This window comes from Sceloporus undulatus, chromosome 5 (genome assembly GCF_019175285.1).
Source record: "Sceloporus undulatus isolate JIND9_A2432 ecotype Alabama chromosome 5, SceUnd_v1.1, whole genome shotgun sequence".
NCBI lineage: Eukaryota > Metazoa > Chordata > Lepidosauria > Squamata > Phrynosomatidae > Sceloporus > Sceloporus undulatus.
In genome coordinates, this window is record NC_056526.1 from 7,957,801 (window position 1) to 8,065,509 (window position 107,709).

The window sequence follows — 107,709 nt, forward strand, 5'->3', positions numbered from 1 at the left end:
ATGATGTCATCACAGATTCATAAAATATCTTCTAACCTCTGCTTGCCTTGAAGTTTGCCGGATGGGGTTTTGTAGATTTTATATTATCTTGATAGACTTTGACCTCATTGCTCCTTAGTATGTTGTGAGATGTCCCCTTTGTTTTCAGTTATCCATAAAGTAAACAGGTCTGAATACCAAGTTTTAGTTCTTCCACATGTAAAAATCTCAGTCATAAAAGGATGAGGCAATGAATCCTATGTTACTCAGAGCTTTGGAAATTTACCTTTTTGACTATACTGTAACTTCTAGAATCCACTAGCTAGCATGGCCATTGGACATAACTGATGGAAGAATTCTTGGAGTTGTACTCCATAAATATTACTTTTCCAAGCTCTGATATTACCCAACTCTAACAGAAAAGAATATTCTGCTCAGTTTATTGTAGACTCTACCTGTACATGCATAATTCCCTAGAACAAGAATGTGTCATTTACCCAGTGAACTGGTCTGTGTTTAATGAGTATATTTTGCATTTTGAATCTAGCGGTTGTTGACTTGAATGGAAGATACTTTGGAGGACGGGTGGTGAAGGCATGTTTCTACAACCTGGACAAATTCAGAGTCTTGGATCTTGCGGAGCAAGTCTGATTTCTTTCCTCCCCCACTTCCCCCAAAGGACTGAACATGGATGCATTGTATCAGCATCTCAGAGTTTTCAACGGCATGGTGGGAACGCAGCAAATGATGGCATCCTTTCCAGCAAATTGGAAACCAGCCCAAGTGGCTTTTTTATGTTCATTATGAGGGACACAATTTATTTTCATTGTAGTATAAAATTCCTTAAAAGATACTACCTGTTTTTGGTTTTTGCTGCTGCTTTTCATCCAGCTGAGGTTTCATGGCACATGATGGTTGGTGATTTATGCGTGATTCCTCTTTACCACTCATTAGTGATCTTTGAACAAAATGTAGGGATAATGTATTCTAATTTGCTGATGAGGAGGGTTTCTATCTGTTTCCATTTTCTCTTGAGTGCCAAAGGGCCAGTTCTGGACAAGGACTGTGCTTATAGACTCCTTATTCCCTTTTATGGTCTATTCATTTCCACTTCTGATTTAGTGGCAAACTGGAGTTTGCTGTTTCATATAAAATTGGGCAAGCAAGGATGTTTGCGAAAGAAGGACTTGAAGGAAATGTTGAAGAGGAAGTGGGAACATGCCAACTTAGTCTGTCCGTTGACAAATTAAAAACATAGTTTCATATTGGATCTCAGCCAGCCCAGGAAGATGACCATCTTCCTCACCATTTTACTCATTAGTGTTGAAAATATTTCAGTGGAATGGGTGGTATATTTCAAAGCTGTTGATCATAGTAGATGCTATGTGTCTAAATCGGGAGGGGAAAATGTGGTATATAGGCTACATGTCTCCAGGGGCCCCTTTCTAAAAAAAATCCTCCATATTGTTGCCCCCAAACACCTCCTAAGGAAATATGGGAGGCCATTTATTTACAAAAAAATGATCTGGAAATTGACTTCCAAGGGAGCATTGTGGACAAAGATTTTTTTCCATTATGTGTACTGAATGTGTGGTCTTTCAAGTCCAGTGCAGCCTACTGAGCCTTGACAGTTGCCCATACCTGGTCTAAATAGACAGTTGGTCTAGTTCAGTACAGGTTGAGTCTCCCTTATCTGGAATTCCAAAATCTGACACATTCTAAAAACCGAAACCTTTTCAGCTGAGACACTGACACCCTTGTTTTCATTGTGCACAAACATTGTTTCATGCACAAAATTATTTTAAAACATTGTATAAAATTATTTTCAGGCTATGTGCATAAGGTGTATATGAAACATAAATGAATTCTCTGTTAAGACTTGGGTTCCATCTCCAAGATATCTCATTTATGTATGTATATCCAAATACATAACTCAGAGACATAGCCATGTAAGTCTGGAAAATCAGTATGCAAAGGGATCTGGTAGTACCTTTGCAACTAACTGAAAGAAAGAAGCTGGTAGCATGAGCTTGCGTAGACTGAGCCTACTTCCTCAGATGCATTGAGAAAGTAGTCTCAAGAGTATGAAAGCTCATGCTATCAACTTCTCTGTTTCAGAGTAGTCTCAAATGTGCTACAAGATCCCATCGTATGCAAATACAAGCATTTCAAAACCCCAAATACCTGGTCCCAAGCATGACAGATAAGGGAGACTCTGCCTATCTAAGACTGGTTCATATAGTTACCTTTTTCTTTCACCTTGTCTTCCTCTTGAAATAACAGTGCTATTTGTTTCTAGATTCTACCTCTTTTATTAGAGGTAGACATCCATGCCCATTACAGTAACAAAGTGTATTTCACATTTAAAAGTGGATTCTTTATACAGTATTAGGCAGGGATCTCCTTGGGTTTAGTGCTTTTTATGGTTGTTAGGAACCTGCCTGGTATATAGGAAAAAAGTTACACTGTTTCTCAAGCTCTGCAACTTCCTGATTATTTTAGAGGCTACATTACAGAAGAAAATATTTTCAAGAGAGGAGACATTTTTAAGAGTAAAAGTTTACACAAGGAATTCAGAACTGTAGTGATATGAATTCCTTGAATTGTGAGAATACTGTCTATAGCTATGATGGCAAAGTTAATAGTGGAGTATGTTTTAAAGGGGAAGACTTGAGTGTGATGAGGAGGAATCTTTTTTAAGGTAATTCATATTCTTTGTTGGAAAAGTTTTAATTGTTTCATTTTTCACAAAGTTATACTGAGTGCCTCATCCTATATTTTACTTACCATATTTTCCGGTGTATAAGACGACAGGGCATATAAGACGACCCCCAACTTTTCCAGTTAAAATATAGAGTTTGGGATATACTCGCCGTATAAGACTACCCCTCTTCCAACGCACACCAATTAAAAATTTAAAAAATCAGATTTGATTTCAATATGGTAATTTTAATTCAAATGCTTATGAAATGCAGGTACATAGCAGGAAAACTTGATGTATACAAAGCCTGCTTGGATTGGTCAACTCTTCCTGCCTGCCCAGCCCTCCCTGTCTCCAAGACTATCAGAGCAGTAGCGCAAACACGGCTCTTTTTTCCATATCCCACGGCTGTTTTTGAGCTCCCCCCACCATATGCGGTGACCACAGATTCTCCAGTCCAGCTCGGAAATTCAACACCTGCCATATCAGACGACCCCCGACTTTTGAGAAGATTTTCCTGGGTTAAAAAGTAGTCTTATACACCAGAAAATACAGTAGCTCTGCTCTTTCAGGGGTGAGGTCAAGACCCAGTCAAGGAACAGTCAGGGCACTTTTTTATTTTTGAAATCCTGTTCAGTGCATACAGACACACAGTTTCTTATCAGATCACCAACACCTCATACCAGTCCTGTAAAGATTTCATGGCTAAACATTTGATTTTTGTAAACTATGAATGCTTCCATTTCGAGGATACCGATTTTTGTACATAATTCTTCGGCTTGTACCATGTGATCACAAAGGCTCCATACAGACAGGCCAAAATAAAACTGCTTCAAGTCACTTTGGAGGTATGCTGTTTAAATGATGCATGCGTACTAAGAGCTCGGAAGTTGCCCCAAAGCTGCACTCCAGTCCTTAGGACTGGATCATGGCTTTGACGTGGCTTCCGGACTCTTAGTACACATGCATCATTTAAGCAACATACCTCCAAAGTGACTTGAAGCAACTTTATTTTGGCCTGTCTGTATGGGGCCAAAGAGTCCAGGGTTTAGTCTTTCCATGTTTCCTACAGTTAATTTTTTTTAGTGCGGTACTTGTGGTTTGACATATCTGTATTCCAAAATATGGTCTGTTGGTTTCTGGACCTCCTGCAGCGTGACTCTATGGTCAACCTCTACTGGAAATATAGAGTTCACTCTTACCTGCAATTTTCACAATCCATAGTAAGTCTGGGAGCGTATCTCTCATGGATATGAGGATTGTACCACATTGTGAAATACATTATGATGGGGGAAAGACATTGAGACTTCTCTGGAAAAGATTTTTTACTCATTTTGGAACACAACACGAAAGCCAGATTCTGTTGTCTTCCCTAACTATATCAAATGGTAGCATGCTATTTATAGTCTTTGAACAAGCAAATATTTGGAAGAGGGGCAGAAAAGTCAAATTCTCATTACACACTGGGTAGGCATCAGACTTGGTCATGCTTAGAGGAGAAATCAGTGGGACATAAATTATGACTAAATTGGGTTTCAGTTGCTCCGTTTATTTAATTCATGCCCTGCTTTTTTGCCCAATCTGCGATAGTTTCTGCAACTAATCTCATGTGCAGTTGAAGTACATTTATGTCAGTGTGCTTGTTCAAAGTTTTGGAAAAGGAAGCTGTCCTTGGATGAAGAAGAGAAGAGAAGCCATGCTGGACCAGAGTGAAGTCCTATTGAGTCCAGCCTCCTGTTGCCCATGGAGGTCAGCCAGCTGCCTCCGGAAGCCCACAAGTAGGACATGAGTGCAACAGCACCCTCCCAGTCATGTTCACCAGCAAATGGTAATGCAGAATCATACTATGTCTGAATCTGGAGTTAGCTATAGGCCACATGATTTGCAGTATTATCTCATGAGTTTGTCTAATCCACACAAAAAACACTCTAGATGAATAGTCATTACAACATGGTTGCCACAGCAGATTCCACAATCTATGTGCTGTGTAAAGACACCCTTCTTTTTGTCTGTGCTGAAAAGTATATACCCCCCAAAAGTTGAATGTGAATGCAATAAATTTGTACTTCACAGAGGAACTCATCATGAGAGCCAAACTGGCAGGATGGTGTGTATCTATGATGACCAGTAAATTTTCTAGTTGCCCTATTCAAATGATTCCCAGTGTGAAGAATAGTTCTTGCATTATAAGTCCCATGTTGTCCTGGTAATAGCTGGTGTTTCAAGTGAGGAGATCGGTGTGAACACTTCCCAAACTTTTTTACCCCTTAGGTAAAAAGTGTTGCCTAGTACAGCTCTTCCCAAACTTGCTATCCTCCAGATGTATAGCTCCCAGAGGTTCTATGTTGGGTTATGGCCTACTGGGATTGTCATTCAACACATCTGGAATGCATCAGAGAGATACTCCTATTAGTACCTACATAGCATTGTCAATGCAATGCCAGTCCATGGCTACTGATGTGAAAACCAGAAAAAGGAGGGGGGTATTTAAAAAAAATCTTTGGGAAAATTGGGAAAAAATGATTGTGGATTGTTTTTTAGAAGGATTAATAAAATATTTAAGACAAGGTATGCCTATATTTACTACCCCTCACCTTATTTGTAAAAACTGGTAACACATAGACATTTATGTAACACAGTGATACTCAAAATTTTTACCCCCCCCCACACTTGATGTAGTATATGAATAAAATATTTTGTTTGTTTACTGTGTGTGCATTTTCATTCACACATTCATATATATTCATATTTCAACATTTTATAAGGAAATAACATCCTGCAAGTTAGAATGGTTTTCGAGGAGGCAAAATAATTTGCTTTGTTTTACTACCAGCCCTACATTTCAAATGAGCTGGTTTTTCTGTTGTCAGCTTTCTTTACTGTCCAGCTCCATCCAAACATAGTGATGGGAAGTACAATGGCATGCACAGTCCTAGCTTCAATATTCAGTTAAATATCTTTGTACTTCAGTATCTTGTCTAGTGCTTTCATAGCTGCTCTTCCTAGTCTTAGTCTTCTGATTTCTTGACTGCAGTCTCCATTCGGATTAATAATTGAGCCAAGGTATGGAAAAGCTTTTAACTATTTAAGTTCCTTCATAGTCTTCATTAAAGTTATGCAAATCATCCATGGTCATTATTTTTGTTTTCTTAATGTTCAGCATTAAACACTTTCATCCTTGACTTTCATCAATAACCGTTCCAACTCTTTGTTATTTTCTGCTATTAGTATGGTGTCATCTGCATATCTTAAATGGTTGATGTTCCTTCCTCCAATTTTCACCCCTCTGAGTCTAATCCTGCTTTGCATATGATATTTTTGGCATACAAGTTGAAAATATATGGTGACTGAATGCAGGCTTGCCTGACCTCCTTTCCAATCAGAAACCATTCTGTTTGTCCATATTGTGTTCTAACAGTAGCTTCTTGTCCAGATCATAGTACAGGTTGTGCATCAGGAAAATCAAATGTTGTAGCACACCCTCTTCTTTAAGAGCAGTTCATAGCTTTTTATGATCTATATGATCTTTGCTGTAACCTATAAAGCTCAGGCCGATTTCCTTTTGGAATTCTTTGGTGTGCGCCATTATCCAACATACATTTGCAATATGTTCCCTAATGCCTCTACCTAACTTTAACATCTGGCATTTTTTGCTCTATGTATGGTAGAAGTCCTTGATGTAGAATTTTGAGCATTACTTCAATTGTATGAGAGATTAATGCGATGATCCTGTGGTTACTACCGTCTTGTGTGTTCCTTTTGGCTAGGGAGTGGAATACATATTGAGTCTTTCCATTCCATTGGCTATTATTTTGTTTTCCATACTAGTTGGAAGATTACAGTTAGAACCACAGTGGGTTCTGTCTCTGTAGACTGAAGCAGTGCTATAGGTATGCCATCCATTCCTGCTGATTTATTCCTCCCCAGTTCTCTGTAGCTTTCACTATGCTTTCTAAAATTGGAGTTTTGTCTTCATATGGCTCATCTTCAAACAAAATATTTCATCTCTTTTATATAGTTCTTCCACATATTGTTTCCATCATCTTTTTATTTCATCTTGGTCATGCATTGTGTTCCCCTGCTGAGCATAGCAAATTGGTGGTTTTCTCCCCCCAAAAATGCTTTGGTTCTTGTTTGCTCAGTGGAGGGCCACACTGCATTTAAGCCATTTTCAAGTCTGGGGGATGATAAAGTCGACAGAGAAGGGGTGCAGAAAGAGTTAAATGAAGCTCTCCAGGGTGTATCCTGCCAGCTTACTTCCTCCTTTGCAATCAAAGGCAGTGACGCTACCAGGAGGAAATTTGACCAAATTTGACAGTTTCCTTGAAGATCTCAGTAAGCCCAGGGGGTTAACCAAAAAACAACCCTGCCATACATCTGCTGTACTCAAGCCAGCTGTGCTTCTCCCCTTTCTCCAAGTGAGAGAAAGAACTAACATCTGTTGCGATGCCTTTCCGGAAAGGTAAGGAGTTGGCTGATATTTCCTCTTCCAGCTGAAAGGTGGGGCTTCCCTGCTTTGGCCTCCTGGAGTAGATCTGGTTGGGGGACTTTGTGCCAGTCTCTGCCCTCCTCCTGATCTCTGGGCCAGAACCAAGGATCTGTCCTTTTTGTGTCTATGGGCCTCCAAGTCACCTGTCAAACTTACAGCAACCCCATGCACTTCATAAGGTTTTCTTAGGCAAGGAATACTGTACTCGGAGGTGATTTTTCCAGTTCCTTCTTCTGAAATATAGCTGACAGTACTTGGTATTTGTTGGGGGTCTCCCATCCAAGTACTAATTAAGGCTGACCCTGCTTAGTGTCCAAGCTCAGACAGGATCTGGTGCCTTTCTTAACTCATTTTCAAGTCACAGGTGGCTCTTGACATTTGTGGCCTTGGCTTTGTTTTTTGCAGTGAGTGTTTAATCTGTGTTTGGCTCTACTGCTTGAAAGTGCAAGTAGAGGAGGTGGAGCAGCTTCATAGGAATGATGCTCACCCACTTATGGCAAGGGGAGGGTGTGTGTGTGTGCCCTGCATACAGAAAACTAGCATGATGGGTAGATCTCAGTTCCTTGACAGAGTTGTGGGACAGTGGAACAGACTCCCTCAGAGTCTGGAAGAGGCTCCTCAATTGGAGGTTTTTAAACAGAGACTGGATGGCCATCTGTCAGGGGTGCTTTCATACTGTGTTCCTGCATGGCAGAATGGGGTTGGACTGGATGGCGCTTGTGGTCTCTTCCAACTCTGTGATTAACCAATTTATTTGTCTTTCTGGCCGCATCTCAAATGAGTAGATTTTTTAAAATCCACTTTCTTCACTGTCCAGCTCTCACATCCATACATTGTGATGGGGAATACCATGGCTTGGGTGAGCCTCACTTTAGTGTTCAGAATTATATCTTTACACTTTAGTGGGATATTGTCCATTTTTTCATAGCTGCCCTTTTCATTCCTAGTCTTCTGATTTCTTGACTGTCATCTATATTCTGATCAATGCTTGATCCAAGGTATGGGAACTCTTTGACTATTTAAATGTCCTGGTCATCTAGAATGAATGCATATTTTCTGTGGTCATTGTTTTTGTTTCTTAATGTTCGGCATTCCTTTTTTTTTTTTTTTTTTGCTTTGTTGTTGTTCTGCGCATTCAAGTAGTTTCTGACTTTGGGAGACCCTAAGGCAAACCTATTATGAGGTTTTCTTGGCAAGTTTCTTGAGATGAGGTTTGCCATTGCCTTCCCCTGAGGCTGAGAGCATGTGACTTGACCAAGAAAGTCACCCACTGGGTTTCCATGGCCTAGCCAGGATTTGAACCCTGATCTCATTAGAGACAATCTTTTTAGTGCAGCTGCCCAGATATGCAGGATGGAAACCTGTGTGCCTTGGGCAGGTTAAGGTGAAAGGGAAGTCATGGAAAAGCCCAAGAGAAATCAGACAAAGTGATTAAAGGTACTTTAGTGAGGAAATCTTTCCTTTCCTGAAGCAAGGCGGGAGGCAATACCTGACTGTGAAAGATAAAGATAAACAGTTCCATCAAGCATCCACACCATCCGCCTCTTTCTTTTCTTAGTACTCAGCACTAATTCACCCATCACTATCCTAACCCAGAAAAACTGAGAAATCATGTGTCTCATGCTTTGAAGGCAGAGTTGGAATAATGCATTGGATCAAGACACTGAGACCATGGTTCAAATCCCTACTTGGCCATGGAAACCCACTGAGTGCTCTTGGGCAAGTCACACTCTCTCAGCCTCAGTGGATGGCAATGGTAAATCCCCTCTGAGCAAAACTTGCAGAGAAAACCCCATGATGTGTTTACTTTAAGGTTGTCGTAAGTCAGGAAATGACTTGAAGGTGCACAACAATAACTTCATACAGTGGACCCTTGTTATACACTGGAGTTTGGTTCCAAGATCCCCCGTGGATAACAAAATCCATGGATGCTCAAATCCCATTAAATATAATGACAGAGCAAAATGGTGTCTCTTATAAAAATTGAAATCAAGGTTTGATATTTGAAATTTATACTTTTTTGGAACATTTTCTAACCATGGATGCTTGAATCTGTGTACAAAAAATCCATGTATAAGAAGGACCGACTGTAGATGTGAAGGAAAAACTGGAAGTGGAATGGGTAAATTTCCTTTGAGCTACCAGCAGTTGGGAGCTGCTTATTATTATTATTATTATTATTATTATTATTATTATTATTATTATTATTATTTTATATCTCACCCTTCTCCCAGGACCAGGATTCAGGGTAGTTTACAACATTAAAAGCAATACAATTAAACATTGACCTCCTTAATTTATTTTTGGTAGGAATGAAAGAATATGAAGCAGTAGGAAAAATATGGACAGATTTCAGGCTTGGAAGTAATGTTTTATAAGCAACAAGAATACTGTAACTAACTATATTTTCCAGTAACAAGGATGTTTAACAAGTCACATTTGGAATGCAACTGAATGCACAAGAATGAAATTGAAGATTGAGTCTCCCTTATCCAAAATGCTTGGGACCAATAGATTTTTTTAAAATTTCAGATCCCCCCCCACTAATTTTGTAATATTTGCATATGCATAGTAAGATATCTTGGAGATGGGAACCAAGACTATACTTGAAATTCATTTATGTTTCATATACAGCTTATACACATAGCCTGAAGGCAATGTTATACAACATTTTAAAAAATTCTGTGAATTAAATAACATTTGTGTACATTGAGCCATCAGAAAGCAAAGGCATTGCTATCTCAGTCACCCATGTGGACAATTTGGGATTTTGGAATTCCAAATAAAGGCGACTCAACCTGTTTTAAATGACAGGAATTATTGCGTTCTTCAAACAGGTTTAAGTGATGAGGGTATATGACCTCATTTGCTTTGTTAAAAATAAGCATCAGGTCAATGCCTGGATGGAAGATCACATGGGACTCATTGTGTTCCATAATGGAAGATGAAAAGGCTATAAAGAACAGATAACATCCGAAACTGGCATTATCTTGGGGGCAGGGGGGATGCAGTATGCAGTTGTCACAATTGACCTGAGGCAGACCCGAACTGCCTTGAGGGATCTGTTTGTGTACAATTTGAACTGTGGAATGTGGCATAGCTCTTTTGATGCTGGAGAACAAAATATCCTTTTGCACAATCTGGGTTAGGGAAAACCTGTTTTTCCTTCTGGGGAAAATACAGTGTGTTTTGCAAGGCTTGGCAATGGGAAAATTTTGATTGGTTATGTGTACTTCGGTACAAGTCATGTTTGGAGAAAAAATTCACTGTTGTTGTTACGTACAGTACTTTCATGTTGGCTGAGGATGATTCTACACTGTAGAAATGATGCGGTTTGAGACCACTTTAACTGCTGTTGCTCCATCCTACAGAATTCTGGGATTTCTAGTTCAGCGAGGCACCAGCACTCTGCAAGACCTTATGAAACTACAAATCCCAGGATTCCATAGGATGGGGCTACAGCACCTAAAGTGGTGTCAAACTGCATGATTTCTACAGTGCAGATGCACTCTTAAACTTATGGCAAGTCTGTATTTTCTTGGCAAGGTTTATTCAGGAGAGGTTTGCCATTGTCTTCCTTTACAGGTGAGTGAATCTATTCAAGATCATGTAGTAGGTTTCCAAGGCTAAGTGGGGATTTGAACCCTGGACTCCTGAAGTCATACAATCATAGATTTTTAGCATTGGAAGGGACCACAAGGGCCATGTAATCTAAACCCCTTCCAGGAATAGTCCAGCATTCAAACCACTGTATACTATGCAGCCTCTCCGTGGCTCCAATTAACTTTAGAAAGTTTGAGCTGTTTTTGATAGTGTATAAGGCCATGCAGATAGTGTTATCTAAAGAGGAAGATAATGCTATCTAGAGAGATGTGAGAAAAGACGATGACCCAGAAGCATGTAACCTAAGATATGCAGGGTAAGCACACACCAGTGAACTGATAATGTGGAACCACAGTAATAGTTGTAGGTCAAAGAACAATAACTGATTAAATAAAGAGAAGAACAGAGAAGTATATAAAGTGGGGGAAATGATCGTGCTTAGCACTAGATTAGATATTTTTCTGTTTGTGTTTTATCTTTAAGTATTCAGAATGATTGTTAAATAAATGTAGACGAGGATAAATAAAGATTAAATCAGTATTCTGAACTAGAATTTAATTATGCATGACAACAGTTAAACAAGCACAAGGGCTTCCAGCTACCTGGTGTACCTCTCCTACCTGGAGCCACACTGCCAGGTATGTAGGTAACTTTCAAATGGGCTCCACAGAAAGAAAATCCAGTGTTGCCTCAGTTCAGATCATGTACAAACAATAAAAATCTTGACATGAACCCAGTTGTTGTGATGATGATGATTCTATGATGATGATGATTTTTTCAATGTGCATGGGCGCCGATAATGTAAAAACAACAAAAATCTTGTAACATCTTAAAGATTAATGCAGAATGGAGCCTGCAGTCAAGAAATCAGAAGAAGCCTAGGAATGAGAAAGGGAGCAATTAAAGAACTAGACAAAATCCTAAAGAGTAAAGATATACAACTGAGCATTAAAGTTAGAAGTGCCCAAGCCATTATATTCCCCATCACCATGTATGGATGTGAGAACTGGACAGTGAAGAAAACTAAGCGGGAGAAAATCAACTCATTTGAGATGTGCTGGAGAAGAGTGCTAAGGATACCGTGGGCAGCCAAGAGGACAAACAAATGGGTCCTTCAACAGATCAAGCCTGAACTTTCTCTGGAAGCCAGGATCGCTAAACTGAGACTGTCATACTTTGGCCACATCATGAGAAAATATGGCTCACTGGAAAAGACAATAATGCTGGGAAAGGCAGAAAGTAGCAGAGAGAAAGGCTGCATGCCAGATGGATAGACTCAACCAGAGAGGTCATGAGCATGAGTTTGCAGGGCAAGAGGGCCTTGGAGATGTCTCATCTACAGGGTTGTCATAAGTCAAGGGCAGCTCCAGGGCAGCTAATACACAGAGACATTCTTGCTTTGGGGAATTCTGCAACTCTTACATCAGTGGATGGTGAATCCATGATTATCCAAGGAATTATCCAAGGTGCTGATCCTAATTTTTGGACTGGTGGTGGTATGGTTCTTGGAGAGACCCTTTAAAATTCATACTAAAAGCCAGGATGAATTCAGGACGCCACCGACATGTGAACCACTAGCTTCCACCAAACAAACTGTTAAACTGAAGTAGTAGTGGGATTTTAAAAAGTTATTATTTTAAAAGTCTACAAGAGATAGGGTTGAATGTTACGATTAATTCTTGCCCAGCTCTTTTACATTAGTAAGTGTCTTTGTCATTCTTTTTAATAAAAAATGGCCAAAGTGAAAATGGAGAGAAAAGCATCTTAAGATAATGAAAGATCCCCACATTGGGTCTTGAAAATCATCATTTCTGACTTCAGAGTTGTGTCCCATTTATTATTTTGAGTAGATGCTAGCCAATTTGACCTGCGTAGAATACACAGAACATTGCTGTCAAATTATGGCAACTGGAAGACGAATAAGTATATAAATCCTGGATGGTGTGGATGACGTAGGGTGCATCCACACTATGGAAATAATGCAGTGTGACACCACTTTAACTGCCATGTCTCCATCCTACAGAATCCTGGGATTTGCAGTTGTGTGAGGCACCAGCACTCTTTGGCAGAGAAAAGTAAAGGCCTTGTAAAAATACAAACCCCAGGAATCCATAGGATGGACCTACAGCATGTAAAATGGCATTGCAGTGCATTATTTCCACAGTGTAGATACACCTACCCTGTTGCCAGACTAGATATGGGACCAGAATTGGCTCCTGGATCTTCCGCAGGGTCTGATTTCTGCGTCTGTTGTTGCTGGTGAGTAATATTTTTGTAAGTTGGGTACTGGTTTATCCCACAAGGCCTGTACGAGTCAAGGGCCATTGTCAAATGTTAGGCTGCATCAATAAAAGTATAGTGTCTAGATCAAGAGAAGTAATAGTGCCACTGTATTCTGCCTTGGTCAGGCCCCACCTGGAATATTGTGTCCAGTTCTGGTCACCACAATTCAAAAAGGACATTGAGAAACTGGAGCCATGTGTCCAAAGGAGGGCGACTAAAATGGTGAAGGGTCTGGAAACCATGTCCTATGAGGAACAACTCAGGGAGCTGGGGATGTTTAGCCTGGAGAAAAGAAAATTAAGAGGTGATATGATAGCCCTGTTTAAATATTTGAAGGGGTGTCACATCGAGGAGGGAACAAGCTTGTTTTCTACTGCTCCAGAGAACAGGACCAGGAACAATGGATCCAAGCTACAGGAAAAGAGATTCCACCTCAACATTAGGAGGAACTTCTAATGGAACACACTCCTTCCTCGGAGTGTAGTGGAGTCTCCTTCTTTGGAGGTCTTTAAGCAGAGGCTGGATGACCATCTGTTGGGGATGCTTTGATTTGGATTTCCTGCATGGCAGAATGGGGTTGGACTGGATGGTCCTTGTAGTCTCTTCCAACTCTACGATTCTATGATTCTATGATTCAAAGATGGGTTGCAGATCGCTGATGATACACTTGATGGATTTTAGTTGCTCAATTTATGCAGTTGACTTCCGACGGGGTAAAAATAATCCGGGACATGACTCCACAATTAGGGCTCGTCCGTCTTGAATTCTATGCATAGGTTTCCTTATTACATCTCTGTGGGAAATGCCAGTGGCATGGGAGCCAAGGCCCTAGGGTTTAGTCTTTTGCTTACTTCATTCTTGCATACAAATCCCAAATTGCAAATATTCTCAAATATTTTTCTCATCCCACTTTGTGAAATTTCAAGTGCTTTTGCAAATTTTCTGATGCTTCCTTCCCCCACGGTTGAGACTCGGTTGCAAGTAAAATTAAATAATTTGTATGCACAGTTGGCTCTTATTTATCCATGAATTCAACCACCCATGGTTTGAAAATATTCAAAAAATATATTTTGCTTTTGGCATTTTATATGAGGGATACCATTTTAGTATGCAACTGTATTTAACGGGATTTGAAAATCCACGAATTTTGGTATCTATGGACAATCCTGGAACCAAACCCCAGTGGATATCAAGGGCCATTGTTTTTAAACCATGGTGCAAAATAAACTGGGGGATTTTTGTGTTGTCATGGATGGGATAAGGACAGGGGAACAATCCTGTCCCTATCCCGTCTGTGTGAAATAATCTCCATTGCTTTCGATATGTTCAGCTCTTATGTGCTTTAGAAATATGGCATGCTGAACCTTGAGAATCAGATGAGGAGGGCAGTAAGAATCTGCAAACAGACAGATATAAAATCCTCTTTGGTGAGTCATTCTGCCGGTCCTCATGGCCTGGCCCATTTCCCGTGATTGTTCTTCCCTTACTATAAAACTGCACACTGTAGTTTTCTGTTGCTGGAAAATATGCTTATACAATTGGTGAAAGCTGGATTCCTCCTGAAGAGTCTTGTCCCTTCCCTTACTTTTTAAAACTGTCTCTTGTAGAAAACGTTTTTAAAAAGCCTGTCTCTCTCCGCCACCCTTCTTTTAGTGCAGTCGCCAAGAGGAACTCCTATTATTGGAACTTTCTCAGTGCTTTGAGTGACTCATGCTGTCCGGGTTTCCCATTTCTGGCAAGGATCCCGTCAGCTCGGTGGGAAGGCACATGCCCTTCGGTGTATGCTGATGTAGCCTCCCGCGTGCCTCAAGCATGCAGACTCTTTTTCTCACACAGGCGCATGCATGCACACCTTGTAATTTGCAGGAGGAACAGAATGTGTTTTGCTTTTCATAGTCAAATGTTCCCTTGGTGCCTAACCCTTCAGACACATTGTACTGTTAGTTAACAAGTGACTGGAAGGTGCATACCATACCCACACACCTTTTAATGGAGAAGCTGCATTGTATAGTACTCTGAGTGTTGGATCAGAGTTCCAAGAGACCAGAGTTCAGATCTCTTCTACTCAGGCATGGAAACCCAATGGGTGGCCTTTGACAAATCACATTCTCAGTGTGCAATGGCAAATCTCCCTGTGGCCCGTTAAAAGATGGATTAGATTAGAGATTTCCAGTTAGAGCTAAATTGCTTAATATGTGTTTAGAATTTTAAAATAATTTTGATTGGTTCCATTTGGTAAAGTGGATTTTACTGTATGACACTCTGAGATATTTCATTAGAGAGCAGCATATAAATCAGTAAATAATGAATGCATAGAACAGGGCTATATTAGTCCTTTCCAAACATCATTCAGATGTTTAAGACTTCATTTCCCATCAACTAGCTTCAGGGTTGTCAGTTCAGGATTGTCCCAGGTCTTGATGTTTCTGGACAAAACCTGAGATTTAGAGGTGGTTCTTGGGAATCTCATAAAATGTTATGCATTAAGCATCAACCACAGTGGCTCACAGCTTCTCTTTCATACTCTCTCTCTCTCTCTCTCTCTCTCACACACACACACACACAAAATGGGGAACATATTTCCCTGTTTGGAAATTAACAGAAAATGTAGCTGTTATCAGATCAAGATGAAATTAGGTAATTACTCCTTCTCACTTAAGAAGATAGGAACCTTTAGCCTATTTGCTTCTAGACAGAAGGCGGATACAGAGCAGAATGGAGGGTGAGCCCTGGTGCCCTAGTGAATGGAAGAGAAGAAGAAAGTTAACTAATTAGGTGAGTCCTAGCAAATTGTAGCCACAAAGCCTTGCGAACTGTAGCAAGCTGCTGCCTTAATTGTTGTGTTGTAGATTTGCACGTAGCCCTTTCTTCTTGCCCAACATTAAGGTTCCAAAACTGGAGAATTTGTATCCTCAACTCCCTCCTGGAGATGATCTGTTAGACACTCAGGCCCAAGCCTTGAGATCTAGCAACCCTAGCCAGCATGGTCAATAGGCAGGAATGCTGTGAGCTGCAGTCCAACCATTTCTGGAGGGAAGCTAGTTGGGAAAGGCTAGGTCAGCTAGATGCATAAACACTGTGATCTAGTTGTCATGCTTCCTATGAGCCTGCATTTCCTCAGCCCCATTCCAAATCAGTGCAAGGAGAGCAAGCCAAAAATGGGAAAGTTTTATTTTGTGTCAAGGAGAAGCACATAGGACCAAAGGAATTTCCTGACGGTCACTCAGCCCAAAAAGCAACACTACTGGGAATAGAAACTGGTCTCTTTCACCACTGCCAGTCCAAAATGCTCAGTGCTTTGTGGTTGCTGTTTCCTAAAGGAAAGCTAAAACAATATAGAGCTTTAAGCAAAGGTGTGGGTGTTCTCTGCCATGAAACAAATGAATAAAATTCTGCAGCTATCATTTTGAGTTGGTTGTCATGCACCATGATCACACACATTTTCCTGCTGGTACATGTGTTGCAAAGCTCAGTCATCCTACGCACCACAAAATGCACATTTGTCAAGGCTGCCTGTGATACTCTGCACAACATAGGGTTGGCTAAGCAACCCAAGATCACCAGCCAAGTATGGAAAATCATTATGCATTTGTATTCAGTTTCTGGGTGTTTTTCACCTGCCTGGAACATCAATAATATGTGTGCACATGTGTATGTTAAGCACATGGCAACATAGAAGTCTCTTCCAGCAACACGTTCCAAATGTGTTGATTCTCTCCCTGTCAGCTTTCTTCACTTTCTGGCTTTCACACCCTCACATCTAAGGGAAGGATGAATTATCTTCTGGCTCAGACATAGTCCATTCTTGAATACCATTGCCACAGCTGCATTCGCACTGCAGAAATAATCTGTCTTAATTCCACTTTAACTGCCATGGCTCAATGCTATGGAATCCTGAGAATGGTAGTTTGCTGGTCATTTTGGTCTGGTGCCCCACCAAACTACTATTCCCAAATTCCACAGCATTGAGCCATGGCAGTTAAAGTGGTGTCAAACCATATTATATCTGTAGTAAGGATGCAGCCTACATCTGATACTTGACAAAGTTAAGTAGGTCCCTACCCCAAAGGGTTTATAAACTATGTACTTTAACACAAAGCAGACAACAAAGGAAACCCGAAGAAAACCATGGAAGAATGTCTGCTTATTTCTTCTTTTGTGCATGTGTGTGTGCCTTAAATTATAATACTGTTTTTAAATTGTGTTGCAATTTTTAATAATCTGGTCGTTAACCTTGTGGATTTAACAATAAAATAGGAAGTGCAAGAATGACTTTTTCTATAAATGAAACTTGGGGAGGCATTGGGTTTGTTTTTGTTTTTTCATGGCATGGAACATTTGTTTCTCAGAAGCATTTAACCCTGATGCGTCCTATTTTGGAATATGAAATTTGTTTATGAAGCTGCAAGTACATTGGGAGGAGAGAGGGGGGAATGTATGTACATGTGCTGTGTTTTTGTTTTGCAGGGTGTGGGCCAAAGGGTGGCTGGCATCCCTGCCCTGGGAACATTCTCCCATTCCCTGGTGCGCAAGTTCATCTGCTACACTGGTAAACAGCTGGGCTTCTTGTGCCAAAAGAAGGCATGCGCAGGAGGTACATTGCCTGGCTGCCTGTGCACGCTCTTTCCACATGCTCAGTAGCAGGAAGTTTCATTTTCCTCCTGCTGCATTGCCTGACCTTTCTGTAACTGAAGGCTCCCAGCTCCAAGCCATGTGAAAGGCGCATGCATGCTCATTGTTGCTGTCAGCCCCATTCACATGCCTCCTTCATGGAGGAGCCCTTTCCAAGAAGCCTTGGGAACAAGCAAACCTGATAAACAAGCCACAGTGTGCACTCAAAATATGTTTTTTTGTGCTCAGCACTTTAGAGGGAAAACATATTTTTCAAATATCCCAGCTTTGCCAGCTAGTTTCCCCCTAACTTTAGGTTCCAGCCTGCTGAGACCAAATAGTTGCATAACATTGCATAAGGAGCAAGGAAAGGAGATCGTCTGGCTTTAACTCTGAGGGGAGGATTATGGGGGTAGGGCAGCGAATATGTTTCATGAATGTACTGTACTCAGGTTGTTTCCTAGAATTTGAAGGTACAGGGCTAGCAGTTTTCTTTTCTGTTGTTATTCATGTTGCAATGTCCCTGTAGCAAATGAATGCACCCTGAACACTTCAGTGGTTCTTCTTAGCCCCATGTCAAATGATGCACCCACTGTTAAATTATTGCAACCCACCTTGAATCCCATTGTGGGAGAAAGGCAGGATATAAATCCTTGCAATAAATAAATAAATAAAAATAAAAGCCATACTGCAGAAATAATCTGGTTTAACTGCCACGGAGCCATGGTTTGCTGGTAGTTTTGCTCTGGTGCCACAAAAAACTACCACTCCCAGAATTCCACATTATTTCTGCAATGAAGGTGCAGCCAAAGTGTCTTCTGTCTCCAAGAGAAGGAAACCGGACTGAATATAATACTGTATATAAAATCTATATGTCCTTGGGACATGCTCTGGCACTTCCTTCTTAATCTTGGCTATATACTGTATTTTCTGGCGTATAAGACTACTTTTTAACCCAGGAAAATTTTCTCAAAAGTTGGGGGTCATCTTATACACCGGGTGTTGTCTTATAGGGCTGAAACTTCCAGGCCAGACTGGAGAATCTGCGATCGCCGCATATGGTGGGGGGAGCTCAAAAACGTCAGTGGCCACGTACCCTCCATATGTGGTGACCGTATGAAAGCAGCAAAAGCGGCACTGTACAAGTACAGTAGAAGAAAATTTTGGAGACAGGGAGGGCTGGGCAGGCAGGGAGAGCTGACCAATCCAAGCAGACTTTGTATACAACAAGTTTTCCCGCTAAGTACCTGCATGTCATAAGCATTTGAATTAAAATTACCATATTGAAATCAAATCTGATTTTTTAACATTTTTTATTTGATTTGCATTGGAAGAGGGGTAGTCTTATACAGCGAGTATATCCCAAACTCTATATTTTAACTGGAAAAGTTGGGGGTCGTCTTATACGTCCAGTCGTCTTATACGCTGGAAAAGCTACAGGGCTTTCTCTACTCCTGTCCTGGTTTGGTGGGGATGGTCCCAATAAATTCTCTGTGTTCTCACTTTCTCAGCTGCTTTGATAATGCCCCAGTTTCAGTTTCCTCTTCCTACTTTCCTCCTTTGTCCTCAGCTTACTTCCATCGCTGCAAACTGAGTTCAAAGTGCAAAAGTAATTTGTACTCAGTTAACGCAATGAAGGGGAGAGGAGACATCATCCAAACCTTCCCTGTTGACTCAGGCAAAAGCAAACTGCTGCATCCTTTGATAGCTTCTCTGTTCCTTCTCAATAACTCTGATGTTGTTTGGCCTCCTTTTCCAGCTGCATTTAACTCCTCTCTCTCTCCTGCTGAGTTAAATGCAGCTGGAAAATTGAGATGACTAAGGATTAATTTGGACCGTCCTTCCTAAACTGGGAATTCCTGACTAGGGGATGCTGGGACAAGCATTCCATGAACATTTCTCACCAGGGGCTGCTGCGATTCCTCATTATTATTGTTATTATTATTACACTTTTTTGTATAGTGCCATAGGCTTTCCATAGTGCCTTACAAAGGAGAGAAAACAACAATCCAAAACAGAAACAAATGCCTTCCTATGGCACACAATCTAAAACCACAAACAAGATTATACAATTCATAAGATATTACTATAACAAAGTTAAAACAATACTATAAAACTGTAAATTAATACAAATAATATGCCGTGAAATATACAGTGATAAAATCAAGACAAAAGTTGGAAGGCTTCCCTGAATAGAATAGTCTTTAATTGGGACTTAAAGTACTGCTTAGATTCCTCAATAGGTGCTGGTGGGACATGCATTCCAAGAGCATTAGGAGCTGCTGGGACATGTATTCCAAGAACATTTGGAGAGTTGCAGGATTTCTACGTCTGTGATTAAATATATATTCAAAAGTAGGTCCCATTCGACTACCCTTCTCTCCTCTGGGAGTATAGTATTGCAGCTTTAGTAACCTTATCTATTTTCTTGCTGTGCTGAAAGTGTTCTTTATTACTGTCTGGTCAGCTTATATAATTCTTGGCAGCCTGATCAAGAAATTTCATATCCCAATGTGCACAGCTCACACTGTATGTGCCCAGGGAGCGATGAGACCTCTCACAGCACAATATGTGCTGAAGGCTGGGGGCTGGAAGCAAACCCCTCCCTGCTTACGTCACTTAATTTTAGACCCTCAGGACATTGGGGATCACCAGTCCTTGTTCTGAAAAAGTTTTAGTACACTACTGTTCTCCTTTGCACCACATCAGCACAGAGACACCCGGTACTAATTCACGTTCCACAGCCCACCCCAGCCCCCAAGAAACTTCCCAGTGAAATCTCACCTCAAGACCAGAGCTTGGAAAACATTAGGTGGTTTTTGGACTACAACACTCCAGAATCCACTTTGGCCATACTGTCTGGAGGACTCTAGAATGTGTGTAGTGTAACATTTTTCCAAAGCTCTGCACAAAATCTAGACAGACCTAGGCCTCATTCCCAATTACAAAAAAAAGTGGTTTGTGATCTGAATCAATGGATTGATTTGACAGTGGAGCATGGTTCCCACTACATTTGCCCCAATCACATTTTTCCCCTGTAAAATAACCCACTTGTAGTTCATATTCACGAATTAATTGTTATTTTATTGGATTAATAGTAATTTTAATATTTTACTGATGTATCTATGTATTGTGTTGTATTTTTACTGATGTGATCCTGCCTCGATCCACAGGGAGAGGCAAGAAATATAAATAAACTATATTATTATTATTATTATTATTATTATTATTATTATTATTAATCAGTTCAAAATGCACCTGCTCCAGCTGCCGACGGGCAAATTTAAATCGATTCCAATCTGCATCTGGTTCACACTTGCGCAGAATTGATTTATCCAAAAAGACGCAAAAAACATCAGCATCAAAAAGATGTCGGTTAAATGGGTCTGGTGCTTGGACCCCCTCGCTGAATCGCTTCAGTGATTCAGTTTATGTAGGAAACAGGGTTATTTGAACCAGTTCAAACCGAATTGCGATCCAGTTTAAAAGGTAGTGGGAATGAGGTTAATTCCCACATCCTCCTGCAACTAAGCCTAAGGGGTGGGAAAGCTAAGGAATTATTGAGGAGGAACAGAAAAGCTAGGAGAGGCTGCAGCAGTTTGCTTTTGCCTGAGTCGACAGGGAAGATTTGGATTCTGCTCCCTCCTCTTCCCCCCAATTGAGTTAATTGCATGCAGATTACTTTTACAGTTTGAACTCAGTTTGCAGCAATGGAAGTAAGCTGAGGACAAAGGGGGGACGTAGGAGGAGGAAATTCAAGCTGGGACATTATAAAAGCACCTGAGAAAGTAGGAACACAGAGGATTAATTGGGACCATCCCTCTCAAACTGGGCAAGTTGGAGGGTAATATGATTTCCATTCCAATGTATGGGATTGCACTGATATCTTCCTAGTTTGTTTGCATGGTAGTGGCCACATCATTTCCATATATTATTAAAATTCTATCACAGGGATGTCTTTCGGAAAGACTTTCTCTTCTTCAGAATGCTTTGGACCAGAAATGTTTCGGAAGGTTTTGTCAGTCTTCTTTCATTTTTGTAATGTACTGCACAGTATTAAATAAAGACCTGGCATCTTTAAAAAGGAAGCAGAAAAAGTTGAGTCTCCTTTATCTGAAATACTTGGGGCCAGAAGTGTTTAGGATTTTTGAATTTTTTTGAATTTTGAAATATTTGCATATACTTAAGGGGATATCCTAGAGACGGAAATTGATTTATGTTTTGTATACACTTTATCTACATAGCCTGAAAGTAATTTTATACATAATATTTTAAATAATTCTGTGCATGAAACAAGGTTTGTGTACATCAGAAAGCAAAAGTGTTACTATCTCAGCCACCCATGTGTACAATTTTGGATTTTGGAGCATTTTGGATTTTGGAATACCAGATAAGGGAGACTCAACCTATACAAAATAATCCTCAAGGTGGTGAAAAACATCATTAAAAGCAGATTAAAGCAAGATGAGGATGGATTAAAAGCAAACTGAAAGCAGAAATACAATAAAACCATCACATTTTCCAGCAAATTAACATTATCATAGCAACCAGTGTCTTGCTGAGTAATACCAAGCATGAGATAACAGAAGAAAAGGAACAACATAATCTCAGAGGTATGGCATCCACTTACATGAGGCTGCAGATTTGCAGATGCAATGGCCTAAATTACCCTGTGACGTCATCAGGTCTTTCGGTATGACATCATCAGGTGACATCATCAGGTCTTTGGCAGGATTGCCTACCAGTCGCCATAGTCGCCTTAGTTGATGATCTCCATCTGGGCATGGACAGGGGAAGCGTGTCCCTGTTAGTGCTTTTGGACATCTCAGCGGCTTTCGATAACATCGACCATGGTATCCTTCTGGAGCGCCTGAGGGAGTTGGGTATCGGGGGCACTGCTTTGCAGTGGTTCCGGTCCTACCTCTCGGGCAGATTCCAGATGGTGGAGCTGGGGGACTGTCGCTCTGATAAGAGGGCCCTTACATCTGGTGTCCCTCAGGGAGTGATCTTGTCCCCTATGCTTTTCAACATTTACATGAAACCGCTGGGAGAGATCATCCGGAGACACAGGGCGCGGTGTTATCAGTACGCTGATGACACCCAAATAGTTTTCTCTGTGTCTCTGACTGATGCAGTAACTAAGGATGGCATCTCTCCCCTAGATGCCTGCTTGGCGTCGGTAATGGGCTGGATGAGGGAGAACAAACTCAGTATGAATCCAGGGAAAACGGAAGTACTGGTGATAGGTTCCCCAGTTCCGGGTGGTGAGATCTGTCACCCGGTCCTGAATGGGGTCACGCTCCCCTTGAAGGACTCGGTGCGCAGCTTGGGAGTACTCCTTGACTCGTCGCTCCAGTTGACATCTCAGGTGGATGAGACGGTCAGGAGTGCTTGTTATCAGCTTTGCCTGATACACCAGCTGCGTCCCTACCTGGACCGTAGGAACCTTGAAACTGTTGTACATGCTTTGGTAACCTCTCAATTGGATTTCTGCAATGCGCTCTACATGGGGCAACCCTTGTACCAAACCCGGAAGCTGCAATTGGTGCAGAATATGGCAGCAAGATTGGTCGCTGGTAGCTCCAGGTCGGACCATATAACACCTATTTTAAAAGACCTTCACTGGCTGCCTATTCGCTTCCGAGCTCAATACAAGGTGTTGGTTTTGACCTATAAAGCCCTAAATGGCTTGGGCCCAGGGTACTTGGAGGACCGCCTCTCCCCATACAATCCGCCCCGCACACTCAGAACATCTGGGACAAATCTGTTAAAGGTCCCTCAGTCACATTTTGTGAGGACCTCACAGAGGGCTTTTACCATCATCGCCCCTTCCCTCTGGAACAGGCTCCCCGTAGAGCTCCGCTCCTCTGCATTGTTAGTTTCTTTTAAAAAGAACTTAAAAACGCATTTATTTCAGTTAGCATTCCCACCTTAGATAATTTATTCTTTTCTCTGCCCCTAGTTTTTCCTTCTGCTCTCGGACTGTTGTAATTTGACTTTTCCATTTCTTGCCCCTGATATATGTAATTTATATTGTTTATTCCCATGTAGTGATGCTTTTAATCTTATACTGTAATGTTTTTAACTTTGTATTTCACTGTTTTAATCCTTTGTAAGCCGCCTTGATCATACCTATGGAAAGGCGGGGTATAAATAAAATTATTATTATATTTTTATTATTATAGTAACAGGGCCCTTGTGACGTCAATAGTTGAGCAAAGTAGAGTTAGTTAGCACATCCAACTGACAAAAGAGGAGGAGAAGTGTCCACCAAGGACCCTCAAAGGGAAGATGAGGTGCGTTTTGTGCAAGAGAAAAAGATTTGTCAAGCAATAAGGCACTGAAGAGGGGGAAATAATCCTCATAGACTGTCTGCACTGCAGAAATAATCCATCTTGACACCACTTTAACAGCTATGTCTCAGTGTTGTGGAAACCTGCCATTTGTCATTTGTTGTGGCACCAGGCTCTCTGAGAGCGAAGGTGCAATAGCTCAGAGAACTACAAATCCCAGAATCCCATAGCATTTTCACGGCAATTAAAACGGTTTCAAATGGCATTAAATCTGCAGTGCGGATGAAGCCTTATCAATTGGCCATATGGAACTACTGAGTGTTGGTTAGTTTGGCCCGGTACATACTGACCTTTTGCAGTATCATGGTGACGACTAGGGTTGCCTTGGGACAGCGCTTCCACACACCTCTCAACCCTAGCACGTGACATGGGCGTCACATGGGCGCCGCCATTGTTACGGAAGTGCCGCTTACATAATGAGTGCTACTGTGGCGCACTTGTTACACTGCCACCGCAGCATAGAAAGAACCCACTTTTTACAAGTTCTTTTCCCCCGGTAGGAAGCCATGCGGTTTGGCAGCTGTGGCTTCCTTCCGGAGGAAAAACCGCCACCACCAGCCCGGACCTTCAAAGAGGTATGTACCAGGCCTTTGTTTCTTTTTTAAATACATTATGTTGAATTGAAACCAAGAATATAAAAATATACAGCTCAGGCCCAGTCCAAGATATTTGAAGCTATGTATCTCTGAGCTCTACGATCTTCAGGGTTGATCCTTCTCTCAGCCCCGCTATCTTCTCCTGCTTCCCCACTATTTGTATGTCTCTGGTTGTATTGTTCATTTTTCCGATTTGTAAACTGCCTTGAGTCCCAATTTTGGAAGAAAGCCAGGAATGTGGTGGTGGTGGTGATGATGATGATGATGATGATGATGATGATGATGATACAGATCCAGCATGGTCTAGTGATTTGAGTGTTGGACTACAACTCTGGAGTTTGCGTATGTTGTGTGCCTTCAAGTTTTCCGATTTATGGCGACCCTAAGGTGAACCTATCATGGGGTTTTCTTGGCAAGATTTGTCCAGAGGAGGTTTGCCCTTGCCTTCTCCTGAGGCTGAGAGGTCACCCAGTAGTTTTCATGGCCAATCGGAGAATCAAATCCTGGTCTCCAGAGTTGTAGTTCAGCACTCAAACCACCATGTAAGTCGGAAATGTCTTGAAGGCACACAACAATACTGTAGTAACAACAACTACAACTGTTATTACTACGATTTTTCTCTTCCTTGCCTTGGCTTTGTCCCTTTTCACCTCCTGATCCATACTGGACCTTAATGCCTTAAAGGCATCAGATCCTGTGTGATCTTGGAAATGAAGCAGGATCAACCATAGTTGGTATTTGGAGGGGAAACTGCCAACAAATCCCATGTACTGTAGGCTGTATTTCAGAAGAAGAAACTCAGGAAAACCATCTCTGAGTATTCCTTATCTAAGAAAACCATGAAGTTCATGGGGTCACCATAAATCAAGAGGCAGTTTGAAAGCACAAACACACATGCTTCATATGCCTGGAATAGCCTCTGTGAGGGGACCATTTCTCCCCTTGTTGTTTTAAAATCTCAGTTGAAAACCTTCTTGTTTTCCAAAGCTTTTGGAGTTTTAGTTTAATATTGTTTCATCATCTTGTACATTTTGATTATGAGTTTTTTTGCCAGTTTGCTGTATTTTATACCTTATTGTTTTTCATATTATATCTGGATAACATGTTTTAATACTGTATTATATGTGCATTGCTCCTTCCTTCCACTGTATGTGTGTATATAAATTTTACATTGCCATTAGCAGGGCTAGCTATTTTTTGTTTCTTATTTTACTGGTAAAGCACCATGTGCATTTATGGTAATAACATTAAAATTTGTGGAAACTAGGGAGAAGGTCTTCTTGGTGGCTGCTCTTGTTCTTTGGAAATCTCTCGCTATAGATACTAGGATGGCTCACTCTCTTTCTGCTAGGAAGCAGAAAATGTAATTATTTCGTCAGCTGGAGTTGCTCTATTGAAAACTGAAGATGGGTTCTGCACCTTTATGGTTGTGTAGGGAAACGAATTTCAGCAGATGGCTTGTCATGAAAAAGGTAACAAGCAACACCTGCTGAAATTCCCACTTCTACACAGTCACTAAAAGTAAAGGAGCCCTCTCTACTTTTTGCTCTCATATAGTCCTATCCATCAGGCTTTCAGGAACTGACTGTGATGGGTTTTTGACGGTGAGCTGCTTTGCTGATGTTTTATCGCTTTTCTTTTCATAAATTTTAAATCATTTAAGCGCTGTAGATTGATAGTTTTAAAAATAACATACTTAACACACACACACACACATACACACTTATGGATGTTTTGTATGTTTTTAATTGGCACTGGTTTTAACAATTTGTAAGCTGCTTTGAGGCCTATTATTAGGGAAAAGGTGGGATATAAATGAATAAAATAGTAGCAGTAGTAACAATAATAATGCCGGCTGAGCCGCCCTTATCCAGAATTCTGAAATTCAAAATATTCCAAAATAAACCTTTTTTTCATGGGTGGCTGAAACAGTGACACCTTTGCTTTTTGATGGTTCAGTGTACACAAACTTTGTTTTGTGCATAAAATTATTTTTAAAATGTTGTGTTTAGGCTTGGGTCCCATCTCCAAGATATCTCATTGCATACATGCATGCAAATATAGTTCCTCCAAATTCCAAATAAATACATCTAGAATCCAAAATCCAAAACACCTCTGATGTCCCAAGCATTTCAGTTAATGGAACTCAACCTGTAATACTGCTGGATAATACCAATGGTCTGCCTCCTGTAATAATAAAAGCCAGTGGGACTAACAGTTGAATTCTATTTTGATGTGGCCAGAGGACTGAAAAATGGGTCCTTTGAATGGATTTAGGGATGGCTTAGTGGGTGCTCCATAGTACTGTCTTCTTCTAACCAGATGTTGGGAAAGTTATTTTGCGATGTAGTTTTCAAAGTCCCTGAGCCATCATGGTCAATGTCTGGGGATTCTGGGAGCTCTAGTCCAAAAAATACATAGCTTTCCCAAGCTTTGCTTCTAATAATGTGCTGCCACCTGCAAAGATGAGCTGCCTGAGGCAGCTGCCTCATTCTGCTCAATGGGAGAATTGGCTCCAGATTAATCTAATTGAGTATCTTGTTTCTCTGCAACCAAATGCCTGGGGGGAAGGCCACACACATGGCTCAAAGGTTTTTCCATGGGTTGCTCCTCACAACATGTATTCAGTGAAGCAGTTCAGTGTAGCAACCATGGCGAACTGCCACAATAGATTTCTCATGAATTCATTTAATCCCGTTTGAAGCTAGATCATCACATCTTGTGGTGGATAATAAATAAGAAAGTAAATGCTGCATTGCAAGATCAGCTACGGTAAATTACGCTTTGCATGCTGAAATAAATTCCTCTCTGTCTTCTGCATCTCCTGACTATCAGTATACCAGTTACTCCAGGCTACCTGCAGTTCTCTTCATGCCTCCCTGGAATGAATGCCATTGAGCTCAGTAGGGCTTCCTCCTGAGTAGATTTACTTAGGAGAGCACTATGAGTGTGCTAGTATTTGGGATAATGTAGAGAAACAGCCTTCTCTTCTTTTCCCTCCAGTCTCCCCATTTTCTGGCTATCCATCTACTACTGTTTTCAGCCATAATGCAGGAATTGCTGCACTATGGTTTCTTTCTGTACTCCTCAGATAACAGAACCAGGGGTTATGAGAAAAAAAAACCTCAGTCTGTGATTTCTCCCATGCCTGTGGCCCTGTCTGCATAGGAGAAATAAAACAGGGAGTCTGGATGACACATGGCCCAAACAACAACAGCTAACTCTCTGTAGTTCCCAAAATTGTGGTTCAGAATTAAATAAAGTAAACAAACAATCCATACTTTGTGCAGCCACTACTTTTTTGGCAAGTCCCCCCTTCCACTGGGTTCAAATGAGCCTCTCGTTTTGTTGAATGCTACTTAACTCTTGAATCTTTTGTTCCAAACAAATTTTGTTTTTACAAACTTGATGATGTTCAGGAAGCATTGCTTAAGCCTCTTTTGTGTTCTTCAAAGTACGTTTCTGTAGAGAGAAGCTCCTGGTTTTTTTTCATATTTTTCAAATTATTAAATTATTGATGCATCAATCAAAGTCCCCAAAGGTGGCCATGACACGCTGGTTGCAATGGCAGCATGATGACATACTAGATTATAAAACCAGAGGACGGTACATCAGGAGATCATTGTAACGGGCCATCTAAATCAATCTTTCATAATCAGATACTATGTCACATATTTAAAACCTTCCTGTTTGAAGCTTCTCCAAGAGAGACAGAAAAGATAAGTTGTTCACCAAGAGCCACTGTGAAAGGGATAAAACTGTACTGTGTGGTTTAGTGGTTCAAATGTTGGACTGTGACTCTGGAGACCAGGGTTAGATTTCAGGCTCGGCCATGAAGCCCACTGGGTGACCTTGGGCAGGTCACACACTCTCATCCTCAGGGGAAGGCAATGGCAAACCTCTTCTGAACAAATCTTGCCAAGAAAACCTTAGGGGTCTCCATAAGTCAGAAATGATTGGAAGGCACATAGCAACAACTACTACTAAACCAGAAAGCCCATTGATCTAACGTTATAAGACAGCCTCAAATTTTCCAAAAGAAGTCCCTTTTTCTCACAAAGAACAACCATCTGATGATTTATTTCTTCTGCAGCTTTTTCTACCGCTGAACAGTTCTTTTAGACCTACAAAACACATTCTAAGCTTGATTAAGTAGCATGCATTTTATGTATCCGTTCCAAAGATCCCTAGGAATTGTAATTTTTGTGGCAGCCATCTAACTCCAAAATTCTCATGATGGTAAATAGAAGGTTGAAATTTTTTTGTTTACCTGTGTAAGGCTTACTTGACCTGGTTGTTTCATTTCACATGTGCATCTTGTTAATTTTGGTTAAAAGGTTTGCTGAAATGTATTGAACAGTTCTTCTTTCTTTTGTGGTGCGAGAACCTATCCCTGTTCTTTCCATGCTATTTTTGCCTGTGCTACCAAAGTTTCTGATAAAGAGGTAAAGAGGAATGGACCCACTTCGCTCACTGAAGTGTACCTATATTTGGACAAATTTACATAGCTCAACTCTCCAGATTCTGTACCAGATCAGAAAATGGTTTGGGGAAACTTTTTAGATAGCAATAGCAAGTGCATTTTTATACCGCTTATCAGTGCACTCGCTAAGCGGTTTACAAAGTGTAAGCTAATTGCTCCCAACAATCTGGGTACTCATTTTAGTGAACTACTCGGAAGGATGCAAGCCTGAGTCGAGCTTGAGCCCTTTTGCTGGTATTGAACTCGCAACCTTATGGTTTGTTAGTGAGTGGCTGCAGTACAGGCATTTAACCACTGCGCCACCAGATAATTTAGACAATTTACTCTTCTGGGATTCATTGGCGCTATACGTACCGGCCGATAATGCGCCCCATCACGTGCTAGGGGTTGGCCGAGGGCGCACCACCCATATTGGCCTCACCCCTAGCACATGACAGGGGCGTCAAAATGGCAGCGCCCTGTACACACGGGCACCGCCATTTTGACATGACGGACGCTTAGCATCTGTATGTCCTGGTGCGTTTGTGATGCTGCAAGTGCACCACAATAAGAACCTGCTTTTTAAGGGTTCTTTTTGCTCCATAGGGAAGCCCTGCAGTTTGGAGGCTGCGATTTCCCCGTGGAGCAAACCAGGGCAGCAGGAGACCATCCTTTTTGGGCAGTCTGTATCCCGCCATAGTGAGTTTTATACTTTAAAGAAAGAGGAAGGAAAGAATTTCATCTTAGAATCATAGAATTGTAGAGTTGGAAGAGACCACAAGGGCCATCCAGTCCAAGCCCCTGCCATACAGGAAATCTCAATCAAAGCATCCCAGACAGATGGCCATCTAACCTCTGCTTAAAGACCTCCAAGGAAGGAGACTCCACTACACTCTGAGGAAGGAGTGTGTTCCACTGTCAAACAGCCCTTACTGTCAGGAAGTTCCTCCTAATGCTGAGGTGGAATCTCTTTTCCTGTATCTTTTTAAATCAAAGAGAATTAGTGAACGAAACATTGTAAAACTGGACACCAAGTGCTTCTAGTCTTGCAGGAAAAGATATTGCAGCATGAAGCGTTGCTTTCAAGGCTCAAGAAATAAACATGATATGAATGCTCCACAGCACTTGAGATGGCAGGCAACAGGAATTCATGCAAAGTCAGGAGCGAAGGTGGGGGGTGGGGAGGGTAAGGTTTTAAAATAGCTCCGTATTAGAGCGCATCTAATGGCACATGAAAGCAGCGCTGTAGTGCATTTCTTCTAGCCTACTTACTGCAGGCTTTGTTTTAACCAAAGGGAGTCACACTCACAGGTGTTTGAGGGTATGCACATGTGGGTGGTCTGATCTAAATCACAGTGGGGTAGAAACCAGATTAACTCTTTTTCTTGCCAATGTTTAACTTTTTTCACGAAACGTCATCCCCTGTAGCTATTTGCCCATCCGCCTTGGCTGCTAGAAACGCCTGCTTGCCCAAAGCAAATAGGTCCTTCTGTTATTTTTTACACTGGGGGCAAGGGGACTGGCCACTCCTGCAATAGAAGCTCTCTTAGCTTCTACTTTTAGCTTTACTCTTGTTTACTACCTTCGAGTTAACTTCAACTCATGGTGACCATCCTTAGCATTATTGTTTTTCCTAATGAGTCATGCCTTCTCATGATGTGGCCAAAGTACAACAGCTTCAGTATAGTCACCTTGGCTTCCAGGAAGAGTTCAGGCTTGATCTGTTCAAGGACCCATTTGTTTGTCTTTTGGGCTGTCCACTGTATCCTCAGAACTCTTCTCCAGCACTGCACCTCAAATGAATTGATTTTCTTTCTGTCAGCTTTCTTCACTGTCCAGCTCTTGCACCCATACATGGTGATGGGGAATACCATGGCTTGGATGATCCTTACTTTCAGTGTTACATCTTTGCTTTTTATGATCTTCTCTAGTTCTTTCATAGCTGCCCTTCTCAGTCCTTGTCTTTTTCTGATTTCTTGTCTACAATCACTGTTCTTATTGATGATTGATCCAAAGTGTGGGGAATCTTTGACTATTTCAATTTATTGAATTGATATATGTCCTCCATGGTAGCTAAATCAGCCAAATTTTTCAGCCAAAATCTTCACAAGGGGAGGTCCAAGCTGTCTTGGAAAGACTGTATCTCCCCATATGAGACTTCCTGGGCTCTGCGATCTTCAAGAAAGGTCCTTCTTTCAGCTCTATAGCCTTGTGTGACATGATGGGAAAGTGCTTTAAGGTCGTCTCAGTGGCTTCCCCTAAGCTTTGGAACTCGCTTCCCCAGGATGCTAGAAAGGGCCTCTCCTTGCTGTCCTTTTCCTGGCAGGCAAAGACTTTTAAAAAAATGTTCTGACTGACTTTTGTGAGCAGGAGGTTTTTAAAGGAAAAAGCATTTAAAAGTGTACCATACTGGTCAAAATGTACTTTAAATTTTTTAAAAATCATTTGAATGGTATGTTTTAAATTGTTTTTAGAGTTGTTAATACAGTCGTCTCTCCATATCCATGGATTCTGCATCCATGGATCCAACCAACCACAGTCTGAAAATATTCACACACACTCAAAAATCCAGACAGCAAACCTTGATTTTATATAAGGGACCCTTTTTATTACATCACTGTATATAATGGGACTTGAGCATCTACAGATTTTGGTATCCATGTCGGATCCTGGAAACAAATCACAGCAGATACTAAGTGCCTGTATACTAAGATACTATAGTTTGATTCTATTTTAATGTGATTTTCTGTATATATATATTTTAAAAAAACCTTTATTGTACTTGTTTAATTTGTAAATAGCTTTAGTCCCACTTTTGGGGATGAATGGCAGGATGATGATGATGATGATGATGATGGTGGTGGTGGTGGTGATTAGGGTGTCAGTAGATTTGAGAACTGTCAGCCTCACCTCCTCTGCTAAACTTGAGCACTGCCTTTGGCTTTCCTTGGCTCATTCCTCAGCAAAAACAATGGTATTGCTATGAGTTATTTCATCGACATCTTTTCCGGATACTACAGAAGTAGGAAGTGCACTTAGCCAGGGGTAAATCTTAACACTGTAGAAATAGCACATTATAGAAATAAGTGCTGTAGCTCTAACCTACAAGGTCTTTAGCCTTCTGTGGCAAAGAGTTCTGGTGCCTCACAAAACTACAAATCCCATGATTATGTAGGATGGAACCATGACAGTTCCAGTGGTGTCAAGCTCATAATGTCTACAGTGTAGATGCAGCCTAGGACATTAGATGTCAACATGAACAAACAGCTGGCTGGGCAGCTCTTGCAGTAGCTACTGAGTATACCACTCAGTATCCATGTTTGTTGAAAGAAAACAGCTATGGTCCCAAGCTCTGTAATTGTCCTAGTGGAATCTGCCTTTCAACACCACAACTATACACAGCGGTAGCACTTATCTTTAATTTATCTGCTTTGTTCTTCACTGTTCAGTGATTGTAAGGCATTTGGGGACTATGGCACCAGATAGATGACCAACTCCTCCAGACAAGAATTGTCTCATTATAGACTAAATGGCCCATGAGACCCCTTCCAACGCTATGAGTCGATGACTCAATGACTATCTCCATAAATGCTTTTGTTGCAGCATGATCTCTTGCCAGAAGAACTGCAAACATCTCCAGTAAACAAAATTTATGGCACAAGGGCTGACTGGCTTTTAATATCCGCCACAGTTAAAGTTGCAAAGGCTTTTTAATCTGAGCAACCTGCCAGGCCTAAGGACAGCAGGGGGGAAAGAAAAGTAAAAAGGAGTTTAATGAAGAGGCTGCTCTATGTCAACATTCAATTTACATCCCAGGCCTCTATCAACAGTAGACGTTGTAGGAGTTCAGGGTGGCTGAAAACAGTTTCATGCTTTTTAGGGGGAAGGGGATGAGGAACTGGCCTCATGTTAAGGTTTTTAACCCCCCCCCCCCCATATAAATGTTCTGTTTTAATCTGTTTGAAACTGCGTTACATCTGCAGTAGGAGAAGGGCAGGATCTGAATCAAATAAAATTGAAAATAAATAAAAAGCAACCACTTCTTTCTGACACACTTTGTCAGCCCTACATGCTTGAAGGGAAAGGGGTAAACTCACTCTATTGTTACACAACCATACCAGTGGTGGTTGTGGTGATTTTAAAGGGCCAATTGCCAGATCTAGTTCTCATTGGAAGTAGTTCCATACCCTCCAACTGCCCTGACTTGGCAAAGATAATCCCAATCAATCAATCAAGCTTCATTTATATATCACTTCATACCACCTAAGCAGTGTCTAAGTGGTTTACAATTGTAAGCTAGTTTGCCCCCAACAATCTGGGTACTCATTTTAGCGACCTCCTTGGAAGGATGCAAGCCTGAGTTGAGCTTGAGCCCTTTTCCTGGTCTTGAACTCGCAACCTTGTGGTTTTGAGTGAGTGACTGCACTACAAGCATTTAATCACTGTGCCTTCAGGGCTCCTCATGCTGTCCCACTTTTTCAGATGCTTAATCCTCTGCTGTTCCACTTTTTCAGATGCTTTTAAAATGTCCCAGTTTCTCTCTCCTCCTCTCACTTCCCTCTTTGTCCTCAACTTGCTTGAATTGCTGCAAAGTGAGTTCCAAGTGTGAAAGTAGTTTGCATTCAGTTAATTCAGTGGAGGCTGAGGAGAACTGAGCGTGGAGTCAATTCCTAGTAGGCTCCAGCAAAAGCAAACTGCAGTGGCCCCTCCTAACTTGCGTGTTAATCTTCATTAATAACTTTTGTTATCTTGACTACACTCTGATGTTGCTTGGCTGCATGTGTCCTGGTTTCCATCTGTGAAATGTTGGAAGGTATACAGGAGGCTTTAAGCATACAAATTAATGGTTTTGTCGTACTGATTTTAAGGTGACTTCTGTGCTGGGTTATACCAGTCTCATCCCTTTGTGGTCTCTCCTTGATGCATAGATTGAATAAATCCCATATTCTATTTACTAAGACTCCTGTCAATATAAGTGCCATTTCTCCCAGCTGTCTTCTCCCTTCTAGCTAAACCTACCTAGTGCAGTTTTTGCTCATTGACATTGCTTTCTAGAAAGTTCATTGTAATAATGACCACTTCTGTGTGACTGGTGTTCTTTCTTTTCTTTTCTTTTGTTTTCTTTCTTTCTTTTTATGGCCTAGTGGTATTGAGAAAGTGCTTGGCAATTCCACGTGCCAGTACTGGGCACTTTGAATAAAGAAATCCTTCACCGTTTTCCATCTCCTGCAACTTCACTATTTCCTCCTTCTTAGGGATGAATAGGAAACAATGCTTGTTTTGTGCAATTTTGAAGGAAAGTTTCAAAGTCAGCCATTGTGGGCAGATTAAATCCAGAATGCAAACCATTGCATCATCACTCCATTTTGTCAATAGCTTTCTCACTGGTGTGGATTGGCTTTCTAGCTTTATGTAGCCCCAAATCTTTGCCAATGGACTTTTGCAAATTCATTCTCTTTCTTTCCAGGCCATTTTCTAGGCACTTAGACTGAGAATGGCTACAACATTCAGTGCCTTTATGAATCCTGCTGAGAGGAAGGATGTGATATCTTGTGCAGGAATGATCCCCATGCTTGGACAACTGCTTTTGAGTCATTCCCCTGGTATACCCTGGTAGACAAAATGCATGGTTGCTTTAGCATGGGACTTGTAGTAGCTGCTTTAAACTTCAAAACTTGGCTTGTGGTGCTAAGCGTTGCTTTCTTGAATTGGAAGATGTGATGGGTCAAAGGAGGGCTGAGAGAAACAGTCCTCATGCTAGTAGCACTCCTGGGAGTACTTAACCACCTTTCCATTCTAGGATGTGTAGCCAGGAATGTTTCAGAAACTGCCCTATCAGAAATGCCGCTAGTACCAGGCTTTGCTATATGCTGAGCAAGTTTCACTATAAAGCACTGCAGTACGCTGAGAAAGCTGAGATATAGAATTTCAGAAATGACACTGGCAATCACTTATGCCAGCTGTTTTTTATGCCTGTAAACAAATAAATATTCCCAACTGTCAAACTGTAATACACCAGCCTTTTATGAAATCATTGCTGGAGGAAACTAATTTTTTCCCCAAGCAAGTAATGCTCTTATTGTGTACAATTCTAGTCTGTGCCTTCATAGTTAAATAAATGCTCTATCTCTCTTTTTAAAAAGTACTTTTCATGAAGCTGGCTTTGAGAAGAATGACAAACCTTTGAAACGTACCATGTTTTTATGCCACTGGCTTAAAAAAAAACACCTTTTAAAAGTCTCTTGTAAAACAACAACTACACAAAGCCTCCCACCTCCATGCTCTCCTATCAAGATTCTATTGACAACTGGCTTGGCAATGGCAATGGCAATGTGTTACTTTTCCAAGTTCTGCTGCCACCTGATTGTCACAGTGAGTCTTTTGTTGTTGCGCTTTACAACTTGGTTTTCTTTCTCCCTTGCTATTCACCAACAAACTGTGTGGCTGGGAAAAGCAACCTCATTATCCCCACAACCAGAAACTGCCATCCCTGAGAAATGGCATTCAAGCCTTTCCTTAAAAACTTAGGTGGCATTCTGGGCATCTCCATTTTTATGCTACCTGATGAAGGGCCACACCTGATTTTTTATTGCAGCGGAAGGGGACATTTGGCACTCTGGGTGTTTGGGATTTCAATACAGCCAGCCTGGCAGTTTTGAGGGATTTTGGGATTTATAGTCCAACCACCATCTGGGAGGGCCACCCTTCCCTAGTAGAACAATTTCTTACCAGATAAACTTTGGTTGACAGCCAAAGCAAATGCTAGTGACTTGTCATCAGGCTGCCCCATGCTGCAGAATTAATGCACTTTGACACCGGTTTAACTGTCGTGGCTCCATCCTATGGAATCTTGAAATTTGTAGTTTGTTGTGGCACCAGAGCTCTCTGACAGAGAAGGCTAAATATCTTTGCAAAATGACAAATCGTGCATTTCCATAGCAAAGAGCCATGGCAGTTACAGTGGTGTCAAAGTGCATTAATTCTGCAGTGTAGGTGCAGCCTCTGGGACAGGTTTATTAGTTGTAGAGTAGGAGGTGTGGGAAATCTGTGGGAGAGCTCCTTGTGTTTTTCACCTTCTTTAAATGTACCAAGAATGGAGGTTATTGGAATTTGTGTTACATCAACGGGTTCTGATAAAAAGCATGATGACACAACATTGCTCATGAAAAACAAATGTCTGCTGATCAGGTACCAAGGCTTAATTTGCATGAACTTGAACTCTTTAAGACCAGTGTGATGTTGCTCTCATGGAAGGCCCTCTCAGAGGCTTTCAGTGTGTTTCTTTTGCCTTCTCATTCCCCTTTCCTGTAATACAAAGTACACAAAATACAAATACAGTTCCTACGTAGCCTTTGCCTTAAGTGACACAATTGAACCGCAATGTGTGACACGAGGCTTTGAGTAATACCAGGGACAGCTGCCAAAGGGGGATTTCCCCTGACAAAAAAAGGAACAAAATGAAACTGACTGTGAGTCTCCGCTGGGAAAATGTTGGGTGGCGCTGAAAGGAATGGGGCCAAAACCAGACCCTGCCAATGCCTTACAAAATGGGGCATGGCAGGGTGGTAACTTGCAGTTCATTGTAGGGAAATAAGAGATAGTGGCAATGAGTCCTCCACGGTGGGGAGAAGTAAGCTTTTTGGACTCAAATCAACCAGGCTAGGTGGTGGATTCTGGGACCTATAGTCCAGAAAAGTAATATTTCCAAGTTCTGTCGTTGCTCACCATCTCCCCAAAGCCATTTTGAAATGACACGTTTCTCCCAGTGGGTATTGCTTGTAATTTTAAAACCACAACAGAAGAGAAAACAGATTCAAAATAGGTTGGGAGCAGCGATGACAGAAGGATTCAGCCTGCTTCTGGACCTAGGTTGACTACTGCCATTTCTAGTGTTGGCCCTGTGTGAGAAATCCTTTTTTTTTTTTTTAGAAAAGCAAGAACTGCTTTTTTAAAAAGTGCTTTGGAGTTTCCAGTATCTGCAGATGCACTAACTTAGGGTCAAATGATGGTGACATTAAACATGTCATTTCCAGTTGCTGGAGTCTTCTGAAAGCTTGAAATAGCTAGTCTGCGGGGATCTGGTCAGCACTAGGGCCATACAGAGGGCAAAATTGCGGGGGTTAGACCTTTCCCCCCACACTGCAGACTAAGGATGCCAGATTGAAAAGTGGAGAGGGTTTCTGGACCTTTAATGTTACGGGGAAGAGGGCATTTCAGCAAATGTTGGCAACCAAGGAACAAGCAACACCTGCTGAAATTCCCTTGTTTACACAACCATTAAAGGAACAGGAGACATTCCCAGTTTTTATTCTAGCAACCCTATTTCTGTATGTGTTTTGTGCTTTCAACTCATTTCTGACTTATGGCAACCCTAAGGTGAACCTGTCATTGAGTTTTCTTGGCAAGATTTGTTCAGAGGAGGTTTGCCATTGTTTTGCCCTGCGTCTGAGAGAGTGTGACTTCCCCCTATGGAGGTAAAGTGCATCATTTCTTTCCAGTTTGCCAAAAACTTTTCATGTTTGAATCCTCATCTCCACACCTTCTTAGGTTTAATTTTCTTGGACTGTCACATCTCTGTTGTGTTGCTATGTGCCTTCAAGTCATTTCCAACCTGTTGCGACCTTAAGGGGAACCTATCATGATGTTTTCTTCATAAGATTTGTTCAGAGGAGGTTTGCCATTGCGTTCTTCTGAGGCTGAGAGAGTGTGACTTGCCCAAAGTCACCCAGTGGGTTTCATGGCCAAGTGGGAATCGAACCCTGGTCTTCAGAGTCATAGTAGATACAACTAAAATCTCCTACCTCTGGCTGCTCAATCTTGGGAAGACAGCTTCAATTGGATACTAGTGGGAAGTTTACTTCTATTAAAAAAAATTATATTCATTAGTTGCACATGAAATATTACAAATTAACATGTAACAATTAATGAGAAATACATAAACAGAATTGAACATAATGAAGCAGGAAGGAAAAAGGGGTAACCTTAAGTAAGGATGCTAACAGAGAGGATTATAGGGATGAAGTCTACAGGACGTTTTCTATACAACCTGGCCAAAGGCTGCAAGAGGAGGAAGATGTTTGTCATCGGTGTTGTTAAATCCGGTATGCAATTACACACACGTTTGAATGGTAGCAAAAGTTCAGGATGAAAAATGGAATTGTTTTAATTCCAAATTTTTAAAAGATTTATTTTATTTTATTTATTTCATTTATAAGCTGCCATTCTCCCCGGAGGGACTCAAGGTGGCTCACAGAATTTTAAAATTTAAAATTTCAGCAAAATTCAAAACAATTAAAAACATCTGCGCACAATATAAAATCACATAAAAATATACAAAAGTTAGAAACATAACTAAAAACCCACCTGCTCCATAAAAACCACCCTGGTGTGTATTATATACCAAATGCCTGCCTGCATAAAAATATTTTTAATTATTATTATTATTAATTGTATTTATACCCCGCTCTACAGAATTATGCCGGTGTTCGGGGAAGGGGTTTACAGCTACAAGCAAAGATGGGCACAAGATGGGTTAACGTTAACCAAGACAGTTCACAGGCAATATTCATTTGGGTCACTCATTTTCCAGTAGCTGAGGTGGTTTTAGTAAAGTCTGGAGAGATCCCAAAGGACAGGCTGTGTCAAATGGAAAGGGTCATTTGTGGTTATCTGGCCATCGGATTAAGTTCAATTAAGCCACAGCCATTTTGATTTGGTGCACTTCCTGGGCATTAATGACAAGATCCACTTGGCTAATGGGCACGATAGGTCATTATCCCAGGCATTAATCATCATTAATCCTACAAGAAACTGTCTGTACCAAGGGTGATATTAATAGTTTACTTAATTCCTCTCTCCCTCTGTATTTCTTAAACTAGATTTAGGAGGTCTTGAGCCTATGTAGCGTAATGCCTTGAGCATTGGACTACAACCCTGTCATGAAAACCCACTGGATGGCCTTGGGCAAGTCACACACTCTCAGCCTCAGAGCAAGGCAATATGATAATTCCAAAGATCCTCTGAACAAATCTTGCCAAAAAACCACAGAGATAGGTTCGCCTTAGGTTGACATAAATCAGAAATGACTTGAAGGCGCACAACAACAACAATTTGGGAATAGGCACTAATAGACAAAGAGAGGTCCCCATATCCAATTTTGAAAAGCTTGTGTTTCACAAAGAATAGGCTTAAAATATTTTGTTGAAGAATGGACTGAGCATTATACTTTAGGTAAAAGATGGTATTCAGGTCAGTTTCCCAGAGACTCATTGCCCTCTAGTAGCTTCTGGTATCTGTCAGCATCCCTTGGCTGAATCCACCTCATAGGACTGTTGGAGGATAAAAGAATCCACCAGAACTCCTTGGAGGCTGGATATATAAATGACTTGTAGCTGTGTGTCTTCAAGTTGTCTCTGACTTCTGGAAACCCTAAGGCGAACCTATCATGGAGGTTTCTTGGCAAGATTTGTCAGAGGGGTTTTGCCACTGCCTTCCTCTGAGGCTGAGAGAGTGTGACTTGCTCAAGGTCACCATGGGCTGACTAGGGATTCAAACCCAGAGTTGTAGTCCAATGCTTGAAGCATTACACCACACTGGCTCTTCTACATGGCAACCGACACATCTGCAGTTATTCAGGCCATATACTGTGTGGATATACTATCAGTTTCAGGTGACAGTGGAATAAAGATAGTTTGTGATGGATATATCCCAAATCTGGCAATCCCAGAGATCAATTTTTTTAGGACTCCATTTGATTGGAACAATCTGGAAACTGTTGCTTAAAAGGTAACTTTTATACATTTTGGGCACACCCCAAATTTGGAGTGTCCCAGGGCATTGTGTTAATAGGTAACCCCTTAACCCAGCCTTATTAAGATATGCAAAAATAATCAGGGGCCCTGGATAATCTGGTGGCAAAGCAATAGTATTTTTATTGTTGTCTGTGCTGAAAATTTATCCAGGAATAGCCATGTTGCAAAGCACAATAACATCCAAAATCCATGAAGCAGTGATATCTTTATTGGACCAACCAAAATGTACAAAATATGTGTTGCAGGCCTTCAAAGTTCCACTGGCTTCTTCATCAGGCAAAGGTGTTAAAAATCATATAGAAGGGGGAAAATGGCGATGACATAGGCCTGCATTTTGTCAAGATGTTGTTGTTGTTCCCAGTTGAGATGGTGTAGAAGGATGCTATTGTACTTTGCAATGAATATTGTAAAAAGAAAAATAATAACAAAAAAGGTCCCCGCCCCGGATGCTTACAGCATAGATTTGTAAATCAGGAGTGAGGAGAATGTGGGAGAAGAAAGAAGTGGAACAATAGGTGAGAACTCCATGGATATGAAATTTGAAAACAGACTTGTGGGGAAGTGAGAGGGACAGGTTGCGCAGGTGTGAAATGGGCACACCTTCAAAATCTTTATTTGGGATTGTTGCTACACCTTCAGTAGAGGTGTCCCAGCTCCCGCCAGTTGTGCTTTACTGACTTTATTTGTGAACCTTTGCCCTGCACCTGTTTTGCTTTAGGGGCAGGAGATCCTGATGCGAAAGCCATATACGTGGGAGCTGACACGTAGGGTAATAGTAGTTTTCTGGACTTCTTGCCAAGACTGCTCGACTGCCAGCAAATCCAGGAGTGGAGAAGTAGAGAAGGGCATTGCTCAGCATGCAAGAGTCTCATGCTTGCATGGTGATCAGACCAAGGAAGGAAGGAGGAAAAGTGGTCCCTCTGCCCAGCTCCTTGGTTTTGTGTTGTCTGCATCCTGCTTTGAGTGACAGGTCTGGCCCAGTGGCATCATGTGGGACGTGAGGAACGTGCCAGAGCCACAGAGTGAGTCAGCTGGCACCTTTTGCTTTCTCTTTGGCTGGGCTCTTGCTTTCTAAATCAGTAGGGTTTTATCCCTGAGTAAATCTCCTTGAGTGGCAGTGGCAAACCCCACTTACCTGGCACCATGCGATGATGTGAGGGGATTGCAAAAATGATTCTGTGCTGCCTAACAGATTTACACAGATGCAACTTCAGGGAATTAGAATTACAATTGTCCCAGTTCAATGAAGAACTCAAAGACAAAGCATGCCTCCCATGTTTTAGTACAGGTTGTTGTTGTTGTGTAATTGCAAGTCAAGTTTGACTTATGGTGACCCTAAGGTGAAGCTATCATGGGGTTTTCTTGGCATGTTTCTTCAGAGGGAGTTTGCCATTGCACTGAGGCTGAGAGAGTGTGAGTGGCCCAAGATCACCCAGTGGGGTTCATGGCTGAGCTCAGCTGGGAACTGAACCCTGAACTCCAGAGTCGTAGTCCAATGCTCAAACCATTCAATTTCTGGTTAAGTCTCTCTTGTCCGGAAGTGTTTTGGATTTTGGAATACCTGTATTTTCATATACAGTTGGCCCTCCATATCCACAATTCTTTATCCATGGATTCAATTAGCTATGGGCTTGGAATATATTTTAGAAATATATAAATCCCCCAAAGCAAACCTTGATTTTGCCATTTAAGAGATAGTATCTTACTACACCTTTGTATATAACAGGTCTTGAACCAACACTGATTTTAATATCCGCAGGGGGCAGGGGGCCTCCTGAAACCAAACCCCAGCAGATACCAAATGCACATGTATTGGATATGGGTGTGGGACCCAAGTCTAAGCATGGAATTCATTTATGTTTCATATACACCTTATACACAAAGTCTGAAGGTAATTTTATACACAATATTTTAAATAAAAGTTTGTGTACCTTGAAGCATCAGAAAATAAAGGTGTCACTGTCTCAGCCACCCATGAAGAACATTTTGGGTTTTGGAATATTTTGGACTTCTGAATGAGGGAGACTCGACCTGTACATCAGCATTTAAAAAATAATCCACATGAGTGTAACATCCTTTGTTATGTACCTTCAAGTCATTTCTCACTTATAGCGATCTATGACAGGGTGTTTTCATGGTCAGATTTGTTCAGGCTGGGTTTGCCTTCACCTTCCTCTGAAGCTGAGAGAGTGTGACTTGCCCAAGGTTTCCATGGCCAAGCTGGGGTTTGAACCCTGGCCTCCCAGTATCCTAGTCCAACTCAAAATACTATACCACACTGCATCTATTCTGCTCCTGTGTGTAGAATGTAAGGGCAGGAGGAATCGTAGGCAGTGAACCCCAGCTGCTTGGCACAATTTAGATCACCTGTCAGGATGCTAGGGTCCTGGCAGCTGTGCAAGGATGCCAAGTGATGGTACCAGCCTTTGTTCTTACCCTTATATCTCCTCTGTTCCTGTTGTTGTACACTGTTGTTCCTCTTGCAGTAAAGATGAGGCTATAGATGAGACAGTAGATTTCTTAAGTCAGCAATCTCTCCTCTCATATTCTGTAAACCAAGTCCTGCGGGGAACAATTTAGGGATCTGGGTAGGTTTAGCTTGGAGAAGAGAAGACCGAGACGTAACATAATTGCCATATTTAAGTATCTGAATCTATATTTTATAAATTGCCTTGGATCTCAGGAGAAAAGTGGGGTATAAATTCAATAAATAAATAAATAAAGTAAATGGAAGATGGAGCAAGCTTGTTTGCCGATGCTCCAGAGATTAAAACATGGATCAATGGATTCAAATGACAAGTAGAAAGTCTGCTAAATATTTTGATGAGCTTCTTTACCATGAAATACTAGAACAGACCGCCTTGGAGGGTGGTGAACTCTCCTTCTTTGGAGGCCTTTAAACAAAGATTGGATGGGCTTCTTTTAGGAGTGTTTTAGCTGGGTATTCCTGCATGGCAGGGGGTTGGATTAAATAGCCTTTGGGATCCCCTCCAACTCTAAGATTCTGTGATGCTGCAGTTTAAGTGCTTGTGCTTTCAGAGGGGAGCCAATGGTGACCAGTGGCATGGTCTTTTCTGTAGTGGCACCTCCATGATGCAATACCTTCCAGGGGATTGAGATGCCTACTAAACCTTGTTCTGTTTGGGCAATCATTTTGGCAATTAATTTCTAATTACACTCATATAGTGAGCCCTTGATATCTGCTGGGGTTTGGTTCCAGAACAACCTGTGGATACAAAAATCCATGGATGTTCAAGTCCCATTAAATGTAATGGATTGTAAACTGGTGTCCCTTATATAAAATGGCAAAATCAAGGTTTGCTTAATATGTTCAAGCCATGGATATTTGAATCCATGGATAAGAAATCTGTGGATATGGAGGGCCAACTGTATTATGAGTGAAAATGCCCTAAGCATTGCTTAATTTCAGATAGTGTAGTGGCCATCAGTCACTAGGTCACAAACTGAGTAGTGTATTAGCTGTTTACAACAGCTTGCCCGGTGAGTTCAAAGAAGTCTGCCATCTGAGAAAGACAAAGTCGAAGCCTACATGTTGTGCGTATGGAAGCAGCTCTTGGCCACCAACAAGAATATAATTAGATGCACCCTGGGGACATAGCTGGGCTCTAAATGGCAGCCAGCCCTACCGGACAGGCATCAATCTTCATTTATTCCTGGAAACGCCTGCCTACGAATGTTCTTACCTGAACCCCCCACAGTATCTGATTATTGCAAGGCCTGAAGGGTTACAGTGCCAGTATCGGTCACTGTCCAGAGGCACTGTGCATACATACCTGCAGGTTTCCTGCCCTGATTTTTAAAACAGTGTTCCTAAATTTAGCAGTTTTGTTTTGAACATTGTTCAGCAATGAACTGGAATTCCCATAATTTTCTCACCCCTGGCTATGTTGTCTTGGGTTGCTAGGAGCTATAGTTCAAAAACACCTGGGGCAGCATAGCAGCTCATCTGTGCTCTCCAAATCCTTTTGCTGCCCATATGGAGGTAGAGTGCATCGTTTCTTTTCAATTTGCCAAAACCATTTCATTTTTGAGCTCTTGAACTGGAGAAGATTGGAATCCTCTTCTCTGCACCACCTGAGCTTTACCTTTCTTGGACCGTCACATCTCTGTTATGTTGCTGTGTGCCTTCAAGTTATTTTTGACTTATGGCGACTCTAAGGTGACCCTGTCATGGGGTTTTCTTGCCAAGATTTGTTCAGAGGAGGTTTTGTCATTGGCTTTCTGTAAGGCTGGGAGAGAGTGACTTGGTCAAGGTCACCCAGTGGATTTTGTGGCTGAGCTGGGAATCAAATCCTGGTCTCCAGAACCTTCTTATAAACAGAATTGGTGTCTTAACCACTAAGCCACACCATAAGTCCAAAACAACTTGTAGGCACACAGTGACAACCACAATGCAAGAGACTCAAGAGTTTCCATGCTGGGATATGTACATTTGGAATCTAGGCTAGGATACATTATACAGTACTCTATTGTTTCTATATACAGTGTTACCCCAGGATACGAATGCGCCGCCTTACGAAATTTCCGGGTTACGAAAAAAATCCCTTTAAAAAAACTGTTCCGGGTTACGAAGGTTTTTTCGGGTTACGAAAAATTTTTTGGTGCTTTTCGGCGCTATTTCACACGAAATCGCGGCTTTTCCCCATTAGCGCCTATGGCTTTTTCGGCTTACGAAGTATTCCGGGTTATGAAAGCGGCGGCGGAACGAATTAATTTCGTAACCCGGGGTACCACTGTACTATATTTCAACTATCTATTTGAAAGAGTGATAGAATTCAAAGATATAGCCGTGTTAGTCTGCAGAATGTCTGTAGAGAGATCTTGAGACTACCGTATATATGCAACTATAAGCAGATCTCATACAAGTCGAGGGCAAGTTTTGGGACCAAGATTATGGCTTTTGATATGATCCATGGATAAGCTGAGGGTAAAAGGGACACCTAACAAAGGATGTAATGGATGAAGCAAAGGAAAATAATGCCAAAGAACTCAGAACATTCCAGCAGGCATAACTGTTTGTGCTCATCCTAAAGGCTGGATGGATGAGAAAATAAAGGGGATTCAATGATTCCAGGTCAGATGACACTCTTGCTTTTCCCCAGGAGATGGTTCCTTTTTTAAAAAGAGAGTTAAAGTACAGTACCCACATTGACCCATGGATAAGTCTACAGCGCTATATAAATAAAGCATAATAATAATAATAATAATAATAATAATAATAATAATGTCGACTCAGGTTTTTAGGGTCAATTTTTTGACTTAAATTTCTAGACTTATACATGAGTATATACAGTAACTGAAAGAAAAACAAGTTGGCAGCATGAGCTTTCCTTAAAGTCTATTTCCTCAGACGCATCTTTAGTCTACGAAAGCTCATTGCTGCCAGCCTCTTTCTTTCAGTTAGTCTCAAAGGTACTACAGGATCTCTCTACATCTCTGTTTTAAAGTTTCACTTTCTTCTAATGGATTAGATGAGACTCTCTATCTTTACATACACCTCCCTGCTATACAGGAAATGTACGCATGCTGCAGTCCTAAGCATATTTACTATTGATGCAAGTCGTGCTGAGTTTTCTCATCCAGGAAATAAGATTGCATTCATAGTATTGCATTCACTTTTCTGTAAAGGGCTGCTTCTTATTTTATTCCATACTAAAATCCATGCACCATTTAGACAAACTAGGAAAGCAAAAGTGGCTAATTTACAGATCATCTAAAAATAGTAATGGGAAACATTTGAACCTCCCACTATTTATTTCAAAGCAAAGTTTTTGCTGTTTGACAGATTTCTTTGTTGCCCAGTTTCATTTGAAGAATGTGTTGCATTGCTTTCAGTTACTACAGATCTGGGGCCAGGCTCTAGATTTCTTAAATGTGGGCTCAGTGGTTGAGAAAGTTGGCAATTTGCTTCAAATAATAAGTGAGCCCACAAAATTACACCCAGGTGTATTTTTGCATTAATATGAATTTCCAATGTTTTTATTTATTTATTTGAAATTACCTTCAAACATCTGAAGCATTGGCTCATGAGGAAAAAGAATTCAAAATTATTTTGATTCTACATAATGGATGTTGATAGTACAGTATGGAAATACATATAGAAATGTGTCTACTTTTCTTCTTAGGTATGATCTTGCCAAAGTTCAGCACTTTCATATTGTAATTCTGTACTTGAGTACTCAATGAGGCTTATGCTGGGTATATATCTATAGAAATGATTTGCTAGGCTGCTGTCCAGCGCATTTTTACATGGATGTTGCTGTTATTGCATTTATTGTTGTGTGCCTTTACTTTGTTCAGAAAGGGTTTGCTGTTGCTTTCCTCTTGGGGTAAGAGAGTGTGACCTTTCCAGTGGGTTCCCATGATTAAGGAGGGATTTGAACCCAGGATCCAAGTCCAACTTCGGTCCTGCTTTTCTATTATGTATTTATTTATATCCTGCTTTCCCCCTGAATGCGAGACTCAAGGTGGCTTACAAAGGTAAAAAGAGATACAGCTTTAAAATTAAAGTCATATAAAGATTGAAAACATCATTAAACCAAGCACAGAATTAAAATAACATGAAAGCATTTTTAAAAAGTAAATCTCATTGGACGGAGATTTACTTCTGAGTAAGCATGCGCAGAAATGCCCTATACTGTCCTTACAGTTTCAGTGAAAGAAGTAAAGTGCTGAAGGCCACAATCTTTATACATCTTTACAGCCACACTGCAGAAATAAAGCAGTTTGACACCGCTTTCTCTGCCTTGGATCAATGCTATGGGATGCTGGTATTTGTAGTTTGTTGTGGCACCACAGCTTTCTGACAGGGAAGGCCAAATAGCTCACCAAAGTACAGATCCCAGAATTCCACAGCATTGAGCCATGGCAGTTGAAGAGGCGTCAAACTGCTTTATCTCTGCAGTGCTGGTATTTCCAAATGAATCCAAGCAAGAATTGGAAAAGGCTTAAGCCTGGCAGCAGGATTGCTTTTGGAGTGTCTCTTATCTACCATACTTTATAAAATCATGACTGAGAGGCTAGAGATAATTAATATTTATTATTTTGAAAAAAACTGGCTGCATCTGCACTGCAGATATAATCCAGTTTGACACCAGTTTGGCTGCATCTGCACTGCAGAAACAACCCAGTTTGACCCCAATTTGGCTGTGTCTGCACTGCAGATATAATCCAGTTTGGCACCAGTTTGGCCCTATCTGCACTTCAGAAACCATCCAGTTTGACCCCACTTTAACTGCCATGGCTCAGTGCTATGGAATCCTAGGAGTTGCAGTTTGCTGTGGCCCTAGAGCTCTCTGGCAAGAGAAGGCTACATGTCTCACAAAGCTACAGTTCCCAAAACTCTACAGCACTGAGTCAGGGCAGTTAAAGCGGGGCCAAACTGGATCATTTTTGCAGTGCGGATGCAGCAGCCACTCCCCTCCCAGCGAAGCATGGCTTGCTCTAGTCCTTTTGTTCCCCTGCAGCTCCGCCAGGGGCCAGAGGGGGGCGGCAGAGAGACGGCTCCTTCCTTCAGGGAAGCGAGAGCAGGCGCGAGAATGTCCCCCGCCCTTTGGGAGGAGTGACGTCACGGGCCTTTTGCCGGCCGGTCTCTTGAAAAGGCAGCAGCGCTGGTGGCAGCAGCAGCAGAGTCCTTCTCAGCCTCCGAAGGAAGGCAAGCAGCAGCAGCAGCCGCACTCCTAGCCCTCCTCCTCCTCCTGCTGCTGGCTCTTTTCTTTCCTTGCAAGGACTTGGCTCCCCTCCCTTTATTCCCTAGGACTGGAAAGGGAATCTCTTTTTTTTTGCAAGGCATCTGCTCCCATCCTTTTATTCTCTAGGACTGAAGAGGAAAAAAGAGACCCTAAAAGGAGTCTCCTCCCATCCCTTTCTTCCCTTGAAGGGGAAACGTACATTGACTTTTTTAGCAAGGAGCTCCATCCCTTTTTTCCTTAGGACTGAAGAGGGAAAGGAGTCTTGCCCCCAATTTTGGCGAGGCCTTGCCTCCCATCCTTTTGTTCCCTGCTGGGACTGAAGAGGGCTTTGCTTTTCCTTCCCCTGGTTGGGGGCCAGAGGCCTGATCCCAGGAGGGCGAGGGGCCCAGGGCCCTCCATCGCCACCTCCTCCCTGCTTTTGGCCTCTTCTTTCTTCCTCCTCCTGCTCTTGGTCCCTTCTTCAGGAGGATGCCCATGGAACTGACCCAGAGCCGCATCCAGAAGATTTGGCTCCCCCCGGACAACCACCCGGCCCTGCCCCACAGATGTGAGTAGAAGCCAAGCCGGATCCAGGGGAAGGAGGGAGGGAGGCAGCCAGGCTGCGAGGAGAGGGGGGGTTGGGGCAGGGGGGGGGGGGGGGTCCTGGGGTGCCACGAGGGCCCTTGCCTTGGTCTTCCTCTCAAAGGTGCTACCAGATCTCTCTAACTTCTGCTTGTACAGACTGACACGGCTATATCTTTGCATTCTTCCTCTTTTTCGGGGAGGACTACAGAAATCCTCCTTTTAGAGAGACTGAGAGAGTGGCCCTTGCCCCCCAAGCCCCCCCCCCCCGCGAATTCCATGGCTGAGCCAGGATTCGAACCCAGGACCGGTTGGGCTGATCCAGGCCCCAGCATGCATTGCCTCTGGAGGATGGCTGTGGGTCTCTTTTGTGGGGAGAGGAGCGAGGGAGGAGGCGCACGTGGGCCGCCTTCAGCCGGAGCTGCTGGGAAGGGATGCTCTGCCAGGCTGGGAAAGGCCAGGGCTCACGTCTCCCACTTCGCCCTTCCTTCCTTCCTTCCTTCCTTCCTTCCTTCCTTCCTTCCTTCCTTCCTTCCTTCCTTCCTCCTCAGGGGATGAGGCTGACCTGGGATGCTGTCTGCTTCGCTGCGCTTGGCTGGTGCTGGGAGGCTGCGGAGGCGGAGGCTGGGTCTGGGGGAGAAGAGGGTGACCAGGGGCCCTCCTTTTCCAGGACCTGTCCTCCATCGCAGCCTCCCCTCCAGGAGCAAGTCCAAAGGTTCCTCCATTTGGTCCTCCAAAAGGGCCACTCATTTGCATTGGGAGGAGTATTTCCTAGCCTTTCTTTTGGTGGGGTACCTTCCATGATTTCTCCTCCGCCAATGTGTCCTACATTTTGCGTCGCCTTGTCCTCCTGTGAAGTTAGGATAGCTGCTCACCCTGGACTCTGTTGGGAAAGGGAGTTTGTTTGGCATTTAGGAGGGCAGGAGAAGGGCAGTCGAGGGCCACGAAAATAGCCTTGTGGGGCCACATGTGTCCCCTTTTCTTATCTGTCATCTTTGCGCCTGGCTCCATGACCTGAAGCATTTCAAATAATGAAAACAGTGATGGATTATGCAACAGCGCAACATGCTTTTGCCCACATGCCACGGTCCAACAGGATCCAAGCACAGGAGGCAGGTCACTGGACTAGCCCCCATTTCAGAGGCAAAGCACTCTGGCCTTCCTTGTCAGGCTGTTGTGAGGATCAAATAAATTGAAACACTTTGAAAAGTACTTCTAACCCCCCCCCCCCAAAGAATGGATTATATATTTCTCTTATTCCTTTCCTTCAGGACTACATGCGTCACGTCATACGCTGGCAATCACCTCCTTCTGTAGTCATGATTTTGGAGTTTCTAAGAGGTCATCTACTCTGACCCCCGCAGCAGAAGCTAAACCGACACTCTCTCACATGCATTACAAATGCTTATCCATCTCTGCATGCTGGAGTATAATGTGCCGCAAGCAGAACATGGATGTACCATTACAAATAATAATACTTATGACTTAAGAAATGAGCCCAGCCGCATGGGAAGGCAACTTGCAAGCTCATCCGAGATGAGGGCTGCTCCTTCCCTTGAGAGAAATAAGCTCAAATGCACACAACCTTGTCCACAGTGTCTTCAAATAAAACACACCTCCATGCATTGCGTAGCTTAGTATGATAGTTCCAATATCCAGGCCAGATAATATTTCAATTCCCTCCTCTACTCTATAAAGCAAGTCTGGGATTATTCTGCCTTTGGAATTGCAAACTTTGAGCTTTTCCTACTCAGACTGACCGACTGAATTGGCACTGAGTTAATCTCCGTCCAATCCCTCCTTCCTTTATATGGCCTTTAATAAAACCCCCCAGTGACTGCAATTATCCTTAGAGTTGTGGGTGGGGGAAAGAGCCTGTTTCATTCATTCATTCATTCTCCTGGCTCTGTATCTCATGAGCATTTTTAAGGTCTTCCAGTGTGATGCAACCTCTTGGCTGAGCTGATTACCAGCTGTACCACAAGACTGCTTTGGATGAGAGAAAGATGGCCATAGAGAGAGAGGAAGAGAATATAAGTGATCCTTACCCTTGGCCATTGGGAGTTAGGATCACTTATATTCTCTTTGCGCACATAACCTGCCTCTTTAAAATAAATGTATATTGGTTTAAAGAGGGAGGATAAATGATGCTGAACTGTTTCCTCCATGCTTCTGTTCTTTGGATGGAGCTGAATAATGCTTCCAGGTGAATCCCACTGGACTTTCCCTTAGTGCATCGAGATGATGCTGAAATGAGTAATTCTGTTATCTGTTGTCCTGAAAGACCACTTCTTTCTGATTAAAATCCTGCAGGCAGTGACAGTTGGTTAGCAGTTTGGGGCTGTATGTCTTTGGGTTACAAGTTTGCAGCCTGGGGACCACACATGTTTCAATATGTTACATATTTTATTAAAAAATAATTGTCACTTGCTCTTCTTCCCATCAAGGTTCCCAGAGTGAAGTACAATGTGATGTGCATATCAAAAGTGAAGAAGAGATTCAAAACCATTTTAAAATGCCACTTTTAAAACTGGCTTTGTAATGTGACACTAGCTTTGCATTAAGAATACCCCCATAGAACAACCTTCCCTAAGCAGGAGCTGTCCAAGTGTTTTGGACAGCACTTGATGTCGATTTACAACCCCATCATCCCCAGACAGAAGGGAAAAGGGAGCTGTAGAACTCTCCAAGTACATTTTAGATGTTCCCTTGATGAAGTCTGTGAAACACTTCAAGTGTCTCTACTTTGGGTGACTCATATTTACTGTCTTTCAAATTTCTTTCTTGGAAAAAGATGGTTTCTATCAATGCTTTAGTATGTTGGGTGGGAGGACTACAAAACGATCTAGGCTGCAGTCATGTTTACATCTACCTGGAAGAAAGTATTAATAACCTGAAATTTACTTATGAGTCATTAAGTATGAAATTTACTTTTGTCTAGATAACTATAGGGTTCTGAGTTGTTTTTAAAAAAGCAGTTGATTCAAATAGATTGTTTGCTCGTTTTTTTTCTGGTGGAAGATCAGTCTAGTTTTGGGAAAATTTTGTTCAGTTGTATTTCTCTGGAGACATGTCAAGACCCCAGATGGAAACCGTTTTACTCCAAAGTCGGCCACATTCACTTAATGAGACTTTCGTAGGTGATCAGCTTTACTGCTTTGCTGCACAACTGTTGACCTGTAAATCTGAAAGAAATCTGCTGAGTTCAGTGGGGATTTGTGTCTTTGTTGTTAATTGCTGTCAGGTTGGCCTTTGACTTACGGAGACCGTATGAATGAGATGTCTAAGAGCGCCCTGCTAATGTCCTACAAATCTAGGGCTGCGGCTTCCTTGATTGTGTCTATCCATCTCTCTCTCTGTGTTTATATGATGTCTCTAGGTATGATTTATGACTGCAGTCTTAACTGGATGCTTTCATCCAGTATAAAAATTATAAAGGCTCAAAGTGGATGGATATTCCTTCTCCTGTTGCTTGAGGCAGAATTTTGGAAACTGAAAGTGAAGCAGGGGAGCATAGAAGACATAGATGAGATGCATATGTAGATATACTTGGCTGGATCGTTTTTCAAATGAATGTTCAGTGAGCTATCCAACCGAGTTCTTCATCAAATTCGTAGCTGTTCAAGCAAAAATGAAACAATGCTGTTAAGTCACGGAATCCCATTTTTTCTCTCCCTTGACATCCAGGCCCATAGGCAGCATTGCTTTTTTCAGAGATTTCCATGTTCGTGTTTGGGAAGGCATCTTCGCTGTCCCTGGATTTTCCATGTGTTCTTGATGGTGATGTGGGTTTTTCAGATAAGGTTGAACTGGAAAATTATTTTTGGAAAACGTTCCAGAGCTCTAAATAATGTGTGATTTAGCACATTTCAATGTTTTATTCAAAAACATTCAACACTTTTTTTGTGAAAATTATTTTCCTGGAATATTTGTAATATAACATATTGAAATAATAACACATACTACATATCTCAAGAGAGAAGCCCCTGATATATATTATGTCAACAGTCTAGCTTTCTTTTGCTCAGGTATAACTGTACTTAATACCTTCCGCTTCACTAAGTCACTGCAGTATTCATCAGTTCCATTTCAGACTGAAAAGGAATTCTGATTCAGTATAACTAGTTGTGCATCCTTTTTTCACTATATTGCATATTTATTTATTTTGCTATACTGTATATTTGCTCAGGAGAGGTTGTCATATGTTATTTTTCATTTCTCCCATGGGCAAGTGTGCACTAGATTTGTCAATGCTTGTCTTGTTGGAAGAATGCTAGATATATGTGTGTGTATCTATCTATATACATGGCATGGAAAGTTTTCTGCAAAAAAATGCAACACTGGGAAAATGTCTATATCTCTGATTCTTTTGTCTCTGTGTTTGAATCTTGGCAAACTCTCCAGGTTTTCTTAACTCACTGCCACTTTGCCAGCAAACAAATCCAACAACCCCAAAACCCAGACGAACAACCGTTCCACTCCAAATAACAAGGAGGAATTTCAAAAGGATGGCTAACAGAATCTAGGACTCTGTTCAGGCTCATGCTGGGGGTTCTTAAGCTGATGCAAATGGCATGAAACCAGGAAGAGCAAAGAAGGGAGTGACTTCGCCTTTAAGAGCATCATGCGCTCTGCTGGCCTCAGATGGCATCTGGCTTTGTGTGTGTCTGAGCAATACCTAACTCCCTGGCTCCTCCTCCTCCTCCTCCTAGCAAGAGAGTGGCTGGCTGTGGAGAGATGCCTTAGTCAGAATTCCTAGCAGCGGTCCATTCATTTTATGTCACATTGCACGTCGCCCACGTAGGATGCGTAATGGGCCGAGATGTGTAGGTGGGAGGAGGCAGGGATGAGGATGGAGAGAGAGACAGTGAGAGGCATCTTCTGACACTGAATCCGTGAGAACTCACTTGTATATGTTATGCATGTGAGCTATGCATGGACCACACACACATATATGCACACATGACTCTGTATGCACACACTTTTAACATACCAGTCGGAGAGGGGTCCCCTTGTTTTAAAACTTAATTTTAGTAGAAAGTCTGAAAATATTCAAAATTCATTCTTTCTGTCATTGTTCCATTAGAAGCTAATGATCACAAAATATTTCTTTATATCCCACCTTTCTCCCGATATCGGGGCTCAAGGTGGCTATCGACGCATTTGAAACAATACAAATTGAAAACTACGCAAAAGCATTCAAAAAGTATAAAGGTTAAAACCCAAACCATTTACAAAGTTTAAAATGTGTATTTATTTCCCACCTTTCTCCTGCTATAGGGACTTGAGGTGGTTAGCAACATGTTAGGCAAATTAAAAACAGTACAGAAGCATGGCAAAAGTTGAAATACAAAGTTAAAAAAAATCAATAAGGAAAAAGTGTGGATATCTGAGAAAGGAGCAAGCAAGGGATGAGAAAAGTTTGTATTTATAGTTTTTGAATGATTTTGTATTGTTTTTAATTTCAATTTTGCTTCTCTATCCACTTCATAATATAGGAGGAAACCCAAGTTAAGCATAATATACATATAGCAGTATGAGAGAACCCCGTTTCTTTCAAGCCACTTAACACTCCCTTTTAGCTTCTAGTGGGTAGCCAAGGTTGTACTATTTTGTATGGTCTTTAAAACCATGATTAACTCTTGCTATTGAGTTAATTGGCTGATTTTTAGGTACTGATTTTTAAAGAAAATGGTTTTGGTTTGTTTTTAAGACAGTGCTTTTATCCTTATTTAACATATGTCACCTTGGGACCACTAGCAGGCTAAGAGACCATGAGCAAATATCATCATCATCGTTGTCGTCGTCGTCGTCATCATCATCATCATCATCATCATCATCTAATTAATAAATAAAAAGCCAGTTTGGCGTGGTGGTTTGAGAGTTGGACTATGACCTTGGAGATCAGGGTTTAATTCCCAGCTTGGTTATGAAGCCCATTGGGTGACCATGGGCAAGTCACACACTCTCAGCCTCAGGAAAGGCAATGGCAAACCTCCTCTGCAGAAATCTTGCCAAGAAAACCCCATGATAGGCTCTCCTTAGGGTTGTCCTAAGTCTAAAATGACTTGAAGCTGCAACTTGTGCAGAATATGGCAGCCCGTCTGGTCACTGGCACTGCCAGGGCCAGTCATATAACTCCAGTCCTTAAAGACTTACATTGGCTGCCTATTCGCTTCCGGGCGCAATACAAGGTGTTGGTAATTACCTATAAAGCCCTAAATGGCTTGGGCCCAGGGTACCTGGAGGACCGCCTCTCCCCGTACAATCCGCCCCGCACACTTCGATCTTCAGGGCAGCTATTGTTAAGAGTTCCAGAGGTGAAATACAACTCCACCTCTAGGAGGGCTTTCTCCATCTCTGCCCCCAACCTCTGGAACGCGCTGCCCTATGAGCTCCGCTCAGCCACCTCCCTACCTCAATTCAGGAAGGGGTTAAAAACCCACTTATTTGAACAAGCTTACCCTGACCAGTAATTCTCCCCCCCCCGTGTCTTGCCCCATTGTCTTGCCGACATGTTATTGTTATTTTATTGTACTGTTTTTAATGTATTTTATCTTGGGTTGTATAATTGCATTGTTCCTTCTTGTTGTTCACCGCCCTGATTTTCTAGAAGGGCGGTATATAAATAAAATTTTATTATTATTATTATTATTATTGAAGGCACACTTCAGGGAAGAGCCTGAAGCTGGATAATGTAAGAAAAATTCATAGTTTAATTTGAACACAGTTTCCTATAGTTCTGGTGGGTGGAAATGGGAGTTCTGTCTTGAACCAGTAGGTCTGTTGTCATTATGGAATGCTGTGTTAAGTGAACTGTGTTCACCACTTGTTGGATTGGTAACTCTCAGTAGAAATGGTGGGATGCCTTTCTGTACCATTTTTGGGTCCTTTAAAGTTACTTAAAACTCCATCACTGTGTTCCTAGAGTACAGGATTGCATGTGCAGCTAAGCCCTCTCAAACAAGGAAGGTAGGCTGGGATGTTGTTTTGAACCTTTTTATCCTTAGTGTACAGTATTTTACTACCCAACCCCCTTGGCATGTATAGTTTCGTATTTTCCTGTGCTAGAGTATACATGGCTGGGTGTCATCTTTTCCTGACAAGTGAATGAACTCCCTGTGTGTAATAGAAAGTTACACTGGTTGATCAAAACAAGCATGAATCATTCTCGGAAACCCTTTCAAACAAATTTGGAGAAGCCCAGAGGCTTCTGGGTCTCTTGATCAGACAGAGACTGACTGGAATTCAAAAGATTGGAGTGCTACAGGAATAAAAGCATTCATGGAAGTAAGTGTTTGTGCAACCACACTGGCTGCAGTTTCCCAGTAATATTTTAATGCCCGGTGCACTTGGCCAGAAAACTGTATGTGTATCTCAGCCTTGGCAGAAGAAAGAATTTAATTATATCTGCCTTCATTCCATCTCTGGTTAGTAATTGGTGCCCACAGTGTAAAATGTAGGCTCAGAGGTTAAGTTCCAGTCCATTCCTGCACTGCAGTGCAAATACAGGGAGAAAAGACTGTCCCATGGGAGCAACTGATGAGGAAATCAGTTCCCTCTTTCCTTTTACATTTCTGATTAATATTTATAACCCAAGCATGTGTTGCATTGCTCAAAAGCAGGGAAGCGAGAAAGCTGGCTTGGGAGTCTCTTGAGAGATGCTCTTCAGTTCCAGGCACTGTTTTGCATGAAAGCCTGATTTGACTACTAGTGAGTGGCTGGTATCTGCCTAATGCAAAACCTACATCTGGCCAAAAGATAGATTTCTCCGAACACTCAGAAAGCTGCAGTGATGGTGATGATGGCAGCGCCTGTCTGGAAGCCCCTTTCTTCTGACTGTACTTTTCTGTTCTCTTAATATTAATTGTTGGTGGAAAATTTGTGGCTTGCATGTAATCAGCAGTGAATGATGCTCTCTGCATGTGCATGGAAGCATTCTAATTTTCATTAGTTTTCTGCATGAAGGTGCTTATGTACATTTTCCATTCATTTTCAGACGTTGCGGTGAGCTCTGCTCCCCCAAGCATTGAGAAAACTAGCCCACTAACAAAACACTCGGATCATTATTCTGAACTAGTATGCTTTGGCTGAATCTGTCTTTGAAACAAAATAAACCAGCTAAATTCATTCTGCTCATTTTTGGTGTGCATAGGGGTTTTTGCTTGCTTGTAGAAAGTTAGTCCTTTGTTTAAGCCATAACTGTAATTAGAAGCAGCCTGCATCCTGAGTTTCCAATTCAGCAAGTTCAGGGCGGCTTTATAGAAGAAATTATTACAGAACAATTCCCTCATAGACATTTGCAGGCTGCAAGGCTCTTGCAGATGCTGGCAGGTTGCATTTTTTTTCAGTGTTTGGAACTTTTTGTTCTCAAGTGAAACCTCACCCCAAAGATGCTTGGAATGCAAGAAAAGTAAGGCAGGGATTTTTTCCTGGACTTGGTATTGTTCCATTCCAAAACTCTTGGGCATTTGGTGTGCCATCCATGGGTGCAAAAAGCTCACCTTTCTCCCCACACTTGTTTTCGCCAGGGATGACAAGGGTGGTTTGATGGATCCTTTGGTCGTCATGCTCTCATGTGCCGCATTGTACAATGTGTTTGCCTATTGTTGCCATAGGGATGTACTGGATAGGACCACACCCCAAGAGGTACAAACACCTTTCATGCCAGGCTTGCGAATATTGCAACAGAGGGGGAGAAAGGCAAATTTATATTACATGTAAATAGTTTTCTGCTCTGTTGAGGTACAGCAGAGATTGGAAAAGTTCCTTGTTGGGACTAAAGCTCCCAGACTCCCCAGCTGAAGAATTGGTACTGGAAGTTATAGTCCAAAAAAGAGAGGAATTTTTGCAAGCTTTTGTAACATTCAACCTGAGAGACACCTGAACAGCAGATCAAGTTCAAACTGGGGGGAAAGGCCATTCACAGAGAATGAATATTTGCTTGGAATAGGCTATTTCTCTGTCTTTTAACCCCTCCAACCCACAAATGCACCTCAAAGATTAAAAAAACAGCTCTGTAGTAAAAATTGGAAGGAGCCATTGGACTGACGTATTTTGGACTGATTTTCGATCCGAAGGGAGAAGCGGGAGATATAAATAAAATTATTATTATTATTATTATTATTATTATTATTATTATTATTATTATTATTATGGCTGAAGATGCAGTGGCACTTTTTATTGTAAGGGCACAAGTCCAAAAATTGGCCCCTATTAGAGTTGCCCACCCTTCCATAAGAGATAGAATTCAAAAATGCCAAACTTTGCATGTGTGATTAGGACAAAGACAAAAGCACCCATAGCTATGCCATATACAAACAAGCCTGCACTAAGTAGGATAAGTGTGACTGTGTGTGTGTGGTGTGTAGGAGCTTGGCTGCTGTAATATGCTTTCTTTTCCAGTCCCTCTGCAGTGTCTGTTTTGTCTGGCACGTGTCTGTTGTAATGATGAGTCAAAAGATTTTGCAGTTTTTAATGTCTAGTCGACATTCTGTCTCAGAGCTGAAGCAGAAAGGCAGATGTGTGACAAATTGCTAGCCGTTGTCTCCACAAGCCCCTTGATCTTTGGAAAGACCAAATATATAACAATAGAATTTGCATTTGTGTAACATTTTGTCATTATGCAAAATACTTTGCATACATTAGCTTGGTAATCCTTACAATAATTCTGTGCAGTAGGTTAGCATTCTTCCTCTATTGGAGACAACCACAGATGCTGGCGAATCGTCAGGAGTAAACTCTTCCAGAACATGGCCACATAGCCCAAAACCCCCACAAAAAACTATGGATTCCGGCCATGAGAGCCTTCGACTTTACATTAAACCTAAGTTATCTCACCAGCACTTTTTTTCTTTTGTCTTTCTCTCCTGTGCCCCTCGCAGCTTGTGGCCCGCAGCTTACCAATTCCCCTACGGTGATTGTTATGGTTGGCCTCCCAGCTCGTGGAAAAACCTACATTTCCAAGAAGCTGACACGCTACCTCAATTGGATTGGCGTTCCAACAAAAGGTGAGATTTGTTTCTTTAAAATTGGGGGCACCAGGGTGACTTCAAACAATCTCCTACATGGTGCAAAATACCTGGAGGACCAAAGGTGGGGAACTATTGACCTAGATGGACTGGTAGCCTCAGTTAGGACAAGCCAGGATATGTCCATGTGATGAGCCTCTTGGGAGACAAATGCTGTGATTCCATCCCAAAATAAGGACAGCAAGATGGAGAAGGCTATCCTGTTAATTTATCTGTCCCTTGTTCAGCTTTCTAAATAACATCCTCCACCATAAATCTATTACCAGCCTGTTCATACTTGTGCAAATCAGTTGCTGTGCACATAAACTACCTGGAGGAAGCTAAACTCAACCCATTCTCATCCATTTACAAAAACATTCCTACATGCCCTGGAGGCAATCAGATAAGGTCCTCACTTCCTTCTAGAATACACACAGCCTCTTTTTACTTTGGGAAGCTCACTGAATTTCATTGGTTTGCTGCTTGGGCACCTCACCTGGAGAGCTATTTCTGACTATTCCTACCTACTTTGCCTTGCAGTGTTCAACGTTGGGGAATATCGCAGGGAGGCTGTCAGACATTACAGTTCCTACAACTTCTTTCGTTCTGATAATGAGGAGGCGATGAAAGTCCGCAAGTAAGTGTGACTCTGGTTGTGAATTCCATTGAGCCAAGTGCCCCCTTGTCATTCTTGCAGCCATCCAAGTGGCAATACCCTTTTATACCACTGAATACACTGCCCCAAGATGACATGGCAAGTGACAGAGCGGAGATGCAAGATACTGCTCCTGCTGATGGTCTGTTTCCTTTTGGTAAACCCTATTGAGTAGGAAAGGTAAAAGAAACAAGTTGCCCTTGTTGGGACTGACATGTTTTTCAGTGCAATATATATTTGATTTAATAGATTGCAGCTTCCAATTTAATGAACTGTGAATCTGCCCTGGAGGAACTATCCAAGATGCCAAATTTCTCCCATAACTTCAACACCTTGGATAGCACTTTTAAAGGATGAAGTAAGCGCTGGAATGGATTCATTGCCCCATTGACATGGGCTGTTTCTGGATTAAAGGATGTTTTTCACCCATCTGAAATGGCGAGGATGACCTTGCTTTTGCTTGACAGATGGAAGTCTTTGACTCAGGTTCTCTGTAGTCAAATTAACAAGTGGTAGAACATTGTCTCAGGTGCATTAGGAGGTATGGCTTTTTATGTGTCCAAGAGCTCCTCATATCAGGCCACCATGCTTTCTCATCTGTAACAATTGCGAGTAGTACCTGACTCTGCAAATGTCCTCTGTCCTGGCTAGCTAGTTCTTGCCAGCATAATGCTGTAGACCAGGGTTCAATTCCCTGCTGGGCCATGAAACCCCCTGGGTGGCCTTGGGCAAGTCACACTCTCTCAACCTTTGGGGAAGGCAATGGCAAACCTCCTCTGAACAAAACTTGCCAAGAAAACTCCTTAATAGGTTTGCCTTAGGGTCACCATCAGTCGGAAATGACTTGAAGGCACAAAAGAACAACAGTGGCACACAACAACAACAACAACAGTGGCAAAGATAGAGATCAAGAGTCAAGGTGAAAGTGTGAGGACAAAAAGGAGGCAAGCTGGCTCTGTCTGGTCTCATCATATTGGAAGAGAGTTAAAAACATTTTTTTAAAATAGTATTTTTTTTAAAAAAAATAGACATCCAATGGCAAAGGCCAAGCCTTTTCTACCCTATTACTGTGTCCCCCACATACCCTGGGTCCCAGATAAATCCCTCTTCCATCTTTCTGCTATTAAATACTGAGGCACTGAAATAATTGCAGGGTGAGCAGAAGGCCGCCCCAGTTTTGCAGGCCCCACGCGTCTGTGATATTTATGCCTTCAGCATCCCTCGAGGGAAGATTCTGTCATTATGAAAAGCATTATGAGGAATCTGGTATAATCTGAAAGCAACCTTTTGTAAATAGAAGCATTGTTCTGTATTGACTGTTCAAGCTGACTGTTTGCACAAGACACAATACCTCCTCTACCTAATTTCCTGTTCCTTGGATAGTCAGGGAAACGTCCAGATACTTGTTTTGTTAATGAAAATCTGTGTTGAAGACATTTGTGGTACAGCTTGTGGCCCCCAGTCCAGCTCAGTAAATATGAAACGGGTTTGCGGAATTCAGATGAGAGAACTATCTCAGGAGTGGTGCAATTGTTATTTCTAGTGGAATCATCACTAAAGTCTGGAATGTAAAATAGTTTGATCTCATGCATACCTCTCAGCTAAGTAAGATGCTAATCCTCATTGTGGTGGATAAATCTGCAGAGAAATTTCACTTCCTCTTGATCAGAATGGTAATGACCGGACATAGTTAGCTGTTTGTACAAACCCCTGCTGCATCATATAAATGTATTAACTAATCAGCCACAGTTTAATATGCTTATACCACCCTGTAGGTATTTCCCCTGGAAACAATCCTCTGTGCATCACTTCCTTGGTAGTCCACCATATTCTGAATTATGTATTGGGATGAAACTGGGGAGGATTTTGAAACAGATGGATTGATTTGCTCTGTAATTTGGAGTGTCCTTAACCCATTTTTCCTGTTGTTGCAGGCAGTGTGCCTTAGCTGCCTTGAGAGACGTCAAACTGTACTTGTCTGAGGAAGGGGGTCAGATTGCGGTGAGTGGTTGGTTGTTATTCTAAAAAAACAAAAACCCTTATGGCCCTGCCTCCGGCAGAATAATGTTCGCTCTCCAGTATTAGGTCATTTATGTGCAACTGGTCTGCAGTAAAAAAAACATATTCATTACACTCTTTCTCTCAGGAACAAAGCTTGGAAAAGTTTGCTTTTTTGGACTGCATCTCCTAGAACCTCACTGCCCACATTTCCACTGGCCGTGTTAGATGGGGGATCCTGGAAGATGTTGTTTGAAAAAGTAACCTTTCTCCAGGTTTGCTCAGCTGAATCTTCAGTCTGAACCACTCTTTCTTTTTTTCTGACTATTCCTGGCTCCACTGCTGTGTTTTTACATTTGTAAGAGGTCATGCTGAGGATCTCTCAAACATTAGGATTCCTGAATACAGCTCAATTTCTGTGTGTTGGCTTTGCCCTCTTGCTTGGAGTAGAGTCCTTCTGTATGGTGCTAGAATTGATACTTTGTATGCAGAAGGTTCCTGGTTCAGCCAACAGCGTCTCCAAGTCTTTGTTTTCAAAATATGTCATTTTCAAAATATGTCCCTGAGGATATGATGGCAGTTCGTGCTATCTGGGATCAAATAGGTAATTAATTTGATATAAGGCGGCTTTCTAAAGTCCAGTCTTCTTCACAAGACAGCCAATACGCAGTAGTCCAATTTGCCAGTGATCCATTTTTCTACTGCTAGGTTCTAGACTTCTCCTTTGGGAGAAACAGCTTATTAAAAAGATGCCTATTGTTTTTAGAATAAGCATTCTAACCTTTTAAAATTTGTTTTCTGCAATAAAGGTTTTTGATGCTACAAACACAACCCGAGAGAGAAGATCAATGATCTTGCATTTTGCCAAAGAAAATGGATTCAAAGTGAGTAAAACAACCCCAAGGTAGTGATGAAAATGAGTGTGGTCGCTTTTGTCATAATGGCTCATAGGGAAGTAGATGGATTAATAATTTGAAAAAAAGTCTTCAAATATGTTTCTGCTATCTGCCATTTTTATTTGTGTTTTTCCCTCCTGTACCCACCAGGTGTTCTTCATTGAATCTATCTGCAATGATCCAACCGTTGTTGCCACCAACATTATGGTAAGCATGAAAAGTGTCTTTTCTCTGTCAAGTGTCTTATCCGTTCCAGGCTTGGAGGGAGCTGGATATTGAATAGACTCAATAAAAGTTCTTTTTGGAACTACAATTTTCAGAAACCCTACCTGGCAATTGTAGCCCTGTTGTGTGTCTTCAGGTTGTTACTGACTTACATGGATCCTACAGTGAACCTATCACAAGGTTTTCTTGGCAAGCTTTATTCAGAGAGGGTCTGCCTTTGCCTTTCTCCTGAGACTGAGAGAGTGTGACTTGCTCAAGGTCACCCAGTGGGTTTCCATGGCTGAGGAGGTATTCAGACCCTTTCCCCAATCCTCAAAGCACTATACCATGCTGGCTCTCATAGCCCTAAAATTAACTTTTCCAAGATTTGATACACCTGGTGAATTCTTGAGTAGATTTGGTTTATACTGGGCTTGTCTGAACTTACCTGGTCTTGGACTTAATGTGTGACTTTGAGTAAGTCCTCCTTCAGCCTTTTAGCTCCTTTGTAAAAGTTAGACCAGTCATGATACTGTGACGGCATGGAGAGCTCCAGTGGCCAAAGGATGGTTTGCTTTTCATTCTCCACCCCCGGAAGGAGTCAGGCCACAGTGGATCTTTAGATCAGAAGCTGAGCAGAGTTACTGGCCACCCAGATGATCAGTCCTCACTTTTGCCTTGTTCAGATTAACTGGTGATCATAAGTCCAGCTCTCTTTCTGAAGGGCTGTTTGAATCAGCCTTTTCCCATGAGACTAAAATGGCTCACTAATTTCTCCATCACATTCTTATAACTGGCACTCAAGCACTGCGATGACTTGAATCATCTTCTGCCAACACAGCAGTAAAATTATCTTGGTTTTATGCCAAATCTTGTTTCTCTATATTTTCTTTCCCTTCTCCTCCCTTTGTATGTCTTTAGGAAGTCAAGTTGTCTAGCCCAGATTATAAGGACTGCAATTCAAATGATGCTATGGAAGATTTTATGAAGAGGATCAGCTGTTACCAGTCCAGTTACCAGCCTCTTGACCCAGATGACTATGACAGGTAAGGATACTGTGTTGGTGTTGTTAAAAATGGACTTTGATTTATGGTAATCCTAATCTAAGGTTTTCTTGGTAATTTTTTTTTCAAAGGAGGTTTGCCATTGCCCTTCTCTTGGGCTGAGAGAGTATGAATTGGCCAGAGTCACCCAGTGGGTTCTTTTGATGAGTGAGGATTTGAACCCTGGTCCCCCAGAGTCCTAATCCAAAACTCAAACACTCCTCACTGTGGTATAGTCTTTCCTTTTTTAAAACTACTAAAACTAAATTGCATACTGTATTTAAATTGCATTTAAATTTACACACATATATATACTCTTTTGAAAAAAAAGGTTTAAATTTTTTGTTTTAAGAATTCCTCTTAGGAGGAGAAAAAAATGAAGAATGGATGAAGAAATAGTTTTGACAAGCTTATTATTCCTGCTAAAGTCACTAGGTACACACAGAAAATATTCACAATTTTACTCACTTGATTTTAATCTATCAAAATGCACTGAGGTGCAAAACAGGAAATCCAGAGCATTGAATTGTTTTTGTGAGCTTGCTGGCAAGAAGATTGGGATGAGTACAGTGCATCTTTTAATCTACATTCAGGTTAAGGAGTGAAGTTAGTTGCTCTGACTCTGTTGTGAAAGTCAGAAAAGGAGAAAAATCCCCACTTCAGTGGGGTCTGAGCTTATTGAAATCATTGGCTCAATTTGTGAATCAGGGTGGGAATCATGTGGCAGATGTTGGACTGCAACTCCTAGCATTCCTCACTATTGGCCTAACTATTAGTTAGTTAGGGGTGTTGGGACTAATGCACCTGGAGGTCCACACAATTTCCACTCTGACTGTATGGGATTTGTGTATTCTTAAAATGGTTTTATGTTGCCCACTATGGCAGCTGAGTTGCTCATTTCATGGAGTTAAAAATTTTGGACAGGGCTGTTCCTTCTCTAAGGTCTCTGTGCAACATCACACGTGTTCCACCATCTTGGTATTTGACATTTCACTGGGTCAGATGGTTTTGATTCATTGCATGGTGTGTTTCTTTTCTTCTTCAGAGAGTTATCGCTTATCAAAGTGATTGATGTTGGCCGGCGGTACCTAGTAAACAGGGTCCAAGACCATATCCAGAGTCGAATAGTCTACTATTTAATGAACATCCATGTCCAGCCCCGCACGATCTACTTGTGCCGGCATGGCGAGAGTGAACACAATCTCAAAGGGAAGATTGGAGGAGACTCAGGGCTGTCTGGTAGAGGCAAAAAGGTAGGACTCTAGAGGGTGTCCTGTCTTCTGGGGTGAAGGATTGGTTTCTTTCTGTATATAGTCATCCCTCTGCATCTGTGGCTTTGACTTTTCCGGATTTGTTTATTAATGGACTTGATATGTTCTATCTAGGAATCTCTAGGTTGTCCAGTGTAACTCTACTGGACGTTGACCAGTCATGCTGGAGGACCTAGAGATTTTTAGACAAAACTTTTCTAGCCATTTGTAGTCCTCTCGTGCAATTCTGTGGTCATCTTCCAGCAGATGTTGACCATTGAGTTGTTCTGGAGGACATAGAAATTCCTAGAGAGGTGTTCTTTCAGGTTAGAAAATAGTCCCCCCCCCACTTTTCCCACTTCCATGGGGGTCCTTTGTCCCTGACTCCAGCTAATGTGGAGGGCCCAATGTAATTTGGCTTCAGTTCAATGCAAACATACCTGCTTTATTGTTGACACAGTTGATCCTCTCCTTGCCATTTCTGAAAACAACCCTGATGAGAGTGAGGGTTAACAGAGAATCAGAAGCCACTTCCATCATCTTTTCCCTCCTTATTTTCCTTTTTCTAGTTTTCCATTGCACTGAACCATTTTGTCCAGGAGCAGAATCTGAAAGATCTCAAAGTCTGGACCAGCCAGTTGAAGAGGACAATCCAGACAGCAGAAGCTCTTGACCTGCCCTATGAGCAGTGGAAAGTCTTGAATGAAATTGATGCTGTAAGTATTGGCTTTGTTGGCTTGCAGGCTTGGCAGTGAAATTCTGATAGGGAAAGTTGTCCTCTTTTCCCTAACCACCTCCTTCCAAAAGGAATTTTGGTTTTAAAGGAACCAGTGGAAGACATCAGGACATAAGTAGCCTGGGGTTGCTGTCACATTGGAATTCTGGGATTTGTAATTTGTTGTGACACCAGAGCGCTCTGATAGAGAAGAGTAAATATCTCACAAAACTACAGATCCCAAAATTCCATAGCATTGAGCCATGGCAGTTATAGCAATGTCAGACTGCATCAATTCTTCACTTCAGATAATAGAACTATAGAGTTGGAAGAGACCACAAGGGTTATCCAGTCCAACCTCCTGCCATGCAGGAACTCTCAATCAAAGCATCCCCAACAGATGGCCATCCAGCCTCTGTTTAAAGACTTCCAAGGAGGGAGACTCCAGCACCCTCCAAGGGAGTGTGTTCGAACTGTCGAACAGCCCTTATTGTCAGCAAGTTCCTCCTAATGCTGAACATCACAAAACAATTGGGGATGGATGCCTTGATAGACTACAGAACAATTGGGGATGGATGCCTTGACCTCCCCATCTCTGCTTGAAGGGCTGCCATAGCAGCAGCAGGAATATTTCTCTTTGCTTCTTACAGGGTGTATGTGAAGAGATGACCTATGATGAAATAAAGGAGAAGTACCCTGAAGAGTTTGCTTTGCGTGACCAGGACAAATACTATTATCGTTATCCATCAGGAGAGGTATGTCCTGTGGAAGGAGGGGCTAGTAGTTATTACAACTGAAACTAGTAGGTATTACAACTATAGCTAGGAGTTGTAAAGTATGCCATTAATCAGCAATAAAACAATGTTCTTAAACACCAAGGAATTGTACAGCTCTCCAGGTGCTGGAGTATAATACCTAGCCTTCCTCACCATTGGTGGTTCTGCTTGTTGGGAACTGTAGTCCAACAGCATCTGGAGGGCTGCATCCTTTCTTTATACCAACTTTTTTTTACAAGTATTCTATGCTCACTGTACTGGCAATTATTCATCTTTGGGTTTCTGGTCTCTTCAAAATCTTTAATATGTGTGATGGTCAACATCAGGAGAAAGGCCATCTCACTTTCCTTGTCAGCCTAATTTGGCTGCAAGTTCTTCTGTCTTCTGCATCATCTTGATCTGTTCTTTGTCTTCTTTCTTCTCCTGTAGTCCTACCAAGATTTGGTGCAGCGTCTAGAACCAGTCATCATGGAGCTGGAGAGACAGGAGAATGTCCTTGTCATCTGTCACCAGGCAGTCATGAGGTGTCTTCTGGCCTACTTCCTTGACAAGAGTGCAGGTGTGTGTCTCGTCATTCCAGCCATTGGCCAGGTGTTAACAGCAGCACCCATTATTCTTCTAAACTCTTAGGCTGTGATACCTAAGCACTGTTGCCAGGGAGTATAGAATAATAGAAACCTAAATTTGGAAGAGACCAGAACGGCCATGCAGCCCTGCAATCTCTGCCATGCAGGAACACATAATCATTGCACCCTTGACAGACAGCCATCCAGCCTCTGTTTAAAAACCTCTGAAGAAGAAGACTTCACTACACTCCAGTAGAGTGTGTTTCACTTTCGAATGGCTCTTACTGTCAGGATTTTCTTCCCATTGTTGTGGTGGAATCTCTTTTTCTGTAGCTTGAATCCATTGCTCCCTAGGACCAATTTTCTGGAGCTGCAGAAAACAAGCTTCTTCTTTCTTCTGTATGACATCCTTTCAGTTACTTAAGCATGGCGATCATGTCACCTCTTAACCTTCTTTTCTTGTTCACCTCTTGTTCTTCTTGTAACTCCACAAACCCTTTCCCCAACCTGGGCTGCAGTGCCTGAGGCTGATGGGCGCTGTAGTCTGACAGTTGTAGGTTATGCAGTATTTGTGGAATAGATTTATTTGTCCAGTTCATCACTTTGTTGTCTTGCATTTTTTTCTCCCCAGAGGAAATGCCTTACTTGAAATGCCCCCTTCACACAGTACTGAAGCTGACCCCTGTGGCCTATGGTGAGTCTTCCTTCCTCTCTCACAAAGCTTTTTCATATCAGGGTACGCCTGAGGTTGCAACTAAGGGATGATTTATTTGACCTTGATTGAATCTTAGATTGTCAAGGCTTTCAGAACCCCTCTCTCCTATGAAAGTGTACTTTTCTAGTCCCCACTGTATGATAGAGATGAGCCTTAAAAAATAACAACAAAGTGTGTCAAAGTGTGAGGGATCAATGAGAACAGATGATGAGTGGGAGGTCTACTGGTTGCCACATTCCTCTCCATTAATGGGTGCTGTAGTACATTCCTGAGTACATTCCTATTGTCTGTCCAAGGATTTCCGTGAGCTCCCACCCAGCTTCCCTGTTCTGTCTTTTCCAAGGTGCTGTGTGCCTCATAGCACCGTAGCTGGTGGCAATGGATTCTCGAGAACATTTGATTTCATTTTAAAAGCCAATTCTCCAGTCTTTTGTTGTGACTTCAGAAATATACTTGAATGTGCGTAGGCAGCGTAGGGTGTAATTTCCAGAGCCAGAAGGTTATCTGAAACCAGTGGCTTTCCAGTAGTATCTCTTCCACTGGCTAGAAGAAAGTTCCCCTCCTCTCCCAAGGTCTACCTAATTCCTAATGAATTATATACACAATTATGCATGTAAAATTGTGCATAGTAAGAAAACATTTAATTTGCTTATTATATATGCATATATGAAAGCCAGTGTGGTGTAGTGGTTTGAGTGTTGGACTTTGATTCTGCAGATCAGAGTTTGATACCTTGCTTGGCCATGGAAACCCATTGGGTGACCTTGGGCAAGTCTCACACTCTCAACCCCCCAAAACATCATGATGGGTTTGTCTTAAGGTTGCCATAAGTCAGAAATGACTTGAAGGCACACAACAACACAACATAATGCATATACATTCATACACAAACATGTTCACATAATTTGCTTTTTCAACATTTTAGATAATTCAGATGGATTATGTATATATTTCTGTTGAACGTAAGGTCCTGAGCATTACCTCATCTTCCTTATTTAATTTCATTTGCAGTTAGGACAGAGGGCTTAGCCCAGGAAGCTTGGCCTGTGTCTCACTCAAATGAATTTTCACGCCTTTTGCTGCTGTCGAAGTCAGAAACAACATACCTTTCCTTGACCGTAGAACAGATGGGTGTGTCAGACAGTGCTCTTTACATTCTGTAATTGTTGGGGCTGTTCACCTGATTAAAGAAAATGCAGTGGGTTTAGTTTTAATCCAGTGATTTGGTGTTTTGCGTTCTCTGTGCATTTTGTATATGGATTTTAAAAAAATCATTAAATAGTTTGTTTCTTTATGTGAGAAGGGGCACATCCTAATTTTAAAATGACAATATCAGCAGCATCATCTTTATACCCCACCTCTTCCCCCAAATGGGAACTGAAAGCAACTTACAATTTAAATTACTGTACTTACAATATAGCTGAAAACATTCAAAAGTCAACATTAAAACAGAATCAAACTATTTGCAATATTAAAACAATTTAAAACATAAAACACAGGCTACATCTGCATTGCAGAAATAATGCAGTTTGTCACTGCTTTACTTGTCTTGCCTCAGTGCTCAAGAGTTCTGGTATTTGTAGTTTTGTGAGATATTTAGCCTTCTCTGTCAGAGCTCTGGTGCGATGACAAACTAATCATCCCAGGATTACATAGCAGTGAGCCAAGTGGTGTCCAATTCTGCAGTTCAGGTGCAGCCACAGTGAAAAACAGATCAACGATTTACCATTTCCTTCTCAGATTTCTGAATGCTTGATTCAAAGAATAATTAAACTGCTTCTTAATCATCTATCTGATTTTAATTACATTTTAATAAAATCAACCTTGATTAGCATTTCCCCCCAGTTTAATTACTTAGCTGAACATTGAGACCCAAATAGTTGACCACGTTCCGCATCTTTTCTTTTTTCTCACCCTTCCCTAAGGTTGTAGAGTTGAATCCATCTGCTTGAATGTCGACGCTGTGAACACTCACCGGGATAGACCAGAGGTGAGGGGCCTCTGCCCTCCACTTGTGCCTTCATCCCCCCAGCCCTGTGTACATGGAAAGAACTTGGGTAGACACCTGAATTTTAGAAAAACGTTCAAAGACGGATTCTCTTTTGTTGTAAGCAGTGTTTTTTCCCCTGATAGTTTGTAGTGGAAGGCTGGTGGTGGTAGCAGTGATAGCAGTAGTAGCAGAATAACAATAGCAGCAGCAAGTAATACAGAAAGATCGTGTTTACTAACTCTTTATGAGTATCTGAAGTGCCTTGTGTTACAGTTTGAGTTTCCCTTACCTGGAATTCCAAAATATTCCAAAATCCACAATTGTCTACATGGGTGGCTGAGATAGTGACACCTTTACTTTCTGATGGTTCAGTGTGCACAAACTTTGTTTCATGTACAAACGTATTAAGCATATTGTGCATGAAACTATCTTTAAGCTATGTGTATAAAGTGTACATGAAACATAAAAGAATTTTGTGTCTAGGCTTGGGTCCCATCAGCAAGACATCTCATTATGTACATGCAAATACACCACAATCCAAGCATTTTAGATAAGGGAGACTCAACCTGTACGAGGAACAGCACTGGAGTGGGCATCTTGTATCAGGCTGAATATGGACCATAATGGTTGTATGCTTTTGCACCCCCACAACAACACATCAGTATGTAAGAAAACCAGTATGTCAGAGAGGCAACCTCTTGTCTAGGTGGATGTATAAACTTTGCAGAGGGCATATTTTAGTTTATATAAATAAACGAAAAGCACTCAGTACTGACCCACCCCAGATTGCCAGACTACAACTATGCCTGGCTGAGATTTCAGGGCCAAAACCTGGGACCTAGGGTTGATCCCCTCATGATGTCACAGGAGGTGGGCTCCAGTGGTGGTACAAGGCTGATGTCAGGCATTTGAGGCTGTGACAGCATGTGGTGTGAGTGTTGGAAGCCCCCCAGAGTGCACAGGTATGCAGTGATGAAGGGGAAGGTATTCCTGGATTGTCAGAGTGCCCCTTTCAGAGTCCTGGTGTACGAAGGATGTGTAAATTGAGACCTCATGCACACTTGGGGCCAGAACAAGATAAGAATCAGCTACCCTACTTCTTTACCTGTAGATCTTTCCCTGCAGTGGGTGAATAGTGGTGTGGGAGGTCCAGTACTTAGTACCAGAAAGAAAGAGCACTTGAGTCAAGGATGCTGAAATCTCTCCAAGCCATTTCCCATCTCTCTAGCCATTCTCTTCCTCTTCAGATATGCACACACATGAGAGGTCCATCACAAGACGTGATATCACAAACATAGACTGGGGAGGTGGGAGGTTGTCACTATTCTTCAGCACCCCAAAGGTCCTATATTGTGACATTACCATGGTAGCAGCAGGGCTTTTTCTTTGATGGCCCCTTGCCTGGTGGAACTCTCTCCCTTTTCTTAAGCTTTAGAAAGCTGTCAAAAGTCTCATGTTCCCTGGTTGGGTGTCAAGGGCATTGATGTAATGCCTGGTTTATTGCTGCGTTTGTCATCTGAAGGCAGGCTGTACATAGATAACACTAGGTTGCCATACTATGTTTTGGGGCAGGGATTTGGAATTTGGCTAGGGCTTTTCACTTTCTGTAATACATCCATCATGTCTTTGTTCAGCATGTCTTTGCATCATACTGAAGCATCAGGTTCTAGATTATAGAGACCCTTATACTTGCTTTCTTCAGAGCTCCAAGATAGACTTTGAGATTGACTCCAGAACCTCTTCGTTCCTGGCCTCACATTGCTTTAAAAAGTATGCTCACTCTGTATGTTTGTGTTAGTGAGAAAGATTGCTACAGGAGATTGCAGTAGCAGTACCCCTCATCCTTGCAAAATATCTCCCAGTTTTTCTGACATTCACCTTTTTTTCCTTTTTGTTTGGTATGTTTTGGCCGATCAATTAACCCATCATGTGTTTTTTTTAATATAAAACTGCTTTCTTCATACCTTTCGCCTTCGTCCTCATTACTTTTTATCTTTGTCTCGCTCTAATTTAGGATGCAAAGAAGTTACCTAACACCCTCATGAGACGCAATAGTGTTACCCCTCTAGCGAGCCCAGAGCCCACCAAAAAACCTCGCATCAACAGCTTTGAGGAGCATGTGGCCGCTGCTGCTTCTGCTGCCCTGCCCATCTGTATGCCCCAGGAAGTACCCACCCAGCTGCCTGGACAAGTTGGTTACATTCTTTTGTTGGTGGTTTTCCTTTGTTTGTGTGGTGGTGGTGGTGGTGATGGCAGAGTGTTGTGGCTGTTGTCATTGCATGTCTGTACCTTCTGTTGCTTTAAATCTTGGGAGGTAGTTACTTTGGCATGGCTTGTTCCATTTTTTTAATGGCAGTACTTTCTCTGAGATCACAGCCAACATCATTTTTGCACTCATCTCCTTCCACTAAAAAACCAGTAGTAAAAGACTTTATAATTTAAAAATAAGTCTTATGTTAACCTTTAAAAAACAGTCAGATTGATTATACTCTGTTGTGTTTTGAGCTTGGTTGTATGGTGGCATATGCTTAGAGTCAGTACGAAGATAGGTTATGCTTGATGATCAGAAATAGGTTCATTCTGTCCTTTGGACTTTGGAAATGACACATGTTTAAACAATGTTGTATTTAGTTGTCTTTCTGCTCCAAACCTTCCTACCTGCACCCTCATTTCATAATTTAAAAGTTAATGTTAATGTCAATCTGTTGATAATATAGCAATGTCTCCTGGTATCATCAGCATACCTACTTCATTTCTGTATCAGATGCATTGCTCTATGGGCATTGGATTTTGACTCCCAGCTGCCAAGGAGAGCTGGGTAAGACCACTAGAGCACCCTGAGCACCTCTGATCTTTTGTAAATTTGGTTATACATAGGGTTAGACATGGTTAGTACTTGGGTAGGAGACCATCCAGCACCAGGAATTTCCCATAGGGGACCCAAAGTGGTTTATACTGAACATAAAAGCAAAATAGCTACAACAATTGGTTATACAAGTTTTTAAAAGCATTGAACAACCCTCTTAAAAACGGTAGTTCAGAACAGCTGAAAACACATTAAAAAAACGTATATTTTAAGAACCAGCACATCTGTTGCACTAACTCAACCAACTGGATCCCTGTTCAAATAAGAAGAGCAAAAAGGGGGGCAACTGAGCATCCCTCGATAGAGAGGACTCTCTCCTGAGTTCTCATCAGATGTACCCATGATGTTGGTGGGACTGAAAATTGAAACTCTAGTAGGCTGCTAGGTAGAGAGCCAGCGTGGTGTAGTGGTTTGAGCATTGGACTATGACTCTGGAAAACAGGATTCGAATTCCCATTCAGGCAAGAAATCCACTGGGTGACCCTGGGCAAGTCACATTCTTTCAGCCTCAGAGGAGGGCAATGGCAAATCCTCTCTGAAGAAATTTGTCAAGAAAACACAGTGAAAGGCTCACTTTAGGGTCACCATAAATAAAAAATGACTTGGAGGCACACAATACAGGCTCGTATAGGGAGATATGGTCTTTCAGGTGATTTGAAAGCCAAACTTATCTTTCAACATCAGCCTCTGTTGGTAGTAAATTCTGTGTTTGAGAGGATCCATGCTCCTCTGCCCAACCTCTCCATATCCTTGTTGAGCCATCTCTGTGCTTGGGATCTGAAATGTTGGAGACCGTTTTGCTGACATTTTGTGACCTTCGGGCATGAATGTGGGTAGATGCTAAAGCTGGATGGCTTTGTGTCTCTTGGTCTGTCTTTTCTCTGGCAGTCTGATTAATCCTTCTCCCTGGTCTTTCTATCTCCTGTCATGAGAACCAGCTTTGCAAACCATACTGATTTCTTTTCCATTCTTCTTTTCCCTCCCTTTGTCTCTTTACAGCCTTTACTGGGGAAGGCCTGCCTGTAAGTATCTTCTTGTGGGTTGATCTCTTTCTTTCTTGACTGCCTGCCTTTCTCTTTCCTTCTGCTTCCACACAAGTGGACGATTGGCTTTTCACACCCAGCTTGCACCACTGTTCATAACCTGGGGAAGTTCTCTTTTGCTCTTGGGAATGTAAAATTATGGATTTAACCCTACTTTGGCAGAGTATTGGCTAATTGCAAAATCCTCCCTTGTACTGAGGGGAGAAATGTAATACTCTATATGTTATCTATCTTGCCTGCTGCCATGTTTTTTAGAAGAAGGACAGTAGCCTGTACAGTATGTAATTTATAGTTAGAAGGGCACAAGTTCAATCCAGATAGGATCTCTAGACAGGCTGTATAAAGAATTGCCTGAAACAGTAGAGAATTACCAAGCAATTTATATAGACAGGCTGTACTGAGCTAGATGAACCAATGGTCTGACAGCATGTTCTTGATCTGAGATGTTGCATTCTGTGCCTATTGTCCTTGCTGGTTGGGAATTTCTGTCCAGTGTATTGGGAGAGTATCCGGTTCACAATGGCTGATTCTTTAGTTGTGAAATAAAATCTAGGTAGAGATCTGGGACAGAGTCTGATATTGGACTTCAGTTTGTGGAACAGCAGAATCCCAGGGAGATGGGGAACTGATCTTCCTCCATACCCTCTGTATGTTCTCAAAAGCTTTGGCGCAAGACTAAGTTTACCAATAGTGCAAAAAGTTTTGGGATGGAGGGAAGCAATGTCCTGCCATTTTGTTGTTATATTTAGAGCCTTGGGCTTGCAAGACTATAAAGGAATATAACAGGATTGGGTAATCCTTCAGATGTTGTTGGACACCAGTTCCCATCTGTAGCAGGGTGGGAGGGGGTGATGAAAATACCAGTTTGACTTTTGGAGGTCTGCAGTTTCCTCAGCCTTGGAACCTGGAAGTCACATCTTGGATCTGAAAAAAAAGACTATTAGGGCCAAAAAAGGCTTGCTCACGCCAAAATATAATTGAAATGGATAGACGAAGAACTAGTATGGTATAGTAATATGAGTGTCAGGCTAAAATTCTGGAAGATCAATTCCCTACTCAGGCGTAGGTATCCACTGGCTGACCTTTGGCAAATCGCACTCTCGCAGCCACAAAGGCAGATCTCCTCTGAACAAATCTTTCCGAGAAAACCCTATGAAAGGGTTTCCGTAAGTCTGAGATCAGTTTGAAGATGCATAACACCAACAAGCCTTAGAAGTTTCTGGGGGTGCAACCATCAATATTTAGCTGGATCTGTTTCCCAGCCATGGTGGGTCTGGGAGCCATATTCCCTCCTCTGATAAAAGAATAACTGGCAATATGTTGGAAAGGACCTCTTCTTGCCAACCTTGCATTGCTTCTGTCACTGGGGAAGTGAAGGTAGAGGGTTAAACACATGTGTCCTGGTGATAAGACAGCTTTTGTATTTTTGTTTTCTGGCGTGGATGAACCTTTTTCTCTGTTGCACTTTTGAAACATGGGCCACCTGGCCTTGGTGATGGAGAAAACCCCTCAAGTTGCTGCATTTGTTTTATACAGTTTTGCTGCAAGGCCACTCTCCTTCACCACTTTTCTCTCTTTTCCCTTTTCATGCTGAAAGACGCTCCCTTTGTCACATTTTCAACCATTTTGCTTTACTAATATTTCCAAGGTAAATGGTTTGCTGCTCTGCGTGTTGTGCTTTCCCCAAGCCTACCCTCAGCTCATTGAAATAACAGTTACTCAAGATCATTTCTGCCTTGGCTTTTTCTTTTTGTGTGTGTTTGTGTGGGAGAGGAGAGAGAGGTTAGATGGAGGTTAGGTGGAACTACAAAAACTTGTAGTTTTTTGGTGATGCAGGAGTGAGAACAGGGGAGTCCCTTTCAGCAGCTGCTTCCCTTCCTTGATACCCTGCCATTTGTAGCAAGTGTGTGTTTCTCAAATCTTTCTTTCTGTCCTGAGATACTTCTGCAGCATTTGCTTTCTGCTAAGCAAAATGGGTTATACCTTCTTCTGCTGCCTCCCCTCTTACCTTTCCAACTCTTCAAGGGCACACATTAGACAAAAATAGATGGAAAGTAATAAACCAGTGTAGATAAGCTAGTCTTTACTAGTGTAGAAAATGTGTCAGTTTTAGAGTTGCATAGGATTTTTTTATCAGATATGACAGGGAAACTAAATTTTCTTCAGCGTTTACTTAAGTATGTGATTGATCTCATAAAGGAAAAGATTCTAGACAGGAACGTTCCACTTAAAGGTGTAGAGGGGCAGGTAACACTTTCTACATGATTTCCCTGTAGAAAATTCCCTAGAAGTAGAAGCTAAGCATACCATGGGAAAAAAAGTTTTATTTTGGCTTACTCCATGATGTTTTCAAGAAGTTTTAAGATGAAATATAAAGAAACTTTTAACATTAATGTGCCATCTTTGCAATGTGGAGTGATTCAGCCCATCTTGTCACCTGTTGACTCTGTCACCTCATTGTACTTTGTGTTTAGGGCTGCCACACTACAGAATGGATGCAGTTTGACACTGTTTAAACTGCCATGGTTCCATCTTGTGGAATCTTGGGATTTGTAGTTCATTGTGGCACCAGAGCTTTCAGAGAGAAGGCTAAATAACTCACAAAACTACCAATTCCAGAATTCCATAGCATTGAGCTATGACAGTTAAAGTGGTGTTGAACTGCATTAAATTCTGCAGAGTAAATGCAGCCTAGATCAGCCCTAAATAAAGTGTTTAGTCCACCAGTTTCCTGCAACTGCCAGAATAGCTATGTGCAGAGTGGAGGTTTAGCACATAGCAGGAGCCAGCTCCTTCTCTTACCCCTAATCCTTTTCTACATAGCTCCTTCTAGCTTGAGGAGAACTTAGGGGAGCTTGTAAAGAAACCAATGGCACTGAATATTATTAGGCTACAATATTTTTGTAATACTGTCATTTGATAGGGGAAAAGCATGAGCAGAGGACAGCTATTTGACAGATACTGCCGGCCCTCCATACCCACAGATTCTTTATCCATGGATTCAACTATCTATGGCTTGAAAATTATTTTTTTAAATATCTAAATTCCAAACAAGCAAACCTTGATTTTGACATTTACTATGGTAAAATGGGACACCATTTTACTATGCCATTGCATTCAGTGAGCCTTGAGTATCCACAGATTTTGGTATCCATGGGGGTGCGGGGCTGGCACCAAACCCAACAGGGCAAACCAAGGCTCCACTATAATTGTTATCTTCAGAAATAGCATAAGTTTCTTCAAGGCTCCTTCTTGCTTGCAAAACCTACAGGTTCTTCCTTCTTCTAGTCCTATAGGATTATTGTACCAGTAGTTAGTGAGCAACTACTTCAAGCTAGAGGCATTTAATTCTTCACATGATACCCAGTGACAACATCATACAGCATCCTTCTCAAGGCTAGGCAAGCAGAAATGACCGTCTTTCATTTAACTGGCTCAGTGACCCATGCTTATGAGATTATTATTTATCACAATTTAGTCCAGGGGACACAGAGGAGATGAAGGAGAGCAATGACTGAGATTCTGGCCTGTTTTTCTTAGGACTCGTCTGTTTCTTCAATGAGGTCATCTTCCCCTGTAGTTATTACTTCCTTGGATGATGTTTCTGAAGTGATCTCTGTAATAGATTTTTGTTGCCTTTTGAAAACCATCTGCATGCAAACAATGACATCTTGCATCTTTCTTGCTCTGTTGCCTTTTTTTTAATGTTCATATTTTAAAACCATGTGCTCAAAACTTTTTCCCCTTTTTGTCTCTCTTTGATCATAGAACCTGAACAACTCCCACAAGCAATCTTGAATTTTCTTCAGGCGATGCTTGAAAAACCGCAGACGGAAGCCCAGCTCCATTGTGTCATCCATCTCCAAAGCTTGTGTTTGTCATATGGCTCCATTTGACTCGAGGCTGATGGCCCTTTGTTGATGATCACCTACCTACCTGGACTTAACAGAAATGGGACTTTTGGGGAGGTTGGTGAAATACAGAGAGAGAGAGAGAGAGAAAAAGGAAGGAGGAAAAAGAAGACATCTCATTATAATGTAAACTGTGGATTACACTGACCTTTAAACTGTTTCTTCATCTCTTCTCTCCAAGATTCCAGTAGACCACAGCAAGCTCTAAAGTACTACTTTGCATACTGTTATAGCCTAATTCAATTACTCTTGTTTTTATTTTTATTATTATTTTATTTCTAAAGTGACACAGTTGCCTTGCAGTGAAGTAGAAGGGGCACTGTGCTGCTTGGAACATGTGTAATTAAATGGATTATCTTTGGGGTATGTGTGCGTAAAGGGGAATGTAGCTTAGAGAGATGGCCATAAAAACTAGGCCAACACACCAACAAGTGTGTCCACACTTCACAGTTTGCATGCCTCTTCTCTACACATGTACCCTTAGGAAATTTTTGGATGTCACCTGCAGAAATCGATGACTGTTTTGTGGTTTGGTGGGGGCAGAATTGGCTGTTTGGTTTTCAGTGACAACAAAGCCTGACCCAATTTGTATCTCTTTCTGAAGAGGGAATTTCATCTGCCCTTCTGTACTGGAAATCTCACCAGCAAACAGCTGGTGGAGTGGCTAGGTGTGATAAGTAGAACGTGACCATCTGAAATGTTTGTTTTTGATTTGACTGCACAGAGGAAAGGAGTATGTGTGTAGGTGCCATGGACTGTATGTATGAATTGTGTTTTTTGCAAGTTAGTTCCTCATTGTGTTATTCCCTCCTGGCTTTTCAGCTCTAGTTCATGCAGGACATCAAAGCAGCTGTAGGCACGCAGTATTAGGAAATGTAAGAGACTAATCTGTTGGAGTACCTATTGGGGATGAGCTGAGGGTTGGTTGGTTGGTTTTGTTAGGTCTAGGGAAGCATCTTGACCATCTACTGTTTTCCACTACCACTAGGGTGTCAGTTCACTATGTGAAAGCCAGCCAGCCACCCAGCCTTTTTTTGAAAGAGCTCTCCTTACTCTGCTTTAATGAACAGGGAACTTGGACAGCTCTTGATCCAATGAAAATAAAACCCCTTAAAAGTGGATCTAGTAGTGCAATTTATAGAGCAGGGTCGGGCAAAGTGGGTCCTTCCAGATGGTGTTGGACTGCACCTCCCAGTGTGCCTCACCCTTGGCTCTGCTCACTAGGGCTGATGGAACTTGTAGTCCCACCTGAGGGACACACTTTGCTCACCTAGTTCTTTGAGGGATTGCACAGCCCCATATGCAAAGACATTGGAGGTCTGTAAAAGCAGGAACAGGTTCATTTCCATCCCCCTTTTCCCTCCTTCATTTAAACATCCTAATTCCAGGTAACCGTTAATACACAAGGTCTTCCCAGACTGAATGACTTGGTAGGAGTGCAGTGATTTGTGTGTTTGTGATTTGGGGAGACATTTGAGGTCGGCTTTGCCAAGGCGAACAGCAGTGCCTTCCGCGTTAGCCTTGTGCTGTGACAAGTGCTTTAGTAGGTTATTCTTTTTTTAAAAAAATAGTATTAAAGTGACCATTTTTACAGGGGTTTGCTGTGCAAGCGAATTTATAGGTGTGTCCTTGTGCAAAGGTGGAAGAACCCTTCTCTTTTCTAATTACAGTTGTAAAAACCCATCCATGTTGGGGAGGGAAGAGTGTGTTTTCAGATTGTTTTGACACACTGAGGTTTTTTCCTCTCCCTGCACCAGCTTCTTAGCTAATCTCTCTCCCTTAATTTTTTTTTTAAATTACTTTATCATGCATACAGCAAGTGGCTTTTTTGGTCCTTGTGCTGCCTTCTGCCCCGATTAGATAAAGCCATCGCAAGCAAATGCCACACATCTGTTGCCCTGTGACAACACACTTTAGGCAAGCTGTTCCGTGCTTGTGGATTGTGGATATTTTGGGAAATGGATGGGAACTGGTGGGGGGAAAAACAACTGGATTATAAGCAGGAAATACTAGGACAACTAGAAGAAACATTCCTGCTTCAGGCAGTTTGAGTGAAAGAAGGGAACATATAGGGTTGGAGTGGGAGAGTGGTTGATTTTGCACAATTACCAGTAGAGGAGGCTCAGCCAGTCTAGTGTTTCCATTGGTTGAGTAGGGAAAGGCCATTGAACACCACACCAGTGACTCATTCTTTGATTGTGTTTTTCCTTTGATACTTGAATTTATATTTTTTATCATTTTTAATAGCAAATACGCTATTTATTTATTTAACAGACATCGTGGAACTGAGAAAGGAATGTGCTTTTTTTCTTGGCGTGTGATGTTAATTCTTTATATATGTGTTTGGAATAATGTTTTGTTTTTGGTGGGTGGGTGGGGGTGTTGCCTGAGATGAAGCAGTGCCAGCTTGTAAAACAGGTCTGCCTTTTGGAAATTTGTATATTTTGCAGTTGCTGGACCAATTAAATACCTTCTTGAAATAGAAACTCATGGGTCTGTGTTTCTGTTTGCAAATTGTTCTCCTGATTAGTGGATGTTTCTAATATTACTAATTTTCAACCTGATTTTCTTACATTAGTGTGTGTTTGTGTTGGCAGACTATCTTCAGTGGCAGCCTTTCATACAATGCACTACAGTACTCTAACATGGAAGTTTATCAGGCTGAAATGGATAGCTGAGATGTATCTTAACCTGCTTGCCCTGTCCCTCTGCAATCTCTTGCTTGCCAGTGGGATCCCACAGGGCTCTGTCCTGGGCCCAGTGCTATTCAACATCTTTATCAATGACCTAGATGACAGAATTGGGGGCATACTTATCAAATTTGCAGTTGACACCAAATTAAGAGGAATAGCTAATACCACAGAGGACAGGATCAAAATTCAAAATGATCGGAATAGACTAGAAAGCTGGGCCAAAGCTAACAAAATGAAATTCAACACGGAGAAATGTAAGGTATTGCACTCAGGGCGGAAAAATGAAATGCACAAATATAGGATTGGGGACACCTGGCTGAATGAAACTACCTGTGAAAGGGATCTAGGAGTCCAAGTAGACCACAAGTTGAACATGAGTGAACAGTGTGATGCGGCAGCTAAAAAGGCCAATGCAATTTTAGGCTGCATCTTGATCTAGATACTATACTTTAAGATAAGTAGTAGTGCCACTCTGTTCTGCTTTGGTCAGGCCCCACCTGAAATATTGTGTCCAGTTCTGGGGCGCCACAATTCAGAAAGGACATTGAGAAACTGGAGTGTGTCCAGAGGAGGGCAACTAAAATGGTGAAGGGTCTGGAAACCATGTCCTATGAGGAACAACTTAGGGAGCTGGGGATGTTTAGCCTGGAGAAAAGAAGGTTAAGAGATGATATGATAGCGCTGTTTTAATATTTGAAGGGATGTCATGTTGAGGAGAAAGCAAGCTTATTTTCTGTTGCTCCAGAGAACAGAACCCGGAACAGTGGATGCAAGCTCCAGGAAAAGAGATTCCACCTCAACATTAGGAAGAACTTCCTGACAGTAAGGGCTGTTCGACAGTGGAACAAACTCCTTCCTCGGAGGGTGATAGAGTCTCCTTCCTTGGAGGTCTTTAAACAGAGGCTGGATGGCCATCTGTTGGGGATGCTTTGATTTGGATTTCCTGCATGGCAGGGGGTTGGACTGGATGGCCCGTGCGGTCTCTTCCAACTCTATGATTCTATGATCATTTCACAGATGAAAACAGTTGTTTACTGAAAATACAGGCTGAATCGCCTTTATCTAGAATTCTGAAATATCTCTAAAATCCAACCACATGGGTGGCTGAAACAGTGACACTTTTGCTGTCTGATGGTTCAGTGTACACAAACTTTGTTTCATGCACAAAATTATTCAAAATATTGTCTATAAAATTACCTTTAGGCTATGTGTACAAGGTGTATAAGAAAAAATAATAATTCCCCTTTATCTTTTTATAATTTTGCTCAAGCTGAGTAGCAAGAGCAATTAATTTGAATCAAGATTCAGCTTCATAGGATTATGCAACAGAACAAATGGGGTGGCCATCCCACACACCCATCAGGTAGAGAAATATTTGGAAGAAAGCTAATATGATGATGTCCGACAACCTGTGTATGGATGTGTCAATTTTATTTCAGGTTTCAGAGAGAGGGGAGAATAAAGTTTTTCTTTCTACAGCACTGCTAAATATCAGATGAGGGATGGCAAGATAGTTTTCATCAAAGACAAATAATAATAGTCTCTCCTGGCCCTAGACTCAGGCATAGGAATATGATAAGAGCACTTTGTACACAGCTCAGTTACTAAATTCTTCCACTGTCCCTCCTCCTCTTGGCCACACAAAGGGTAATTCAAGGATGTTTTTCTCCTCTTCCCAATAGAGACATCATTGTTATTAATAAGCCCTCCTTTTATCAAAGCTGGATTTCAAAATCCTGACAGGTGCTTTTTAAAAAAGAGTAGTGACTTTCCATCTCTATTCAGCTGAAACCCCACTGTGCCTGACAGCATCTGGACTTGTGTATCCATCACACTACACAATTATAGGACCTTGATCCAACTTTAATGGCCGTGGCTGCATCCTACACAATCCTGGGATTTGTACTTTAGTGGGGCACTAGAAATATTTGACAGAGAACGCTAAATACAGTCAACCTTCAATATCCATGGATTCAAGGATCCACAGATTGGAAATACTATAAAAATACACCAAAAAGCAAATCTTGATTTTGCCATTTTACTCCCATTGTACTGAATAGGACTTGAGCATCCCCAGATTTTAGTATCCACAAGGGTCCTGGAACCAAAGCCTGGGAGATACCAAAGGTCCATTGTATTTCATGACACTACAAAACCCAGGATTCCATAGGTTGGAGCTGTGGCACTTCAATGCAGAGCGTGCATGGTGTGGTCAGTGATGGAGTGTGTGTATGTGTACGTGCGTGCATTCAAATAGGTCAGAGTAGCTGTGTGGTCCACCCATTGCCGGAGAGGAAAGATAAAGATGAGATAGGAAGAAAGCCTGAACTTGATTAAACTGTGAAGTTTAGTGGGGGAATTGCTACAAGTAGAAAGTCATCACCACTGCATTTCTGGTCAAGAGTGGTCCATCTGAAGACAGGGAAAGAGGACCTCAAGGATTCTCCAATCTCTCCAAGAGATCTCACCTCCTACAAGAGGCCAGGATTGCTAAAAGCTTCTCACCCCTTTTGCAATTGAGTTTTGCAGTTTGTGCAAAGCATAATTAATCTAGTGTCATTTGTTTATTTCAATAATTATATCTCACCCAAAAAACAATCTAAATGGTTTAAATTACAGATTTAAAACATTGGTTGTTGTGTGCCTTCAAGTCATTTCCAATTAAGGGTGACTCTAAAGTGAATCTATCATAGGGTTTTCTTGGCAAGATTTGTTCAGAGGAGGTTTGCCCTTGCCTTCCCCTGAGGCTGAGAAAGTGTGAATTGCCCAAGGTCACCCAGTGGGTTTCATGGCTGAACAGGGAATTGAACCCTGGTTTCCAGAGTCGTAGAATGCTCAAAACACCATGCCACACTGACTCTTTTTTAAACAACAAAAATATAATTTAAACAGGCTGAAAACATACTAAACCATTTAAAGGGTCTTTTCCAGTTGTGGTGTTGCACACACATACACACAGCAATCATAAAAGGACAGGCTGGTTGATCTAAAAGAGCCATCCAGTGCTTTTGTTTTTCCTAGGTGTTACATCAACACAACATATTCTTGTTGGCTATATAGCAAAGTCCAGTATCATTCAAAATCCACAAGACCGTGATACCTTTATTGGACCAACCAAAATGCAAATTACACTTGTTACAAGCTTTTGAAGCTCCACTGGCTTCTTCATCAGGCAAAGGTGGATGCTGGGAGGTTCAGTCCAGGAAATAAACTCAAACTTCTATTAGCAAGACAAAAAGCTACGGCCTTTGAGATCCAGTTTGTCTTGAATCCTTTGTGAGGTTGCAAGCCCCTTTGTTAGGAAGCGAACACTGAATATCTCAGGAAGCCTCCATGTTTTTGCATCAGGAAAACTATCAGGTGTTGTTAAGGTAAAACATACCAATGCAGTCCCAATTTATAAGAACAAAATTGTTTTGCCTTTGTTTGAGGTAGAGACTATTGTTTTGCCTTTGTTTGAGGTTGAAACCTCAAATAGTAAAGGATTGCACAGGGAAATCTTTCTAAAGAGAGACCCAGTGGACTGAAACTTTAATATTTCAGGTTTCTGCCTTGAATAAAAATAAAATATTTTTTTTCTTTTCAGCTCCCTGGATTTTAAGGTGGATTGGGGGGCATTTACAATTTTGGTAATAGTGTCATGATCATAAATGCGAATACCAGTTGCGAGGTCTAGCTTACGGCACTATAACTGTATCACAAGGTGCCAGCCAATAATTCTAATATACTTTGAATGGCTACTCAGAAGGCAAGATCTGAGGCTGTAGTAATTTACTACTGTAGTTTTGGATTTTTGCACTGAAGCATCCCTCTCCAGACATATATTTCTAAAGTTACTTGGAAAATACATGTGCTGTCTTTAAAAAAAACCAACACAAAACTTTGGAATTCATTGCCAACAGATATTTGCGTTAGCTACAAGCAGGTGAGCCAGATGCGGTCCCTGCTTCTGCTTTTGGGAGAGACACCAGCTTGAAAAGATGGGTCCCTTTTCACTGGGTGAGATAAGAATGCCACACACAACAAAGTCTAGTTCGAGTCAGGCTGGTTTTCCCTGGTTGTTCAGGAAATCCCTTTGCAAGAACCTTTACTCTTTGTGTACTTGTGACCTAGTTATACCCTTTGTGTGGAAAAATCCCTGCACTTGGTCAGTCTGTCTTGCAAGCCAGCCTATACTACTTCTCCTCCCACTTCTTTTGAGTAGTAAAGTGCCACTGCTGAGTAGTATGGGATCCCTCTTTTGTGTCATATGCACAGCACCTCGATCCTGCGACTTGGGCTGCATCTGCACTGCAGAAATAAAACAGTTTGACACTGCTTTAATTGTCATGACTCAATGCTATGGAACATGGGATTTGTGGTTTGTTGTGGCACCAGAGCGCTCTGACAGAGAAGGCTATAGTATTTCACAAAACTACAAATCCCAGAAATCCCACCCAATGAACTTGATAAGATATGCAAAACTGCAAAGAGAGTGTATTGGAAATGTCAGGAAAAAACAGGTACTTTTTTCTTGATGTGGAAATGCCCCAAAACTGAGGCCTGGAAAAAAATTCATAAGCGTATGATAAATGTCTCTGAAAAAGTCTTCTCAATGTATCTCCGGAACTTTTTCTACTAAACATAAGTTTGGGGTTGGAAAAAAACTTTGAGAGGAAAAAATTAAGAGTGATCTTATACATGATAGCTGCAGCAAAAATTCAATATGCACAAAAATGGAGAACCAAAGATCTGCCAACAATTGGAAGAGTGGCTTTTGAAAATGGCAGATATGATGGAAATGGATAGAATCACCCTCTGGTTGAAAGACAAATCTTTGAGAGGAGAAAAAATGGGTTCTAGTTAGGAACGATCCAATAGTTCCTCGATGGCCTGTAGAACATCAAATTAAATGGTAAAATATTCAATATAAACTATCCAAAAATATCCAAAGCTTGACAAATATAAATATGGGACCATGTTAGAAGAGAGAGAATACAAATAACAGCAGAAAGAACAATAAATTTAATGAGATGTTCACACAACTATGGAGACTGATAAAACTTACTAGAAATTCAGTAAGTTTAGTTTCTTTCTGTCTGCTTCCTTCACTGTCCAGCTCTTGCATCTGTATATGGGGAATACTATCGCCTGCACGGACTGTAGCTAACTACTGGTAACTCTAGTGCTCAATTATATCTTTGCTCTTTAGGATCTTTTCGAGTTCTTTCATAGGTGCCCTCCCCATTCCTAATCTTCTTCCGATTTCTTGTCCCTGTTTTGATCAATATTTCATCCCAGGCATGAGAACTCTTTCTATTATTTCAATTTCCTCATTGTCTAGGTTGAATGTATATAGGCCCTCCATGGTCATTATTTTTGGTTTCTTTATGAACAGCATTAAGTCTGTCATTGAACTTTCTTCTTTGACCTTCCTTAGTAACTGTGACCTGTTTTCTAAGGCATTTGCCTTTGCCACCCCTGTGAGAGCTTCCGAACTGGACATACCACATATTGAACTCACGCCTTCCACATTGCACACATACTGCATGTCATACCCTCCAACTGTCCTGATTTGACAGATTAATCCTCTTGCCACCCCAAGTTTTCAACTGCTTTTAAAATGTCCCAGTTTCTCTCTCTTCCTCCCACTTTCCTGCTTTGTCCTTAGCTTCCTTCAGTTGCTGCAAACTATGTTGAAAGTGCAAAAGTAATCTGTGCTCAACTCATCAGGGGCAGAGGGAGAAAGAGAAGAGGGACAGAATGTTATCCTTCCCTGTAGACTCAGGCAAAAGCAAACTGTTGCAACCTCTCTTTGTGTGTTCTTCTCAATAACTTTTATAGGTCGGTTACAGACCGGCACCGTCTTGACCACATTCTCATGTTGTTCAGGTACACGTGTCCTGGTTTTCATCTGTGAAATGTTGGATGTTATGGCATGTGTGTTTGTGTATGTGCATGAGAGAGAGAGAGAGAGAGATTCTGCCATTGAACTCTAGCTGAAACAACAGAAGGAAAATTCTCCCTTTTAAGACCTGTCTCTCTGCACCTTTTAACGTGCTTTTGAGTCTAGGGTTTATGTAACAAGTAGCTCAACTGTTTTGTTTTTTGAGGATTTTTTTCTGGAGAAAAAGAAATGAAAATTTGATAACCTTACCTTGGAGTGGTGTGTCTGTGTGTGTGTGTCAGTGTCTGACAAACAGAGGATGAATTCAGACTGCTGGGTCATGACACAACAGAGCAGAAAAGTAGCTGTCAGAGCAGGTGGAAAGGGAAAGGGATAGTACCCACAGAATATTCAGAGCCCTCCCTCAAAATTCACTTTTATTCAGTGTATAAGCCTCCCTCCCTTTGGCTTACTGAAACAGAGGCTGGAATCCAGCTCATCTACCCCAATTAGAGTAGACTCATTGATTCAGTTGTTGAACATAGAGTCAACAAATGGGTAAATTCAATTACTTTAATGGTTCTGCTCTTGTTCGGACTACCCATAGGATATGGGCCAGGAGTGAAAAGATGGAAGCAGCCAGTCGTCGTTTGACACCATCATTTTATGTGCTGCTGCTCCAGCCTATGGAATACTGGGATTTATAGTTTTACAAAGTCTTTAGCCTTCTCTGCCAAAAAGTGCTGGTCCCTTACCCAACTACAAATGCAATTTGACACCACTTTAACTGCCATGGCTCCCAGCCAGGGAGAAAGACAGCACATAAATAAAGTAGGTAGGTAAGTAAACAAACAAATAAATACAATAACTACAAATCCCAGTATTCTGTAGGACGGAGCCATGTAAGTTAAAATGGTTAAGTTAAAGTGTCCAACTGCATTATTTCTACAGTGTAGATGCACCCTAAGAATTAAACCCATTGCTGCCCTTCCAAACTCACACAGGCTTCCATGTTTAGAGTATCCCTACCCCTCCAATCTTCCCCTGGTTTTGGATTCTCTGCCAGTTCTGTGCCAATGTCCAAAATCCTGACTGTGAAAAAATCCCTCCCCAAAACATAACTTTCCTATGATGCCTTTGGCAGAACCATTTAGTCTCACACCTGATTTCAATTATGTCTTAATACAGTATATGCCATTTCAATAGTTTCCTACTACAGTATTTTGCATCAGCTTTTGTTTCCCTCTACTTTCTTTCTTCAAGAAAGTGTGACTTGCCCAGAATCACCCGGTGGGTTTCCATGGCCAGACAAGGTTTGAACCCAGGGTCACAGTCTAACACTCAAACCACTACACCAGACTGGCTCCCATAATAGCACTGTAATGCTCACAGTAGAACAATAATAGCACTGTGGTTGTACAATGTGAGTGTGCCCTTGGTCCAGAAGTGTTTGAAGTTATATTCTAAATAGCCCCTGAATAAGACCTTAAGGATATACACAGGCCGAAACATGTTGGCTTTTAAAAACCAATAAAACAACCCCCTTTTAAGCATGTAGAAATGTGTCTCCTTGTGCTTCTATAGATTTCCTTGGATGCTTTCCAGTTTCGGCTTCCTAAGGGAACATGGCGGCCAAATGCCAACCCTGTTTAGAAATCTCGTGACTGGAGGAAAAGTGGAGCCCTTCCACATGAGAAATGGTTTTAAATGCCCTTCTTTGCTTCTCCAGTAAAGAGAAGCCTCGTTGACCCGCCTGGGAAAAGGAGGAACATTTTAAAATGTGGTTATTTCGGGATTTCGCTGTAGAAGATGTTGCCTAGGAAGGTAAATGGCACCATCTTCTTGATGAATAATTTGTGGTGGCACTCCCTCGTGGCTCTGCTTCGCCACTCTCAGTCCTCCCTCCCTCTTGGAAACCAGATTACATAAGCTTCTTAAAATGTGCCTTTCCTCTCTATAGAAACCTTTCTTTTACAGAGGACTTGTGGAAACATCTACACCATCCACAGTTTTCCATTGGGAAAGTAAATGACAAGCCTGATACATTATCCTCTCTGAGATAGAGCCGCAGATAACACCCCTCTCTCCTTCAGGCATGTTAAGGTGAATTATAGAATCATAAAGCTGGAAAAGACCCCAAGGGTCCTCTAGTCCAACCCCCTGCCATGCAGGAATACACAATCAAAGCACTCCCAACAGATAGCCATTCAGTCTCTATTTTTTTGTGCGGCTTATGGGCTAAGTGGCGTGTTCTAGAAGAGTTTATTCCTTTTGAATTACAACAATCCTATAAGAATTTTCTTAGGCAAGGAAAACTCAGAGGTGGTTTTGCCAGTTCCTTCCTTTGAAATAGACCTACAGTAACCTGGTATTCTTTGGCAGCTTCCCTTCTAAGTACTAACCAGGGCTGACACTGCTTAGCTTCCAAGATCAGATGGGATGTGCTGCCTTTAGGGTATTTAGACTGCAACAAATTGTGAAAGATACTCAAGTCTCTGGTCTTTAGTTTTTCAGCTTATTAAAATTTCCTGAAAGTAAAAAAAGGAGTTGTTTTTGTCGACTTTCCGTTTGGGTTATTTTCATGTTATTTCAGTTTTGGGCAAATGTCATCTGAAAAACATCCCACATTTGTGGGTTTTTTCTACTTTTAAATCTAATTTTTGTCTGGGATTCATGCAGTCTGACAAAGTCCTTGGAAATGAACAAACAAGACATAGGCTGCATCCACATTGCAGAAATAATGGCTCAATGATAATGGAATTGTAGTTTGTTGTGGCACCAGAGCTGTCTGACAGAGGTGGCTAATTGTCTCACAAAACTACAGTTCCCAGAATTCCATAGCACTTAGCCATGGCAATTCAAGTGGTGTCAAACTGGATTATTTCTGCAGTGCGGATGAAGCCATGATCAAACTAGGGAGGAAGAGACAATGCCTTCCGAATGCTTTGAATACTAACTGAGAAGAGGGAGAAAGGGTGTTAATGAAGTGGATGAAACTAAGCTTGTTATTTTGAATTATGATAGCCATCGGTCCCTCCTAGCATGGCCACTGGTTAGCGAGGATGGGAGTTATAACCCAAATTAATGGGAAAAGGCTGTCCTGGAGACACATTGTGTAACAACTTTGTGACACAGTAGGAATCTGGACCATCCTGGGATCCCATCCAGAAGGTCACATTGAGCTCACTGGAAGAAAGATGGGGTAGAAATGAACAAAAAACAATGTCTTGATTCTTTTCTCTTTTCAGCTTGCCAGGTTTTGCCAAGAGCCTTGGATGGCACCTATTGGAGAAACAACCCTTGCACTCTCTTTATCCAGGTGAAAAAAAGGGGTAAACTATTATTTACTTGTGGATTTGTTTGCAATGTTTCAGCATTCAGAAAAAGAACATACACTACAATAGTTCTTGAGAGCAGTATAGTGTGATATTGTTCTCAAGAGCTCTGGTGCCACTTTGTTGTTGTTGCATGCCCTCAAGTACCTTCCGACTCACTGTAACCCTAATGTCCTTGTATTGTGGGGTTTTCTTGGCAAGTTTCTTCAGAGGGCTTTTTTCATCGTCATCCTCTGAAGCTGAGAAAGTGTGACTTGCTCAAGGTCACCCAGTGGCTTTCCATGGCCAAGCAGGGATTCGAACCCTGGTTTCCAGAGTCCTAGTCCAAAGCTCAAACCACTACACCACCCTGGCATATCTGCTGCCACAACAACGACAAATCCAATGAATACCTAAGATGGAACCATGCCAGTTAAAGAGGTGTCAAACCACTTTAATTCTATAGTGCAGAAGCAGCCAAAGATGGCAGATGAAGCCTGGGATTTCTCCAGGCATATTGAAGGAGCTTGAATTGGAGGAAAAACTCAGAAACCACTTCCACTAGAGCAATAACCAACTTGCAGCAAACCATGAAAGGGTTAAGGATGCTGAGCATCCTTTAGAGAATCAAGAGGACCAGAAGAGCTGGGAAGAGGCAGCAGCATCGCTCCTCCGTTGCCGTGGTGACTGACTGCAGTGAACACCATGGAGGACCAATGAGGAGGGCTCTGATGCCTGGCCTTAGGAAAAACTGGATTGTAATTGGATGTTGAAAAAGATCAGGCGATGAACTGCTGGTGCAGGAGGAGGTGGATACGAAAAGAGGAGAAGGGGGAAGACTGTAGATGCATGTGATCAGATGGAGAGGAAGGAGAAGAAATCGAATTTGGGGTTACAAGGCCAGAACACCTTTAATATGCACACTTACATAGTAACATCCAAAATCCATAAAATGGGTATTTTGCTTGGCCAAAGAACCTGAATCTGGGGTTAGAAAGCCAGTTTCCACGCTTAAAGGGCAGAGCATCATTAACATACACACTTACATGGTGTGCAGGACATCTAAAATCCACAAAACAGGGATACCTTTCTTGGCCTATGAAATGCACAAAATACATGTTGCAAGCTCCAGAGCTTCGAAACATATGTGCTTTTTGGTTGGTCCAATAAAAGTATCACTGTTTTGTGGATTTTGGATGTTGTTGTACTTTGCTACATGGCCAACACCGCTACCCTGGATATACTTAGTTGATGGGTTCCATTGACTTCTGTGAGACTTACTTCCCAGTGGATGGGCAATGTGCTACTGTACATCTATGCTTGTTTACATGTGAGACCTAGGGATGTAGCTGCACTGCAAGAATAATGCAGTTTTATACAGTACTGCTTTAACTGCCATGGCTCAATGCTATGGAATCAGCCCTCCACATCTATGGCTTTGATTTTTGCGGATATGATTAGTCATGGCTTTGATTAATATGTTCTCTCTAGGAATCTCTAGGTCCTCCAGCATGACTCTTCCGGAAGTTGAGCATAGAGTCACCTTGGAGGACCTAGAGATTGGTAGAGAAAATACTTCTCTAGGCATTTGTAGGTCCTCCAGCATGATTCTATGGTCAACCTCCGCTGGGGGATCTAGATATTCACAGAGAGGGCATTCTCTCAGGTTAAAAAATAGTGTTTTTTATTTGTGGTTTTTCCATCTTCCAGCCTTGCCTGTCTCAGAAAGGAGTTTTAGAGCCTGGGAGCAGCTCCTGCTGCCACAAGCTCACCATTCCCTGCTTCACTTTGCCCAATGCTAGGCATGGCCCAGTAAACAGATTTCTATACTAAAAAAAAAGCTATTTATTCTCCATTCTTCTTCAGTTCACAAACCAGAAGGTGATATCCAAGCTGCGAATTCTTGTAAGAGCTAAATTATGTTGAGCTTAATCTGACATGGTACTGAAAGCTGGTGGTCCAGGGCAAAGGACTGAAATCCTCATCAGAGCTTGGAAATACTCCATCCATCCATCCATCCATCCATCCATCCATCTGTCTCTTCTCTCCATCCTTCTCTCCTTTCCTCTCCTCTCTCTCTCTATCTGGGGTACTCTGAGAACTGTGTGGCCCTTTCAACTTCCACCATTCCACACCCTTGGCTATATTGTCTAGGGCTGTTGGGAATTGCAATCCAACAACATCTGGAGGGCTGTCCGATATCTAACATGACAGGGACCAAGATTAATGTCACGTCTAGTTTGATTTATTGCTTTCACCCTGGTGGGAAAGTATCCCAAGAGAGAAAAAGATGACTATGCTTTGCTGCTGTTGTCACGAATCATAATTATTGCTATATCTGGCGGGGGGGGCGGCACACGTGTATCAAAGTGTACTTTGCAGAGTATAAAAAACACTATTCTGTTGCACACAGTTTGACCTTGGGGAGAAGGGATATTTGGCAAAATGGAATCAAAGGAATCCACATCCTTCCATATGTATTGACTTGTTTTGTCTTTTCTCTGTAATGCATTAGACGGAACTGCACGGTTATCTCAGCAAACATACATTCCCAAGCATGTGTTTGCTGAGATAACACAAATACAAGATCTGAGACTTGGGCAGAATAGGGGGTGGATGGGATGACTTGCACATGAACATCTCAGATGTGTGGAGGAGCAAGTAACTTCTCACGTACCTGATGATTATACGTATTGACTATTGAATCTCAACTACTGATACAAGTTTTGCAGAGATCATGGTGTTGCCACAGGGTGGTGGCAGAATTCTGCAGCCCTCCGCAAATAAGTTTCCTGCAATCCCCAAATTTTTAGTATTGCAGTAAGTTAAAACATTTAACTGAGCATTTAGGAATTTAGGCATCCAAAGGAAAGGGGCAGGGAGAGGGAACAAGGGAATGTGAACACAGCAAACAGAAGCTTGAATGATTTTCACTGACTCACTCACTGCAATGCTAGAAATTTCAGGGACTGAAGGAACATTTCATCTGGGAGAGCAAATGTTCTCACTAGGCTGACAATGTCCTCAATTTGTTTCCCACATACTTACATCTCTTAGGATACTGGTAACCATGTAGTGCAGTACTTAGAGTGTAGGACTGGTCTTAGGAAATCCAGGTTCAAGTCTCTGCTGAAATACAGTAGGCAGGCCTTGGGGTCTGGTCACTTTCTCTTAGCATGAGCATACCTCCGAGTCTTGTTCTTTTGTGAGAATAAAGTGGGGAGAATCAAAGCCACGTATGCTACCTTGAGCTTGTGAGAGGAAAAGCAGGATATAAATGAAAATAACAAATAAATATACAACTGAGCACTAAAGTCAGAATTGTCCAAGCCATTCTATTCTCCATCACCATGTATGGATTCAAAGATATAGCTGTGTTAGTCACCAAATGCATCTTAGGAAGTAAACTTAAGTCTATGAAAGCTCATGCTGCCAACTTCTTTCTTTAGTTAAAGGTGCTATGATATCTCGCTACACCATGTATGGATGATGTAAGAGCTGGACAGTGAAGAAAGTGGATAAGAAGAAAATCAATTTATTTGAAATGTAGTGCTGGAGAAGACTGCTGAGAATACCAAGGACAGCCAAAAAGACAAACAAATGGGTCATTGAACAGATCAGGTCTGAACTCTGACTAGAAGCCAAGATGATCAAACTGAGGCTGTTGTACTTTGGCCTCATCATGAGAAGGCATGATTCATTAGAAAAGACAATAATGCTAGGAAAGGTAGAAGATAGTAGAAAGAGAGGAATACATAAACCAGATGGATAGATTCAATCAGGGAGGTCATGGGCCTGAATTTACAGGACCTAAGCAGAACAGTGGAGAACAAGGGGTCCGGGAGATGTCTCATCCATAGGGTCACTATGAGTCAAGGTTGACTTGAAGGCAACTAACAACAACAGCAACAACAACAAGACTGTTTATATGCAGAACCTGAGAACACTCTTAGCATAGGGAATTTCTTGGTCAAAGGGAAGAGATGGTGGGAAGGCAAATCTGGAAGCCAAGCAGAACTTAAAGATAAGTGTATGGTTAATTCACTGTTAACACTTGCAAACAGTCCCATACCACTCCACAGTTCCAGGTCAATTCTTCCATTCCTAAATTAGGTTGGTTTTAGATCTTGGTTGGGGACCACTTACAATGAAGCACTGGAAGCTGGTTGAAGGATTAAAACACCCCACAACATTTCCCTGCAACTGCATCCCTCCACCCTTGCATTTGTTTTATAACATTTCACTCTGTCCTTGCATAACTTGTTAATTTGGGCATCAAAGTGGCCTCCCAGAAACCATTTTTGCTGTTATCTCTCTGCTTCTTCCAAGCACTAGACACAACAACAATTCAACTGGAACATCTTTATCAAGATATGCCCTACATCTTGGTATATAATATATGGGGAAAACATTTTATCCCCAAATCAGCAAAGCCAAAAATATTTTATCTTCCAATTGTCTCGCCTTCTTGTCTCACTTCATCACAATTTCAAAGTTGAAACGCACCTATACAAATTGGGGTTTTCTCCCCCTGCTTAGTGGGGATAAAGAAGGCTAGAATCTCCTCTTTGCAGGGGCAAGGGATGATGCTCTGAAACAATGAAAGGTAGCACTCAAATTTTCCATGGGAAACAGAGAAAAAACACTGTTAGATGTAAGACAGAATCCTGTTGGCCTCTCACAAATGTGTAAGTTCCACTAGAGAAGTGGCTGAGCATGTTTGTCTGATATGAAACATCTGTTTGTTGTTTGTTGAAGCAGAATTGTACATGTGGTACACCTTGCACAATGAGCATGTACTTCTGGTTGTATACTAATTTGTGCATTTGGTTGCACACTGTAGGGATTCAACACAAAGACTGCGTAGTACAATCAGTGGCTGACATCCTGTTAATGGCATATGCCCACCTATATCCTTCTGATCTCTGTGTATGTCTTGTTTGGACATTGTGAAGCTTGGTATACTCTTCCCCTTCTGTAAGGATCAAAGCCCCCCCCCCCCGGATTCACTGTTCATATGCTGTATTCCTCACCCGCTAGCCATTCTGTGGTTGGTGGAAGGGGGGGGGGGTGGAGGAGTGTCTGGCTATGCCCCCATAGCCATACACAGAATAATATCATCTGCTGAGAGCCATTAGGGTCTTCAAGAGACGTGTACCTTATGCCTATGTATGTCTTTTTTGTTGTAGTTGTTGTGAAGGTTAGTATCCTCTTCCACCTTCTGCAAGGACCAAAGTCCTCCATTGGCTGTTCAGATGCTGTAGCCCCGCTGCTTTCTGTGGCTGATGAAAGTGAGGAGAGGTTGGAGGAGTGTCTGACTATGCCAAATATGGATTTGACTATTGTCAGATCCCATAGAAATGCAAAAAGACACTAATTCATACAGAATACAAAACCATACCGAAGTGGACTAATACTTCCTGTGGAAACATGTGAAATGGTTTACTTAAGTAGTGGGAGTGAATGTCGCTAGAAAAGAAAGGTTTCTCTTCCAGCCCCCCCCCCCCCAACCTCTGTTTGCAGGAGGGATGGGGTGTAGCTACAGTGGGGAGGGAGGATGAGGGTGTTGTTCCTCCAGAGGACGTTTTCCATCATTCTCTAAATTTCTAGCATTTCAAAGAGTGCGACACTGAAAATAATTCATACCTAGAACCAATAAAAGAATTTTCATACCTGAGATCAAATATTGATCAGAGTGGGGACCAGAGTCAAGAAATTATAAGAAGTCTAAGAATGGGGAGGGCAGCTATGAGAGAACTTGAAAATATCCTCAAATGTAAAGACATACAACTGAGCATGAAAGTTAGACTCATATAAGCCATTGTGTTCCCTGTTACCATGTATGGATGTGAGAGCTGTACAGTTAAGAAAGTGGATAGGAAGAGAATTAATTCATTTGAGATGTGGTGCTGGAGAAGAGTGCTGAGGTTACCATGGACAGCCAAGAAGTCAAACAAATGGGTCCTAGAGCAGATCAAACCAGAAATCTCTTTGGAAGCCAAGATGACTAGATTGAGACTGTCATATTTTGGCCACATCGTGAGGAGACACGACTCACTAGAAAAACCAATAATGCTAGGAATAGCAGAGGGAAGCAGAAAGAGAAGAAAGCCACATGCTAGATAGATGGACTCTATTAAGGAGGTCATGGGTATGAATTTGCAGGACCTGAGCAGAGCAGAGCAGAGCAATGGGGCATAGGGAGTCTTGGAGATGTCTCATCTACAGGTTTGCCATGGGTCAAGATCAGTGATTCTCAACCTTTCTAATGCGGTGACCTTTTAATACAGTTCCTCATGTTGTGGTGACCCTCAATTATTAAATTATTTTCATGTTTTCATATTAATATGTGTTTTCCAATGGCCTTAGGCAACCCCTGTGAAAGGGTCGTTCAACCCCCAAAGGGGTCGTGACCCACAGGTTGAGAACCGCTGTTCAAAATCAACAGCAAGAACTCTTATATTTGCTGTGCTCATATTCCTCTAGTAATTCTGTCTGCCTCCTGTCTTTGGATGCCTATGCTGCATTTCTAAAGGCTCAGGTGAAGTTTTCCGTTATGACAATGGTAGAAATTTTTAGAATCAAAGGAAAATTTAATGGGAATTCTTTTACTGGAGGGGAGCAATGCCCTCATTATATTCTCCCTGTAGTGACACCCTTGAAAATGGAGGTGACTGGAAAGGAAAGCAAGCTGGCCTGTACGTTTGTTTGGGTGTCAGTGTGCGTGCATGCATGCACGCAGATACAAACACACACACACAAACCTCAACCTCTCTATGTGCTTCCAGTCACATCTGCGGCCCCCCTTGACTCATCTCCCAAACTGCAGAGAAATGAGAAGCGCACAAAACTGGACTTTGGTCACATCGCCACACCTTCTCATAATGAAACAAGTCTCCTATGGAGCAAGCAGGAAATATACTGATGGGAATCTGACCAGGAAATGAAGGAGGAGGCATGTATCTCCCGATTTGGTCTTTCTAGCTCCTCTAATCTCTGTGCATCTGACAAAGTAGGGTTTTTTTCCTTGTGGAAGCAAACAGCACAGCCAACGTGTAAGCAAAAGTTTAAGGCTGAAGTCATAGGTACACTTACAAGACCGTAAGGGGTTATTCACACTGAAAATAATCCAGGATGAATCTGAGTTAAATTTCTGTTGTTCACACACATTCCAAATGCACCCAATTAAGGTGGTTTTTTTTTTGGGGGGGAGAGTCACCAAAACCCCCACTTAATCCAGGGTAATTGATACTGCATTTTCCTCCACAGTTTTTTCCCCAAAAAGATCAGCATTGTTGGCAGTGTGAATAACCAATGTGAATAGACCTGGGATAAAACGCTGCATACCAAAAAGGGTGTTCTGAATTCATTTGCATTGTTGGCTCCATCTTCATTTGAATGCTTGCATATGTGAACAACCAAACTCTCAGAAATGCAGATCGGTGCAGTTCCATAGTGTGAAAAACAAACCCAGAATGCATGAGTGAGATGATTTGCATCATCACACTAAGAAAAGGACGTGTGAATGACCAACCCCTAAGATCTATTGAACAATGTGGGTTTGGTTTTTTAGTACAACCAGGGTTCGAATAGCTGCTCAGCCATGAAAACCCACTGACCTTAGGCAAGTCACACTCTCAGTTCAGAGGATGGCAATGACAACCCCCCTCTGAAAAAACTTGCCAAGAAACCCCTGTGATACGGTTTCCTTGGGGTCGCCATAAGTCAGAAATGACTTGAAGGCATACAACAACAAAAGGCTTCTAAGGCCAATACACCAGAACTTTCTGATTCACAGGTACCCTGATGTCTCCTTCCTGAAGACTTCCCTGTGCCCTCTGAGCTGAGCAACGTTTGCCAGAGTACCAGAAAATGTGGGTGTTGGAAGAATTTCCACAGAAACACTGTCTGAGATCCTATATCATACTTGCTTATGTATATAAAACTACCCTCAAGTGATTACTATATATCTTCCATCTGTCCCAATTTACCAGGGACAATCCTGGAAGATTATCACACCCGGAAATCCTGCTGGGATAGATGTGGGATTGAAAAGTCAAAATTGGGTGTTATTACGTGCAGCTGTGGTCAGGCGAGTGCAACCCACATGCAGCCCAGACTCCAGCTGCACTTATCCAGTGGCTTTTCAAAAACTGCAAGCTGGGGTGCAGGTGACCACCAAGGCTGTTTTGCAGCCTGCAACTAATCCAGACTCCTTATAACACACCTTTTCTGGCCAAAAAATTGTCCCTTTAAATAGAGAGCTCAGTTTCCCATTAAACCTCCCCCCCCCAAACACACAACATATTTCAAATGAAGAAGTAGATCTTGAGCCATTTTTTTACATCTTTGGCAGTTGTTGTAGTTCCCAAAGCATCCCACAGGCAGAAAACTGACTCTTGGACCTGCTCTAGGGTGTATCTACACTGTGATAATAATGCAAAACCTTGCAAACTTACAAATCCTAATAGGATTCCATAAGATGCTACAACAGTTAAAGTGGTGTCAAACAGCATTATTTCTACAGTGTAGATGCACCCCTAGTCAACCCATCGCTGCTATGTAACCAGAAAGCCAGAAAGCCTTCTTTCTTTCTTCATTCAGTGAATACTAAATGCACTGGCTTTTATAGGACAGAAGAAACTGGAGACACATCTCAAGACACTTAATAGAGAGTTGTTTTATTACTTAAAAAGTCCAACACATTTTTGGCCCTGGTTATTCTCAGGGCCTTCTTCAGGGAGTAATTTAGAATCACAGTTAAGAAATTTTTGGATTAGAAATCTCCACCATCTACTGGACAAGGGGAAAAAACAGTTTAGGGGGTTTCACTGCTCCAGTAAATGATTTGAGAGTTCTTGTTTTTCAACTTGTCCAATAAATGGTTTGATGCTAAACAGAGCCTTGAAGAAGACCTTAAGAGCACACATGGGCTTATTTACTAATTTAAAGAAGGCATCCTTTGAGTATCATGAAACAATTCTCCAGTTTGTTCTGTGGATTTCATTGGCAGCTCCCCAGTTTCTGCTTCTTTTATTCTATAAGACAGTCACACATTTAAGAGCAATTAATAGACAGCCACGTTACTTAAAATTCTAGTTATAAAAGATGATGAATGGCATGAGACTTTCTCTCTCCAGCTTTGCTCAGTCACTATCCATTTATGCAAGTAGCAGACACACCTCTGAAACTCTATAACTATGCCTGCACAGAGAAAAATCAATAAAAGTTATGTATGCTTGAACTTACTGGCTGGCCTCTGTCGCTGTTCTTTTATCTGGTAAAATAACTAGACATGTTAGAGCAGAGTTGGGAATTATGCATCTGCCAGAGCTGTTTTTTTGGCTTCCAGAGACTTCCATGCCAATATTATTGAACCCCCCCTCCCCAAAACTAGGTGTTTCCAAGAAGTGTAGGTATCCTACTCCCATCTTGTTCTGTCAGAGGGGTTTTTAAACCCTCTTCTCTATTAAACAAGAAGTGACCTTCAGTTTCCAGTTGGTGGGGCTGGAATATGGCCCTTTGGCCCTCGAGATTGTCCCATCTACATTTCAGACTCAGAGTATACTCTCCAACTTTTCTGATTTGACAGGGAAATTCCCAATTAATCCTCTGTCATCCCACTTTTTGAGCCATTTCTAAAATGTAATAGTTTAATTTCCTCCTTCCCACTTTTGATCTAATTTGCACTGCAGAAATAATCGAGTTTGACACCAGTTGAACTGCCATGGTTCAATGCTGAGGAATTCTGGGATTTGTAGTTTTCTGTGGCACCAGACAGAGAAGGCTCAATATCTCACACAACTACAGATCCCTGAATTCCATAGTATTGAGCCATGGCAGTGGTGTCAAACTGCATTATTTTTGCAGCGCAGATTAGACCTTTGTTCACAGTTTACTTCATAAACTCATTTGGGGAGAGGACAGGATGCTATCTTATGTCTTCCTTCTCACTAATAACTTTTGCCATCTTGACTACACTCTGATGTTTCTTGGGCCATGGCCACGTAGATCTTGGTTTTCTGTTGTGTCATGTTGGAGGGTATGATAATTACTTAAACTGTTTTATATTAGTGTTGTTTTCGGTTGTTGTTGTCATTTCTGACTAATGGCGACCCTAAGGTGACTCTGTCACAGGGTTTTCTGGGGCTGAGAGTGTGTGACTCACCCAAGGTCCCTTGGGTTTCCATGGCCGAGCGGGAAATTGAACCCTTACCTCCAGAGCTGTAGTCCAGCACTCAAACCACTACTCTTCGCTTGCTCTCCATTGTCACTAGGACAGTTTATTTAATTGATTTTAAATTATTTTTCCTGTTATGATAGATTTTTGGTTGTATTTTGATTTTATCGATATTGCAAACCACCTTGGGATCTCACAATGGGAGAAAGGCAGGAAATAAATAAAATCATAACTATTTAATAAGTAAAATTTAATAAAGGTTATTCTAGCTCTTATCATAGGAGGATACTATCATCTTGCAGACTTAACCTACAGACTCATGAATACTTATGCGGAGGCCAACTCCGTTAATATTGCATGTTGACTCAGAATAAGGTGTGTATTGGGGTAAACATGCAAAGGTTGATACTGTTGGTACAGTATATAGTACATCCTTAATTCTGTTTTCAGTAAAAATACTATCTACTTAAAACAACTTTTCCACTTGCAAGGGAAATTTACAGGTTTGTGCTCCCCACCTCCAAAGAAAAACCGGTTGAGGAAGGTCAGAAAAGAAATTCCACCTAAACATTAGGAAGCGCTTCCTGATGGTGAGAGTTGTTCAAAAGTGGAACATGCTGCCTGCCTTGGAGACTGGTGGAGTCTCCTTCTTTGTCAGCCTCCCTGGGGCTGCATTTCTGTCTTCATTTCAAAATGAACACAACAATCTGCAGGGAGACCTATACCCACGTTATATCCATTTTGATTCAGAAACTGGAAAGTTACCTTTCAAAAAATAATTCATTTGAAAATTGAGACACAAACAAACCCACTGGATTAACTCATTGCTACTAACTTTGCAAAGTTGCCTGTTACCTTTCTGATACTTTTTGTTTTTGAGGGGTGGGGGAAGAAACCTTAGAATTGATAAGAGAATGACATAAAGTTTGAAAAATTCCACTGAAAAAGACTTCACACTTAAAAAGGCAATTAAAGGGGGAATCAGATCTGTCCCCACATCAAAAAAATGCTAATGGCCACTATTCTTTATAAGCTACTTAATTAGGTAACTAAGTAATGAAAGTTTAGTTACTTAAATGTACTTAATTAAGTAACTGCTCATGACTTGTCCCCCAAACCTGACAGAAACATCTCTCCCCTGTGCTCTGATTGCCAACAGAATAGATCACCTTCTCCCCATAAAGCTGATGCCTGATAAATTAGGTTGCGGAGGGGGGGGGAGTTACGATTGTGAGTAGGTAGTGATCGTGAATACAGAACAGTTAGTGTATCTATATTTATTCATCCGTAAATGTTTTGTATACACGATTGCTACTTAGTCACAGTTGTGACACTATTGTCATGAGTGTAACTTAACTAAGCATATTTAATTAACTAAATTAGCATATGTACATTCAGCAGTCAGCCTTCTGTATTCATGTATTCTGTATCCATGGATTCCATCATCTACAGCTTGACAATATTTTTTTTAAAAATGCAAAAACCAAAGCTTGATTTTGTCATTTTATATAAGGGGCATCATTTTACTATGCCATTGTGGATAATGGGACATGAGCATCTATGGATCTTGGTATTCAAGGAGGGGTATTCAAGGAGGGTCCTGGAAACAAACCCAGGCAGATACTGAGGCCCACTGTACAATGCTGGCCAGGCCATCCTGGCTCTTTGGGAGTACTTCATGTGCAGCATTTGAGAGAGAGAGAGAGAGAGAATTTCAAATCCTGCACCTACCGTACTGCTGTGAATGTCATCTTGGAAGAAAGGGAGGATATAAAGTAAATAAATAAATAAATATCCAGGTTTACTGCTACAGTCTATAAAGTCTGAATCTTATTGATTTGCCTCACCTAAATAGACTGATGGCATCAATTGCTGAATAGTGAATCAATATGAATAAAGCATGTTGTTTCAATGCAAAGGGATTTTGTATTACCTTTGAGACTAATGGAAAGAAAAAGGTTGGTAGCATGAGCTTTTGTAGAAGTCAATGAAAGCTCATTCTACAAGCTTCTTTCTTTAGTCACAAAGGTGCTACAAGATCCCTTTACATACTGACTTTCCAGACTAACAAGACTGTTTCTTTGAATTCTGTCACCACTGTTTCAATGGCTCAACTGTAGTTGGCCTCCTGACCACCAACAGAGATGTCATGTAAGTGCGCTGATTATATATATACCTTGCCTCTGAGGTAGCTGTCTATAAGAACCGCAGGCCCATTACGAAGCCATTTCATCAACCTTCATAACCAAACAGCACAAATTGCCTGTTTTGGATATTCTCTCGGCTTTTTCCGTCTGTACAAAAAGTTAACCTCAAGGTGGAACATGCTCTTCTTTAAATGGAAAGGCAATTATTGGAACATTATGTAACTGCTCCTGGGTCATTAATGATGCGGGTGAAAGGGAACATTGATAGCAACCTGTTCCACGCAGACTAATCTATTTCCAGGAGCGGGAGACACAATCTCTCTGCCACCCTCACTTCGCCTCTTACCCTTCATTCCTGGTCAGAGGTTGTTTGCACAGTTTATCCAAGGTCCCTCTGATAATTGAGCAAAGTGACAGATTGGCAAAAGAGCAATCATACCATTAGTTTTCCTTAGCTAATTTGCTGAGTCTTTCTAACTTTGGATTTCATACAAGGACCAAGAGCCCTGGATGAGGGGTAGAATAATGATAGTTCCCAGGACATTGCAGCTTGTATGGGAATGCTTGTTGGGGATATGTGGTTGTAATTTAAAAAAAATCCCTGTTTCAAGGCAGTGGTGTCCCTAGGGTTGCGGTCACCCTGTGCAGTAACACATAGCATTTCCCCACCCCATTGGCCTCCTCCCATACTACACCCATATAGGATCCTTAGCAATGCTTTTTGTACTAATTTACTCATAAATTGTAATTCCCATATATCTCTGAATCTAATGGTAATAGTTGTAACAAACACAACTGACAAACTTAAAATTAAATTACACTATCATATGCACAGAATAAATGTGTTTACATATACATAGTGTCATATGATCAAAGTGAAAATTTGGTCAAATGTGATATTTTTAAAGATTTTTAAAAAATTGAAATAATTAAATTTTAAAACGTTTTTAAATTAAAATTTGAAATTTTATATTGTTTTAAAATACTGGGGCCTCTCCTTTCTCCTCTCACTGGCCCTCACCCCACTCACACTGTCTCTTCAGTATTGTAAAGAGATACGGGCAAATGTCACAGCCTGTTTCTGCCAAAACACAGATGTTTGAGGAGCACTGGAGTCACCTGGTGCAGACTGCACCTCTTGAGCCAGGTGTTTCCAGGTGCTTTGTGGCCTAAAATGATTGCTACTTAGTACCTGTTGTAATCTGCCTTGATTCCCTACCGGGAAAAGACGAAATAGAAATAACTCTTCTTCTTCTTCTTCTTCTGGTAATATTATTTCCACAGTCATAGCTCCTCTCCCAACTTACTATACCAGGTATCAGCTGCATGGGAAGAAGGAGGTTCATCCTGCTGCAGAATGCAACACTATGTAGATCTGAGAAAATGTTGAGGAGCTGGGCATGTTCAGCCCAGTGAAGAGAAAACTGAGGGGTGACAAGATTGCCCTCTTTAAATATCTAAAGGGCTGTCACAGAGAAGAGGTGTAGGTTTGTTCTCTACAGCTCCAGAGGGTAAGGCCAAGTCTAATAGTTTGAAGTTACAGGAGGGTAGATTTTGATGGAATATCAGAAGGAACTTCTTAATGGTAAAAGCAGTTCAGTAATGGAACCAGTCAACTAGAAAGTTGGTGGACTCTCATCCTCTGGACATCTTCAAAAAGAGGATGGACAGCTATCTGCTAGGGTTGATTTAGCTGGAGTTCCTGCACTGAGCAGAGGGTTGGACTGGATAGCCCATGGGACCCTTCTGTAGCCCCCTTCCATAATTCTATGTGTAGAAAAGAGAAGTTGAAAGGGAAAAGAAAACATGCACTATATCTAGCAGCTGCGTATGCTACAATTTTATTTATTTATTTCCTGACCTTCTCCCAATATGGGATGCAATGCAAGACAGGTCACCTGTCAGTTTGTTCATCACTGAGTTAATTTTTTATTTCAGCTATCTTAAGCTTAATGGACAATTAGTACTGATAGCTTTAGATAACAGCACTCATCCAAAGATCCCTCTAGTTATGTTATCAGCATCCAAATCTCTTCCAGGATTGAGATCTCCACTGCATTTCAAGACAAGAATGCTTTTCTCATGCAGCAAGTGCCCACCAGTTAAAATCTCATTTTGAGATGTGACTTCCATGAAGAGCTTAGAAAAGGTTTGTGGAGAAAAGGAACCTGGTCATGCTACTGGGGGAAGGACAGTCTGGTTGGGGATTCTTGGAGTTGTGTTCGGAAAGGTAATTTTTCCAAGCTTAGGTTCCACATACAGATGTGTGACATCCCATAAAAAGAACAGCAGTGCAGTTCCTGGGGTGATCCAGTGGAAATGTAGTGCAGCAAGAATTCAGCAGCTGAATGGCATTGCTTATTTTTATTATCATTGTATTTATAGCCAACCTTTTTCTCAATACAGGATCCATGAGTCTATGAAACTCACAGGGTGATCTTGGGTGAGACCTCTCAATCTCTCTATCCAGCCTCACTCGCAAGGTTGTTGTGAAGATTGTGGCAAGGAAAAGAAAACCATGTGTGCTGTTTGGATCTCACTGGAGGAAGGATGGGTTATCAGTGTAACTAATTCTTTAATAATACAGTTTGAGGGCTTTTGATGGAAAAATGAATGAGGTGGAGACAGTCAAAAGGATGAATTTAATCTGATGACTTGCCCCTTTGTTTCTGATGAAATTTTCCTTGGATGCCAGAAGTTGCCTGTTTCTTTACCTGCATGAGTCAAGCGCTGCCAAATATGGGATCATATTTCCAGCAGGTAGCAACGTGACACATACCTTTCTCCGGTGACTCACATGGTTGGTATATCTCACCATGTGATTTTCGAGATGGGGCTGATTCATCCTTCCATGTGATATTAACCTTGCAGGGAGGAAATGAAGGATTACCCAGGAAGGGAGATACACAGCCTTTACTAGGCCCTGGGTTAGTGAAAGGATTGGATTTAAATAGACCTCTAAAAAGGTCAGTTTTGGAGGATGCAGGGCCCAGGATTCTCCGGTCCAGATGTAACATTTCCAAGTTTTGAAGCAACAACCATGTTGAAATTTGCATAGTGTGTGCCATAATTTACATCATTGCTTGTATATAATAAATAAACATTATTATTATTGATAATATATATTGTTAGAAATCATCATCATCATCATCATCATCATCATCATCATGTGAGTTTATACCGTACCTTTTCCTCAATATAGGCACTAAAAGCAGCTTACGAATGATTCAAAAGCATTTCCAAAGACATAGCTGGAAAGTTATTGTTAAAAACCAGTTACACTGTCTATAGCAGGGGTAGGCAACCTGCGGCCCGCGGGCCGGATGCGGCCCGGCAAGGCCTTGGGACCGGCCCCAGGCCTGGTCCTGCCACCGATTGCCGCTGGGGCCTTTGGGGGGCAATTGTCTATAGAAGCCTCAGAAACATACATTTATATTAACATTTTTTAAAAAATCAGCAATTTTTTTCACGGTCCTCCATTTTTTTAAAAAAAATTGTGCTACATTTGTCCTGGTTTATTTATATATTTAATTTTCTAAAAAATATTTAATTATTTATTTTTTGGCTTCGGCCCCCCAGTTGTCTGAGGGACAGCAACCCGGCCCCCGGCTCAAAAAGGTTGCCTACCCCTGGTCTATAGAATTAAAATCACTGTAAACAAACCCATTAAAAGGCAAAAGATAAAAATTTGCAAAACACTTTTAAAAGCCCTTCTTCCAAGACGATACGATCTATTGAACAATGTGGCGTTGGTTTTTATTACCGTAACCAGGGTTAAATTCCCTGCCGCTGAGGGATTTGGGTGACCTTGCACAAGTCACATGCTCTCAGCATCAGAGGAAGGCAATGGCAAAACCTCCTCTGAACAGATTTTGCCAAGAAAACCCTTAGGGCCACCATAAATCAGGAACAACTTGAAGACACACAACAACAATTCTATGATGGATCACACCAAAAGTCCACTGCATTTCTGAGAAGTTCATAAACTGGAGGCAAGGGAATGATGATTGCTTAACATTTTCTTCACCTGAGAAGATACATTGCCTCTGGACATGGAGGTGCTTTCATGACTAACAGCAACTGATACAGCTTAACTCCAGACCGAACTCTCCCTTGTAGACTAGAAATTAAATACATAATGAGTTATGACAGGAATGTCACCTGATTTTGTGATAGGAACTGGGTGGATTATTTACTTTAGAGTTAAGTGCCTGTGTGAGCAAGGGCAAGGTATAACAATGAGATTTCCTTACATTGCCAGAGCAGGTGAAATTCTTGGAATGACATGCACAAGGGTCAGGGAATGATACCAGAGGGCTCTGTTTCTGCTCTGAGAGCATAATTTGCAAAAATTTTCCACCTTCAAGGGATGCCTGAGATCCCAAGGCATGTCACTGGTAATAATCAGAAATCAGGGTGTATATGTAGCTAGAGGGGGAGAAAAATGAGGACAGTACACCCCAAAGTACAAAATATTTTCCCTTCATTTCCCAGATTTTTAGCATTGCAGACATTGAAAATCCTCCATACCTAGAAATCTTCTCTTTGTTGTGTTTGTATTCTCTTGATAATTTTGCCTGCCCCTGTTCTTTGGATGTTTATATTGGTTTTTCTATTGGAAGGTTTTTTTCCTTCTCTATCAAGAGGCCCAGGGCCTTACACAACTATAAATCCCAGGATTCTATAGGATGGAGTCATGGCAGTTAAAGTGGGGTCAAACTGCATTATTTCTACAGTGCAGACACAACCTTGGAAAGGCCCTATATACCAACCAAGACACATCGGTATGTTGATGTGCCTGTTAGCATATGCCCCAACAAGAAGGATGCCATGACATGTTAAAATCTAGGGTTACTAGACCTGGTTGCCACCACTGTCTTTTAGGTACTCATCAATGTTGACATTGCTATGGGAACCAGATTGTGAGGCCGTCTCCTCTCCTGCAATTAACATGCTTAGCCATGACAGTGAGCAGACACAGTTGTGTGCTCAGGATATGAATGAGGAAATCCACTTGAAGATGCCATCAGACACAGCAGAACAGCAGTAACTATAGAATTGCAGGTTACTGAATGGATCCTAAGTAAACAAAGAACATGTGAGTTGTGCGTATGCATTCATCACAAATCAGTATACTGTAAATGGTACATCAGTATGCAGAGCTCAGTACATAAATAATTCTTAATGATCTGCTTAATAACATAGAACCATAGAATCACAGAGTTGGAAGAGACCAAGAGCCATCCAGTCCAACCCCCTGCCATGCAGGAACACATAATCAAAGCACCCCTGACTGATGGCCATCCAGCCTCTGTTTAAAGACCACCAAAGAAGAGGACTCCACTACACTCTGAAGAAGGAGTGTGTTCCACAGTCGAACAGCTCTTACTGCCAGGAAGGTCTTCCTAATGTTGAGGTGGAATCTCTTTTCCTGTAGCTTGCATCCATTGCTCCATGTCCTATTCTCTGGATCAGCAGAAAACAAGTTTCTCCTCCTTTTATATGATATTCTTTCCAATATTTAACCATGACCATCATGTCACCTCTTAACCTTCTCTTCTCCAGGCTAAACATAGCCAGCTTACTAAGTCTCTCTTCATAGGGCATGGTTTTCTTCACCATTTTGTTTGCCTTCCTCTGGACGCGTTCTAGGTTGTCAACATCCTTTCTGAACTGTGATGCCCAGAACTGGACACAGTATACCATGTGAGGCCTGACCAAAGCAGAATAGTGTGGCACTATTACTTTCCTATACTTCTATTGATGCAGCCTAAATTCACATTGGCCTTTTTAACTGCCACATCACACCGTTGACTCATGTTTAACTTGTGGTCTGCTAGGACTCCTAGATCCCTTTCACATGTAGTCTTGTTATGCCCGCTTTTCTCCATCCTATATCTACAGGAAAGGTAATATCCAAACATTAGATTGTTGTGATATCACATGCTTCAATTGTCTTCATTTATCACAGCTCTATTGGCCACATGTCCTACTTTAGAGAGGACGATCCTCTCCTTGAAAGACTGTCTACTCCAAGTCCATTTTGAAAGAGAAACTTGAGAAGGGAGAGCATTTGAATGCCTATATATCTGCATGCCAGTTTTATGCAAACTGTGACACATTGTGGCTGAGATCCTACATGGTGTAGCATTAGTGTTCCACATGTAGAACTCTGTTGTGTCTTTCCTGTCAGTAGTTCCATGACTATTTCTAGCATTGAAGAGAGTGAACTATTGGGAATCATTCTTACCTTGACACATTTGCTGCATATGCATTCCCTTGGTCACTTTGTGTGTATGTATATGTGCCTTCAAGTCACCTGTCTACTTATGGTGGCTCCATAAATTTCATGGGTTTTTCTTAGGTAGGAAATACTCATGGGAGGTTGTGCCAGTTCCTTCCTCAGAAATATAGCATATAACACCTGGTATTCATTGGCAGTCTCCCATCCAAGTATTAACCTGGGCTGAACCTGCTTAGCTTTCAAGATCAGATAGATCTGGTCAGTCTGACTGTTGCTTTTTCTTTGGACACTGAAACTGTATTTCTAAATGCTGCACTGAAAATATAGGTTCCTGCAGTGCTAGAGGTTTTGAGACTGAAGGAACAGTTTATGGAGTCAGACCATGTGTAGGGATGCCATATCCCGCCTGGGGGCGGGACTTTCCCGGTTTGGGGCGGGTCTGCATGGTCCCGCCCCGGTTTGGCCC

At 41.7% G+C, this 107,709-nt stretch overlaps 2 protein-coding genes across 6 annotated transcripts in view; both read left to right on the forward strand.

Annotated features, from left to right (window-relative positions):
• RBM17 (RNA binding motif protein 17) overlaps positions 1–832 on the forward strand; it is an 18,012-nt gene extending 17,180 nt beyond the window's left edge. Inside the window, exon 11 of the mRNA XM_042467825.1 lies at positions 493–832. Within this exon, the coding sequence (XP_042323759.1) occupies positions 493–630 (138 nt within the window). The 3' untranslated portion in view covers positions 631–832. The remainder of the gene's footprint in view (positions 1–492) is intronic.
• Positions 833–7,111: 6,279 nt separating this feature from the next.
• Positions 7,112–78,590, forward strand: PFKFB3 (6-phosphofructo-2-kinase/fructose-2,6-biphosphatase 3). Of its 5 annotated transcripts, none has more exons than XM_042467653.1 (16): positions 7,112–7,142; positions 58,046–58,171; positions 58,712–58,808; positions 60,761–60,827; positions 61,634–61,708; positions 61,871–61,927; positions 62,846–62,970; positions 64,013–64,220; positions 64,787–64,933; positions 65,583–65,687; positions 66,138–66,267; positions 66,906–66,968; positions 68,915–69,096; positions 70,994–71,170; positions 72,845–72,867; positions 76,657–78,590. In XM_042467653.1, the coding sequence occupies exons 1-16, from the start codon at positions 7,127–7,129 to the stop codon at positions 76,661–76,663; spliced, it is 1,605 nt and encodes a 534-aa protein (XP_042323587.1). In that variant the 5' UTR covers positions 7,112–7,126; the 3' UTR covers positions 76,664–78,590. The 5 variants fall into 5 exon arrangements, with proteins under 5 accessions (XP_042323587.1, XP_042323585.1, XP_042323588.1 ...); XM_042467651.1 differs by lacking the exon at positions 7,112–7,142 and adding an exon at positions 47,534–48,147; XM_042467654.1 differs by lacking the exon at positions 7,112–7,142 and adding an exon at positions 47,534–48,147 and having other exon boundaries at positions 68,915–68,979.
• The last annotated feature ends 29,119 nt before the right edge of the window (positions 78,591–107,709 follow it).

Coding starts and splice junctions, on each gene's coding strand:
- PFKFB3 (XM_042467655.1), top strand. CDS start 48,069: ATGCCCATGGAACTGACCCAGAGCCGCATCCAGAAGATTTGGCTCCCC. Junction 58,172..58,711: donor GATTGGCGTTCCAACAAAAG/GTGAGATTTGTT, acceptor TTTGCCTTGCAG/TGTTCAACGTTGGGGAATAT. Junction 69,097..70,993: donor AAGACGGATTCTCTTTTGTT/GTAAGCAGTGTT, acceptor GCTCTAATTTAG/GATGCAAAGAAGTTACCTAA.